The sequence below is a fragment of the Aptenodytes patagonicus genome, chromosome Z (assembly GCF_965638725.1).
Source record: "Aptenodytes patagonicus chromosome Z, bAptPat1.pri.cur, whole genome shotgun sequence".
In the NCBI taxonomy this organism is placed as follows: Eukaryota; Metazoa; Chordata; class Aves; order Sphenisciformes; family Spheniscidae; genus Aptenodytes; species Aptenodytes patagonicus.
This window is the reverse complement of record NC_134982.1, coordinates 171,847-293,742: the sequence shown is the minus strand read 5'-3', so window position 1 is coordinate 293,742 and position 121,896 is coordinate 171,847. Positions and strand designations below refer to the sequence as shown.

General features: G+C 43.2%; 3 protein-coding genes across 11 annotated transcripts; all 3 read left to right on the top strand.

Annotated features, from left to right (window-relative positions):
• Positions 1–19,517: 19,517 nt before the first annotated feature.
• Positions 19,518–70,862, top strand: LOC143172475 (zinc finger protein 532). 7 transcript variants are annotated; one of them, XM_076361986.1, is made up of 10 exons: positions 19,518–19,612; positions 20,336–20,496; positions 34,254–36,613; positions 42,949–43,130; positions 45,692–45,868; positions 54,314–54,476; positions 58,220–58,498; positions 64,754–64,866; positions 66,607–66,754; positions 68,550–70,862. In XM_076361986.1, exons 3-10 carry the CDS (start codon positions 34,274–34,276, stop codon positions 69,042–69,044), a joined length of 3,897 nt encoding a protein of 1,298 aa, XP_076218101.1. In that variant the 5' UTR covers positions 19,518–19,612; positions 20,336–20,496; positions 34,254–34,273; the 3' UTR covers positions 69,045–70,862. The 7 variants fall into 7 exon arrangements, with proteins under 7 accessions (XP_076218101.1, XP_076218100.1, XP_076218097.1 ...); XM_076361982.1 differs by lacking the exon at positions 19,518–19,612 and adding an exon at positions 22,159–22,268 and having other exon boundaries at positions 20,435–20,496; XM_076361983.1 differs by lacking the exons at positions 19,518–19,612; positions 20,336–20,496 and adding exons at positions 21,465–21,680; positions 22,159–22,268.
• Positions 70,863–91,907: 21,045 nt separating this feature from the next.
• Positions 91,908–103,004, top strand: LOC143173213 (signal peptidase complex catalytic subunit SEC11C). 3 transcript variants are annotated; one of them, XM_076363394.1, is made up of 6 exons: positions 91,908–92,101; positions 93,569–93,678; positions 94,567–94,716; positions 96,889–97,008; positions 98,278–98,335; positions 102,757–103,004. In XM_076363394.1, exons 1-6 carry the CDS (start codon positions 92,060–92,062, stop codon positions 102,772–102,774), a joined length of 498 nt encoding a protein of 165 aa, XP_076219509.1. In that variant the 5' UTR covers positions 91,908–92,059; the 3' UTR covers positions 102,775–103,004. The 3 variants fall into 3 exon arrangements, with proteins under 3 accessions (XP_076219509.1, XP_076219508.1, XP_076219507.1); XM_076363393.1 differs by lacking the exon at positions 102,757–103,004 and adding an exon at positions 98,635–98,753; XM_076363392.1 differs by lacking the exon at positions 102,757–103,004 and adding an exon at positions 98,760–100,142 and having other exon boundaries at positions 91,909–92,101.
• An 11,122-nt stretch (positions 103,005–114,126) lies between these two features.
• LOC143172684 (gastrin-releasing peptide-like) lies at positions 114,127–119,782 on the top strand. The gene is made up of 3 exons (XM_076362359.1): positions 114,127–114,274; positions 115,839–116,089; positions 119,384–119,782. The coding sequence occupies exons 1-3, from the start codon at positions 114,127–114,129 to the stop codon at positions 119,435–119,437; spliced, it is 453 nt and encodes a 150-aa protein (XP_076218474.1). The 3' UTR covers positions 119,438–119,782.
• Positions 119,783–121,896: the final 2,114 nt, after the last annotated feature.

The following is a 121,896-nucleotide window of genomic DNA, read 5'->3' as shown; positions in this document are numbered from 1 at the left end:
GTTCCCTGGGTCTTCCTTTTTTCCCTCTTTAAAAATGGGGGTTATGTTTCCCCTTTGTCCAGTCAGTGGGAACTTCTCTGGACTGCCACGACTTCTCAAATATGATGGACAGTGGCTTAGCAACTTCATCCGCCAGTTCCTTCAGGACCTGCGGATGGATCTCATCGGGTCCCATGGACTTGTGCACCTTCAGGTGCCTTAGATGGTCTCAAACCTGATGTTCTCCCACAGTGGGCGGCTCTTCATTCTCCCAGTCCCCGCCTTTGCCTTCTGCGGGTTGGGCGGTGAGGCTTGAGCACTTGCCAGTGAAGGCCGAGGCAAAAAAGTCATTGAGTACCTCCACCTTCTCCATATCCCGGGTAACCAGGTCTCCCATTTTGTTTCAGAGAGGGACCACATTTTCCCTCGTCTTCCTTTTATCCCCAGCATACCTATAGAATCTTTTCTTGTTGCCCTTGACGTCCCTGGCGAGATTTAATTCTATCAGGGCTTTAGCTTTCCTAACCTGATCCCTGGCGGCTCGGACAATGTCTCTGTATTCCTCCCAGGCTACCTGTCCTTGCTTCCACCCTCTGTAGGCTTCCTTTTTGTGTTTGAGTTTGTCCAGGAGCTCCTTGTTCATCCATGCAGGCCTCCTGGTGCTTTTGCCTGACTTACTCTTTGTTGGGATGCATCGCTCCTGAGCTTGAAGGAGGTGAAACACTATGCGTGAGATCATTCATGGGAAATGTCACACAGTAGCTCGAAAGGAATAAATGATACTTTTTGTCATGAAGGAAGCCTACAGTAATATTTTTAGTGGTTAGTTATTCAGTCCTAGAGCAGGCTTTTTAGGACTGAGGCACCAATGTGCATGCATGTTCGTTGAACACATTGTGCCTGTTGAGGCTGGGGACAGCTCCGTCAAGACTCATTAACGGAAGCTCTGGTTCTGGTGTTCCTCCAAGTGAGTACACCCCACCCCCCCAGATATACAGGATAACACATGGTTAATGCCAGTAAAGCTGTAATTCTTTCTCTAGTTATTCAGTTCCACTGTTAAAATTCCTTTGACGCGAAGGCTGGAAACCCTCAGCAGGGCGGCTGGCCGCCACCTGAGCAGTTGGCTGGACCAGCCACCAGGTGTCAACGTTCTTCTGCAGAGACGCGCTCCCGCGTCGCGTCCACTGCCTCTCCATCCACCCGGGGCATCTTCTCTTCAGCAAGATGCTGACTTTCTTTTCCTGGCAAGAATCTGGGTAACAATGTGAATTTCCAGTACTGGACTATTAAGGTTATGCTATGTAAGGAGTTTTTTTGAGAACTTCAGTTCCCCTAAAATACTGTGAAAAGGAGGTCTTTCTGTGCAACCAAAACCTCCCAGAGTTTCCTCAGGGTTGCTGCCCCAAGGGTGACAGCATCCCCTGCCTGCCCTTGGGTCACATCCACCACCTTGGGATGTGCTGGCACGGGGAAGGAGGCAACGCAGAGGCATGGCGGCAGCATGGTGAGGTCCAGGGTGGAACGAAGCCGCAGATGCTGAGCCTGTGGTGTAGGCAGGCATTGGTGAGGGAGCAGCGGGTGCGTGGGAGCATAATTTCTGAGACAGAGGTTTCTGAGAGGTGAAGGGACAAAGAGGCAAGATACCCCAGGTCTGAAACAGTGGATTAGCCCCTGCAGACAATGTGTGCAGATGCTGGAGGAGCCGATGCCCACGACATGCTTGTAATCTCCCCGAGCAGCCTGCCATTAAACACAATCTAATCAGGGCCTCAGCAGGTGCAGTCACACCCGAGTATTGTCGCCAGTGACAGCAACGGATGTCTTACCAATGGATAATGGTTAGCCATCACACTGCACGGGAAAAACACGCTCATTTTATGGGGAGGTAACCAGGCCGGAGCAGCTGGGGGTGGGGGTGTGCTGCCACCCCACCTCACGTCCTACAGGGAATACTCTGTCACCTGGGGACCCCTTCCAGTGAGATAACTATCCTATATCTGTTTCTTTTATGTGAAACAAACCAAAAGAGCCTCACCACCTGCCCTTTTGTACAAAAGAGAGGAAAGCCACCAGAGGCTGCTAATCCGTTTCAAAGAAGGCTGATAAAACTATGCACATGGGCTGCCACTGAACTTTGAAACCCTCGGGGCTGGGTCCGTGCTTGGGCTGGATGCTCCCCTGGTTCCTCCCCTTCCTCTTCTGTAGCCCTTGATCCTCCTGCATCTTCTGCCTCTCTTTGTCAAATGGGAGAGGGGTGTTTCCAGTGCTGGGCACATCAGACTAGCAGTGTGGCATGCCACAGGGTGATGCGTTGTGCAAGCAGAAGCGTTGCCCTAACCTGGATGTGTTTTAAAACATTTTTGGTGGTTTAGGTTGTTGGGTATTTTTAAGACTTTTGTAGGGTAGTAGAGAGCTCACCAGGCAGGGAGCAGGCGTTTCCAGTGCAGAGCAATTTCCCTCCTTCTCACCATGCTAATACATGCAAAGTTATCAAGGACAGTGTGCATATGTGGGTAATGCCAAAGCCCAGTAACAATTTAAGTTAACTGGTAAGGACAGCAGATGTAGCTTGAGCTAGAGGACTGTTTGCAGTAGACCTTGGGTTCAAGTTGGTGGTGGAAGGAAGACAAGATATTAATGCTATTGGTTCCTGTTGTTTAAGTCTGCAAACCTGCAATCTTCCTTAACGTCCCTCTGGATGATGGCTGCAGACATTTCATTTTCCTCAGAAATATTTGCAAAAAGAAACTTGCCTTGATTTATTCATATTTGTCCACTTAACTCTTACATAGACTTCTGAAACCCTCCACAGGACTGGGGGGGGTGGTCAGGGCCAATCCCTGGCCTATCTTCTTGCTGCAGCAAACTCTTCAGGCAAAGGCTTGAGAACCTGCGATGGGTATGTACCGTGTATAGGTAAGGATTAGCAAACCCGAGCTTTTAGATTTTTCTGTACTTCCTATTTGTAAGCATGCAACCTAAAACATGCTACATAAGGAAGATATGTGTGTGTGTATATATATGTGCGTATCTGTGCATATATACAGATTACACACGTCTGTAGTTTTAAGTGTCCTTAATGCCGAGTCCTCGAGTACTGCTGTCAGCCTGTGAGTAGGGCAGAGGCAATGGGTTGCTTTGGCTCCCTGCTGCCGGTGTTTGAGGGTGCGGGTGAGACCCACTAGACCCCAGGTGGAGCAGGCCTTGGCTGCGTGGTGGCTGCATCACGCTGGGGAGCTGCCACAGAGGCACTGTGCTCTCTGACACTGGAAGTCCTCTGCGCACGTGGAAGCTGACAGTTGTGTGAGCTCAGCAGCATGTCTGAGCTGGCAGTTTTTGGCAGAGCTGGGTGCAGGTCCTCCTTCCAGCCAGGTCTGGGGGCGCCTGCGAGGTGCTCAGCAGGGCAGGTCTCCAGTGCAGGCACCCTCTGAAGATGCACTGACAACAAGAAAAGCCGACCTCATCTGCCCTGGCCAGGGATCATCCAAGCAAGCGATTGTACAGTGCTGCTAAATGTGCACACCTCAACTTTGCATGCTTTGCTGTTTGGTTACACAAGCCAGGCTTAGCATTGCTCCAGGGCACTTCATAACTGGGAAGTTACATTCATCAACTCCCAATTTACGCTGTGACAGAACCACTAATGTGTAACACAGACACCTGTGAATTATTTTCAATAGTGAGTTTACCATTGACATAAGTGGCAACTGTATAGAGACACTGTCAGTTTTTCACTGTAATCTCCCGCTGTCAATAATTCTTAGGACAAAAGCAGACATTGCTGAAACTCTCCGACTCACACTCGTTTTTATTTCCCGGGCAACTGTTAGCACAAGAGCCAGCTTAGTTGTTACTAAATACAGTTAGGTGGGAGAATCACTGTAAAGGCAGCAATATTTGCAATTTGGAAGAAATGGAAATGATGATAATAGCACCTGTCTTTTCTAGGGAGGGATCATTTTCCCTTCTCGTGCCACAGGCGGTGAATTAAGCGGAGCTCTCAACAGTCAGTACGGCATTTTGAGGAATTTAGATGTCTCCTAGCCATTTGTAAAAATCATATTTTCTTAAAATGATCACTAGAGAAAATGATGTGTATAAGAGCAAAGCTTGTAAGGGGCTTGGGGGATTTTTTTTTTATTATTAACTATTTAATATAAATATGAGCTTGCCATTATTTTAAATATTCTGGATTTAATCCAGGGGCTTAAATCAATATATACAGAGTTTAATACTCAAATGTAAACTACACTTGCATTTCTCCCATATCTTATCAAAATTTTTGATCAAAGTTATTTCTGCTTTTGATTTGACTCATCACAAGTTTTGGGTGTCTATTACTGCTCTTGGAAGGCTTTTCCCACAACCTGATACACTTCTCTGTCAAGCAGCTTTTCTGACACTTGAGTTTCAGTTTGCTTTCCTCAACATCAGCCCCCTCCTGCTGGCCCCTTCCCCTCCACTGCCACACTGGCTGCGCACACAGCCGAGACCCCACAAATACCGAAAAACAGGTCACGCAAGTGACCAGCCCCAGTTTGGGTGACGGTTTGCTAATTGCTGCATATTTAGGGTTTTGTTCAGTAGAGATCTTTATGGCAGCAGCAAAGGAAGTTTTCAATACAGAAAGTAGTGTTGTTACACAAACTAAATGGAATTTGTATAATCCTGACTCATCTTCTGTAGCCTCTGGTGGTGATGAATCAGACGTCCTTCCTCCAGCAGGAGATACCAAGTACCAGCACTGAAAGTCTGAGATCGCTTGAAAGACTCCCAGGCTGTGCTGGCTTTAAATCAGCAAGCCACCTTTAGTTTTATTTTTGCTTCAATTGTAGGAAGAACATCCTGGGCAGCTCAAAATCAGCAACCACAGACAGGCTAAGCTGCTGATGACATCCCCATCTGTGAGGATAGTGTTTCCTGAGGTAAACAGAAGAAAAGTAGCACAAAAATCGCTCTTGCTGGAAACAATGCTGCACCTAATTGAGTTTCTTCCAGATGCAAAGGTTTCTTAATTGGCTGCTAGCAACTTTGGCATAGTTCTTCTGATGACTTGCTCAGAGTCCAGCTCTGGATGTTTTGGATTCCCCTTTATCCTTATTTTATTATGTGCTCATTCCATTTTACGGGGTAGACTATGGAAAGGCAAAAGTAAAAGCACTGCTGCTGCCGGTACCAAATGCCTGGCTGAACTCACCTCCAGAGGGGCAGGCACGCCTTGCTGCTGGTGACAGTGGGTGGCTGCATGCCTCGAGGCATCGCCTCCTGGTGCCCTGTTCTCCAGCTGTTTCGATGCCAGGCTGCCCGGTTGGCCTTAAGGGCACCAGCAGGAACCCCGCCAAGCAGGCATATAGGAGTGCACTGTGTATTCTGGGCTGAATTTCACAAGGTTATTGGCACAACACACAGCTATGCAGTGTTCCCCAGTTCAATAAAGAAAAAGACTTCCAACATCTGTCAAAGACCTTCCCAAAGTAAGAGTGCGCCTGTGCCAGTTATGCCTCTTCTCAGTCTACTGCTTGGGTTATCTAGTACAGTGTCTTCTTTCACTTCTTATTTTCTAACTTTAGGAGAAAGAAGTATCTGGAGCACACAGATGGTGTCTGCCTCTGCTCATGCAGGTGAGCCATGGCTCTGAAATGGCAGCAGTGGCCAAATTTTATAGGACACATTGGTGTAGAAAGACAGTGTATACGTAAATGATCGTAACTGCTAGCAATTTCTTTTTATGTACTTTCCTTCATTGCTTGAAGTGATGTAAAGAGTATTTTGGTAGGATATATACTCAACTACACAAAGATTTCCTATTCTGAGAAAATTGTATTAGATACTGTCTAAAACAAAATTTAAGTGTTGCAAAAATACTTCCTCTCTTTGTCCGGTTTGTAGGATTCCAGCCGTGAGAGAAGTTGCATCCAGCGTCAGAAGGTGCCCTGTGGAAACTCCACCTATAGCTCCTATAGGGAGTGCCTAATGAGGCCATCCCGTGGACTCCAACAGTGAGTGAGACAGGGAGTATTGTATATGACATGATACTTAACGGGTATTACAGTAAAAAATCATCTCCCAACCCTGCATTTAGGTTCAGCTCTATCCTTTTGCTCACAGTGCTGTGTAAATGCAGGCAAACATACAGCATTCAAATAGCTGTTGATAGCACCATCTGCAAAAGGCTAATGGCTCATTCATTAAGCAGTGGGAACTAGCACAGCCACAGTCTAATCAGATATTGTATGATGAATAATTCAGAAATAATCCTCGTATACTTGAATAAATATCAGGAGAAGGAAGGAAAAATCTCATACATATGGCACGTTAAAGGAACAAAACAGACATTTTTCAATGTCCTAGGCTGATGAGCTTTGTTATACTGGATGTTAATCACGCAGGTGGCTAATGCTTGAACAGAAAGCTGACTGAGGGGTTTCTGGCCCAGCATTTGAAAGGTGTTAGTAAGCGGAAAAGACCATAGTGCTCATGGGAAAATCCACTAGCCTTACATTTTGCAATATGCATGTGGTTCTGTTGTGTAACTCGCTGGTGACACAGGTGGAGGATTGAGTTTGTGAGGTGATGGCTGGGAAAACCCAGGTCCAGGTCTGGCCTTCAGCAGTGCTCTTCTGTGCTGCTGGGCAAATTGCTTTGATCAGGTGTGTGCTGTCCCTCACGCAGCTCCTGCCCGCACACCCACACACCTTCCACTGGAGCGTTTTACCCTTAAACTACCTGTTTTGCTGGAGTACATGGTGTGGTGCATTCGCAATGCTGATCAACCAGATAATTGTTCGGTGTGGCCTCTGTGTAGCTAGTACAGATGCTATAAGCAATTTCCTTTGTTTCAGGGTATCTTAGTGCAGAACAAAACAAGAATATAAGAGCCAGCAATGTGCACTTGCAGCCCAGAAAGCCAATAGCATCCTGGGCTGCATCACCAGCAGCGTGACCAGCAGGTCCAGGGAGGTGATTCTCCCGCTCTGCTCTGCTCCTGTGAAACTCCACCTGGAGCACTGCGTTCAGCTCTGGGGTCCCCAGCACAAAAGACGTGGACCTGTGAGAGTGGGTCCAGAAGAGGAACACGAGAATGGTCAGGGGGGTGGAACACCTCTGCTATGGAGAAAGGCTGAGAGAGTCGGGGTTCTTCAGCCTGGAGAAGAGACAGCTCCGGGGAGACCTTCTTGCGGCCTTTCAATATATAAAGGGGCTTATAAGAAAGACACAGAGAGACTTTTTACAAGGGCCTGTAGTGACAGGACACGGGGCAATGGTTTTAAACTGAAAGAGAGCAGGTTTAGATTGGACATAAGGAAGAAATGTTTTACGATGAGGGTGGTGAGACACTGGCACAGGTTGCCCAGAGAAGATGTGGATACCCCATCCCTGGAAGTGTTCAAGGTCAGGTTGGATGGGGCTTTGAGCAACCTGGTCTAGTGGAAGGTGTCCTTGCCCACGACAGGAGAGTTGGACTAGATGATCTTTGAAGGTCCCTTCCAACCCAAACAATTCTGTGATTCTGTGGTTCTAACAATAGCTTGGAGGTGTGCACAAAGCATGGATAATGCAAGCCAGCATGCCAGCAAAGTCACATCCTTCATGATGGGCTTAGGCAAGGGGCCACGGAGCAGTGTGAGAGAAGCCAGAGCAAGGGCTGCTCCCAGCAGAGGCTGTGCCTCCCCTTCATTCATCTTGATCTTAGGTTCTCTAAAAATGGTACTCGGGTGCAGAAGAAATGTCTTTCCAAGTTTTGGCAATCATTGTTGTTTTCCTACTTCATTTTTCCTACTTCATGTCTAGAAATGCTTGGGCTTAAAGGTATCCTTTTGCCAACAGATGTAAACCTGTGACAAGTCTTCCCAGAGATGCAGTGTACAACCATCTGCCATGAACACCAGTACCACCTCTTGGCAGCTTGAAGATGACTAGCCAGCAAGTGTTGCAGGCATATGGCCTGCGTACCGGGTCATGAATCACAGAATCATTAAGGTTGGAAAAGACCTCTAAGATCATCGAGTCCAACCGTCGACCCAACACCACCATGCCCACTAAACCATGTCCCTCAGCGCCTCATCTACATGTCTTTTAAATACCTCCAGGGATGGGGACTCAACCACTTCCCTGGGCAGCCTGTTCCAATGTTTAACCACTCTTTCAGTAAAGAAGTTTTTCCTCATGTCCAATCTAAACCTCCCCTGGCGCAACTTGAGGCCATTTCCTCTCGTCCTATCACTAGTTACTTGGGAGAAGAGACCGACCCCCACCTCGCTACAACCTCCTTTCAGGTAGTTGTAGAGAGCGATGAGGTCTCCCCTCAGCCTCCTCTTCTTCAGACTAAACAACCCCAGGTCCCTCAGCCGCTCCTCATCAGACTTGTTCTCCAGACCCCTCACCAGCCTCGTTGCCCTTCTCTGGACACGCTCCAGCACCTCGACGTCCTTCTTGTAGTGAGGGGCCCAAAACTGAACACAGTATTCGAGGTGCGGCCTCACCAGTGCCGAGTACAGGGGCACGATCACTCCCCTACTCCTGCTGGCCACACTATTTCTGATACAGGCCAGGATGCCATTGGCCTTCTTGGCCACCTGGGCACACTGCCGGCTCATGTTCAGCCAGCTGTCAACCAGCATCCCCAGGTCCTTTTCTGACAGGCAAAGGACATCCCTTCCCGCCACGCCGCGGCTCAGCCCTGATTCAGCGGATGCTCCTGACGGGATGGGATCCAAGCTGCTGCTGGGAATGGCAGGTACGGCTGAACCCAGGGTTGGATCAAGGCATGCACAGGCTCTGGAGACCACCTCTCCTGCTCGGCTGTGGCCATTCGCACCCTGAGAGGCCTGATCCCAGCCTGCCTCACCACAGGGAAGACATAGGTTCCCTGAGCTGGGTCCCTGGAAGAGCAGCCAGGATCTTCCCGCTGACTGCCACAGGTTCCCTGCGACAGAGGTGTCCCTCCAGCACACAGGGCTACAGCCAGGTTGGGCCTCATCCAGCTCACGGCTCTCCCCGCATGCAGCCTGTGGACACCGCAGTGGTGCCATGCATGCAGCTGCCTACTCCTTGGCTGGGGGAAGAGCAGGCTGGGGGAAGAATATCTTCAGTCGTAGGCTTGCCAAGCTGGTGAAGAGGGCTTTAAACTAGAGATGCTAGAGGAGGGGAACCTCAATCCATCCCACTCCTATCAGTTTGATGCCAGGGCCAGCAATAGATGCCCAGAGCCTGGAGAAGGAACACAGGTCAGCAGGAGAGCGCCTGAAGAGCAGCACAAAGGAACTCCAGCCAGTAAGACAGCTTCATCGGGGGCCCAACTTCAATGCCTTTGTGCAAACGCACGTAGCATGGGGAATAAACAAGAGGCGTTAGAGACGTGCACACGCCTGCAGGGCTACGACCTTATTGGCATCACGGAGATGTGGTGGGATGGCTCCTATGACTGGAGTGTTGGGATGGAGGGATAGAGGCTCTTTAGGAGGGACAGGCAGGGGAGACGAGGAGGGGGTGTCACCCTCTATGTCAATGACCAGCTGGAGTGCATGGAGCTCTGCCTGGGGATGGATGAGGAGCCAACCGAGAGCTTATGGGTCAGAATTAAAGGGAAGGCAGGGACAGGTGACATTACGGTGGGGGTCTGCTACAGGCCACCTGACAAGGAAGACCAAGCAGATGAGGCCCTCTATAGACAGATAGGAGCAGCCTCACGCTCACAAGCCCTGGTCCTCATGAGGATTTCAGGACTTCAACCACCCTGGTATCTGTTGGAGGGACAATACGGCAGGGCATAAGCAATCCGGGAGGTTCCTGGAGTGTGTCAATGATAACTTCTTTCTCCAAGTGGTAGAGGAGCCAACGAGGAGAGGTGCTCTGCTGGACCTTGTTCTCACCAACAAGGAGGGGCTGGTGGGGAATGTGAAGCTCAAGGGCAGCCTGGGCTGCAGTGACCACGAAATGGTGGAGGTCAAGATCTTTAGGGCACCGAGGAGGGCACACAGCAAGCTCACTACCCTGGACTTCAGAAGAGCAAACCTTGGCCTCTTCAGGGATCTGCTTGGTAGAGTGCCATGGGACAAAAGCCCTGGAGGGAAGAGGGGCCCAAGAAAGCTGGGTAATTTTCAAGGATCACCTCCTTCAAGCTCAGGAGCGATGCATCCCAACAAAGAGGAAGTCAGGCAAAAGCACCAGGAGGCCTGCATGGATGAACAAGGAGCTCCTGGACAAACTCCAACACAAAAAGGAAGCCTACAGAGGGTGGAAGCAAGGACAGGTAGCCTGGGAGGAATACAGAGACATTGTCTGAGCAGCCAGGGATCAGGTTAGGAAAACTAAAGCCCTGATAGAATTAAATCTCGCCAGGGACGTCAAGGGCAACAAGAAAAGATTCTATAGGTACGTTGGGGATAAAAGGAAGATGAGGAAAAATGTGGGCCCTCTCTGGAACAAAACAGGAGACCTGGTTACCCGGGATATGGAGAAGGCAGAGGTACTCAATGACTTTTTTGCCTCAGCCTTCACTGGCAAGTGCTCGAGCCTCACCGCCCAACCCGCAGAAGGCAAAGGCGGGGACTGGGAGAATGAAGAGCCGCCCACTGTGGGAGAACATCAGGTTTGAGACCATCTAAGGCACCTGAAGGTGCACAAGTCCATGGGACCCGATGAGATCCATCCGTGGGTCCTGAAGGAACTGGCGGATGAAGTTGCTAAGCCACTGTCCATCGTATTTGAGAAGTTGTGGCAGTCTGGTGAAGTTCCCACTGACTGGACAAAGGGGAAACATAACCCCCATTTTTAAAGAGGGAAAAAAAGGAAGACCCAGGGAACTACAGGCCAGTCAGTCTCACCTCTGTGCCTGGGAAGATCATGGAACAGATCCTCCTGGAAGCTCTGCTAAGGCACATGGAGGACAGGGAGGGGATTCGAGACAGCCAGCATGGCTTCACCGAGGGCAAGTCCTGCCTGACCAACCTCGTGGCCTTCTGTGACGGAGTCACTACATCAGTGGACACGGGAAGGGCTACAGATGTCATCTATCTGGACCTCTGTAAGGCCTTTGACACGGTCCCCCACAACATCCTTCTCTCTAAACTGGAGAGGTATGGATTTGATGGGTGGACTGTCCGGTGGGTGAGGAATTGGTTAGACGGTCGCATCCAGAGGGTAGTGGTCAACGGCTCAATGTCCAGATGGAGATTGGTGACGAGTGGTGTCCCGCAGGGGTCCGTATTGGGACCGGTACTGTTTAATATCTTCATCAGTGACATAGACAGTGGGATCGAGTGCACCCTCAGCAAGTTTGCAGATGACACCAAGCTGAGTGGTGCAGTCGACACGCCAGAGGGACGGGATGCCACCCAGAGGGACCTGAACAAACTGGAGAAGTGGGCCTGTGTGAACCTCATGAGGTTGAACAAGGCCAAGTGCAAGGTCCTGCACCTGGGTTGGGGCAACCCCCAGTATCAATACAGGCTGGGGGATGAAGGGATTGAGAGCAGCCCTGCCGAGAAGGACTTGGGGGTACTGGTGGATGAAAAGATGGACGTGAGCCAGCAATGTGCGCTCGCAGCCCAGAAGGCCAATCTTATCCTGGGCTGCATCAAAAGAAGCGTGGCCAGCAGGTCGAGGGAGGGGATTCTGCCCCTCTACTCTGCTCTGGTGGGACCCCACCTGGAGTACTGTGTCCAGCTCCGGAGCCCTCAGCATAAGAAAGACACGGACCTGTTGGAGCGGGTCCAGAGGAGGGTCACAAAAATGATCGGGGGGATGGAACACCTCTCCTATGAAGAAAGGCTGAGAGAGTTGGGCTTGTTCAGCCTAGAGAAGAGAAGGCTCTGGGGAGACCTTACTGCAGCCTATCAGTACTTAAAGGAGGCTTCTAAAAAAGATGGCGGCAAACTTTTTAGCAGGGCCTGTTGCGACAGGACAAGGGGGAATGGCTTTAAACTAAAGGGGGGTAGATTTAGACTAGAGATAAGGAAGAAATGTTTTACGCTGAGGGTGGTGAAACACTGGCACAGATTGCCCAGAGAGGTGGTGGATGCCCCATCCCTGGAAACATTCCAGGTCAGGTTGGACGGGGCTCTGAGCAACCTGCTCTAGTTGAAGATGTCCCTGCCCACAGCAGGGGGGTTGGACTAGATGGCCTTTAGAGGTCCTTCCAACCTAAACAATTCTATGATTCTATGATTCTATGAAAATCAGCTATTTGATATTGCTGGTGGAGCAACTTAGGGGCCTTCTCACATCTGCTCTGGGTGTTCCCCATGGCGGAGGCTGTCCCCATCGCAGGGGGCTCTCCCGGAAGCGGTCATTAGTGCCAGCACAAGTTACACCATTGCAGCCTCCTCTGCTTGTCTTTCCAGCTGGTATTTAGGGCCTGAAAGACTGTTCGTTTGAGATGCAGAAATAAAGGGTAGCCATGAGCCTTTCTGTGGCAGAGTCCCTTTCATTACAGCAAACACACAGGGAGGGCTGCTCTGTGTCTGTGCAGGGGCAGAGGCGGGGACCCTGGTGCCCACCCCAGTGGGAAAGCTGCGGCCCGGGGCTGTGGCTCCCTGAGGTGGGGACAGAGCTGCTGCTGCTGGCATGGTGCCTTCCAACCAGCCTGTATGCCACAGCTCCTGCCTTTCCTGAGGCCTCGAGGACGAGGGCTGTCACTGTCTTAGGCAGCCATGGCATTGGGAGGTTTAACTGCCTCTGCATGGGGGTAGGAAGCCCTGCACGGCTGCCAGGCCTGGGGCTGCAGTTGTTCAGCAACACTCTTCATAGGAGCTGTGACATCTCCAGCATGGCATTATGTTAATACCTCTCAGTATATGTGGAAAAGCTGAGGTATTGACTGTAACTCCCTTACCATTTTAAGCCCACTATCCTTGCTAACTAACCATTATTTCTTTGGATAATAGTTTGCTCTGGCTTGTTAACAGCCAGAAAAAAAGAATTATTAAGCCCTGTCAAATCCGCCTGTCTTTGTATTATATCTGAACTCAGCATCTCTTCTACAGATGATTAAAAATCTGAGTGTCTTGTTGTTCAAGACATTACCATATTCTGGCTTTTCTAGCATTTAACATCCTGAGAGTTATTAGGATTTCTCACTCTTCGTGCTATTTGGGCATTGCAAATGTTCACTTTGTAGTTAGAGATTCTCTTCTGCAGATGGATAACAAGAGTTATCAACTTCTGTGTAGCCATTAGCCTTTGTCCAATACATTCTTCAAATTTGGGGGAAATTGCCTGTTGTGGAGATGTTGTTCCATAGCTATGGGCAGTGTTTGCTGGAGGCGCAAGCACAGATTATGCAGCAGTTACGATCTGAACGCTGTCTGCCCCACAGAGACTGCCCTAACATTATATTCTTACATTCTCCCCTGCCCTGAGACTACGTCCATTTATCTTAGGTTGTATCTACTTCTTGTGTGCTCTTCTTTTCCTCCTCTTCCTCTTGTTTCTCTGAAAGACAGACAGTCTTCAAAGCCAAGGGAGAGAAGGCCAAGACAAAAGACAGCTCAACATTGAAGAAAAAATCTGTAGTTAAGAATGGGTTTCAATAGATTTCTCACTTTCTGATCATAAATCTAATTCAGCATAATTTTCAAGTATGTATATGCTATACATGGGCATATATAAATATATATATATCTATCTATGGGTTATACTTGCCCCGTGCAGGTTTTAACTGTAGTTTGTTGTGGTCTACACTTACATTTAACTGTGTGCAAAACTCTCATTGTTCTGAGCTAGGTGCTGATTATTTTGGTCAGTAAGTGCCTGTATGAGAAGCAATGGCGACATAAAGCTGGTTGCTAGCTGCTGAGTGTACACCCAACCTGTAAAGGCAGCAACAGGGACCCTTGAAAGAGGTAATCACCAAAGGAGGGAAATGTCCCCTGCAGACAGGAGCAGCAGGAGGGACTCTCCCCACTCCGTGCATCTCTCTTCTGCTTGCCTCTGTGACTGCCCACTCCGAGCCAGTAGTGACCAATGGTTGCTGGTCCTAAAAATAGTTGATGGCTTTTCAATAACTAGGAGAAAATCCTGAACAGTCATGCTTGGTAGTTTTCATAGTGTAACCAGACCCTAGAAGAGACCAACAATGGATCCAGTGATTTATCTTCTCCAATGGAAAAATAGCTCTAATTTTTATGTTGCAACATAGGCATTGCCACAAAATTACCATGGAGTTGGACAATTTTCAGATTAGAAGTCCTCTTGCTTCCTAAACTAAGCAGCTATTCATACATTTACGTATGTTCTTCATTAACCTCTAACGAGTGGAGTAAAAGTCATTTCACTACCAACCAAATTTAAAACCAACTTGTAAACCATACTTATTAAATAGTAAGACCTCTCTCATCAGACTATAGCTTACACTTCAAGGCTTAGGAGTTAGAATACATCTGTACACAATCTGCACACATTTCTATCACTGTATTTTTGCTATTACTGACAACAACTCCATGCTCTTTTTCTGAGCTAATCCCAGTGGAAAATGCAAACTGCATTGTTTCCGCAGAATATTCTGGACAAAGATTACCAAACTATGCTTCAAAAGTCCCGTAGAATTGGCACACACTTTAATTATTTTGGTTTTAAAAAATGAAAGCTAAAAACCAAGTCATCACTCAGTTTCTTTACTTTTGGACGACTGGTCAGGCTCCATCCTCCATGGAGCAGCAAACCTTTCCTTGCAGCACAGGGGGTCACTCGCTCATGGTGTCCAGCCTAGATTAACAGTGGTTTCACCACGGATCTCAAGCACTCAGCAGGAGGGACCCAGACCCACACCTTGCTCACTCTGCTGGTGGCGGAGTCTGGTTTCTTTCGCTCCTTGCTCTATTCGACACAGGATTACAAGCACAGAAGCAAAGCACCATCTACCAGAGTATCCTTCCAGCTGAGTACGTTGTAGAGGTAGGAAATGAAGGTTTGGAGATCGCGAAGGAGCAAACCTGACTCCCCAAAATCCTGGGAATAACCTAACCACTGAGCAATGGGGAGGTCTCTTCCGACGCTGCTGTCGCTCCTGCTGCACAAGAGCCAGCCAAGACCGGCCCCTTCAGCCCAGATGCAGACCAGTGCCACTTCTGAGCAGTGCAAACCCCAAAGGCTAGCTGGTGGTTGTGTGGAGTTTGGCAAATTGCAGATTAGATCCAGGCATCTAGAGTGAGAATTAGGTGAATTTTAACTCCCCTGTCCACCTGTGAGTTGAGTATTGGCTATAAATCAGAGCTCTGGAGTCTACCAGATGGCCAGGTGCCAGAACACTACAGCACTTTGATAAACATGTCGCATGACAAATTTAGGTTTTAACGTGCTATTGGGCCAGAAGCTATCTTAACAGAAGAAATCTGCAATTTAGAGTCTACAGATGTGGATGCAAATTTGTGTGTGTCTGTCATATATTTGTCTGTTTACTAGACTGAGAGGCATTTTTCCATTCAAAATCATCCTAGATTTTAATTTTTACTTGACCTCAATAGTAGGTAAGACGTATTTTGAGTCTGGTTATAGATTTCTCCCTACCAAAGTCCTTCATCTTATCTCATATGAGATCACTTTCTTTTAATAAATCTCATCTTTCTAAAAGCAATCCTAGAGCTTTTAGTCCAAAATATAATAGGAGACTTATTTTAATAACCAGGAGAGGGAATTGATTTTTTTTCCCAAGAAAATATCTAGAGAATAGTAATAGAAGCATCAGAAAAGGGGAAGTTTAGTTGTAAGCTGTTTTTTTTAATACTGAATGTTTAAGTATAGTGGTTAAAGAAAAGTACCATTGCATTCAAAACAGTGATAAAAAGAAAAATGTAAGTATTCTAAAACAAGAAATGCAGGCTTATTCTCTGCTTTTGTGGCTAATATGATACAGGAAATTTTAAGGTGAAAACCTAAAAAAAGCAACTGAAGTAACAGATAGTATTAAGTTTTTGCCAAAAGTTGTAAAGCTATTAGTCTAAAAAATAAATTTAGGATTGGAAATATGGAATCTGTATTTTATCCTTCTTGCTTAAGCTAAGGATGTTTCACTAGCCAGGAAGGAAATGTTTTATTATTGAGTAAAAACAACAAACAAAATTGGGAGAGGACAAAAAGGGCATCATTTATTCTAACATAAAAAAATTAAATGTAAATTGACCTTATTTTTTATTGTGTCAATCCACCTGCAAAATCATCTTTGGCCCCAGCACATTTTTAATGTGTAAAAGCTACATTTGTAACTATTTATATTTGATACAGTTAAAACTGATTCCTATACAAAAAGTGTGGGATGAATACACCACATTTTAGAGTTCTGGATTGCAAGAGCCTTAAAATCCTTAAGAAGTTAAATAATTAAGAAGTTATTATTGCACACAAGTTCAGCATTCACTGCAGCATCAAAGGAAAAATGTTTTGAATTGGCAGCACTCCTTGCTGACTGCTGAGAAGTAATAGCAGGCTGTACTGGAGGCATTTCTTCAGGAAAAAGAAAACTTCTTCACAGTTCTTGAAGAATGAAATACATGGTATGCGACCCGGTAGCAAAGTTTACTGCTCCATCAGCGCAGGCGACCAGGTGATCCCATCTCAGTGCTGTTCTGGAGTCAAAGTGGAAGGAATACAGTGGTGGTTTCATTTGTCTTGACTGAGACTCTCTACCACAAGGACAGCAGTGTCAGAGGCTTTGCTCCTGGCCACTGCAAAGCCAATGGAGAAAACAGAATAATCTTAAAAAACGGTAATTTCTTTCACCACTGGTTCTAAGGATTATATAGTATAGTGTCTGTGGGGGAGTGAATGGGACCTCTATTTTGGTCACTCGTCATCTGATGCAGAAGAGCAAGTCCTAGGCTAACCTGGGTTGTCAACTCTGTGTGCTGCCAGCAACTGCTTGTAGCCAGAGTGCCTCACTGCTGATGGCATGGGCTCCTCCAGCCCACCGTCCTCTTCCGAGCCATCCTCAGGGTCCTCTCCTTCCCCACCCACAGAGAAGGGCCATGGTATGGTGCTTCTAGCTGGCTGCAACATGGTAAGGAAGTACTTTCAGATGGAAACTTCAAGGGTGAAGATTCAGCAGCTGTGGGGAACCAAAACTCTTCTAATTGACTACCTAAGTTATGTCCCCGTACAGCCCCAGCTGCTGAGACAGGGTAAGGCGACGGACTCCAGTTCCCACCTCTGGAAATGCTGGAGTAACCTAAACCACCCATTGCCTCCCCAGCAGCTAACCAAAACAGCTTTACCTGCAGAGTCACAACACTCTTGAGGTGACTTAAGGACTAAATCTCAGCTCTAAGGTGTAAGGTCAACATGCTAAAAAACCTACTGAAGCCTCACAAAGCAGAAGTGACACTGTAGGGACGCTTGCATTGCAATTGCCTGTTATTTTGTGTGTTTGAACTAAAAAGCCATTGGAGAAGAGCTGTCAGCCTGGCACCACTTGTAAACGGTATTTAAAATTCTCTCCATTTTATTTTTGAAAGTCAAATACTTAGGGTGACAGACTTTTTCTGCCATGGAGATGTCAAGGACACCTGGCTGGAAGGAAAACAAGTAAATCTATCTGAAAGACAGCATGCACCTTTACGTCATGTATAAACTGTGAAATCAATTAACATTTCAGATATTAATACAAAAGTAGCAGTAGCAGCTGCCATCTTCATTATACTATTATGCAAGCTGACCACAGAAATGCAATGTAAGAAAACAGACTGTAGTTTTCACTTTTTTTATCAAATCAGTTTACTAGTTAATTGGGAAGAAATAGGGTGTTATAAATATTACAGCCTAATTCTACAAGTCACTCGCAGGATGAGCCCTAGGCTTGTGCAAGCTGAATTTCATGACCCTTCTTGAAAATTAAAACTAGTGCAGAACACAATTCATTTATTTTTTTATCTAAATTACCAAATCAATTTATTATGTTCAAATTCTATAAACTTGTCAGACTCACTGATTGCCACAGTTGGCAATGGAGCAGTTTGCTGTTTTGGTTACTTGGAACAAGTCGGAATTTGTTCCTGGTGAAGTTCCATCTGCTGGGGTGCGAGCAGCCAGGGTATGAGCCTGTCTGATCAATACCTGTAAACACAGCTTCTGGTGGGGCATCCTCCCATGAGCTGTGTCAATAGTAATGCAGTAGGCCTTTGTGACTTTGCTGCCTTACCAACTGGCTTGTAAGAGGTTTTAATAAACATCATTATTTCAACCAGAATACGTTGTTATTGTCTATATAGTCTGTAAAAAATCAAGCTTATAGCATAAACTTGAGAGGGGTGTTACATATTTAAAGCCATCAATAAGATCCAATAAAGTAATTCACAAGTGAAACTTCAAATTCTAGAAATCATGCTGCACACTTGTAAAATACACCGTCCCAGGACAGAAAGGGAGGAAATTTCCTATTAAAATTTTTAATGATGGCATTAACATCAGGTTGCTTCACAGCAAACAAAAGCCTTATTACCAAATGCAGCTTGTCGCAAGACTTAATAGCCAAAAACATCAAACTATCTCCAGGAAGGACCTAATAATTTCATGTTAATCTTTTTTTGTGCAGCACGATAGCATCAATACAGGACAAAGTTGTAGGCTGTGATGTTTTTTAAGCATTGCAATGTGTTAAGATGGCTCACATCTCTGAAGCGTGCGGTAGGGAAGGTGACCGCCAGCCCAGCCCGCAGTCCTGCTGCCTTCCAGGCCACAAAGGCTTGCCGTGTCCCTCGGCTATGCCGCGCAGTCACACCTGCAGTAGCAGCAAGAACAGCGTCCTGACCCCTCAACTTCCAGAGGAGCCGTGCTGCAGAGCCACACTCGTGAAGCAAACGAAACATCTGATTTAACAATGTGTCATTTCTCCTGTCCTTCGTCGATTTAGAACCGAGACACTGGCAATGGAGCCACGCGCGGCCCAGCGGGGACGGGCGGGACGCCCGCCCGCCCGCCCCGCCACCGGGCAGCAGGTCTGCCCTCACTGCTCTGGGGCTCTGTCCCCCGATGCACTGCGAGGCGTGACGCGCTCAGGGAAAGAGAGACCCTCACGGCCGCGGAGAGCGCAGCGGCGCTGCCAGCCCGGCCCGGCGGGCCCCGAGGCGCAGGACCCCGCGGCTCCGGGCAGGGGCTCCCGCGGGCACGGCGGGGCCGGGGCCGCCGGCGGCGTCGTAGCGGGCCTGCCCCGTCCCTGCCGGCAGGGCCGCGGTGGAGACCCGGGGAGGGATCGGAACCGGCCCGCTGGCGCTGCCCTGCCCGAGCGCCCGCCGGCACCACTCGTTCCCTTTCGGGCGGGATTCCCTGGCCGCCTGGGCTCGGCGGCGCCGGCGGCAGAGCGGGGAACCCCCCCGGTCTGCGGGAGGCCGCGACCTGCCCGGCCCCAGCCCCGGCGCCTGCCCGCGGAGCGCTTGGAGGCAGCGGCAGCCCTCCCCGCCCCCGGCACACTCCAGGGAGCCGTTTCACACGGAATCACACGGGAGCGTCTCCCCCATCTGTGCAAGCCGAGGCACCCCCACCCCCACCTTCTCCTCAGTCCCGGCAGAGCCTCCCTGCCATTATGTTCCACCATCTCTTAGCCAGGCCGCTCCGCAGGCGGCCGAGGCAGCGCGGACCTTAGCCATGCCCGCCTGAGGCCGCCGGCCGGAGCAGCCACGGCCGGGCCGCGCGGCCGCAGCAGGTGTGTTTGCATGGGGGTGCGGAGTTTGCATGCAGTGGGGGTCGCCTTCCTCCCGGCCCGGCTCCCGCCTCGCCTGCGCGCAGGCCCCGCCGCGCCGCGGGCAGGCTGCGGCGGAGCGGCCTGCCGGGCCTGCTCGGCTCGGGCCGCTCCGGGGCCGGGGCGCTGCGAGGGCGGCGGCTGCCGGAGCCGCACGGCCAGCCGAGCACCGGGGCCGCCAGGGCCGGCGGCTTCGGGGCGGAGGGGATCGCTCGGACGTGGCCGTCCTGCCGCCTCCCCTCTTCCCCCGCTCGGCCGCTCTCCCGGCCGCCGGAGGGGCCGCGGCCTCTCCTCCCCGGGCGTCCCCCGCGCGTAGCGGGGGCCGTTCCTCGCGCCCGGGGCTCGGCAAGGCCCGCTCGGGTAGGGCCGACCCCGGGCCGGGGAGCAAGCGGGCCCGGCGGGGGGGGCGCGGGCGCCGCGCTGAGGGGAGGGGGCCGCGGTCCGTCAGCGAGGTGCCCGGGGCCGCGGCGGCCCGCAGAGGCGGGAGCAGCCCGCCCGGGCCGAGGGGCTGAGGGAGGGCCGGCTGGAGCCGCCTGTGCAGAGAATACGGGGCTGAGGCAGCGGAAGAACATGGTCGTTTTCCCCAGAATGGGGTGGGGATGAGGGATGTGGAGAAAGTGCCAGATCTCAGCTCTCTCCGCAAGGGAAGGGGGGTTGAAGGGTTGTGCCCGAGACCTCTGCTAACAGTTACAGGTGCAGCCCGGAGAGCAGAGGGGCTGGTTGGTGTAGCCTAGCGTGGCAGCTGGCTTGGAGGAAAGCCTTACTGAAGAGCCATCTCACGGCAGATCCCGGAGAGGATGGGGCTTGGCGCGTAGGCGGAGGTAGTTACTGGTTTTACCAGTGCAAGGGTGAGTAGCCAAAACAGGAGCCGGGTGAATAATGTCTCAATTTGGGGTGACTGTCAGCCACACAGGAGGAAGGCCCTGGGTGGCAGAGAAAAAAGGGGGAGCGGGCTAGGATCAGAGCTGCCATGGGCAAAGGTGGGTGCAGAGCCCTCCTCTGGAGGGACTTTGGGACCGTAGGGAATCATGACCTTGATGAGGAATTGCCCCAGAGAGAGATGTGGGACCGAGCAAACGGCTGTAATCAGCAGCCATCTTTGTGGGGTGGGAACTGAGCAGGCTGCGCAGAGCTGTGTCCTGGCCTCCCCCACAGCTGTGGGTGTGGGAAGGCGGGGGGGCTGGTCAGGCATGGGTCTGCAGCTTTCGTCTTTTCAGTGCCTCAAGGATAGTTGAATAGCAAAAAAAAAAATCAGCTCAGCAGCCAACTCGGTGCTGCTAGGAGGGGGCAAAGGAACTATTTTGCAGGCATCTCGCTGCTGCGGAAATGGATTTCTTGAGGGGAGGGAGGTGCGTGTGTGGGTAATCTTTGTAGTAATGCTGTGCAGAGAAGAGAAAATGTCATTCCAGCAGCCCCAGATGCAGCGAGGAGTGGGGAGGGAGGATGGGAGAAGACCTTGATCGGCCACCCCACGGCCGTGGGCATGAGGGGGCAGATGTGACGTTGATCAGCAGCCACCCCTTGTGCTGTGGGGAGCAGAGAGGGGGGAGCAGTCCTTGGTTAGCAGTCTGTCTCCCAGTGCTGTGGCCGAGCCTGCCTGGTGCTGCAAGAGAGATCCTATGAGGATTTTTATTGCGGTCTCTTTGTTAGCTACAGACAGGCACGCACACACTCACAGCTTTCAGCCAGGTTGTGGGAGGTAAGTGGGGGAGGAGAGGAAGGGAGCGTGTGGGGCGGCACTGGGGAGCAAGGGGGCTGCGTGGGCCGGGCACGAGGGGAGCAGGGGGACAGGGCTGCAGCTGTCCCCACCACCACAGAAAAAAGAGCCCCTGCGATTTTCAGGGACTTGTTGGCAACTGAGCGAGGGTTGCCATAGCTTTTTATGTAGGGTGACCAGAACCGGCTGGAACTGGTTTGAGGCAGATCAGCTCCTGAACACAATGCAGTCACTGAGCTACTACAGTGGGATAGCTTCCTCCCTTCATGGCAGCCAAAAGCAGAGGAGCTTGCAGAAAGATACCATCCCAAAACAGTATGTGAATGCACACTTTAGACACACAGCACTGGTATGTGGCTAATATAGTCATAAAGGATTCTGTATATAAATGTACATATTTGTAGTAACTGAGATTACTTTGGCTTTTCGTGCCTTTTTATGCTTAAGGAATGGGCAAGAGCTGAGATTTATGACCCTTATTAAAATATTTTTGCTTTGCAAGGGTGGGACACTGGTTATGCAGTCTATTTTAAAACTAAACTAAATAAAATTGATTGAATGATTTGTAATTGTAGTTATGCTTGTGACTGAGGAATGCTGCTTTGCATGCTCTTTTATTTACAGGGTGCTGTCTTGTGGTTTTCTGCTTTAGGAGATGTTAAGGGGGGGGTGCTGTGCCTTTCTGTAAGGCCAAAAGGAAACAATATTGTTGTAGAATTGTGCATAAAAGCATTGCAAAGATGCTGTAAGGCATACTCGTTTTCCCTTTTTTTTTTTTTTTTTCTCCTTGTAGGCCTATTGATTGGGGCTGCCTTTAACCCTTTCATATTTGCAGAGGTAATGCATCTGTGGCAGTAACTGAGCATTGGCTAAAAAAATCTTTCAAAGGTCAAGGTTCACAAGGTGAGATGTGGTGTTTTGGGTATGAATATAACAATAGCATGAAGGTACATGTATGTGAAAAGTAAATCTGGCTCCTGATTGCACACTTGGCACATTAGCAAGGATACAATTGTTTAAGTGTTACTAAAGAAATGCTGTTAATGTCCTCCAGTTTTAATGGGATTAAAGCTATTATTTGTAAAGACTTGCTGATGTCTTGGCTAAATGCAGTATTTTCATTGAAATATCTTCTATCCAGATATACATTTTTTTCACAATGTAGTGATATGGAATAGGCCTCTGAGTGACAATTATAAATTGTGGACCACATGGCAGTGAACTTCTGTGTTGTATTAGTGTTACACATTCAGAATTTGCTTTCTGATTATTCAAAGGTTGCTTGTTTGGCCATATCTGAGTAACCCGATATTTACTTCTGAATTAAGGTCTTCAGTGTTAAACATGTACTTAATATAGCCTACATAGAAAAAAAAAACCATATAAATAGTATGGATGGTGTTTCTTAAACTGTTGTAACCCAGGGAGGACTTTGCAGCAGCCAAGTGGAAAGATGTATTTTAGAGGTTTGATGGAGCTCCAGTGGGTTATTAGTGGCATGAATTATAATATTGTGCAGTAATGAAATAAGAATAGGAAACCGGATGGGCAGTGCATCAGCTCCTGAGGGATGACTACTTTTAACTCAAAGCGATGGATAATGGATAGGATTTTTTTTTTCTCTCATCTAAAAAATAAATGTGTACTTAGATTTGAGCTGGCATTTGTATCTTACAGTGAAAGCTGAAGGATTCAGAGAGAGGGAGAGGGGGAGAGAGAAAGCAGTAATGAATATAGCAAAGGGAAGAACAAAGGCTGTTAGAGCTTGCACATTGGAACACTAAACATTTTGCCTTGGGGATTCTTTTGCTAGAACTGTTACTTCCTATAACAGGAAATCAGCAACTCTAGAATCTTAACCAGTATGATTTTTAAAAAATCTGACCAGTCCTGGCTGTGTTAGCTGCTTTGGTAATCTACAATCAAGATAAATATGGAGGCAAAACATTGAAAATGTTCTGTTCTAGTGTGAAATGAGGGTCTTTTCCTCTGTGCTCAGCAGAATAAAGTAGACAGTCTTAAAAGCCTTGAGAGGTTGTGGATATTGGGTAAGTTGTATGGTGGCTGGTGATAGGCAGGGTGCCTGCATCAAAGAGTGACAATACAAGCGAACCTTTTTATTTCTGACTGCAGTAGATTATGTAAGGTATTTAGATATTAATTGTAGAAAAGTGAAAATAGCATGCTAATGTTTAGCCTGAAATTATGTTTTTTGTGGGTTTTAATGCAGCTACAATGTGTTGTTTCTCAGATTTGATAGGGCAGTAAATAGCTTGTGTGGTGGAACAAAAACAGATCACTGTGCTGATTTCTGTTCATATTTTTTCATAATTTGGATGCAGAGGTTCTATATTTGACTATAGACATCTGTAGCAAAATTATGCTTGCCAACATGAATTCTTGTTGCATGATAGGAATAGTATCTATTGCTGCTGATGATGCATGTTTTTCCAAGTGTCAGCTAAAATTCATGTGTTACATGAGAGCACCTTTTAGATATTTTTTTTCTTTCTACCAGAATAGTAAGCAGTTTTAAAATTGTAAGTTCTTGAATTGTCACAAAATTCAATGTATCTGTTTTGTTTGGATTTTTGAACATGATCTGTACTATGAATTTTTATTTTTAGCAAAGGAGGTTTTGAATTTGCAGGGATTTTTGTAGACTGTAAGATGAGAAACCTGAATAGATGCTGGAGTCTGCAGTGTTCTTGGTGAGTTTTATTTTTTTAGTCTAATAATATTTGTAAATGCTCTTCACCAGGAGATTTTGATTTTGCACGTAGGCCAGCTTTCCAGCAGAAAATGCTGCTTAATGCTGGAGGGTTGGTCCTCTGTATCAGCAATCATGATCTCATTTTGCATTGAGGCTTGTCTCAGGTATTTGATCTCGAGAATAAGGGTAATGATTTATCAAGTTCCAAGCCTCTTTTGAATGAATTAACTAACTTTGGTTTTCTTAGAAGTATGAACGTGTGTTAAAACATAAATATGCATACAGATTGCTGGGAATGTATGTTTAAAAAAAAATAAAACTTGACCCTAATGTTTTAGGGCCTGTTTGTTGCTAGTGTTGCACAGGCGGGCCCTGCCTGACTTGGAGTGCTCTCACTGAGATTGTCTGCAGCTGCTTCACGCTGTTTTTGAGCAAGAATTGCCATCCACTTAAAAAAAAGTACATTAAAGGAAATAGGCAGGAAGCAAGTGCCATTTAGAATGTGATTCGAATTTGCGTTAAATTGGGAATCTCAAAATTGTATTCGTTATTGTTGCACATCTGAATTAGTCACGTGTTACTGTCCCAGCCCATTTTACATATAGAAGTGCAAAACTAAACCATTTTTTATAATTCATTTTTAAGTAGAGTGCAAAAAGAATGGTATGGGGATTTACCTGCTTTTCATGAATTCATCTCCATTTTAGGAGAAATTCGGGAAGTTGCTAGGCCCCAAACCTTTTTGTGTGTTGAAATATCCCTGTTCTTCTTGCCAGCCAAAGGCTGATAATAGTGAATGTTGAACCAGTTGCATGTGGTTCTCTTTAAACTGTGCTAGAGGTAGTTCAGTGCTGGTGTGAGAAGAGGAAATGGACGGACTTCAGAAGATGCCCCTTCTATTTCCCTTCCTGTTTTCTCTTACCCAAAGAGAACTTGAGATACCCATTTTACAAAAAAATAAGAAAGTTAAAAAATGGAGGAGGTAGACTACAAGATGAGGCTTCTAAGGAGTCGTAAACTACAAGTAATTCTATTCTGGCTGTCAAAAAACCCCCGTGGAAATTTGCTTAAGAAAACAAACAAAAATTCTCAAGAACTGTCTTTACTTAATGATACCTATTGCAGGGGAAAAGGGCTCATCTTTTAACAGGTCAGGTAAGAAGGATCCATAATCAGATGCAGGATATAGTAGAAAAGAGGACAAAGACAATTCCCCACTCTTTTATAATCAGTTATAGGGTTGGATATGTTTTGAAAACAGTGGTAACATGCTTACAGTTGTAAAACAACTCGGGCTCCTTTTGGGGATATATCACTTGTGGGTTTGACGTGGCTTGGTAATCCATAATTGCAAAACTCAGCTAAGTGAAAAGCACAAATAGCACTTTGCCATACCTCACATTAAAGACTGAATAAGAGACTACTCTGCAGAGATCTTGTATTCCTAAGGCTCTAAACCTGAATCCATGGGCAAACCGATTGGAAAAAGTTTTGCCTGTATGAATTAACAGCAAACAAGGCAAGATAAATTCTCAAGTTTTAGTCTGGCTGCAACTGCATCTGCATTCTGTGCGTGGAGATAAGTATCATCCTCCTGGCCTCTGGGGACTCCCAAATTATTTTGTTTACCAGGAAAAGACAATGTGCATGCACATGCACTGTAGGTCTGTCTCTATGCCAGGTTATAGCAATACACCATGAACATCATGCAAGTGCCATTCAATATCTTTGTGATTTTTTCCATAATTTCCATTTTCTGCTATCCCAAATGTAGTTTGCTACCATTGCTTTCATTCTTGGTGTATGTGATTTTGAACTTCCAAAATTTGTATGGAAGACACTCCTGAATTGAAAAGTTAAAAATATTGTAAACAATGACAACCAAACTGCACTTTTATTCAAATCAGCAGAATACATTGGTAATGCATTGACTTTGGTGGTTTTATTGCTTGTTTGTTTTCAGCATTTGCTAGTTTAAAACAACTTTTGCAGCCAGTGTGTGAATTAACAGGCTTCTGCGGTATTCTAGAACTAGATGAATAAAAGTGGAATGGAGGAATGGGTTAGTTAATTTTTTATTGTTTTGTAAATAGTTTAGCAGTTATTCTAAAACAATATTGTCTTTTGTGTGTAATACTGAACAATATTTTGGATTAATAGTTGGGAAAGGCTGGCATTCAAGTTTTTTTTCCTCCTTACGGCATCCAGATTTGTTTATAGCATCTTAATTGTACAGCTCACGTGAAAATAGATTAAAGTCAAATGTGAACCGGTACCGTCTGCTGTGGAAACAGGCCGCAGAGACAGCATTGTAAATCACAACCACTAGCTGAGCTTTGTGTAGCTTCTTACCCTGTCCCAATTCCAAAATGTTCTGCCTGACCATGGTGTGAGCTGGGATTGTGCTCTGGATCAGCAGCATATGGGCAGTGATTTGATAAGCTTCCATAGCTTGCTTCCATTTGATGGTGCACTCTGAAAATGCATTTAGATATCGTTATAAGTGGGTGGTAAGGCAAGTGAATGTGAGTAGGTCTGAATGCTAATTAATGTTTTAAATACTTTTTACTGTGAGGGTGATGAAACGCTGGAACCTGTTGCCTTGAGAGGTTTTGGGGTCTCCATCTTTGGAAATACTCAAAACCTGACTGGGCAACGTCCTGAGGGTCCTGCTATAGCTGTCCCTGCTTTGAGCAGAGAAGTTGGAGTTCCAGAGGTCCCTTTCAACCTCAGCTATCCTGAGATTCTGTGAAATGCCTGTTGAAAACTTTTTTGGGTTAGTAAAGAATAAATGTTGAAATTCTTCTGAAACCATCAACAGCAAGGTTACTGCATTGAGTAAAAAAAACCTTAAAATTTTAATACTTGAAATACTGGGCTAATACTTACCCTCCAAAGCTTTTTTGAGGGGGCGGAAGGAGGAAGAAAATTGGTAGAATGTTCTCTTAGAAAACCAGAAGTGCAAATACAGATTTCTCTTACTCATTGAGGCTCGCGCATGGAGACAAATTGGATTATCCTTTTTTTTTTTTTTTGAATGCAGATAGATAACGGTGTATAATGTTGAAATATGAGATTGCTTGGTATAAATTTTAACTGTAAAACACCCCATACTTCATAAAGATGTTTATATAAGGACTGGCATGACCTTACTGATACTATGGATGGTAAATGAGACCTTTATCCTAAGAAATCAAAGTGCTGCCTGTTATGGAAGATATATTTCTGGAAGCAGGAATCTGTCTGAGTTTTGCAACAGTAACAAGTCATGGGACCTTTGATAAGCGAAAAGCAACCTGTATTTTATGTGAATATGATAGGCATTGCTGATTGTGGTTAAAGTGGCCTCTTGCATATCCTACTTGCCTGCTGAGTATTTAAAACCACACCAAGTTGTGATTTGAGATGTGGTTCTCATTTCCTGAAGAAGGTTTGGTGGTTGAATTAGCATATTGCTTTTGTCTTTCTTTCAGATACTTAGCTTTCAAAGTAAATAATCGGAAGTGTTAGTCAGTCATAATTGCTAATATATGTTTAATAACTAATGAACTGCTCACAATCTGTGTATTAGGCTGGCATGTTTGCCTAATGTTAGGATATATATTACTGTAATTCTGTAATTCTGATTGAATCACTTAAGTCTTCTCTACCAGATGAAATTTCTTGGCATAACACAGAAATTAAAAAGAAAAAAAAAAAAAAGCTTTTATGGTGGTTAGGCTCGTATTACTCCCTGTGTAGGCATTTTGTTCCAGAATGAGCATGATGTTATTTAGGCATCATTACTCATGTTTAGAAGTGGAGTAATTATACCAGATTATCAGAATTTTGTTCTGGAATGGTGTGTCTAACTGAGAATTTATACCAGTCTAACTATAACAGAATAGTTATTATATATGGTTATACCAGAAGTATGCTTCCAGAATCAAGACATTACCATGTGCTAGACACTGAAAAGTGGTGTCTCTTGTTTTCACAGTACTGAAAAGAACACTGATTTTCTCTGAAGAACATACAAAAGAAAAGGTCTCTGCCCTAAAGAGTGAACAGTCCACAACTGTACATAGTACAAATGGAGGTAAAAACTGTAGGAAGAGTTTAGGGCACGTAAAAGAATGTAGTCACAAGAACATGAATTCCATAGGTAGATGAAAATTAAAGTTGGGTTTTTTCCTGTTTCCTTAAATAATAAACAGACTTGCTGCTGAGGGAAGCTTAAGTTGAATAGTTGTTTGAACAAAAGCATGGAGTTACATATTGTAAGTATAGACAATTATGTGGGATTTGAAGGCCAAGGGTAGGAATTTAAATTTAATACGGTAGAAAAGACAGGGCTAGTACAGACAGTTAAAGCAATTGCATAGAGTCACCAGACTTGTGGTTGACCAATGAAGATTTGGATTAGCAGGAAGGTGAGTGTCAAGGAGGAAGAGTTGGTCAGTTCTTCAAAGGTTAATGGTGAAATAAAAGAATAAAAATTGAGCATGTGAGACCATGCTTGTGATCCAGAAACGATAGTTAGAAGCCTTCATGCATAGAGAATATTAATTGGAAAAGTATTGGAAAGGGAGGAGGATTATTTGTCATTGCTAGGCCTGGAAAGCTTGAAGTTGTTCTTGTACCTGACAGACAAAAATCAGAGTTTTGAGCAGTTTGGAGATATGACCTGTCTGGGAGCTGCCTGATGATTCTTGTCTTCATTAGGCTGTTGAACTTCCCCCAAACGAGTCTGGTTTGAGTTTTGCAATTGCTTAGCTTTGCACCAAAAAGTACTTTTTAATTTCAGCAGCAATTTATAGGCAGCTTGGTCTTGTGGAGAATATGTGCCCCGTCTGCAGCTGTCCTAAAGCCCAAGCTAAAAGATAAATCATATTTAGAAAGTGAGAAAAAAATGTTTTCTTCTGTGTGTTTGTCTGCTCCCCCCCCACCTTGGCAGAGTACATGAAAGGGTAGGTTTGTCTGGTTTTCCTCATATGGCTAGAGTCCCTCCACCTGGAACAGGTATAGATACAGGGCTTGAGGAGGAGTGACAAAAATTCCATGTAGTAAAACAAAACTGCCTTTATTAATCCCTCAGAAGCACCTATTTACTCAAATATGTCATTGCATATTTGAGCCTTCCTCACATCTACACAAATAGTTGCTGTAAGAAAGCAGTATTTCAAAATGGTCCCTGGAATCCCTGATAATAGGGCAGAAGCTCCTGGATGCACTACATCTTGTAGATATTTTCCCCTTTTTCTGGAGATCAGCCTTTTAAAATCTTTGAATACATCCTTAGGCTTTCCATCTTAACAGCCAGGATATGAAGGCCCCAAAAGGTTTACAAGAATTTAACTATTTCTCATGGGTGTAGCATCAAATTCTTGTCCTGCTTGCTTCTTCCACTGTCAGTAGAGAGTTCTCATGGACTGGTTCTTGTTTTGACATAATTAGCCAAGTGAGTGCTTCACTGGAATGTGTTATCAGATGAACTGGAGTAAAAAGGCTAACTGGGAAAAGTAAGATAGTGGAACAGTCAAGGGGTATCTTCCTTTGGCTAAAACCTGTGCCATTTTCTTCATGCTGTTCATAGGAAGCACTTATTTCAGGAGTTACATTTCCAAAGAAAGAAAAATGTAGAAAGTCATGCACACATGCTTGGAACAAAGCATGAACAAAACAGTCTTGGTTTATCCTCCAGAACTTAATTCGCACCTTATGTTTCATTAAGATATTGATGCACACATAGGGGTGGATGTTGGCACCAAAGAGATTAATGGAAATCATGAAGTAAGTATATTCAGAGTCTGCGATCTTAAGTCTTTAAGACTAATTGATATCTTCCCAGAAGTCCTATCACCCACCATCAAAAAAACAGAACCCAGAAGCATTGCACCTCACTGCTCCGTGGCTCTCTAGCTGTGTAATTCCTATTGGCCATATCCAGAATTTTCTTCCTTTTTACTTACTTTTATCATTGAATAATCAGTAAGCAAAGTAATGCTTGAATTTTTAAAGAAACTGATTTTCTTTAATAACTTTTTTCAAGTAATTCAAGCACCTTAAAGGTTGCAAATCTTACAACAAAAGTGATAGGCTTTTCCTGGCATTCTCCTGGTAAACATCAGCAGACAACCAGGTCGAGGGGCAGGAAATGGAACTAGTCCACGGGAAGGAAAAGGAATGTTACAAAGGGAGACTGTCATCTGAAAATTAAATAGCACTTTGGACAGAGTCAGTAAATCTAAAAACTAACTCTTTATGTGAGTACCCACAAAATTAGGGGTGTTTAATTTATTGTATCATCTATCCATTGTTCTTCGTACTATATGCTTCAAGTTAACATTCCTCTGTTGAGGTGAATTTTGTTTCTATTATTTAGAAACTAAAAATGAAAAAAACCTCTATTTCAGACAGATTTTTGAGGAGGTGGGAGTCTTGCAGGTTGTTTCTTTAAATACGGTTTTGTTTGTTTAGTCTGAGGAATGTATCCTTGATTACAGTCCTTGTGGACTGTTTCTCAGTTCAGTTCTGAAGATCGTCTTAATGTCAGCCCTCTGATGCTAGGTTTTTACACTTTTGTGTGTCTCTTTGGAGACACTGAGCTTTGCTCTCAGCACTTTAAAAGCAGTTCTCAAAGAAATTCCAGTTCCTGGAAAATCACGATTTCCTAGGGAACCAGGAACTTGCCTCATTTCCTGTTCTGAAGTATTTAGAGGCATCATGTTGGCCCAGAGAAGGAATAGACTAACAGCTTGTCTGGCAGCCAAGGTGTCAGTTGATTTTGATCTTGGATAAAAGGCGGAGTTTTATCCTTAAGGGAAGGAGTTACTGAAAGATTTTCAGAGGGGAAAAAAGGGAGGAATGCGGCTTCAGAGTCCTGGCAGTTGTGGTAGAAACGTAGTTTATATACTGAATCTTAAAATGGTATACTAGAATAGTGAGGAAGAGATGAATAAAATGTCCAGGTTACAACTTTGCTTACTTGTTTATCAAGACTGGCCATGTCTTTTGTCCCTTTTTGTTTAACTTAGATTGCTTTAAAAGTTTGAAGAATGAGAGAGATTCTTCATAAGGGCAGTAGTAATTCTGGGTCCCCCACATAGAAGAAAGCATTCCATACTCATGCTCTGGTAGACCATGGGAGTTGTTCCTTCTGCATACACTTGACAGACAGTTGCAACTATATGCAGTGTGCTCTCTATGGATAAATTTATGATCTTAGCTCTGCAAACCTCTGAATTCTTCTGAGGTATTTTCCTGTTTTGGAATTAGCCTAACCAAGTTTCTCAGTAAAGGACAAATGTATCTCCTCTGCTACGCAGTTTTGCTCTTAAACGTACTTGCATAAAATACTGTGTAAGTGGGCCCTTACTTAATTCATTGCTATTGGTAAATGTTAATTAAACTCCAGTATATGTAATTAGAGGAAGTTTTAGACTAGGAAGACTTTCTAGTTCTTTTTGAGTGTATATAATAACTGTAAAAAGACACCTGTGGACAGATGTACAGAGTGCAAATAATTAGTATCTCGAATCATGAAAAACTGTGTCAATTAAGGGTTGGTTTGTGTGGTTTTACATGGATTTGATATGGTTTGGTCTCTGGAATCTTTTCCATTTAATTCTTATAAGAACTTTCTTTGTAATTTTGATATTATGTGTGTATGTATTTTTGTATTTATTAGATAACTGCCTTTGTAATTGTGGCCCTTTCACGGGATCTTGAAATCCTTCAGGCAGAGGGTAGACTAAAATCCAGGCCTGCAGAACTGTGCATAAGTTTGATAATCATCTTGCTTTGGTATAGGAAGGTGTCTACTGCTACATGTGCTGAACATGATGGGTTAGCTTCTGAATATACTGCGAGAGAGTTGAGCTGTGCTGGTTACTTGTCTAGTCTCTTCTTAAATCTTTATGTTCATTTTATCCCAATTACTAGTTTTAAATGCACGAGGGCTAGAAACTTGCTTTTGAATAAGTGGATTTTAAAATTTTATAATTAAACAAATAGTAAAACCAGGATTGCCAGCATTATGAAACAATCTTACGTCTGATAAGTATGGATCATAACCCTATGCTTTACGACAGTAGTGAAGTCTTGATAATGAGCATTTACCATGATAGGCTACTATATATTGTCCATTAAGTAAAGGAATTATGAGTTAATTAAGAGAGTAAATTCATCAGTTGCAATGGTATACTCATATTTTCTAGAGAATCACATGCTGAGTTCTGCAGAAGGACTTGGTGTAATGAAAAGGAGTTAATAAGTTAGGCAAAGCAACAAAACCATTAAGTGGACCGTGTAAACAATTTTCAAAACTATTACATATAGTTTGAAGGTATTATATGAAATGTCTGTGTATTCCAGTATCCTTGAGAAATTTTCCTCAGTTGCCTTTCTTAGAGTCCATAATGACTTCCAGGTAGCCAGTGTTGATGAATACGTAAGTCTTAGATTTTTATCAAGCAAAGGGATTACGCCATTTTAATAAACTGCATCTTTCTCAGGAACAGTTAGAGTGCTGCCTGTGTTGATAATGATATACATAAAAATATGTATTTAAACATATATGTATTTTGATTAGTTTTTCTTAGCATTGTTACAGCTGAATTCAACAGTCAGCAAGTAGTTTCTCTCCATAGCTCAAGATAATGACCTAAGAGGAGGAGGAAGTGAGCTATTGAAGTTGTAGGATGCACCTCCATTGGCAAGTGGCTTACAACAGACCTTCTGCCATGGGGCATGTAGCTTCTTGCTTACCTGAGGTAATATGAGGAGTTTGGAGAGCACTGTTGCAGTTAGTCATACTGTGGTTCTCTGGTGGCCTATGTTAATTGATACTGGAGACAGAACATTGAGCTATATAATAAGAATGTTTTCCAGTCCTTTAGTGCTGTTATAAAGGCAGGAGGACAGACAGGATGCTTCCTAAATGGGCACTTTCTAACAATAACACTTATTTGGTTAAGTATCTTTTCACATTGAATACTGGCTTTGGCCTGATAATTACTGAACAATGAAAGTATGTTAAAAACAGCTCTGTCACAACAATACAAATCATACCTGTGCATGGTTATGAAAGAGAATGAAAAAGTATCTGTGCTTTCTGTAACTGATTTCTTTTGATCTCTACAAGTGATTCCCCTGCACACGTCTGCATATTATTGAAACGTCTGTGGAAAAAGGCAAATGTCATAGTAGGATTTAAATCTAAAAGTATACTCAAAGTTAGTTTTTCTTTTTACACAGCATTTGTAAAGTTTTAGTTTTGAGTTACCTGTTTGGTTTGGGAATTGGAAGGAAAAAAACCAACAATAGAGGCCAGTGGTGAACAAAAAAATCAGGATCTGGAAAATGTTACCTGTGAGGGGAGTTGGTTAGCCTAAAAAGGAGAAGATTGAAGAGAGATAATGGTCTTAGGGTAAAGTGCTGTTGCAAAGAGGATGGGTGAATAGAACCACATGTAGTTCATTCAGATTGCATCAAGAAAGATTCAGATTATGCAGTAGGAAACATACAACAGTGAAAATTGTGAATGACTGGAATAAATTACTTTGGAGGTTGTAGAATCTCTGTTATGGGAGGTCTTTAAAGTGAGACACCTGTCAGGAGTGGTGTAGATACAGCAGATCCTTCATTAGAGTTGCCGAAAAAACTCATTGTGAACATTGGGAGACACTTATTCCATAATTCTTATAAAGCAATTTAATTTATAGAAAACAGTGCAACAGTCTTAAAGTGTTAGTAGAAACACATTTGTTACCATCTTCAAGAAGGTTCATCAGGTTGGTAATGCAAATGTCAAGGAAAATCTAGACTTAGGAGGAGTTGTAAGTGCCTCACGTTATTTTCATGAAAGTCTAGGTATCTTGCTGTAATCATAGTGTATGTGGGAGAGAATAGGAGGGGAGTGTAGGAGAGGGGACAGGAAGAAAGTCACTGAAGAGAAATTTGTGCCTAGAATGAAATGAGTAGGTTACAGTCTGTGAAGTTGATGGATTACTATAGCTCTTGGTGCAGTAATTTGACTGTACACTTGCGCTGTAACACTGTTCTGTGATGTATAATTTCTGAAAATATTACTTCAGAAGTGAAATAACACCTTCTTGAACATATGCTTATTTTGTGTAAGACTGTGCTATTAGAGCTTAAAATACTGAAATGGTGACTTTCTGCTTATTTTACAGATTTGCTTACAATCAAATACATGACCATGGGGGATATGAAGACCCCAGATTTCGATGACCTTCTTGCAGCCTTTGACATACCAGACATGGTTGATCCAAAAGCAGCTATTGAATCTGGACATGATGACCATGAAAGCCACATAAAACAAAATGCTCACACAGATGAAGATTCTCATACCCCGTCATCATCTGATGTTGGTGTGAGTGTCATTGTGAAAAATGTGCGTACTATTGATTCTTCCGAAGGAGTGGACAAGGATGGCCACCATTCCACAGGCAATGGCTTGCATAACGGCTTTCTAACGTCATCAGCTCTTGATAGTTACAGTAAAGATGAAGGGAAGTCACTTAAAGATGATGGGTCAGCTTCTGAGACTACACTGAAGGATTCAGCTTTCAACCAGTTTAGCCCAATATCAAGTGCTGAAGAATTTGATGATGATGAAAAAATTGAGGTAGATGACCCTCCAGATAAAGAGGAGATGCGTGCAAATTTCAGAGCAAATGTCTTGGCAGGATCTGTATCTCAGCAGGAATATGACAAACTAAAGGCACTTGGAGGGGAGAACTTGATTAAATCTGGAATCCCAGTTTCAAGTAGTATAGATAAAAATAAAGTTGCTAAACGAGAGACAGAGACAAACTCCATGAATTTAAGTGTCTATGAGCCTTTTAAAGCTCGAAAAACAGAGGACAAATTGCTAAAAGACAATTCTGAGCAGCTTCTTGAAAACAGGGTACTTGATGGAAAACTGAGTACTGAAAAAAGTGAAACAAATCTTGCCAGCATTTCACAGTCCAAAGCAAAGTCATCAGCAAAGCTTTCTTCATGCATTGCTGCAATTGCAGCACTGAGTGCTAAAAAGGCAGCTACAGACACCAGTAAAGATTTACAGTCTAATTCAGGAGAATCTTCTCCATTACCAAAAGACATGAGTGAAAGTCCCCGGGCTATTGAAAAATCACCTGAATCTCAGAGTCTCATTGATGGTGCTAAAAAGCCATCTATCAAACCACCCGATAGTCCCAGAAGTGTATCAAGCGAAAACAGTAGCAAAGGGTCTCCATCTTCTCCTGCAGGGTCAACACCAGCAATTCCTAAAGTTCGCATAAAAACCATCAAGACTTCTTCTGGGGAGATCAAGAGAACTGTTACTAGAGTGTTGCCAGAAGTTGATTTGGACTCTGGTAAAAAGCCAGAGCAGACTGCTTCTATGGTAACTTCCATGACATCTCTCCTGTCCTCACCAACTTCTGCTGCTGTTCTTTCCTCTCCTCCTAGAGCTCCTCTCCAGTCCACAGTTGTCACCAATGCAGTTGCATCTGCGGAACTTGCACCAAAACAGGTCACAATCAAACCCGTGGCTACTGCCTTTCTCCCTGTTTCAGCAGTTAAAACAGCAGGTTCACAAGTTATTAATTTGAAGCTTGCTAACAATACTACAGTGAAAGCCACTGTAATATCTGCTGCTTCAGTGCAGAGTGCCAGTAGCGCCATTATAAAGGCTGCCAATGCTATACAACAGCAGACTGTTGTGGTGCCAGCATCAAGCCTTGCCAGTGCTAAACTTGTGCCAAAGACAGTTCATCTTGCCAACCTTAATCTTCTGCCTCAAGGTGCTCAAACCACCTCTGAACTCCGCCAAGTGCTAACGAAACCTCAGCAACAAATAAAGCAGGCAATAATTTCTGCAGCAGCCTCACAGCCTTCTAAAAAAGTATCTCGAGTCCAGGTGGTGTCATCTCTACAAAGTTCTGTAGTGGAAGCATTCAATAAGGTGCTGAGTAGTGTCAATCCTGTACCAGTTTACATCCCAAACCTTAGTCCCCCTGCCAATGCCGGAATATCATTACCAACACGAGGTTACAAGTGTTTGGAGTGTGGCGACTCATTTGCTCTTGAGAAGAGCCTGACCCAGCATTATGACAGGAGGAGTGTGCGAATTGAAGTGACATGTAATCATTGTACAAAGAATTTAGTTTTCTACAATAAATGCAGTCTTCTTTCCCATGCTCGTGGACACAAGGAAAAAGGAGTTGTAATGCAGTGTTCACACCTGATTTTAAAACCAGTCCCAGCAGATCAAATGATAGCATCTCCTTCAAGCAATACTGCTACATCTATGCTTCAAAGCCCTGTGGGAGTTGGCACGCATACTGTAACAAAGATACAGTCTGGCATAACTGGGACAGTAATATCAGCCCCAGCAAGTACACCTGTCATTCCAGCTATGCCACTAGATGAAGATCCATCGAAACTCTGTAGACATAGTCTAAAGTGTTTGGAGTGTAATGAAGTTTTCCAAGATGAGACATCTCTTGCAACTCATTTCCAGCAGGCTGCAGACACAAGTGGACAAGTAGAGTATCATATGTTTAAATTCCAATGTTTCATCTATAAGCCTAGGAGACTTTGGATATGTTTTTACTTTCATTTAGCTGTTAATTATCTGAACCTCCATGATTAAAAGTATAAATGAAAACCACAAAAAATCTTGCAAGCCCTTACATAGTGAATGTCAACATTTTTTAAATAAGAGTTTACTTAGAATTTTTTTAGGCCCTGAAGTCTGAAATTTACACTGTATATTTTTACTAAAATTTAGCATTAGCGTTCTTACAGCTGAACATTATAATACCGAAATTAATAATGGTCTTTACTAAGAATTTTTAATGATTCTGTGCTTTGGAATTTGAGTATCCTGTGGAATCCACTTAATTGGCACCCTCATTAACAGCCCACCTATTCAATCTGAATGATACGTTTAAGTGATTCATTCTTGATTTGTCTTCAGTTTTTATTATTTTCATATAGCACCGTAAGTGAGCTAGGCATTCCTCTTACCTACAGGGACTCTAGGCAATGAATTAATGGCACACTGATTCTGTTGACAGGATACGCATGCTGTTTTCTTCAGGTCTTTCTTAAACAGAAGTGAAAAGTGATGTTCACTAGCATGCATTTCTTGCTGTGTGACCATTTGTTTATTTGTGTTGGTTTTCCTTTCCTCTTACAATTGCTAATGAGTTAAACTTACAAACCATTTTAAAATTCTTTACTAATGTATGTGGCCTAACCTGAAAGAAACACATCATTCAATAAAAGTTAATATTAATCAGTGTGCGATGTATTTTATAATCCTATAAGAGTTAAGATCGTTAATTAAATGATATAGTTGGATTTCTGTTGGGGCGTGCCAATTAAAAGGGATTCTGGTGTGTTTCAAAGCATTCAGTTTAGCTTGGCGTTGCAGCTTCTTGCTATGTGGGAAGCTGAAAACCTGCAAACATGCTCAGACTGATCAAGACAGGAATGCCCCAGAATATTCCTGGGAATTGCACAGCAATGTGCAGGATAAAGGTTTTCAAGTTCTGCAGTTAGGAAAAAATCCACTAGTCATAGAAGTGCAGACAGGTTCCTGTCAGAATCTATTTACTAAACTTAAGACCTATTCTGTGGCCGTGAAGCAGTTACACTGTGCCCACCACTACAAATAGTAATGTAAAGAGATTTGAATGTGGAAATTATCTTGACTATATGGATTATGTGGCTCTGCCTCAGCTCCTACTTTACTAACTGGCTAGCGGACTTAGGCTGAAATTGCCTGGATTCACAGTGAAATGCCATGTGAGTGAATTTCTGTTTGTAAGATGCTACAGATGTGCCTACCTAAAGCGAGTTTATTTAAGCTTTTTGTCAGAAAGAAGTTAGCAGAATGTATTCCGTCCTTAGATCTTGCTTCAGTTTTGAAAAGTATCTAACGGTTGACCATGAGTATATTCTGCACCAGCTCTTGAGTTATTTAATACTCAGTAATTGTTTTTTAGCTAACTCCTTTTCTGGTGCTTATTGGTGTTAGATTTATCTTTTTTTCCATAATAGGTCCATTAGTTATCATTTGGTATGATAAGATCCAGTAGTCCTTGTGAAAACCCTGTTGTTCTTGATACTATAAAATCAAGCAATTAAGAAGGCACCAAGATAAAGCAAGTGGATGAGAGACAGGCAAATATACTGAGAATAGGTTGGGAGGATGAGGTAAGGATAAAATGAAACAAATAGAGAAGAACAAAGATAAAAAAGTGATGTACTTGCTTTCTGTGGGGGCCTTTTTTTGTATGGACAGGTAAACTAAACAGATTGGTAGAAACACCTTTTGCCCTTTCCTGCTACCTCTGTCTGGTGCTTTTGCCCTGTTGCTGCCAAGTTTGCTCTCTATGCATGTCCTGTTAGATACTGTTTACCCTGGTGATTTACTACGGGAAAGCAACTGAGATCATAGAATGTCAAAATATTACTGCAGTTAGGTGGAAAGATAAGTATGGGTACACAGATACTGCTGTTCAGGGAGGAAAGCTCATGAAGCTACAGAAAACAGTCAGCATTGCCTACTGCCTATCAATGTTGTTTGTGTCTTTTGTTGGAAACTTGCTCCCTTTTAAGAGCTGATGTATGAAAAAGGCCTTAATACCCACTTACCGGGCCATGGATTTCCAGGTTTAAAAAAAAAAAAAAACAGCCTTGTTGCTGCAAAGCACTGGAGGAAAAGAAGCTATTTTCATGTTGTTCCATTTTAAAAGAACACTCTTAATAAACGTAGTTTTAAATGTTCTTTGTTGAAATATCCTCTTAAAAATTAATTAAATATTTTTCTTAGTCCTTTTCATATATCAAGCAGCAGTTTTCAATTCTGTGCTGGTTTTTTTATGTTGCATTTTATTACACACTGTAGTGTTGTAGCTATACTGAAATGCCCAGCATGAAAACTGTTTTAACTGAACAGTTGCTTTAGTGAGAGCAATACGTCCTGCTTTCTTTTTGTTATATTTTTGTCCATTTTTTCTTCCAAGCATTGCTGCAAGGGTAGTGTTTGCTGAAGAAAGACTCTGTATACGCATTTATTAATAAACATTTTAACACTTTTTCATTATATGTTACCCCTTGAAAAGCTTGGACAAGAAATACTCTGACTTCTGTTTTCCTTCTTAGTGCTTGGCACTGGCTTTTTTGTTGCAAAACTACCATTATTTTGGGGGGAAGGAGACAGGAAAGTTAGATGAAATTGGTATTTTAACTTTGGAAGGAAGGAAGAAAGAATAAAAATAAACATTGGGACTTTGCAAACAACTAATAGGAAAATAGTTATTATTTGCAGCTTACCATTCTTTCTAGTGCCCACCTAATTGCTCTTGAAATGGAAATTGTATACTGTTTTATGTTTTCTATGAGTCTAAGCAGTAAGTAGCTGTTACTTCTTGTTCTTCTTAAACTCCTGTTACGAAGGTAGAATATTTCTTTTAAAATAAACAATAGTAAAACATCCCTAGCAATTAAAAGATGTTCCCTGTAAAGTTGTTACCTTTCTGTAATATTTTACTTCCATTAATATTCCTGTTAAAGGGAATGGGACCACTCACTGACAGGTTTCCTGGCTGAGTGAAACCCTCATGTATTTACTGGGGAAAAAAAAAGTAGCAAACCTGGGCTAATTAATGTTAATGGTCGTCTTATTTACAGATATAAGTGTATAGCTTCCGTGGAAACTACATAGCTCATTTCCCTTCATACTCATAGTTCTTGTATATCTTTTATTTTCCACCTCCACCATTTTTTCTTCTAACCCTTTTTTTTCTGAAACTTTGACTTTAAATGCAGGCAGGTGATGATTTTCACAAACTGTGTTTTATTTTGGTATGGGTTGGAATGAGAGAACTGGAAGTTAATACCACGTTAAGCCCAAAATAAAATGGTAAGCAAACATGCTGAATTTCAGAATTTCACAGTAGATTCTTCTTGTTCTACTGTAATCAGTTACAATTAAACATTTTACTGTACTCATCAAAATAGCAAACCAGTGGCCTTAATGAATAGCATTATTGGCATTTTGTGTCAGTCTGAGTTACTAGCATTACAGATGAATCTTGCAGGCTGCTTGTTGCAAAATCAGAGATACTCCCTTAGTTGGGTTTGGAATGTTGTATGGCTCTTCCGTGGCATAGCATCCCGGTTTCCTTTTGTAGTGCTGCAGACAAAAGGCTTTGGAAGGACTGTGAAAACCCCATATGTTTCTATTACTGAAATAAGAAGTTCTGTTTTGCTGTTTTCTTACGTAATCCAATAATACTCCAGATTATCCAGTATTATGTTGCTGCTTATTAATACATAAATGGTAAAAGATAGATTTTAGGAATGGTACTGAAGCCAAGTAAATGTGGCAAGCACATTCTAAGTAGAGTTGTGGTTAGTCAGGATTTGGCCTTTAAGCCTGAGCTGAAGACAAAGTTAACATCCCAAACCAGTTCTGTTCAGTGTGGGAGGGCATGAGTCGGTGGTTCTGGCCATAGCTGTTTGGTCAACTGGGGACAAATATTTGGCATTTCAAAGTGAGTATTTATATGCGTCTGAACACAATTTCAGACTTACTGTGTCACAAAGGCTCTAATCAGGCTGATAGTTCCAAATCCCCGCATATAGTTAACCTCAGGTAAAGCCTTCCGCAAGGGTAGTAAATGTATCTATGCTATCTACTAATCTTGGCTGGCAGTAGTGCTAATATTGAACCTGAATTTGAGTAACGGTAGATTTTCTTTGCTTAACTTCCTCTATTTTAATGTTTTGCATTTCACCATCTTGCTGTCCTCGGGACATTTGAGAACTATGTTTGGATGGAGACTGTGTTGAAACATAGCAGGCCACAATGTTCACAAAGTAAACATTAAAAGTGAACCATATGAAAATACACTTCTTGCTTCTGTGTGTGTGACCACAAGATGTTTCATGTTAACATTTCTACTTAAAATTACTGTTTTTAAAAAAAGAATCGAGTCAAAGTATTTGCATGCACCCTCAAAAAAAGCATTTAGATTAAGCTATTTTGTAAAAAGAATAAAAATGGAGTGTACAGATTGTAATACAAAAATATACTTGTTCTTAGAATATCAGTAATATTGTAAAAATGCTAAGGCAGTTAAGAAGTTACTTTAGACCTTGATATTAAACAGTGTTCTATTTGAAAAAAAAAATCCTTTTTTGCAGTGACTATAAAGACTTTTTCCTTCCGTCTTTGGAGTTAGTGTGTGTCTCCTGTTGATTAAACGGGCACAGGTTATTTTTTTTACTGGTATAGTTGCCAATACTAGTAAGTCAGACTCCTATGAAAGCTATTTGTAACACTGTACTATTTCTTCTACAATGGTAGCTTTGATTCTGCTATTATATGATCTGGATATTACTGGTTTTTAGAAGAGATTTGAAGGAGAGTTGCCTAAATTGGAAGAAGGGGGTGACTTTTTGTGAAGCACCTGTCTTTTAGTAAGAAACTATTATTTCTTAATTATTTATTTCAGGATTTCTTCATACATGGCTTAGTAAATAATTTATAATGCAGCTCTGGAGATCTTGTTTTGTTCTGTGTTCTTGAAAAATGTACACATCGATACATCTGCAAGACTCTTATGGATAACATTTCTAAAAATATGCAAATCTCATGTTAAAAAAATACCCATGTCATGAAGGAGTCTTGGTTTTGTTTTTGAATCTTCATAAGTCACTGGTGAGATTCATAAGTCCCAAGTCATAAGAAATAATAATTTGAAAAGCCTTACAAAGCAAAGTCTTATGAAATGAAGTTGAGTTAAAGTCCTGTTCTGCAAAGACTTGTATTTGTGCTTGACTTTGAGACCATGAGAGTTTCTGTTGAAGTCAGTGAAGCAGCTTCCATGATCAAAGTTAAACAGAAGCATAGCTCCATACAGGATGTCAGCTATCTGCCTAGAGATTTGAGAGATGTATTATTATAAATGAAACATTTTCTGGAATGCTTTCACAGGTTTGGCTCTTTGTGCCCTCCAGTGATGGAAAGCAACTGTGAGCAAAAGTGAAGCCTGTTTACAGCTGGGTTGCATCATTTGCATTTCATCCCAAAAATGGCACAAAGCACCCAAAGAATTTCAGTGTTTCTGATTTGGCATATGGTCAACATGTAGTTGAAGATTTTTTTTAATTATTTTTGTGTAACAAAATACTAGAATTAGTTTAGTAAGTTACTCCTGCATGTAGAAAGATTGCCCTGCAAAGAAAAGCTTTGTAAATATTTTATATATCTCTAGTTTTCATTCAGATGCACCGTATGTTGATAGAATGCCGATGTTGTATTCTAGCCTGAGAAATATATTTTGAAATTATCTGTGCACTTTCTGCCTGATAATATTCTATTTTATTGGTATTATGGATATTACCATAAGAATTCATCAGGAGCAAGGATCAAAGAAAACGAAGATAGCATATTTGCTGTTTTGGGGGTTTTTTTTACTTTATGTGGTGCACTGAGTTAAAACCATAAGGTTTGATTCTCAAGTTGTACTTAGGCCCCTTGCACTATTAAGGTAATCTTGTGAGGCACCTACGTAAAATTTATATAAACCAACATGCATCTCCCATGGTCAGTGGTATATGAAAGAGCTTTGTTGTGTCAGAATGGCCCGGAATGCCAATATGTCTGGTTGCCAGTATCTGCCAGCTCTGTCCTACAAGATTTGTCAGTAGGGCCTGCATTTAGTACTTGACTACTTCTTTTGGTTCACATCACAGTCATAACATTTAATTTTTTGTTTGATATATTACAATGTTTGACACAAGACGTTATGTATAGCTGAACCAAACCTTTTGTTTCATCTATTTTGGTTTATCGTTTAGAAGACATGCAATATCTGCCAGATGCTGCTTCCTAACCAGTGCAGTTTTGCATCACACCAGAGAATTCATCAGCATAAATCTCCATACACGTGTCCTGAATGTGGAGCAATCTGCAGATCTGTCCACTTCCAGACTCATGTCACTAAGAACTGCCTGCATTATACCCGAAGAGTTGGTTTTCGGTCAGTATAATGATTACTTTTGTTGTCAATTTATGTATAATTTATGCTTTTAAAAGTAATTTTCCATTTTCATAAGCATTGTTTGTAGAATACAGCTTCATGGGTTTAATGTTGTCATGGCAACAATGCTATTAGTACTACAAATTTTGGAATAAATACCACATTAGGATTCTGCTTTGTTTTAGGCATCCGCTTTTGTATGTTATAAATCAGCATATTAGCTAATCTCATCCAGCCATAAAATGTCAGATTCAGGACTTCACGGTTTATAAGGTCTAGAGAATTCAGATGTATTTTCTTAATTTCAGGTTCTTAAAAAAACCTTCTGAGTTTTTTCAAAACACTGGATTTTAGATTGTTCTCTCTGGTAGAACAGTCATTTTCAGTATTTACTGCCAGAATTTATTATTGGGATGCTGATGGGCATACTGCACCTATCCGGTTGCTCTCTTTTCTGTGGGAGGTCAAGATTCCTCAGCTTTACATTGCTTGAAAATTACCTTTCTCATTCAAACAGCCTGGTCTTTTGGTTCTTCTTTGTTGCTCTTCAGTTTCCCTTTAATTCTTATGTTTCCGTGTAACGGCAACTCACTGAGAAAATGGGGATCAGAGGCATTTCATGGCAATGTTAAGTTTTGAAAGGCTTGAAAAATTGTTTTGTCTTAGAATTTTACTCACACTGAATGGCAGGCAGCACAGCAAGAAATCAGAAGAGCAACCCGTACAGCCGAGCTTTGCTCAGCACTCCTAAAACATTTCCACTTCACCCTGTCAGACTGGAGATGTGTGATTTAAAATCTTACCAGTAGGCAGCTTCTTCCCCCTTAAGGTCCCACAAGTTCATTTGCTAGGATGGCTGTGAAATCTTCCACTAAAGGAAGAAAGCATTTTTACTGCATCAAACCAGCTGCTGTGGCAATCTGTTTTCAGACTGAATCCATGGCCTGACACAACTCTCAGCTCTTCACGTTTCTTTGGGTTCTTCTCTTTTATTCTTTTCTCCCAAGCAGTAGTCTGTCTTGTCCTACATTTCTTACATCTGCTACCTCCACTCTACTTTCCTTCCCTCTAGTCTGTGTCTCTTGGGTTTGTACATGGAATCATCTTCAGGGACTCCGGCGTGTACCAGTAACACCAGAAGATTCATAAATCCTTCACTATGAATCTAAACTAAAGTTACTAAACTTTTCAAGATGTATCATAAACATCTCATGTCACACTAAGTCAGAATTTCTGTATATGGTGAGACTAAACCAAAAATACCTAGGCAAAGAAAAGCAATATCTGGGAAAGTTACTGTCTTCCTTCTTAGACTCCTCAGCATCTCCTTATCACCATGGTGCATTCACTTGAGGAACAGCATAACCAGTCTTGCCTTTCCAAAGGACCTCTGTGAGGGAGTTCAGTTTGATTTCAGCGATTTAGGCTAGTTGTCTGAACTAAATCAGCTGAAAATTTCAACCTTAAGTTTAATTGCATCCTTCCAAGTTGAAAACAAGAAAGCTGTTATAGCAGTCCAAGAAAGGAAGGCTTGGTCCTTAAGAACTGTTTTAATATACAATGGTGGATGCTGAGGATCATTTATTATGTTGCATCACTAGAGAATAAAGTCCAGATAGGATGGGATGGGGAGGCAAGAGATGCAACCCAAAAATTTGGAAGGGTAGAGGCTTTCTATGTTTAAATTATAAAACTCACTGTAAAATACTAGTCAATAAGAAATGTGTTCATTTGACAGGTTATTTTGTAATTTCTTATTGCAATATGTTCTTGGACTTACTTGGTAGCATTTAGTACTGGAGATGTATGGCACTAAAACGGACCATTGTGTATGGAAATTCTTATGTACTAATATTCAATTTTTTAATCATTTTATTTTAGAATAGATGCGGGAAGGTCACAAATTTTCGACACAGCAGAAGTATGTTTTTGAAAAATATTTTCAGAATTCCAATCTGATAGATTGATCTGATTGTAGAGATTTGGTTTAGTTGTCTTGAGTTTAAATTACTCTTTTTTGTTTTTAAATCCAAGTGCTGATTTGATTACATGTACAGAAAATCATTAACAGTATGTCTTCATTAAATCTAAACAAGGGAAATGGTGGAAATGTTTTCCTTACTGGTTTTCCATTTTGGTGGTAGTTTCTAAATTGCTGTGGCGTACCTTGTACAATCCACTGCATGTGATAAAAATGCATTTTGTAAAATCTCTTTACAAATTTGCAGAGGTTTTAAGCATTCTTTTTACAATCAATAGAATATTCCTCTGTTGACCCTTCTATCTGTTTTGTTGTAATGCCATAAAAACATGTTCTGACTTCATATCTCTTAGATTTTCAAATTAAATTTGGGAAATTTCTTTTTTCTTACTTTCTGATATGCAAATGTCTGTTTATGTTGATTCTTACTGGGTTGTTTAAATTGACAGAATAACGTAGTTTTATCCGGTTGTATATATATGTTTATCTCTTGCACTTGCTTGAAAATCAGTGTTGATTCCATTTCTTTCAGTACTGCTTTGGGCTACGCTGAACTGACTCTTTTCCACTCTTTTTGCAGCTGCGTGCATTGCAATGTTGTATACTCTGATGTGGCGGCACTCAAGTCTCATATTCAAGGTTCTCACTGTGAAGTCTTTTACAAGTGTCCTATCTGTCCCATGGCATTTAAATCTGCTCCCAGCACACACTCCCATGCCTATACACAACACCCGGGTATCAAGATAGGCGAACCAAAGTAAGCAAAATTAACCTTCTACTGCACTTGCCTGCATTTTAATATGTGCATTGTGAAATTGCATTCTGTCCTGTGCTTACAATCTTAAAAGTCACGTACTGTACAACCAACAGTTTGTCATCCTGTTGGTAACGTGTGGCGTTTGTGTAATGTTTTCATGAGTTTTTAGCTGGCAATTTATTTGGCAAAGGTTAAATTTCCATTAACATAGCAATAGCAGTTCTTTAAACACTGCGTGCTACAAGAGAGTAATACAGTAATTACAAAAATTATTCGGACAGGCAGCTAGTGTGTTGCTCGTTCTTATTTTTTGCTTAGCTCATCTGCATTTTTACTGTGAATTAAGATAATGTGATTCCAAAAAGAACTGCTAAGACTCATCAGGGCTTATGCAGTGATTCTCGTAACATCTGGTTGAAAAGGTAGGAAAAAGCAATTTTATTTTTTTTCTATTACATGCTCATGGATAGTCATCTGGGAGAATTCGGAAAATTGGTTCTTTCAGTGCATCAGTTCACAGGGGTCAGGGTGTGTACTTGTGAGAGATGGTTTTAGAAGTGGCAGTTGTCTCTGGCCTGACCTCGGGCAATTCTCATGGGCTACAGCTGCCTGCGGTACCCTGTTCTTTTGGTCAGGCAGCCGCTCACTTGTTGGGGCGGTGTTTTTCCTGTAGGATCTGTTCTCCTCTTTTTGTCTACTAGATTTTTCTTTATGAAAGCCGTAGGTTTTGGGAGTGGTGAGCTAGGTTTTTGCTTCCCTGAGACGGTCATGTCTCAAGGAGAGCAATTCCAGTGTGTTATTGAGAGGTGCCAGCCTTTAAATCATTTCCAGCCTTGCCCCTCCAAATCAATAGGTGCATTTATAGAGCTGTTTATATAAGCTTTTTTCTGATAAATAGTCTCTTTCTTCTGGATTAAATCAGAACTGATTCTGTTCTGTAGCTAGGAAAGTTGGGCATAAATAACTGTATTTATTTTACTGATGATGGTAACACAGGGCACAATTAGGAACTCGGCTTCAGGATCTTTGTTTTAAAGATGTTGAACATTCAAGGCCTCCGCTGAAGCCAATGGGAGCTGCAGGTGCCGATGCATGTGAAAGTCAGGCTTCAAATCTCATCGGTCTTAGCCTGATGCCTTCTCATTGCAGGCCTTTTTCTTCTGTCTTCTTTCTCCTCTGTTGGTACGAGTGCAGTATTGAGAGTAAATACGCAAGTATTTAACTCCATGTTGTTTCTCTGGAGTGCACAGAGCACACTAGTACATTTTAACAACTTGCAGACTCAGGAAAATAGAAGGCAGATGAGAGAAACAAGGTACCATGTAGCGTAATAACCAGATTTCAGAAGAATTTGTTTTATCACTGTTTCTTCTACCATATTAACAGGAGATTTATTCTTTAGGGTGTTTAAACCTACATTAAAGCAAAATGGCAACAAACTTACTGTGTCTGATACCAAATTAACACATTTCCACCCAGTGACAAATGATACCTTGTTTTAATTCAGGATGGTATCTTCAGTGAGAGGCTTTGAAATACCAACATTTAATGTAAAACTTGTTTCCGATTCCCATAATTTTCATTAGAGAAAACCAAAAGATTAAGAGCACCATTTGTGTAAGATACTTCACATATGAAAACTGCAGAAGACTTCTTGAATTGTGCTTGGATCTGCTGAACTGTTTCTGATCAACTTCGTGAATTAAGTATTTTGCATTAGTTTTCCTTCCATATAGATGTGCTTATAATTGTATTCTTTTATGAATTTATTTTGATTATGAAAAGACTAAAATAAAATTTTATGAAGTACTATTGTATTTTAATAAATCATATAATTCATAGTTGAGTTCTCCTCTTAAGAAGTGGTGTTTTCTTTAAATTTGCCAGTTTTAATCCAAATGCTGTCTTAAATGCATGCAGAGTGACTAGTAAGATTTTCCCAGTCTTCGCAGGTTTGGAGTTCTTTGCTTCCATTTCACAAGCATTTGTAGGTAATACGGTGTTGACACCAACACTCAAGATGTTCGCATTGACCATTTAATAAGGCCTATTTCAAGCTATCAGGACCTGTGGTTTTCCTCTACCTGTGGTAGAATTAACTACATGTATTTCTGCTACTCAGTAGCAATTTAAAAAGGAAATGTTTTTGTTGTTTAAATTAGTTGGTTTCTGAGGATATTGCTCATATATCTTGGTCAAGTTGACATCAAATGTTTGTGACATTGCTCAAATTCTGGTTTATCTGCTGTAATGTTCTGTGTTAAAATCACAGAACAGCCCAGTTTGGAAGGGACCTCAAAAGATCATCAGGTCCAGCCTTTCATGGGAAAGGGAGCTGAGCTGAGCTGAGATTATATAGCACCCTGTCCAACTGCATCTTGAAAGTCTCCAGCAATGGGGACTCCACCACATCCCTGGGGAGGTTGTTCCAGTGAATGATTGTTCTCACTGTAAAAAATTTCTTTCTTGTATCAAGATGAAACCTCTCCTGGTGCAACCTGTACCCGTTGCCTCTTGTCTTCTCCATGTGGCTCCTAGTGAAGAGAAGACCCTTTGTCCTCTTTGTAGCTGCCCTTTAAGTACTGGAGCACTGTGATGAGGTCCCCCTGAGCCTTCTCCAGGGAGAAGAGACCCAACTCCTTCAGTCTTTCCTCATAGGGCAGGTTTTCCAGCCCTTTGATCATCTTCATGGCCCTCCTTTGGACCCTCTCCAGTCTGTCCATGTCTTTCTTGAGTTGTGGGGACCAGAACTGGACACGGTGGTCCAGGTGTGGCCTGACCAGCGCTGAGTAGAGCTGACAGGCACTGTTGTATTTGAGGACATATATTCACATTTGACCAATCTGCTGCTGCTGGTTTATCTGTATTGTATTACCTAGCATCTACATTGCATATGTCTGGTGTACACTTCGAAAGCTTAACAAATCCATTATTGAAAAGAAGGAATGTAATATAGTCATATAACACCATAGATATGATTACCTAACTTCAGTTAAATTTTTGTTCTTCTGAAGTAAAAATTTTAAAATGAAAAGAAGGGTACGGTAGCCTTCTGTGTTTGGAAATGTGAAGCTTTTGAGTTTTCATTGAGTATATAAAAGGTGTCTGACACTTGAATGTGAGTTTCAAACCTCACCTGGTAGGCAGATGTTGTTGAACTCTACATGGCCATGGAGCCTGGCTTCTAGCTGTTCCTCTGGGCGTCACAGAGGTGCAGCCGAAAATAAGGCCCAGTGTGTCAGCACATCAGGGTGGCTGGGGAAGACTTACTACTTCTGTCCTGTAAGTGGGCTGAGGCCAGTCCGGTCCTGAGGGACTCTTTACTGGTTCACACTTTTTGTTTACAGGAATTGGGCTCACTGGGTAAATGGCTGTGTGCCTCTGGCATTTACTGGAACTGTGTGATTTACAATTACATTACAAATGGTTGTTTCAGAACAGATACAGTAAACTATTTGGTGTATGAAAAATGAAGTTTATGTGCAGTGATTCTCAGTGGGATGAAATTAGATTATTTTAACATAGGGAAATGGATGGCTGTCTTCTCTTTCAACTTTGTGAAGCTCTCTCCTGTAGTATACCTAAGATGCTACACGGGTTTTATGGGAAACCAAAGCTTATATGTGATTTTCTTTTTTCAGTAAACAGTGTAACTTCATAGAAACGGCACTAAGATATTTTTCATGGCTGATCTCTTTTTGGATATTGGAGAAATTCTTGCTTATCAAGCCAGATTATGGATATATACTGTACTATTGGTACAAAGTATATTATCCCACAAGTACCATTTTTTCAGAGAAAAAAAAATATGGGAGGGAGAAATACCATATGCTGGTGCAGAAGCTTTCAAAACGCTAAACATCCTTTATGTGACATGAAAGTATTTTCCAGTGAGATAACATCTATATTTATTATAAGATAATATGTGAATTTGTTAACCTGATTTTTGAAAAGTGAAAAAGTGCATGTACCATGCCTATTTTGGTGTGTACTGTGGGGCAGGAGCAGTTACTGAGTCACCACCCCGGTGGTGTGATTGCAGTTGAACTCCTTGCCTTACTCAAGTGTCTTGTTGAATTGAGGTGGTTGTAAATTATGTCCTGACTAAGCATAACTGCCTTTAAGCTTTGGACAGGGTTTTAAGCTGTTACATGTTAAATACTGACTACTTCAATTATAGAACAAACCAGCATACTCAGTTGCATGTGTTTAGGATTGAAAATCATGCTTTTGAATGTGACTGAAAGAAATACTCGAAGTGGGTATAGTCACAACCCATACTATTAGGTATGTTGGTATGAATTTAACCAAGTACAGTCTTTTCTCAGAGACCTGTCTGAAATCTGGATCTCTACCAGATAGTTCTTTTGCTTCTGTGAAAACAGAGTAAAGTCTTTTAGCTTACATAGAAAATATATGTTCAGCTCTTCCTGTTTTTAGAGAGATATAATTTTATATGTGATAAATTCAGAAAGATGTCAGATTTTTTTGTAGTAGATTCACTTTCTCCTGTCAGTGCTCGTGAGTGCTGCATTATCCAGGGATGTGGTGATTAAGGGCTTGGGAAGAGCATTGCCAGCAGGTCGAGGGAGGTGATCCTTCCCCCTTTGCTCAGTGCTGCTGGGGCAGTGCTGCAGTACTGGACCCAGAGTTGGGTCCCCAGTGTGAGAGAGACATGGACACACTGGAGCAAGTCCAGCAAAGGGACACTTAAGATGAATAAGGGAATGGAGCATCTCTCATGTGAGGAGAGGCTGAGAGCGCTGGGACTGTTCAGCCTGGAGAGAAGGCTCAGGAGGACCTTACTGATGTGCATAAATACCATATGGGAAGGCACAAAGAAGAGGGAGCCAAACTCTTCTCCGTGGTGCCCAGAGACAGTACAAGAGGCGATGGGCACAAACTGAAACACATGAATTTCCACCTGAACACAAGAAGTCACTTTTTTACTGTGAGGGTGGTCAAACACCGGAACAGGTTGCCCAAAGGCTGTGGAGTCTCAGTCTGTGGAGACATTCAAAACCCGACTGGACGTGGTCCTGGGCAGCCTGCTCTGGCTGACCCTGCTTGAGCAGGGATTGGACTAGATGACCTCAAGAGCTCCCTTCCAACCTCAGCGATTCTGTAGTCTTCTGTTCTTTACTTTAGATACAGTAAGAATCTGAAGCATATAGTAGATCATAGTTTATTTTATTAAATTATGTAACCCTGCGATGATAAATTTATATACTACAGACCTGAAATCATTCCAGCTGAGATCACTGTCTAGTTCCACCACAGATGACAAAACAGGTTTTCTACTTTGTTGTGTCTAATTTTATTTGCAAGATATGGTTCTAATAGAAATATACATCATGAAATAATCAGAGAATTATTTTTAATTCTGCCAGTCTTTATTTACATCTTGCTAACCTGGAACAATGTAACTTTACTCGTCTCTCTTTAGCACCTAGCCATGGGATCGACTACTTGGCAACAGGCACCAAAATGCTGGGATTCTGGATGTTAGCAGTGGTATGTGAGCAATGAACCAGAAGGGTGAAAATCACCCTGCCAGGGACAAGGCTGTGATAGTCTTGTGCCTCGGCTTGTTTGCCTGCTTAGTTAGTAATCAAGATTGATGCTTCCTGACTTTTGGACAAAGTTGCTGATGGAGATGTAAGACAGTGTTATAAGAGACAGGACATAAGGGACAGAAGAAAAATATTTGGTGCCCCAGGATGAGGGAATGTGTGTGGTTAGTACCAGCTCTCTAGCTTGTGACATTACAAGCAGATTCACTACAGAACTGCAGCGAGTACTTTTCTGAGGAAACTGGTTTTTTTCTTGGATGGAGTGAAGAGGGCTGACAGTAAAATCACTGCTTTAAATTATCTCTAGCTGCTCTGCTGAGATGGGACCAAGATGGTGGAGCATGCTTAGATGCTCAGTAGCTTTATGTGCTGTGGCCAAGGGAAATGATCCTTTGCATAGTGAATCCTTTGGCTGTTTCTACCCTTAGAGCTTAAACAGTGCATCCCACAGAGTGTGCCTGTAATAGCACTGTGCCTGGAGAAGGTTCACATTCTCTCTCTTTCTGTCTGTGTGCAATTCAGCTGGCCTGCTGGGGTGGTGATCCATTGACTTCTTTCCCGAGAAGTTGTCTCTTATGATCTCAGTTAAAACTATTAGTAAGATACGTGGGTTTATATTGATGTGAGGTGCATGAGGCAAAACTGCATTTTAAGAACCTGGGGTTTCTTTCTTAACAATTATTATCAAGAAGCATGTCCTATTTCTGGCAAGATCTTTAACACCTTTCATACGGGAATTATCCAAGAAGTTAGGATTCTGAAGGGATATAGATCAGTAATAATGTAGGAAACTAAAATACTTGTTTTGAATAATGTTTAAGAAGCTTTTATGAACAGTACTGTGGGGGGGTCAGAGGATGGGGAGGGGGCTCCCCTTTCTAAGTACTCCATGCTTAATAGGTGAACCTAGCAGGTATATGTTCTGCTGTGCCTGTGCAGAGTATGTCATCCCGTGCAGAGTATGTCATCCCATGCAGAGGGTTCACCACAGAAAGCAGTACAATAGTATGTAGGTCATCAGAGGATGCTGTGTGAATAAATAAATTTATCTTAGCATATGTAAGAAACTGGGACCACTTGATATACCACAGAAATAATATTTTTCACAGTTAATATGATTAAGTGTACTATTTTTCATTATTTCAAATATTTGGACTCACTGAATGGCTTGGACATTGAAGCAATGTCCCTGTTCTTGTCATCTCAAAACACAGTGCAGAGTGGTCTTTAGAGCTCTTGAACAATGTACTATTGATGGTAATTGCTTAGAGGGATATAGAAAGGACTTGTAACATTTATGTGGATAATGAGAAAATTCAGCATTCTAGCAAGCAGGGTTTGTTGGTTTGGTTTTTTTTTAAATGAAAAGTCATTCTTTAGGACAGAGATCAACCTCTAATTGATGGAATTAGGAAGACTGCTTTCGCAGAGGAGGCGTCTGTCATTGTACTGAGGACCTGTTGTTTGGTTTCTTTTATTTTAGCTGAACTTTTCTGAAGTACTACCACTACTGATGGCTAATGGATTAGATTTCTCTCTCATCTGATGATCTATGGCAAATTTCGTTGTTACTTTTCTTTCACATGTCATTTCCTTTCATTCATTTTCCAAGTTAAAAAAAAGTATGGTGTTTCTGAAAGAATAGAATTATTTACTATTTATAAGCAGATACATTAAAGGGTTGCAGTTTGAATGGCTAATCTTGTTACTCACCTTTAGTTGCCAGGGAAATCATTATTAATATAATCAAACATGCAGATAAGCAAAAACAACAAGCAAAGTATCAAGTAAATAATTACGTAGAATGCAATTTAAACTATACTTTTCATTATAAAATCATCAGCAAAATGAAACAAGCTTCAAACTATTGTTATGTAGTAGTTGTTGCAGCATTTAGATCAGAGGATTATGTTTCTGGTTTCCCTATACTTTTTGTCTGTTGGACAGACACTTGACAAGAATCTGCTAAAAATACGACTATTTTCAGATTGTTTAATAACTTTCTTAGGATTTTGGGATACAGAATTTTGGCTATCATATTCATTTTCAGGGACTATGCTTTTAGTGTCCAGTACTTATCTAGCTCTTTGTTAATTAGTGTATCTATTTCTAAAGCACTTTTGAAATTATATTAATAGATGCATTGCTTCACCAGTTACACAGCTACTAAAACATAAATGGCTTTTGTTATAATTTTGATTAGAATATTGCCTATTAGAATGGGAGATTTAGGTTACTAATTTCGAAAGTCACATATGCTCTGAGAGAGGAAGTTGTGGTTTTGGTGGTGTCTCTACATTGCTTCAATAGACAGATTCTTAAAGGCATGTAATTGCAAAACAGGGAAATACCATCCTGTGAAGTTTCAGCTTCAGAGCATTAACAGAGTCTAGGGTTGGCATTCAGGAGGTTCAAAACCACATACATTGCCAAAAATAAATTTATCTTGAAGTATATTACCAATTATGATCAAATCAATCACTTCCTTGAAACATAATGCCTTTACAACCTGAAACAGGTATATTGTCCTTTAGTTATAATGTGAGTTCAGAAACTGAAGACACTTAACTTTCAGAGTATCCTAAGCAGATGTTGGTGTTATATATGTAACTGGCATATGCTGTTGTTTTCTGGATTCTTGTTTGCACTTTTTAATTTTTTTTTTCTATTTTTGTGGTTTTTTCTACTGCTCCCATATTTTGAAATTGGAGGATGTTTGGAATTAGTTTAATTTTAACTTTTTTCAGGCAGTGTGAAATGATTGCTTAAACATGTCAAGTCTTATCTCTGCTGAGGAAAAAAGTTAACATCATGATTCTTGCAAATAGATCATCAACATGACTGACGTTGTTTATTGTACTTCTGTTTTTAGAATAATATATAAATGCTCTATGTGTGACACTGTGTTTACTCTACAACCTTTGCTCTATCGCCACTTTGATCAGCACATTGAAAACCAGAAGGTGTCTGTTTTCAAGTGTCCAGACTGTTCTCTTCTATATGCACAGAAACAGCTTATGATGGATCATATCAAGGTGTGTAGGCATCTTCTCTTGTTTCGTTCGTAGATACCATTTGTCATGCAATATATGCTGTGAGAAAATACTGTAAAAAGGCACAGAATAACAAGAAGACTGCTGAAAGAGAGAGATGTTAATAATTCCAAAAGAGTAATCTGTGAATAATGTTCTCAAATGTTAAAATGTTATATTTCGTGTCATCTTCAGTGTATCTATGATGTAATCACTAACTCAGTTTTTCTATATGAATGTTGATTTTGGTATACCAGGAGTATCTCAGTTCATTGCATTCAATAGGTCATTTTATCAAAATAATAATGGGTATAGTGAAGTAAGTTAGTCCAATCTTAATAAGTATTGAGCCTTATTTACAGTATTCTAAGTATTATTCCAGTTGTTAGGAGTTGAGAATGCTGAGTACATTTTAAAATCAAACCTTTGATGTTCAGAACTCACCAGTAGGAACCAGTATGTTTCTTGAATAGATGTAGAGGTTATTTGTGTGTGTGTTTACATACGAACATGAACACATGCATGCTTTGGAAAAAAGTTGAAGTGGATTTTCTCATAAATACCCTTATAACTGAAGAAGATTTACTGTCATCCTTGCAAATGAGGTTATTAAGAATCAGCAGTCCCCTGGCTATAATTTGTTGGCTGTGTATGTTAAATATGCTGTGTTACCTTGTTTTATATATAGCAAATCTGTTAGCAGTGCTGTAATTCCTTATGCCTTATTAACATGTTCTGGTGCCTGGTAACAGTTGAAGTTATTTACACCATTGCAAAGTATTGCAATCCAGAATGGTAGCACTTAATTCAATGGGTTTCTCTTGCAGTGACACATAGACTTAGTAAAATTTGTATACAGAATAGTGGAAAACCAGACATCTTTCTTGTCTGCTAAAACCATCTTTTTGCATTTTAGTCTCAACTATGGCACTTGTAACCTCAGAAATCTTGAAGTTGTGTTGAAAACAAGATTGCAAGTCTTGAAAAAACAGTTGGGTGTTCAAGCCAATCTTAAACTTGAGGACGAGATAGGGAAGGGCTGACCCAAGACGTTCAGAAATACTGGAAGGACTGGATATTTCCTTTGTTTCTGAACTAGTTCATGTTTACTGTAAGAATCGTCTTACGTTTATGCCAGATATCTTAAATGGTCCTCTCATACAGCAATGCAAAGTCCTATTTTCTATTTCCCTTAATCTACTTGTATTGCTTATTTTTTTTAGGTAAACAGGCAAATTCCATATATTGCACTGTATGTCTTATTTACGTAATTAGTTTTTCTTGACTCAGGTATTATTGTAAAAGTATTGTTATAACTGTACGTAACTACTCTTTAAGACCTGAAAACAACTATTTTAGGAGCATGATCTGACTGTAGTTAGGGCCAGAAGCTATTCTTACATAAATTAGGGTTGCTCAGCATCTCTCATTATAAAGTTATTCTCAGTTACTTACAATTTGGGCACTATTTAACTCTTTCGGCTTTAGTGTTCCATGCCAGTGTTTGTACTTTCAACCTGTGGTTTTTTAGCATGTTTCACTATAAACGATTCAGACATTTTTGAGAATAAAATTAGAGGATTAGAACATACACGTGCAGTAACAGTATGACTGCTTTTATTCAGAATTGCTAGAGCTTTTACATTTAGGATGTGTGTATAGTAGTAGGGACAGCAGCAGCAAAGTATAAATTGGACTCCAGTTAAGGGAGAATTAAAAAAACAGTAATAGATAAAAACAGAAAAGGACTCAGGGAGAGGACGAGTGCCAGACAAGGGCAGAGCTCAGCCCAGCTGCACAAAAAGTAATTGGTATGGCTAGACATAAACCATCAAGGCAGAGAAGACCTAGATGAAAATAGAACAGAAAGGGATAGAAAGAAGCTCAGAAGAAGTTTATTTAAAGCTACAAAAAATAACCTAGAATAATTCCTGCAGATGTGAATGTTTCTTGTTGGCAAAATGTATGTCTCATTTTCCTGTAGCAAGAAAATTTCTAACAGCCAGTGAGAACAGGTGGTGAAGGTCTGGACTAGAGGTGTAACGCTCCCCATTCTGCTGGTGATATGTGCTGTGATCACTGTGACTCCATGTTATGCTTTAATGCTTTTTGTTTATTTTCAAATAAGAAACTAAATTTCAAGTATTGTATTTAAAAGACATTTAGAAAGTTGAGCACTAACATTTTACGTGCTGACAAGTTAAGCTGGGATGGAATCTCCAGGTCAATCTTCAGTTGCCTGAAAAGTATAGGAACCTCCTTCTCCCCTACCCTGTGCTTCTTTCTTCTTGTCCTGGTGCAATGGGATACTGAAGGCAACTTCCTCCTTAACTACCCAACTTCAGTTTGTTCTTAGAGGCAGTCAGTTGGTCCTGTGTGCTTTGCTTTTTAATAACATTTTAGTTTTTTAAATTACTGGCTTTTCTTTTAAAAGTTGTTAAATAGAAGAACATGTTCTACAGATCAGGTTGATATTTGCTGTAGAGCCAGCGGGTAGTCCCAAAAGCCACAGGATTTACAAAAGAACTTCATACTGAAGTATTATACTGGAGTATCAGATTTGTATTCTTATATTTTGAGAATCAAGAATGTATTGAATGTTTTTTTGTTTCTGAGATTACCTGTAGGAAAAATAATTATGTTTGGGATGGCTAGACACATCATCCAGGAGAGTTATAATAAAGGTCAGTAGGTGAGATGATTAGAACACTGTCATTGTAAAGGGCAAGTCTTTAGATGTGAAAGAGACCTTGGTAGTGGATCCATGTTCAGCAGTATGTTAAGTCTGGGCTGCAATCATCTTTGTTGGCCCAGAAGCCTGCTGACTCATTCCTGTTGTGTCCATGTTCGTATATGAAACTCAGACACACCGCTGAAGCCCAGGTCTTCCTGAACTAGTCATCTTTTTGGTAGGCTGAGGTATCACACCAGCATATGACACTGGCTCCAGAAATTGGGGAAGGAGAGGGTGGAGTTATTCCCTTCTTACTCGTTGTTTACTTAAAGTCTAGAAATAAATCAGTGAGGAAGGGTCACTACCTGAGAGCTGCAGGGTGCTTGAGAAACGCTTGTTACACACCTCTTAGCTGTCCCCTGGTCTTGGGGACCCCGTTAGCCCTGCACACCTTTGCTTCTAAGGACTGTTAGCAATGTAGCCCTAAGTTAGGGTGCTCGTAACCTGAGCATGGAGTAAGACGGGGCTTAGCTCAGCCTCAACATAAAATATTAATATATCATAAACAATATAGTTGCCTGATCTTTCCAGAGTTGCCTTTTCTTGTCTTATTTACCAATGTGCCAAGCCAAAATTTGTCAGTAAAAACCTTTCCTTCTTGGAAATCTCTAGTCACGTAGTTTGAAATGGAGATGCTCAATTAATATGTTAGGTAAGTAAAGTGAGAAATTAAACTTAACTTAAAGTACTTCTTGAGCCCTTTTTTCCTCCCTATTAAACAACAGTTTAAACTTAAACTACAAAGTCTTTCTTTTTTGTGAAAATATCTAGCCACTGAAGAAGACTTCTCTTTAGCTACGGATGGTGTTTCTTAGTGTTGTTGGCTAGTTTCTCTTTATGCTAGGCCTTGCCTTTACTTAATCATGTTTCTTTAAGTTAAGAATGTGATCTAATAATAGTATGACAAAGAAGTAAATGAAGACTTTTGATTCAGAGGGTCTTTGCATTTTGTCAATACAAGTGTATACATCTATGTTAGTTTTGTACTTTTTTTTTTTCTCTTTTATTGTAGTCTATGCATGGAACTTTGAAAAGTGTTGAGGGGCCACCAAACCTGGGGATAAATCTGCCTCTCAGTACTAAACCCACAACTCAGAACTCAGCCAGTCACAACAAAGAGGACACAAAATCTGTCAACGGAACAGAAAAGTTGGAGAAGAAATCTCCTTCTCCCATAAAGAAAGCAGAGCCTAAAAAAGTCGCTAATCCTGGCTGGACGTGTTGGGAGTGTGATAGGCTCTTCACTCAGAGAGACGTTTACATCTCTCACATGAGGAAAGAACATGGAAAGGTAAATGAGTAATATTCAATTACAAAAAAGTTAATTAAACCTGCAATATGAAGCCATTTTTTTCCAAATTCAGTTGTGTTTTTGCAAATAATTCCTTTAATTCCATTGTTGTTGTTCTTTATTCTTATATCTATTTCATCTTTCTTTCTTTGGCTGGTTACTTTTTGTCATTTTCTACATAGTTCTACTGAGAAAATCCACACGCTCTTACTTAATTGTAGGCTTGTTCATCCAGTACCAAAATCTCTTCAAGATGGGAAGAGTGAAAGATGTTCCAGTATTTCATTCAAGTCATCTAATCTGACCCAGGTTCTCATGTCTTCCTTTGTGCCCTCTCAGTTCCCTCTCTCTCTTGAAAATTCATTAACTGTTAGACTCAGGGAATGGAGTCTTGTTTTATTGGTCCAGCGAGTGCCAAACAGCAGTTCATTTTAAAGGTAGACTCACTCTAAGGTCGAGCCATTGCTCAAATCTTACACTTGTAGGTTTAGCCAACAAGTCAGCTGAGTTGAACGTTGAATTTTGTATTTAAAGCAGCTGGATTTGAGATAGCTTACTTAAAATGGATTGAAAGTGAAATATGGGAATGCTCAAGTCAGCAGAAAGACAGCTTGATGTCCTTGCTGCATCCCATAGCTTTTCCAAATAAATGAAATGAAAAAGACTGGCAGGTAGGCAATAGTGAAACTGATCCTAAGATGGAACCTTCTTAGCTGCATTTGAGACAGACTGTAGCAAGCTCCAGCCCGATGCTGAGACACAGCAGTCGTCTGCTATCCAGTCCTGTCCTTCGCTGTGTGCTAGTGAAAATGGTCTGATTCTTTCCTCAGTTGGGAAGCAGGGAATTAAACTAATGTACTGTGCTAATCTAAGAGCAGAACTGGAAGGGATAACAGACTTATTTTGTCTAAGTGGAGAAGAATCATCCTGAGTGAAAATCTGTCGTTTTCAGGATGCTAATATGCTATAATAAATGATAGCACATTTCCAGAGGTTTCTGTATCCCTTCAAATTACAGTGCTTATCTCTAAAGCTGTTGTGCAAATTATTTTATTCTGTTTATAAACATTTTATGGAAAAGCTGAAAATGCCAGACTACTGAGTGTCATCTCTAATTTTCTTATGACAACTTCAAGCAAATAGCACCCAAGCCTGACTGACAGAAGACTATTTCCATGTTTCCTCCTGCCTTCATAACTCCCACTCCATTCTTTCAGCCTTCCTGCTGTAGAGTCCTGTAGCTACATTGCCAGTCCCCCTTGGAATGAAACACACAAAACCAAAGGATTATGATTCACAGAACTGCATTTTCTTTTACCTGGTTCTCCTTTTACAGCTTGAGGGCATGAAAAGTAGACAAACAGCTGAGATCATGTGGTCTCCATTTGATTTCTCCAGTTGCTTTAAAAGACTATTTTTGCATTTCTGTCCATTTCTGTCCATTGAAAATAAAATTCCTTCCAGACCTCTCGAAATTTTCAGTAATTGTTAGCTTTCAAAATGACTATATTCAAAAATCTTATAAAAAAAGATGGCGGCAAACTTTTTAGCAGGGCCTGTTGCGACAGGACAAGGGGGAATGGCTTTCAACTAAAGGGGGGTAGATTTAGACTAGAGATAAGGAAGAAATGCTTTACACTGAGGGTGGTGAAACACTGGCCCAGGTTGCCCAGAGAGGGGGTGGATGCCCCATCCCTGGAAACATTCCAGGTCAGGTTGGACGGGGCTCTGAGCAACCTGATCTAGTTGAAGATGTCCCTGCCCACGGCAGGGGGTTGGACTAGATGGCCTTTAAAGGTCCCTTCCAACCCAAACTATTCTATGATTCTATGAAGTCACAGAAGAACTGTTAATTACTTCAGTTTCAAGCCTAGCAGGTATATTCCTGACACTTCTGCTAGGCAGTGTCTATAAAGAAACTCCATAAAATCTGTTACAGTCCCTGTGGCATGCCTATGCACTGAATACTTGTTTCTGATCCTGTAACACTCACACAATCATAGCTTAATTTTCTGTCAAAATCAGTCTCTTTAGCAGCATATAAACTGTTGGTCCACTCTGTTTTGCCTGTTAGTCCAAATATTAACTTATCAGTGCTTTTACCAGCAAACAGAAATAAGTTTAAGACCAGATGCATTTTACATTGATGCAATTCTTAAAAACAAAACAACACAACCTCCCTATGAAACTGTCACTTCAGAGCAAACTAGAGAATGGTATCTCTGATCACATCTACAGCAAAGTGACAGAAGGCATGTAAAATAAGGTTAGTAACACATTGATAATCCTTCTAAATATTAGCTTTAAATATGTATCTTTCTATCGCTGATGTTTAATAAGAATGTGCAATGTTACCTCAAGAACAGTCCTTATTATGAAATATTAGATAATTGTTGCACTCAAATACTGACCTAAAGGCCTGTTTCATTGCTTACATTTATGTGCTATTTTTTATCCCTATTCAAGCAGTTCCTCGAATAACACGGGAGGCATATATATATTAAAATGAATAGAAATACAACTCCATGTCTTTCAGAAATGGATGATAAAGACCAGTTGCTACATTCCTTCCAGACCTCTCGAAATTTTCAGTAATTGTTAGCTTTCAAAATGACTATATTCAAAAACTAAACTTTTATGGATACATTTTATTGTAGAGAGACTAGAAATGAGCATAAGATAACTAAGTATGTGATATGGGTTTAATAAAAAATGCAATTAGTTTATAGTCTGTTTTTCTTAAGAATTATAGATGTGGGTTAAATGCTCTAAAATGATCTATGCAGAATGTTTGTTAAAAACTTTAAATAAGCTATTCACAAAGTCCATTGTCATGTAAGGTATTTGAAGAGAATTAGTTTCAAACTTCTAATTGCTGCTTTCACAGGATCAGAGTGAAAGTCTGGAGCTGTAACTCTTCTTAGCTGATCCCAGGCTGGATTATTCAGAGATATTCATAGGAGAGGTATTGCCATGTATATCCTCTTTGGACAGATTCTTGAGTTTCCAGACCTTATTGGGAAATGTCTACACAGACAGATAGACAGATTCTGTATCCTCTTCCTGAGCTGGTTGAAGGTAAGCCAGCTGTAAGGTAGGAAAATTTGTAGCCAAATTTGTGACTCTCTGACTGATCTTAAAAGTGCTGGTTTAAAAAAAAAAAAAATGTTATTAGCTCAGACAAAGGGTGGTTCTAACAAGTCTGTACAACTCCTGGCTTGAAACTGGATCATGTATGTCTGCACTCAGCCAGGTAGACATACACTGAGCTTCCTAGGACTTGTGTGTAGGTGTGTTTCTATGAAAGGACAGATGTTTTCTAAGCAGGAATTGCTTTACCAATTCCGACTTGCTGTGCATCTAATTGAACATCCTCTTTCTTCCTGTAAAGACAAGATGCTGTACAACAGGTCCTGCTGCACCTAATTACAGAACTAATTTTTTAGTTCTTTTGGTTTTGGCTGCCATTGCAGAAACTAATGCATCCAAAATCCTATTTGGGTCTCTATCCAGAATCTTCCCAACAAATTTAGAACAAGTGTGGTGTCATGGATGGTTACCCCAAGTAGTGCCCCTGGTGCTCTGAGAGGGACTGGGTCCAACTGAGCACAATCCTCGTGCTGCTTTTCTGACTAGGCGCTTGATGCATCTACACTGTGCTGTGGCCTCAGCAAAGATACGTGGGCTGCCTTGGTTGAGCTTGTATGTTTGTACAGCATGGTGCAGGGCTGTTTCTTGATAGAAGCCCTAATATGACTTCACATTTTACTTTATTTTATAAATTCTTCCCAGAGCATTGCAGTCATAAGCATGCTGCAAAACCATACTGCAAAATGTACTGATTAATGCATTAGCATTAATGAGTATGCACTACGTGTAAACACTGTCAGGTTTCCTCCTTTAACAATTAAGAGCGAAATAAGTTATTTCCTTTTATTTTAATTGGCCTTTAAACGTGGAAAAAAAGTCTAGGTTGAACAGTACTGCGCCTCTAACAGCATTATTTTGACTAGCCCCAATAAAATTACCATATCGTGTTTCCTAATGGGCTGCTTCACATTTGCATGAATGACCTTTCAAAACGGCTTTTCTTTCCTTCCCCCACACTCCATGTGATTTTGGTCTTGATAGGAAAAGGTCTCTCATCTCACTGTAAAAGCTCTTACTCCTTTAGCCATTCCAGACATCACTTTTTCCTGTGTACAAGCCTTCTACCATTCACTCCAAACTTTGCAGTGAATGATAATTTTTGGTAATGACGTCACCTCTGTAGATCTCCACTGGCTTGTCTGTAGCTGTTCCTGAGCAATGTAGCCATTAGGGAGAGTATGAACATCAATATAAAGTTCAGCACTCAGAGCACAAATATAAGATGGATGTTTTTCAGTTCCTTAAGCATTTCTGTATGGCTTGAGCTTGTTAGTATTTAGGACTGAGAATTCTTTTTTATTATTATTGTTACTACAGATTAATGTTAGGCACCAGAGAATGACTTACGTCATATTAAAATGTCCATGTGGATTATTGTGCATCTCCATGGTTTAGGAATTTGTCACTTCCTCAGACGGTAAGAATAAGTGAGCCAAACCCTTTACATTATTCCATGAAGAAGATCTTTGCTATTGAGTGCTTTGGAACACAGGGACAGGTCTTGGGTGGATTCTCCAGAAGAGTCAAGAAGGGTCCCATTTCAAGTGTTGATCCAAGTCTTTTGCTCAGTGGCCCCAGTTGGAATAGTAGAATAAAATTATATTATTTGTTTTTTTCAGTTTCCCAGTAAATGCAGGAAAGAGAATGTTATTGACACTATGAAGGAAAACTATGATCACTGCTAGAGCAGGAAAAAGTAATCCAATGAACGTGATTTTCCTTCTAGATACTTGACTGATTGTATGAAACTGTCCATTCCTTCACTTGTACCTGACTAGCAGGCATGAGCCCTCCCTCAGACTGGAACACTTGAAATCTGGGTCCACGCGATCCGGATTTCCTTTGGGAGGTTCCAATAAAATCCATTTCTTTTTCAGACCCAGGACATGTTGATTCTGGCAGGAATCATTATACTGAATGATGAGTGTGGGATCCTGGCCCTGACTGGATTTTTGAAAAGTAAACTGGAAAAAGTTTACTTTTTTACAAAAGTTTTGAAAAGTAAAAAAAAAAAGTTTTGAAAAGTAAACTGGGCGTGGTGGTGTTGGGTTGACAGTTGGACTCGATGATCTTAGAGGACTTTTCCAACCTTGATTCTATGATTCTATGAAAAGTAATCTGGAAAGGTCTTCAATTAGATTTGTTTGGTCAGTGTTTGGATTTAATTTCCAAAATGTTGTTTCGATTTGCTTGTTACTGCAAAAACAGCAAAAATTACAGATATGAGCTTGAATAATCTAGTTACCTGTGAAATGAAGCAGGAAATCTGATTGGGAATATTTCCATTTCCTTACTGCAGCTACTCAGGTTGATATGACGTGCCCTTTGAACTGAATTCTAGGACTGATGGAATTTAAGGGATAGGACCATGTCATTCATTCATTCTTGGGGCTTGTATAGTCCGCAGTTTTGGAGATGTTATTTCTTCAGATACTAGAGCTCCTGTGGCCATGTTCAGCTGGAATGACATAGATGGAGACCACTCCATCCTTTTCAGCTTCCTTCCTTTTCTTTCTCTTTCCACTCTAATATAATTGTAATATAAAACCCACAGAATTCCCCAAACAGATGTCCCTCAAGTTGGCATCGGACCATACCTCTCATTTCTTCCTGACTTTTCTGAGCCCTGTTAGCGTGTCAGCGTTCGTGATGTTTTGCTTTGGTCCTTATTATGTGCTCTTCACCCCTCCTTGTAGGTGACTGATAAGCTCTCTCAATCAGCAAACACAGACATAATTTGGTGATGGGAAGGGAAAGGTTACTTTATAGTGAAAGCAAGTCTCTCACTGTACTGCCTTTACTGATCCAGAAATAATCCACTGATCTTCCTTGCTTCTTTGGTGGAAGAAATTCACTTCATCCACGGTCTGTGACACCGGTTTACAACTGGTGATAGATGTGTGTGTAACTCATGCTGGCCACACTGCTTTGAAAGAAGTCCAGGTCCTCTGACTTCTGCAGTGTTGCTGTAGGAGTGGTGTGTACTTGAAGATATAGTACCAGACACTGGTAAGTGATGTTTCTTTCCGATTATTAAAAGGTTCAAGACATGCACTACTTTTACTGAGCATTTTTAATTAATGTATTTTTCTTCTTTTTTTGAAGCAAATGAAGAAACATCCATGTCGACAATGTGACAAATCTTTCAGTTCATCCCACAGTTTATGTCGTCACAATCGTATCAAGCACAAAGGCATTAGGAAGGTTTATACGTGCTCGTAAGTTCTACTTTTATTTATTTAGAAACAGAGTACAAACCAACAAAAAACATTGTTAGTTGAATTTCTTTTCTTGATTGTATGAAAGCCAGTGTCCCATTCATTCGAATGAATCAGGTATTTAGATACATAGACAGGCCAAACTATTTAGGCTATCCTGCATGCATAAAACATAGCAGGCTACTGAGAATGCATGTACATGAAGTCTGCTGTCTTTTAGGGGCTTTGGCAAGCAAATCTGAAACTTTACTGAGCTGAGAGTTTGCATGGCTGATAGTTCTACAGAGGTGAACTTGGTTTTCAATAGTGTCTCAAATATATAGCCCACTCTTCTAATCTACAAAGGCTAGTATTTGTAGTATTTTTCTCATACATAAAACAGTGTGTAATATCTAAAAAATCCTTAGTGATGTTTAAGTGGCTGGAGGGACAATACATAATTTAATAGAAAAATCCATGTCCATCAGATAAGATATATAAAACAAACTTTCTCTTGTATCTCTTCATTCGTAGTTATGTATGTGTTTGCATGCTGTGGAACCGAGTTTGAAGGTCTGAAAAGGAAGCTGCAAGCAGTAGCCATTCTCTGTGGCTGAGATCTTACCAGTCCCTTCCCTGCCGTAGTATGATCTCTGCTTTGTTACGGAAAGCACAAGGCCTACACGGCCCAGGGGTGTGGAAACTTGAGACTGCCATGCATAGCGTTCCAACAAAGTGCTTTATAACCTCCTGTCTCCCTGCACCGTGTTTGCCTGACACAACCCATGCATCAGATTGTTTCTAATGTACCCTTAATTTGTACTTCAACCTACATGAGCTGGCTAGCCTAGACACTATTTCTCTCAGTATATGACAAGCAGCGAGTGCCTGTTTTTTGCATACCCTTGGAGCAGAAAGCTTATTGTGGTTCTCTGTTTTAATTTCAGAATGCCCACAGTACTGTCTTTTTTTCTTTTTTTTTTTTTAAATAAAGTTCAATGAAACAGCATTTAAAAAGTTAAAACCTTAGGAGGGAGACTTAGAGTATTACAGTTTTAACTTCTCCCCTAGAGTTCTTGTTTGGCCATCCCTCCTCCAGACACCTGTACAATATGTTAGAACATTGGAGCTCAGAAGAAATACACTCCCCAAAAGCACATGAGAGGTTTAGAAGTGATGCAGCTGGTTCTGTGTGGGAGAACAAACCACAGATTGTGAAAGACAAGTTTGTTCTGCTGGTTAGTTTAAGGTTGGAAAGGGAGCTGAGAAGGAATTACTAGTTCCAAGGAGATAAAGTATTTGGATTTGAATGCAGAATTAAGTGTCATTTGGAGCTAGCATTCATCCTACATGGAAGGTGATTGCTTTCCCTATGAAATTTAAATTAAGGAGAACTTGGGAAAGTGTCTAATACAATGTACAGTTTGGTGATGTTAGCAGAGGTCTAAGAAACAAACTTGGATGCTCCCAGGTTTTATTCTGACTCACACTTTGTACCATTTTGGATATTATCTTCAGAGAACTTCTCATTTGCTCTGAATATAAATTGCTCAAACATTTCTAGTTTTATTTTGTAATTATGCTCATTTTCTTATAATACTTACCTGTGCAATTGATTGGAAAAATATTGTCGCTATCTTTAATAGATTGTACTCTAGTCTGGATTTATTTACTAGTTCTATTTATATTCTTCAGAATACTATGACTTACTGTTAATGCGTGACATTTGGATCTGTGCCTGTCTGCTTTGTGTTTATGTAGGCACTGCCCAGATTCAAGACGTACGTTTACCAAGCGGTTAATGTTGGAAAAACATATTCAGTTGATGCATGGCATTAAAGACCCTGATGTGAAAGAAATGACTGAATCAACCAATATGGAAGAAAGGGAAGTAAAAGAAGACACAAAGGTAATCCCTTAGAAGATTCATTCAGTCACTGAGAATGAATTTTTTTGTGGGTACACATTCAGGATCTTTAAATAGATGCAGATATTTTGATCCCATAGAAGTCTGATCTTCTGTGAAGTAGAGCCCAAAAAATGTCTCAAAGGTTCCTGCAACAAATTCTGTCATGCTTGAACTAGAACATGTTTTTGGAAAGACTTTCTGTTTGGTTTGATCACTGAATGATGGAGAATATAACTTACCCCTTAGTGGTTTGCTTTAAGAGCACCTTTCAAATCCTCTGCAACCAGGTCCTCTCATAGCTATAGAAAAGCTACAGGTTACGTAGAAGCAATATGACCTTCTTCCAAATACCCAGCCTTGAGCTTATTTGATATAAATTTTCCAGTGAAACTGCTTTCAATCTGATGATTGAAATACAGTAGGATCTCCTGCTGTACTTGGCGTTGGTGCGGACTCACCTGGAGTACTGTGTGCAGTTCTGGCCCCACCATTTAAGAAGGATGTTAAGGTCCTTGAATGCATCCAGAGGAGGGCAGCAAAACTGGTTTGGAGTAAAGCTGGTTTGGAGTAAAGGCAGCTGGAGGGGTGACCTCATTGCTCTCTGCAGCTTCCTGAAGAGGTGCTGAGGTCTTCTCCCTGGGATTCAGTGATTGGACGCATGGAGATGGCTCAGAGCTGTGCCAGGGGAGGTTCAGACTTGAAATTAGGAAGCATTTCTTTACTGGGAGGGTGGTCAAACACTGGAACAGGCTTCCTGGAGAGATGGTCGATGCCCCATGCCTGTCAGTGCCTTAAAAAGAGGCATTTGGACAATGCCCTTAACAACATGCTTTAACTCTTGGTCAGCCCTGAAGTGGTCAGGCTAGTGGTTGGACTAGATGATGATTGTAGGTCCCTTCCAACTGAAATATTCTATTCTATTCTTCTATTGATGATGAGCGTTAGGAGCAAAGCAAAAATAAGATGACAGCGCTATTCAAAGACTTGGTACATGCAGAGATTAACAACATTTTTAAAGTGTTTTGGGTGCTGTATGATAAAGAATTTCACCTTTGTCCAAAGCTGACAGCAGAGACGCAAACATATCTGTTTTTTAAAATGTACTATTGTCCTTTACATGACTCTCTTTCAGCCCAACATATTGTCTTCTTACTTAAGTGTTGAAAATATGGCAGCTGTATACATTGTCTTCATAAACATCATGGAGCATTTCTGAGCTACATAGGATGCAGAGGATTCTTGAGGAATATTCATGTCAGAAGAACAACAAGGAGAATATAAAAAATGATCAGTTTAGTTAGTTTAAAAAATTGTGCATGTTGATTCACCCTTTGGCAATGTGTTAGTTTGGTTACTAACAATCAGGAGATAATCCATCAAGTCAAATTTCAGGCATGAAATAATATTAAGTAATTAAAATGGAGTTCCAGAAGGTAGTGCTTAAAAGTTCCTAGATTGATATTCTACATTCTATACACAATTGAAGTCTCGTTGGTGTGTGTACTTGGATGCAGTTACGCTGGCAAATATTTATTCAAGTTTATACAGTGTATTAGATACTGTAGCTCTGTCAGAGGTGACAAAGCAAATTTTAAGTGCAATTTACAGTAAAGAAAACCCCTAGTTTTCCAACATGCACAACATATATTTGCTTGTGTTATTTCAAATATTGTATTTATCAAAGTTGTACTGGAATCTACCAAGGGAAAGTTTTTGAAGTTTGCAAGTCACAAATAGTTATGAAAAGAACTGTGTATTTATGCTTACATGATACACCATTTATGGCTTTTTTTAGGTTCCTAGTCCAAAGCGTAAATTGGAAGAACCTGTACTGGAATTCAGGCCTCCACGAGGTGCAATCACTCAGCCATTGAAGAAGCTAAAGATAAATGTTTTTAAAGTTCACAAGTGTGCTGTTTGTGGCTTTACAACAGAAAATCTTCTCCAGTTTCATGAACATATTCCTCAGCATAAATCTGATGGCTCTTCATACCAATGCAGGGAATGTGGACTCTGCTACACATCTCACGTGTCCCTGTCCAGACATCTCTTCATTGTACATAAGCTGAAGGAGCCTCAGCCAGTATCAAAACAAAATGGGTCTGGGGAGGATAATCAGCAAGAAAATAAACCCAATCACGAGGATGAATCATCTGACAGTATGGCATCAGACAGAAGATGCAAAGTGTGTGCAAAGACTTTTGAAACTGAAGCGGCCTTAAACACTCATATGAGAACACATGGCATGGCCTTCATTAAGTCAAAAAGAATGAGTTCAGCTGAAAAGTGATCAGATTATTTGGGACGCAGAAATCTCTCTCCACATTGGAACACTAATGACATTTTTGCTACAGAAAGTTCAAGGTATAATAGTGTTAACAGTACTGTTCAGGCTGTTGCAATATATTCTGCATAAAAGTGTCCCCTTCACCTCATTGTCTATACCCTCAAAACCATTGAAGCAGTATTTGAGTTGAAAAGAGTTTGTATATATTTAAACTAATAACTTTTATACTCTTTGTTATGTGTTTGTATTGGTATCTAGTGGAAAATTTGCATTTTTCTGTTTTGTTTCTGTTTTTTTTCTAGTAAGTTTCTTTAAAACAGAGTTCTGAATGCTGGGGCAGTTCCTTAGGTTCTCTTAAACTGTTTCTTATTTGAATGCTTCTGAAAGAAGCTAATGGAAGTGCATCAGAAGGCAGCGCTTGGAGGGGAGTGAGGACGGGAAGCAAGCTAAGGGGAGATTTTAAATTCTAAGAACTTGTGCTTCTAAATGTCTAAGGAAGCTTTTAAACTTTCTCTTAAAAAATATATATTAAAAAAAAAAAAAAGAAGAAAAAGTACCACTGCATATGTAAAATGCAGTGCTGGTTTTAGGTGGCAACACCAGAACAGGTGCAGACCCCCTAGAATGATAAAGTACTTTTGAAAAGTATAATTGCACAACTCTATGTATCATGAAGTGATTTTTTTAGGCCATCAGGTGCTTGTGATCAAAGCTCAAATTGTTACAAAAGGGCTGGGCTGCTCTGGATTTAACCATAAGATGTAATTAGAGGAATAGGTTTATACTGATGATGTTTTTTGTCATGTAATTTATTAAACATTATATAGAAGTGAGTACACAGCATTATGTATTTTCCTTTATTTCTGGTTATTGAAAGAAAATAGTTAACCCTTGCTACAGGGGTTGGTGTTTCCCAGCTCTGTATGCTAATGCCAAATGTTCTGGTGCTCAGTGTTACATACAACCACAACTGTCAAGAAGCTAACACACCAGCCTACGTAAGTATAATTGGGGCTTTCAGCTTTAGCACAGGCCATATGAAGCTAGTTCAGCCATTTCAAACTTGTATCTAATATCACTAGTTACGCTTTCACAAAGTACGGAAAGGTACCATACTGTCCCTTTCATATATAGTTCTCTGTGAGAGTTATATTTTTGGTTTGTTTTTGCATTTTATACCTTGTATGTATCCCTAAAAAAAAAATTTTGTACCTTTTTTTAAAACAAATTGTGTATATATAGATAGCTGCATGATATACAGTAGTAATTGTTTGGTTTCTTAAAAGTCTTGCTGCTGTCAGATGTTACTATACACTATGTCCATTACAACTGTATTAAACACATTTCATATGTAAATAAATGTGGAGCATTTTGCCCCTAAAGATTTGTGAGATTCTGTTATTTATCATTAAATTTTAACAGTTTTAAAAATGGAAGTGTTTGAAAAAATATGGATCCTTCTCAGCCACCTCTGTAAAACTTCTTAATCACTCTGGAAATTGTGTATCGGATACATTAGTTCTGCTTTCTCTCTTCATCCTCATTCTTAAATTGGTTCGTGGGTAAATGCTTGTTATCCCATTTATATTACTCGCATATGGAGTGGTTATGAGGTACTTCATCCTAAAACATACAGCTGGCGTCGCAGGATCTTAGCGTGTAATGTACACTGGCCATCACTGCCCTTTCCATTAAGTGTATACCTCTTTAACACTTGTTTGTTGATGTGCACTGTCAACTGTACAACAAATGAGTTATCACTATGCAGAATGGTGTTTTGTATACAGTGAACAGATAATAAAAGTTAAATTTTCACAGCCATTATTAATACTTTTGTTTATTTTCCCTTTTCACTGTCTTGCACCTGCAAGGGATGCTGTGAACCAGTAACTTATGTCATTGTTGGTGCTGCCAAGAGGCAAAACGCTAAAAGTTACTGACAAGTCATCTGAAAGCTGTTGGGCACGATGTGAAATCACTCCGTGGCCACAGCCCACTTCCCAGGTCAGATGTGCGCAGTGCAAGGTCCCACACTGCCTTTGCCCCCATGACTGGCACTACGTGTCCGCATGGGAGTTCATTTTGCCACAGCCATTCAGTGGAGCTCAGCTACTTAGCAGTAGGCCTTACTCAGTTTTAACTGGAGGATTGATTTAACTCTCGTAGTGATCTCTTGAAAAGTTTAAGGGATAGTGGGTCTTGAACTGCCTCGTAATCTCTAGACCCATTTCTGTGTCAGAGTTTATACACACTTGAGTATGGCAGGAAAGCGTAACTTTTCTTCCAGGTAAATGGTTCCTTTTGACAGGCAGAAATCCACTCAACTAGGTGAAAGGGGGAGGAGCTCTTCTGAGGACCATGGCTTTTTCCAAACACCAGACCTGCAAAAATAAAGATGAAAAAAAAGATTTAGTGGGACAATTAATATAATAATGTTTCTCACCTAGCATTTCTTGCCTAGTCCTCCAGATGTTGGGGATTTTCCTTCTGTTATCTTCTGAGTAATTCAAGATTCCTGGATATTAGTAATAAAAAAGGCCTGTTGGGTACCTCTCTCTCTTTCCAGGGCCGATTTGCAATGTCCAAGCATTACTCCAGGAGTGATGCTTCTGCTGGTTCCCTTTTGAGATTCTTCTGCTTGGAAGTTGGTCTTGTCCAAGCAGAGATTTCCTGGTAATGACTAACCTGTTTGTTTATTGCTATTTTACTTGATCTTGGGCAAAGAAAGTTTCACATTTTATTTGGCTGACCCTTTCAGAAATTACGGCTCCTTTGCTGCGCAAAACCCCTCAGTGTAAGTTTGTCATGGTCCTAAGTGTGCTGGTCTTGTCTCCCTGCCCATCCAGCTCTCAGGGGACATGCGTGCTTATCAGATGGAAAAGTAAAAGCAAGTAGTGGCCCCAAATACAGCACAGGCACGTTGGAAGTGTAGTACCTTATTAATGAACTAATTTTTTACTGACTTGGAGGGTGGCTAGTCACTGGCCCTCTCTGTATCCAGCTGCTGGTTCAGTGAAGGTTTCACTTTCTCTGCTGGAGGAGAGGCTGAGCAGAGTCTCACTGCTGAGCAGGGGGGTAATGCCACCATCCTTGCTGCAAGGCATGTGTTTCATACAGAAGGGATTTTGAGGGACAACATGGTGCAATATAGCCAGCAAGGGTGGCACAGAGAAGGGAAAGTGTAAGAGAAATTTTCTGTGCATTTGCATACCAATCAACCAGCAGCAAGTAGCTGGGCAGAGCTACAGCACACTGGGAACCTGAGAAGAGCTGCTGGAGAGCTACGGTAGAGGGAACAAAAAGAAATTAATCTGTGGCCTCTCCTCCTTTTCCATCCCAGCTGTTTGCTTGTGCAGGCAGAAAAGGGAGTAGCTGTAACCGTAAAAGGAGATTGGCTTCCAAGGCTTCTGCTGGGGCACAGCCTGAGCAATGACATTCACAGCTACTGTTCAAATTAAAGCAACTTCAGCTCGGTGTATGTTTGCTGTGAGTTCAGGGTGTTCCCCTCAAGAGCAGAAAGCAAGCCCTAAATTACGAGTTCTCTGGAGAGGCTCCCAAAATGTGGGAATGGGAGGAAAGACAGGAGCGATAGGAAGGCAGATCTCCTTCACAGCATGCAGCAGGACCCCCATCAAGGGCAGCTCATTATACCTGGTCCTCTGCAACAAGCAAACCCAAACCACCAGTCCCAGCTGCAGCCAGGCTCTGGCATGGAAACCAGACACGCCTAAGCAGCGAGCAAATAGGGCTGGGAGACTTGGGGAGGCCAACACTGATGCAGTGGCCACCCGCTTTTGGGAGCTTCCCAATTCCAAGCATGCTCAAGGAACTGAGCCTCCTTTGCCACTGCAAGTACCCCAGGGACCCTGGAAGACAGAGCACCCTCTGATCTGCACTGTGTATGTGGAGCCACAAGTCTGGCAGGCCTTTCTAACAGGAAGATGGTTTCCTGAAGACCAGGAGGTGAACAGCACGTTGTAAAGCAACATGAGACACCAGTGAAAAGGCAAAAATCTCGGTTTGCATGCCTACAGGCATTATTTCCTCTTGTAAATTATAAAGAAAATATTTAAACATTTTTACGTGAGATCTGACATTTGAATTGTTTGCTTTTAATTAATGTTGTGACACTGACAGTCAATTACAACGATGACATTAATACTTCTCTTTTCTACACCTTCTTTCCTCTGAGGATTTAACAATAATGGATTAAACCTCATAAAACTTCACTGTGAGGTAGGAAAGGGATCATTTAACCTCCACTGTTTTGCAGTCACTCTTTTGGTTGAACACAGAGGTACTTAACATTGCACATTAACTCTAGCAAGCGGATTAGAACAGAAATTAATTAAGGCTTCAGGGAGCATTTAGGCAGGCAGAACAAAGCGTCAGTGTCAGGTCTGGGGTTAATATATGGGTGCTTCACTCTATTCACCCTGTACAAACGCAGGGATTTCTGATGTCCATGGAGGCAGTGCCTGACAGGTATATATGTATCTCCTCCCGTTGTGTGCCTTCCCATTGAATCCCTTCTGCTCTTCAGCGAGGTAGAGAGTTCACTGAGACCCCTTCCCAAGTATCCAGCTACAGAGAAACTGCCTGACCAGGACTGCAACCACCCGTTCGGGAACGTAGTGACTATTCAACTGGAGCTGCGCTCCTCGGCGCCACAGCCAGTCCCACCTCTCCTGTTCAGATTCAGCTGCCTGAAGTGTGGGCACCCAGTGTGTCCCGACAGCGCCAGGCAGCACCCGCAGCCAGGCCAAGCGGGCTGGGTGCGGCGGATGGCAGGGCTGAGCTGGGCAGGGGCAGGCACGCCCAGCTGGAGGGCAACAGCCAGTGCCTGCCCTGGACCCGAGACAGCCATCAGCGCAGCCCCTGCACAACAAGGCTCGGACCCGCCTGCCAGCAAAGCCTAAATAAAACTAATTTTTCACCTGCTAATATTGGTTAACACTGGCAATGCTAAATGGTCAAACGTGCTCCCGTTTAGCTGACTGAAGTGTGCTTTAGTGTATAAAAGCAAAGCTTTCAAGAGTGGATGAGCTCCTCTCAGCTGTTGCATTTCACAGTGTACAGACATTTTGCTGACAGGTTTGTAAGGGCTGGCTGTGGTGCAGCGGGTGGCAGGCACCATGCTGGGGTGGGTGCACGATTCACCCCGGAGCAGCGGGGCACACAGGCAGTGCTTGGCTGCCATGCCACCTGGCTCAGATTGCCCTCAGGGCCATGCATCTGTGAGGTCTTTGGGAAACGGCACGGAAACAAGTCAGTGAGGCTGTAGAACATGTGGAAAAAAAAACCAAACACAAACCACTGTGGCAAGTTTTGAATGCATCTTCATGGGGACACTCACTCACTTATCAGTGGGAAAGTAACAGAAAATGACAGCATGGGAGTTTACAATAGCCCAGCGAGGCAGCATGGAGCTAGCCCTTTCCATTGTGCACTGGGCCATACTGAGACGCTTTCCAAAACGTTCAGTTTGCCAGCAACAAAAATGCCCTTGAGAAAGGCTGTGAGACTGGCAGGAAGCAACAATGAGCAAGGGGAAGTGGGACACCAGGTCAGCCAGAGCCACCTCATTGCATGCAATCGACACCACAGGAAGCAAAATGCTCTGCTATGGGAAAAGCAAGCTGGCACGGCAGGCCCTAGGGCTCGGAGGAGAGGCGAGCACGGTGCATCCCTCCTGCTGAGCCCAACTGCTGGGCATTCAGACCGACGGAGCCAAGGGGACTCGGCAGACCAGCTGCATGTAGCAGGCACAGCCAGCTGGCGTTGGGACAGCTTCCTGGTGGCGAGAGACAAGTGCCTGGGCCCCGCGGTGTGCACCGTGCCGGTGCGAGCCCTGGCCACCACTGGGACTCTGCACCTTATGGTGCCGTGGACGCGGTGGCGTGGGGACAGTGCACAGAGGGGATGACGTGTTGCAGGCAGGCGGTGGTTTCTCTCTCCGGCTGCCCAGCTTGCCCAGGCCGTCTGCCTGCGGCCAGAGGGACCAGCCCACGGACAGCGATGGGGAAGGCTGCAGCTCAGAGGAAAGGGGGTAAGAAGGAACAGGCTGAAGCACAGCTGTGGTGGGTGGTGCAGAGGACTCGTCACAACGTGACAAGGGGAACCATGCCCCACAAGGAGCAGAACATTCAAAACTAATAAAACACATTTTTTAACTCTATCATACAGTTAAACAGTGGAACTCAATGCCACAGAAAATGATGAATATCAAGGTTTCAGCAATGGTAAGAAATGCATTTATAGGAAATACAAACATTTTGGAAGGATTCCTCCATCTCTTATTTTGATAGAGTAATACCTGTGCAAGAAACCAGATGACCTCATGTCTGCCCTGTAGGGTGTCTTTGTTCACATTGCAAGAACCTGGAATAATGCGATCTTGAGATGGATCGGGTCTGGCAGCAGTTACTGCATGGGGGGTAACTAGTCTACTAATTTAATCCAACTAGTCTAAGGTCAGAGGCCTTTGACTTCCATGCAGGTGGAAGCCTGCTTTTCACCCTCACACATACAGTGTCACAAAGTGTGATTTAGCTACAGGGTCTCAAACAAGGTTTGGTTGGGCTGTTGGCACTGCTTCATTGCTCAGCTGAAATAAGACTTGATTTAGTCATAAGAATACAAGAGACAAAAGCACTTCAGTGACAAGGGGTGTGTACGCACACATCTTGAAGTGATGATACTTTTATTCGGTGGAGAGTAGTCTTGAATTAATCCCCCGAAGTGTCTGGGTTGAGGGCTGTGCTGTTCAGAAACAGTCCGAAAAAGGGAGTCACAAGGTTGCTGATGACACTAAGCTATGCAGGGTAGTAAAAATGAAAAATTATTGCAAAGCACGGCAAAAGGACATCGCAGCACTGAAAAAGGTGAAAAAATGGCACAGGAGAGTCAATGTAGAAAAATGCGACATGATTCAGAAGTGAACAAACAGGTCTGAGTTTACATACCAAATGGCAGACCCCGAACCAGCCATTGCTAATCAGGAAAGAAGACTTAGAGTGGCAATTGCTAGTGCTATGAAGTTGTCAGCCTGGCACATAGTAGCAATTGAAAAAGCAAATAGATTATTAAGACAGGAATACAAAAACAAATAGAAAACATAGTTATACCACTAAATAAATCCATGAACACCTGCATAAGGAATACCTTATTCAGCTTGAATTCCCCACCAGCACCTCAAAAGACAGAGCAGACCTGGGATAGGCACGTGGAAGGACAAATACTGGAAGGACTTCTGCACGGGGACTGTCAAAATGGGGCATGGCTCATCAGCCTGAGTAAGGGATGGCCCAAGCAGATATGCCAGAGGTTACTAAAGCCATAGTGGTGATGAACAGGGAATGACTGTTCCATGCATGAGAAATGGGAGCATCCACATGAGATGGAGAGTTCAGACGCGCTTCTTCATCAAGCATGTAGTTAAAATGGGGAACTCTCTGCAATGGGATGTTACAGATCCTAAAAGCTTACATGAATCAAAAAGTGATTAGACAAATTCATGGAAGAAAGATCCACTCAGGGCTCTTTAAAGACAAAACCAGCTTCTCTGGCTTTGGAACTCCCTGTTACAGCCCCTTCTAGGCATCCAGTGGTTTTGGCTTTGTCAGAGACAGGGCTTGAGCTAGACAAACCTTCGGTCTGATCTGGGCAGGCTAGCTTTAGATTCTTTCTTATCCAAGTTGCAGCTTTTTCTTGCAAGCTGAGATCTGCAAGTCATCTTCCCATCATGACATCCTCTGCAGCCCTGATGGCCCTGACCCAACGGCCAGGAGGTGCCTGCCCCTGCACTCCTGGGCTGTCTGTCCTCTCTTCACCCCATAGCCATGCTTGTGGTGCAATGCCAGACCCTCACCAGTCCCATTTGTGCCCCTCCCATGCAGTATGGGTTCTCAGCGTGGCATCCACTGTTTCAGTCTAGCATGCCACAGGGGTGTCTGCAGCCCCAATCCTTCATGCTCTCCCCACCCCAGGATAACAGTACACATGGCGGCTATGCACTTTGCTGTACCTCTAAACTCAGCTAGAAATATGTCTAATTAAATGAATGCATATGTGTTGTCCAGTGCATGGCCCCTTTAATGACTCCCATGTGTATCTGCTTCCTTTGTTTATAGGGTTACTGGGCATGATGCATGTATGTATTGCCCACCCCTGCATGGTGCCCCTTAGTACTTGCCTCCATGGTACCCCCTGGTATTCATAGGGCTGGTCTTGACTTGCTCAGGGAGGTATTTAGCCCTGTCTTGGCCAGCCAGCCTTCTTGCAGAGTTAGGTACAGCAGAAGTTGAACCTGGCTGACCACAATCGCTGTACTTCTAGACTTGTCTGTTTTTTTTATTTCTGGAGGGCATTTACAGATGCACAACTTGACCTGCCAAAGGCCCAAATGTTCTCAGTTCTTAACCTCTGTGTATCTGTGGGGAATTCAGTACGGCAGGCCTATTTAGTTTTAAAAGGATTTTTATATAACTCTGACCTTTTCATTCTGTTAATATTACCTTTCTCAGTACACCCAGCATACACACGCAGCTGCCAGGCCAATAATGGGACACAGAAAAACCTATTTTATTTTAAAACCTTTCTCAAATATTAGGGCAGTTCAGGAATCAATTCTTTGTATTTAAATTTCAGATTATTACTAAAAGGTTATCTGTCTAGGCTCCTGGAAGGACAAAGGGTGGGTAATGGAGTGAAAAGAGAAATAAGTACAGAAGATGGCAAACATAGCAGGCACAAGCATATCCGACCTATGTCCCTGGGCTTTGCATACAAACTGGGTTCTGTAGCCAGAGGTGGATGCAGAAGGAGCATGAAAGAAGGAGCACTTCTTGTCTCCTCCCTGAGCACTTCCTTACTTTGAAAAAATTGTATTTTCTCCTCAACAGTGACTGTACAAAAACTGGTTTTAATGTTATTTCTTTCATAGCTGGGAAAAAGATAGCTTTCCTTCCTAAGGGCCAAATGGTCCGTTTGAGGGCATTGCAGTGAGACACCTTGCAGTGCAGCTCACTGGAAACATCGAGAAGAGGACCGTGTGGGCTGCCAACAGGACAGGGAGACCTTGTCCTCACAGGACAGCCCTGCACTGCAGAAGATGCCAGGCCGTGGCAAGCCCTCCAGCAAGCCACATGGGGACCGAGCGCAGACCTCACATTTGTTGTTGGGCAAAATGCCACTGCGCAAAGTCCTAGCCAGCACTTTGCCTGGGCTGCCTGTGCCCCCGCAGCGTGGCGGGCAGAGGTCACTGTCCACCAACAGGCCCCCTGGGCAGGCTGTGGGTGTGCCTGCGCAAGGCACTGCCCAGTAGGGGCTCAGGCGACATGCCCTCCCCGGCCCAGAGGACTACCATTGAGCAGGATAGCCCTGCACCACCTCGGTGCAGGTGGCTGCAACCTGCCCGTCAGTGCAATCACTGGGGTCGGCAGCGAGACTGAGTCCCGGCAGATCTTGACACTTGTGGAGATCCGTATCGCCACTGAAAACATCATCCAGGATGATTGATGCCAGCCAGGGGCGAGAACAGAGCCGTGTGCTGAAGCACCATGCTCTCTTCCACTGCTATAGGGTGTTTTGGAAAGACCTAGTAAAGCAAGGCATTGGAAATGACCCAAATTCATCTGGAAAAGGAACTGGAAGCACTACAGTTTTCTTCTCTGACCCCCTGGTTTCTACTTTGAAGAAAAAAATGTATTTGGAGCAGTAATGTGGCTATTAGCAAACTAATGTGAGCATTGTATCCTTCACAGATATGTCCCCTAATGTGATTTGGCAGAAGCCTTTATCCAGTTCATTTATTTTATATTCTCAAATTCTGCTATTTTGTATTCAATGATTCTAATATGATGGCGGGTATGGAGGCACTGCATTATAAGTATTGCTCTCTCTGAGTCCGTCCGCCACTTGGCTAACATTGCCATAGCTCTGTGTGCCAGATTCATATTGAAGGTCAAGTACAACAATATTTCCTGGTTTAAGTGACTGTCACTTTCTCAGTTAAAACGCAGAGCGCTCCCCAATGAATGCAATCAGGCTGTAATTGGAGGAGCTACCATCTCAAAATACCACTTGGTCATTACATTTACATACTGTTGCTGTTAGCAAAATGAGCAGAGCCCTTTATATGCAGAGAGACATCTCTTCATCAAGCAGCACCAGCATTGCTCCGGACGGTTTACCTCACCAAGATGTTTCCCACACATGATGTGCTCCACTCATGTAATGTCAAGCACTTTCCAAATGCTCATAAAAGTCAAGGCACAAGCATCAAATAGCAGACTCTACAGCCAGAGGCCAAATTTGTCTCCACTGAACTCAGTGACCAGGGGCCAGATCGTCTTATATGGTGCTATGATTGAGGCCTTCAAGTGCCATCACATATATAATTTCTTTTTTGTTTTCCTAAGCAGTGTTTTAGCCTCAGTTCTTCAGTGCAGGTTAAGCAAATAGCAAATAGTTAACGAATATTATTATCAGCCAGCTCGGCTGCTGATGCAACACTGCTGATCTTCCCAGGTAATATAGTTACAGAAGAGAGATCATGGAAAAGTCATAAATAGTTCCAAGACACTGAGATGACAAGAAATTAAAAGCTGCAGATAAACTTTGAGGAAAAAAAAAATCAGAACTGTTTAGGAATTAAAATGCATTGGGAAGGCACAGAAGCGACATGACCTTTCCTCCGTAGAGGAATTACCATCAGTCTCTAAGCTTTCCAGCACTTTACAGCTGTGGCTCTCAGAACAGAGCCATACCTCAATCTGGAAGCAGACAGAGGTTTTTAAGGTGTTCCTGCTCTCCCTCCTCATCTTCACCCCTGCCGTTCTGTGTTCACCTCACCTGAGTTAAGGCTGAGGAATCTGGCTTTATGAGAGCTCCCAGACCCTTCCAGAAGCAGTTTCACTTAGGCCAGGACATTTTCTAAAAAGATGTTAGATTCAGCTGTGCCAAAAGTGAACCGACCACAGGCCAAGGAGGCAGTAGCAGAGCTCTTGATTTAACTATAGATCAAGTCTATGCTTGATCCTTGCATCCTATGATGCTCCTTGCATCTGTACAGAGTTTCTCCTGGGATCTGGGGGAGACAACGGCAAACACCTCACAGCAGACACACGTACCATGTCCCCATTACAAAGAAGACATCAGCACATCAATGCCTGCGTGCATGGCCAAAAGCACCCAAGAAACATTAACCTTTATTGGTAACGCTTACTACAAACCCCCAAGATTATCTATTTTCCTGCTTCACAGGAGATTCGTCAGGTATTAATATCACTATTGTGATTAATAAAAAAGTGGTAATCTGAGCCTGCACTCGAATAAATGACTGGTGTTTCATTCAGTGTTGCTCAGTAGAGTCCCTCCTTGTGTCAGACACAGCGGCAGGCACTCTCTGGAGCTGTATCTGCGCAAGTGCTTTGGGCAGTTGTGGTCATGTCTTGCCATGAGCCACAGCCCTGGGGATGGGGCAGAGGTGGCTCCAGGCTGGCTGGCGGCACAGGTGGAGTTCGGCATTGCCTTCCCGGCTGAGCCATAGGGCAGGTGAGCTGCCACAGGAAAGGTGGGAGCTGGAGGGGGTACAAAAGAGAGCACTGGCACACCAGTTGCTGCTGCTGGAAGATGGGGGGCACAGAGTACTGCTGAAAACTACTACTGTCCCCAAAATACCTGCCCTCATCCCCCACCCCTACTGCTGCCTGGGCAGCAGCCTATGGGCACCGGGAGGCAAAGCAGAGGCAAGGCTGGTGGCAGGGACATTTGGGTCCCACCCTGGCAGTCGCTGCCCTTGGCCCTTCCAAAGCCAGTGCTGACAGGAGGACATCAACCACTTGCAGGGCAAGAGGAGGCAGCAAGGGGGTCTAAACCCCAAATGTTGCCAGCACCAGAGCCCCAGGGGTAACACCAAGCCAGTGGCAGGAAGGGAAGAGGCAGAAGGCGGCAGCGGTGCCTTCTGGTCATCTTCTGCACAGTGTTGTGGCTGTCCTGAACGTACCCCAGGTGCTGTGGGTCTGTTCAGATAGCTTAAGCAGGAGGAGATAGCTTGTTCCCCACTTACAAAGGAGAGCAGATCCACAGAAAGATAACAGATCATGGACTTGAAAGATACAAATGAGGCAACTTTAGGAAGAGCTGTGTCAGATATTTCCAACAGAGTCCGGTTTTGCAGTGATGACAAGCCCATCAGCCATGACACTGAAGCACTATATCACACAGAAAAAGCAAGCAGAATAGCGCATAAGGGAATCAGCATGCAGCCTCCCATAACTCACCTTCCACCCTAAAGAGGACTGTATTAGAGCAACATAGGAGTCCTGCAGCTGATGAAAGACCTGCTCTTGACTTAGCATCAGGCCCCCTATAAATACCATACAAATGTAATTGCACTGAGGGGTGACAGGATGGTGGAGTTGGACATTTGACAGTCACAGCTCAGGTACCGTGCCATGCCTGCTGGATGTCTCTCCATTGACCTCTGGACTATGAGACTGTGCAGCTGGGTATGTGGGGCCATGTGTTGCGGGGGACAGTTGAAGGGACAGACAGATTTTGTGGAAGTGTTCTGCAGAAAGCCTACCGGTGCAGACAACGGTATTGCTGCTGCTTCTGTACTGTCTCTTGACGTAATGCAGTGTTGAGAGTCTGATTATGACCATGACACCGTGTCTGTGGGCTGACACAAGGCATGACAAGGGGAGAGAACAAAATAAGTGACAATTAAGCCTGTCACTAGAGCTGAGAACCTTTGGGAAGGAGGCTGGGTGAAACCTTTCTGAGGCTGGTGAACTTTATGGACACTCACCACGCACAACGAATGCAGGGAGCATTTCAGATCATTTCAGATTCAAGCTAAGCTGGTTTTATGCAAAAGCTTTAGCAGTTTTCATAAGAAAAAGAAACAAAAAAATCCCATAAGCCATCTCAATGTTCTCCCCTCCACCAGCAAAAAGGGAAACCTAACACATTACACACATTTTTAGTTCACCAAGAGATTGTTCTTGAATAAGGATTAAATATTTCCTTTTGTTAGAATTTTTTTAAAACCTTTTTACCTTCCCCTTATTTATTCTTGGGCAGTTTTAAAAATTAAACATTTTTTTCACTTGGAAAAGCCTAAACATTTTTTCAAGTTGTTTCTGATTTTTTTCTATTCCTTGGAGGAAGGGGAAGGAAAAGAGAACATTATTTGCTAAATTCAGTTGAATGTTCAGATAGTTTGATCCTTTTCTCTCCTTCCCCTTTTCCCCCAGAAATAGAAATCATTTTCACAAATAAACTATTCCCTGAAACAAATCTACTCAGCTGTTAACAGGTTAGCTATCCAGATACTGGGTTGCAGAGCAGACTAAAAATGTTGACTCGTACATTTAGAAATACAACCATGCAAAGTGACATTCTGGTTGAAAACTGTGCCCATGAATAGATCCTTACCAGCTACCAAGACAGATAATAAGATTCATGAGAGAAGGTACACAAGACAAAAGCCATGCATGCTCTAAAACAGTGGTCTCCAAAGTGGGGTGTGTGCACCCATTGGGGTGCAGGAAGAAAATATTTTTTGTACCATTAAAAAATAAAATAAAATATAATAAAATAAGATACTTTTAAAAAATGTTTATTTCACCTTTATCTCACCCTTTTTTAATTTTTATTTTTGTGTAAGTTTTATAATGTCCATGATATATTAGCACAGTAGTACATTTATGTAATTTATAAATAAATATACAGATATTGGGGGTGCATGCTCAAAAATTTTTTACTGATGGGGTGTGTGATCAAAAACATTTGGAGACCACTGCTCTAAAGAAACATCTGTCTCCTGGCACTATAGCATGAGACAAAAACACTTTTACTGTGGACAATGGCAAGTCTGTTTTTGCAGAAAATACTTCCAGGTTAGGGGCTGCTGCCAGTGATGCAGGGGGGACACCAGAGACCCTTTCCGCTGGCAGCCCCAGGAGCCACAGCAAGGCAGGAACTGTGCTGAGGGCAAAACCCATCACACCTCCAGGATAAGCGCCAGACCCCCCTTTTCGAATTGCCCCCAGAAGGCATTAGACATCTGCACTGCTCTCAACATATTCTGGGTAAGGAAATGGTGCTTTTGAGGCTGCTCAGAGACCACGGAGACCCCTTCCTTGGCTCCAGACAGAGCAGATGTAGGCAGCAGCCCCTTCCTCGGACATCTCTCCAGGGGAAGGCACCATCTGCTATAACCTGCTCCAGAGGCAAGAGGAAAGGAGTTCTCAAAGACTATTTACAAAGGAATCCTTGCTGAGATGTTTTAAATTATAAAACTCTTGCTGTCCAGCTAACACTTAGCCTTAAAGCAAAGAAAGGAATTTTGTTGAGATAAAGGGCAGATAAATTTGAATGCAATACAAAACCAAAATAAGATACAATGGCAAAATAAGACTGCGCCTTGGAGGCATGCACTGAAAACAATAGATAAATCAGAGCCTTCACGAAGCCCCAGGGAAATGTCTGTACTTAGATTTTCAGTGACTGAAAAAAAAGCCTCTCAGAAGAGTGAGACTTAAGCCAGAAAGACCCATTAATAACCCCAAACATGAAGGCCTACATTTCCACAGTGACAGGTCATTCTGAGAGTCTTGCCTGCTGGATGCCCAATTTTAAGGAACCTTAATGGGATTTCAAAGACAAGGCATGCAGTATTGCCTGAGACTACCTGGTCTGTGGTCTAACAGAAGCATCTGAAATTACTTCAAAAATCACTTTTAAGAGCAAAGGTGTGTACCTGGCGTCATATTCCACTGTACTGTTTTTCACACACAGAAAAAACAACCCTTCAGCACATCAGTGGATATTATGCATGTGAAAATGAATGAGACTGAAGTGTTGAACATAATGAAGCCACACATAAACCACACAACAAGGAGGAAAGAGGTACGTATAACTCCCTGCCAGCTGCCACAGGAGAGCTGTTAGCATTCCTGTCTTTGTCAGAAATGTGATTTCATGCAGGAGGCAACTGAGTCAGGGTTACATTCCCAGCAAGCTGGCTATCGCAGCACATATTGTCAGCTCAGCTTTGTGGCTCAGAGAATGGTATAATGTTCAGAGATTGATTTTTCTGAGAAACTGAAGAGAAGTAGACACCGGGTCTAGTGCGGAGTCCACTACAGCTTTGCTCAAGTGCGTAATGTTGGGTGAAAATGTTGGGTGAAAACGTGGACTAACAAGATCTGAAGACAGAGACACCTGGTCCTGCATAGTTCCTCTGACAACAAACTAAAGGTAATGGGAGGAAGTATTAGGATCATGATACTGCTTATGGACATGGTAAAAGAAAAGCAAACTGAGGCTGGCCAAGAAGGTGAAGAACAGTATTGTCTACAGGGTGCACATGGGCCAGTGTTGCTTCCAAAGCAATGGGTTCAAAGGAGATGTGTTTAGTGAATACGCAAGTTGCCTGCTGACATTTGTACTTCAGTCCCTTTTCTCTGAAATATGTCCCTTCTCTGACATCTTTTCCCTTTCAACGCTATTGCTTGGCAGATACAGCAGAAGCTTCTTTCAGAGCAAAGGAGGCTGCTTTCCACTTACTTGCACTCAGATGCAACTACTCATATGGCTTAGTGCTCAAAGTATTAGAAGAATCCAGAAGAGAGTGTGGTATTGGTGTAAGTGGCATCCTGTTGCTTTTGGACAGCACTGTGTGCATTACTGGCTGCTCTAACAGCCTGTTGAGCAACAGGGACAGGAAGCAGAATAGTTCCAAATGTATTTGGAACAAAAGAGTGCTCACTGGGGAAGTCAGTTATTGCATTTCTTCTGTGCTTTACTCTGAGTGGCTGCAAATGGACTTCTATGGCTTTGCCTATTAACCTACAATTTTCAGCTCAGGTGCAAGGTGCTGGTTATTTGCCCATGACCAATCTCTTTGAAAACAAAGAGCTGTAACTCAAATATTATATATACAGGTAGCGCTAATGCCTGGATGTTTGCAAAGGTCTGGCAAATCAGCCAGAATGTCAAGAGCTACATTTTTCTGTGTACTAAAAAATAAGCATAATTTTCTAGCTGCAGAGCTCTAAAAGACCTACTGTACAAACATTGAAGTCAAACATCCAGAGTATGGGAAGATTTCAAAATACATGTAACCTTTAATAATCTAAATCATCCAGATGGTAAAATAACAAAGCCACCAACAGAACTGTGGGTGATTCCTAGCATCTGTGGAAAAGGAAGAAAAGCACGTTCCTAATATGTTTCCCTTGACTCACCATGAACAATGGGTGAGTAAAAGTGTTTTCTGAGCTTTGGAACTCTAATCAATAGCAAATTGACAGGCAAAGATATTAGCAAAGATACTATGGTCTCAGATAAGTGTGGGTTTGTGGCTTGGACAAAAGAATGTAGCATCTTTGTGAACAAAAAACTAAGCAGCTTCAATCCTACCGGGTCTCAACACAAAGTTGCCTTCTTGCTTTTCTAAATTCTCCACACACTAGCTCTGCTTTCTCCCTCTACTTGTTACAAAATTAGATTTTACCATTTGAACTTCTGCATTTAATTCTCCCCATCAGGAATGACTGCAAGGAACTGTTCTAACACTGACCAGTCTGTCATTTACTTTCTCTAAGATAACTGCCATTTCCCTGCTAAATGGCTTGTCTTTCAACTCCAGAGTTAATGTATTCCTACTTCACAATAGGCGAGAATAATTTCCTGCCTGTTTTGAGAATTAAAGCACTACCTACAAATAGTACTGAGAGATCACTCTCCTATCGCAGCCGTTTGCCTTCATTCTGTGTGTTGCAGCATCGCAACTCTAGTCCAGGATGCAAATTCATCCATTTATTTTCAGCGATTCATTTTGTGACTTCCTAAATACAGCAAGACTGTACAGAGCTATGTTTGCAAGAAGATGTAGAAGCACAATAGCATCCTCAGTCTTCCTGTCTCCTCTGCATCTATGAAACCCTGCAACAGCCTCAAAAGTCTTGTGATTTATTCTGGGTTGCAGCAGCCCCAAGAGAGCACAGCAAGGCATCAGCTAGCCCAAACGCTTATCAGCCATACCTTCTTGTACCTGTCCAGTCCATTTTTCATACTGCAGTAGCAATATTTGAGGATTGCAGACCATGTTTACAGTTGGAGAGCTAGGTCACAGTCATGCATCACAGGACTGCACTGTTCAGTTGTTGAACCAGGAAAAACAGTCTGAAACAATTTATTGGAGGAGATACTGTTAACCAACCTGAACTACTTTGAACATCACAACCAGTATAAAATAACCTTGCAAACAAGGTTATAAACTTGCTGAGAAGAACTGGATAATAGAAAAGTGTCAAACATTTACCGTTAAATGTAAACATACAATTAAATTCAAAGTAAGGATTAAATCTGTTCTACTTTAGTAGGAACTTGGGTGTGGTACACAGTATTTTGGAACAAAAGCCAGTTTGTTGTGGGGGGTTTTTTATATTAAGGCAAATATGATACTCCGCATTAATATAATGAATTATTTTGATAGCTAAAGTGAAACGTACATCTATAACCACAAGAAATAACATAAAGATTTCATTCCAACGACAAAGTAAATTTAACAAAGATTTAATTGTCAGATTGTTTATAATTGCCTATGAGTTAGTGGTCTAAACTCAGTTCTGCTACCCTAGTGTAAATTAGTGGTATATTCAATGAGGTTTTTAGATTTACTCCAGGTACAATTATTTCCTGGTGTAAATGAGAATTTGGCCTTTTTTTGCTTGAAGGACACAATTTTCTGGGAAAGAAATGTAATTAGACAATGGGTAGCTTATGTGTTATATATTTTAATTAGTAGTTTTGTGATCATCATGTCCCAGTTGTATAAATATCAGACATGTGGGAAATGCATTTATGGGAGCAGTGAGCCATTGAAAAGCAGGATTTAGCTAGCACTGAAAAGGTTTACAGGCTCATAAATAGGCATGGGTTCTAAATCATCATCACAGTATGCATCTAACAACAATACAGAAGCAATTGACAGTTTATTCATCATGAAGAGACTCATTTGAAACAGAAGAACATGTGGGACACTGAGTTCTTATAAGAGAATCAGCAGTTAGCTACTCTTAGAGGAGCAAAAGAAAAATCAAAGACCTGAATGACTACCCTCTTACAGTAACAACTCTTACATTTGTGTCATGGGCAGAAGGTAACCAACAGGTAACTGGACTTTTCCTAAAGCTTCACTGACCTATTACCTTTATCATTCCTTTTCTCTGTCTTATATGGGCACCTCTGTAAACTCTGCAAAAGGATTCAATACGTCACAGAAGAAGCATGAAAAATACACAACTCCAGATTTTGTGGATAACACTCACCCACAAGAGACTGTGATTTGTTAGTCTCCCTTATATTGATTCTACTTCCTGATCGTTTTGTCCCAGTCACCATTTTTAATCTTTATTTTGTCATTTTTTTAAAAAACTGGCAAGCAGATTTGTACACAAAGGAGAAAAACCTCTATTTAAAAAAAAAAATATCTGTCTAAGTAGCATGGTATGAAAAACCTACTCCAGGGGAATTGCAGAAAACCTTTTGCTGGGCAAGAATCTATCAAACATTTCAGTGGGCAGATCCCACTCTTAAAGAATAGATACCTTTGTTCCACATCTTTTTAATTAAAATCTTAATTGCACAAAGAAAATTCAGAAATCTTCTAGCCACCTTTGAGTTTGCTCTTGTGTATTTTCCTTCCCCACGTCTGTCTTAGTAATTACTTCTGAATACTACATCTGCTCAAAGAGGGATAATGACAAATTGTATCACGTATTTTGTTGTGGCTCCAGGGACATATATCAGCCATGTTCTTCAGCAATGCTGAAGTTCCCAGTTTTAAAGGACAGCTGTGTGACTCAGGCTGAGCAGACAAGGCAGCCAGATGTAACGCTATCTGCAGAACCATCAAAACAAGTGTGCTTTGGCTGTAGCATACTGCAGAAGTTTGGCCGGACAAAGGTCACCTGGGTCTTTTGACATACGGGTGTAGGGTGCAGCTGCTATGATGCACTCTTTCCAGCGCTGCTGCTGAGGGTTCCTGGTAAGACAGTTGTCCTCATGACCCACAACCAGGGCCTTGTCCAGGCAATTTTTTAGTATCTCCAAGGTGACTCCACAAACCCTCTGAGCAACCTGTTCCAGTGTTTGACCACCGTCACAGTAAAAAAGGTTTTTCTTACGTTTAAATAGAATTTCCTGCGTTTCAATTTGTGCCCATTGCCTCCTGTCCTGTCATTGGGTACCAGCAAGAAGAGTCTGGCTCTTTGTTTACTCCGTCCCATCAGGTATTTATATACATTGGTAAGATCCCGCTAGAGCCTTCTTTTTTCCAGGATGAACAACCTCAGCTCTCTCAGCCTCTCCTCTTACATCAGAATTCCTCACTGTCCTGATTTCGGCAGGGATAGAGTTAATTTTTGGGGCCGGTCTTGTTCAATATCTTTATCGATGATCTGGATGAGGGGATCGAGTGCACCCTCAGTCAGTTTGCAGATGACACCAAGTGGGGCGGGAGCATTGATCTGCTCGAGGGTAGGAAGGCTCTGCAGAGGGACCTGGACAGGCTGGATCGATGGGCCCAGGCCAACTGTATGAGATTCAACAAGGCCAAGTGCCGGGTCCTGCACTTCGGCCACAACAACCCCATGCAGCGCTACAGGCTTGGGGAAGAGTGGCTGGAAAGCTGCCTGGCAGAAAAGTACCTGGGGGTGCTGGTTGACAGCCGGCTGAACATGAGCCGGCAGTGTGCCCAGGCGGCCAAGAAGGCCAATGGCATCCTGGCCTGTATCAGCAATAGTGTGGCCAGCAGGAGCAGGGAAGTGATCGTGCCCCTGTACTCGGCACTGGTGAGGCCGCACCTCGAATACTGTGTTCAGTTTTGGGCCCCTCACTACAAGAAAGACATTGAGGTGCTGGAACGTGTCCAGAGAAGGGCAACGAGGCTGGTGAGGGGTCTGGAGAACAAGTCTGATGAGGAGCGGCTGAGGGAACTGGGACTGTTTAGCCTGGAGAAAAGGAGGCTGAGGGGAGACCTCATCGCTCTCTACAACCCCCTGAAAGGAGGTTGTAGCGAGGTGGGGGTCGGTCTCTTCTCCCAAGTAACTAGTGATAGGACGAGAGGAAATGGCCTCAAGTTGCGCCAGGGGAGGTTTAGATTGGATGTAAGGAAAAATTTCTTTACTGAAAGAGTGGTGAAACATTGGAACAGGCTGCCCGGGGAAGTGGTGGAGTCCCCATCCCTGGAGGTATTTAAAAGACGAGTAGATGAGGCGCTTAGGGACATGGTTTAGGGGACATGGTGGTGTTGGGTCGATGGTTGGACTCGATGATCTTAGAGGTCTTTTCCAACCTCAATGATTCTATGATTCTATGATTCTATAATTTCCTTCCTAGTAGCTGGTACAGTGCTGTGCTTTGGATTTAGTATGAGAATAATGCTGATGACACACCGATGTTTTAGTTGTTGCTAAGTAGCGCTTACACTGGCCAAGGACTTTTCAGTTTCCCATGCTCTACCAACTCAGCAGGCTGGAGGTGCACAAGAAGCTGGGAAGGGGCACAGCCAGGACAGCTGACCCCAACTGACCAAAGGGACATTCCATACCATGGGACGTCATGCTCAGTACATAAACTGGGGAAAGCTGGCCAAGGGGGCCGCTGCTTGGGGACTGGCTAGGCATCGGTCGGCGGGTGGTGAGCAATTGCATTGTGCATCACTTGCTTTGTGTATTATTATTACTATTATTATTATTATTATTTTATTTCAATTATTAAACTGTTTTTATCTCAACCCACGAGTTTTCTCACTTCTACTCTTCCAATTCTCTCCCCCATCCCACCGGGGGTGTGGGGGGAAGAGTGAGCGAGTGGCTGTGTGGTGCTCAGTTGTTGACTGAGGTTAAACCACAACACTCACACAATCCTTAATGAGTGCCCTGGGGATATGGTTAACACAGAAAATCAACTTCAATATGATTTTTGAGTATTTAAAGGATATCAGAGAAAACTAACCTGAAATAATGTAAACTTAGAGGAACTCCTGTGTGGTAGGTAAAGGAATACTGGTGTCACTGAAAGAATAATCAGGTGAGAAGATCCAGGATCTTGTCAAGATAATGCCTAGCTAGTGTCCTTGCAGCTTTCTTTCCGGTGTCCATTTGCCATTTCTGTCCATTCATCATACCATTACATGTTCCTCTGTGCTCTAATGCCAGTTCTGCCACTGTTAGTCACTCTTTTCCAACTGTTTGCTAACAAAGTCTTGAGCAACTTCTGGCAAACTGTGGCAATACCTTTCCAATGCTCCTTCAGACAAACGATTTGCTTCCATTTATCTTAGTAGTATTTCCCTGTGTTCTTTGTTGTCCTGTTGCCATTCCCCATCTTCAGGAGCTAATCCTGAACTTGGTGAAGACCTCACATAGGTTGGTTCATTTCATTCCCAGGAAATCAACAAGCTCTGGGCAATGTACCTATTTGGCTGGTTGTTGCTTCAGATTTATGCAATCATTCAAATGCAGAACTGGAAGAGACTCCCAGAGATCATCTGGTCAGTCCTTCTGCATGGAAAGTTAACTTCCAAGAGATGTTGGTCTGTTTGTGGAACCATGCAATGAACTGAATTTGGGACAAAATGCAGTTTGAAATAGTCCCCTCTTCATGATCCCCATCTTTTTTATCTGGAAGTATTTTTACATGGATTAGTTGACAATCCAGTTCACTGCATAGTCATACAGTTTTAAGAGCAAAGCCACAGCAGTGCTATAGGGACAAGTGGCCTAACAATGGGAAAAACTCCTTCATCTGGCATTCCTGCTGAGAGAAACATCCACAAAAATCACCCCCAGACCAAATCCAGCTCCCTCACCCGTTTCTGTGAGGTCCCATTTTTTATAAACATCATTTCCTGTGTGATGAAGGACAAAGGGAAGACTGTAATTGATAGCTGTATGTATAAACTGTCCCTGCCCTATCCTGGAGGACCTGAGCTGCTGCTAGCAATTTTTCTGACTAGCACAAACTCATTCCTGTCAGTAGCCAGGGCTGCGAAAAGGACTGAGCTGCTGCCACATAGAAGTATTTTTTTTTTCTAGGACTTTGTGGTTTTCCCTTTTCAAGGCCTGTGCAGCGGCCCCTGAACAAACACTGAGGTGAATGTTAGCTGCTGAAATTAGATGGTCTTGATCCCTCCCACAGTGAGCGAGGCAGACTGCTCTCCCCTGGCTCCGAGTGCTTTCTGAGGTAGATCCCATTCCCGATACCTGTGCCCGCTGCGACAGCAAGGTTGAGGGCTTACCATCGAACAACGGCAAAGTCTGTTCTCTCAGCCACCGCCCTCGCCACAGCCCGCCACAGCACCCCGCCCCGCCGCGCCCCATCGCCCCACAGCACGGCGCCCCCCGCCCCGCCCCGTTGGCCCCGCCCCCGCGCCGGCCCTCCCTCGCTTGACCCCGCCCCACCTGGGTGCGCTTCCACCCTCCCTCCCTGTCTCGGCCCGCCAATGAGCTGCGCACACGCAGCGACGGCCCCAGAGAGAGCTCGCCGGCAGCCGCCTGACCCAAAAGATATGGCTCAGGAGGCCGGCGCCGCCGCTTCGTTGCTCCACGGACGAGTCTGGCTCGTGCCGCCGTACCGTGGGGTCTCAGCGCCCACAGAGAGCACCCTCGGACAGCAGGGCACCTCCAGGGGCAGGAGGCGAGGGGCCTCGCCTTCAGGGCCCTTTGCTGCGGTGCATGCTGGGAATTGTAGTTCAGGGCCGCTGAGGCCCACCGAGTATGAGCGGGGCGGAGGGAGGAGGGAGACTACAACTCCCGGGGAGCAGAGGGGCTGCCGCGCCGCCGTTCCGCCGGGCCCGCGGTGCTTGTGGCTAGCGGTCAGCGCTGGGGTTCGGGGTGCGAGCGTCTTCCACCGCGCCTCCTTCTGAGGAGCTGCCCGAGAGGCCGCCGGTAGCTTCCCGCCGCCGGCTGGGTGCGGCCCTTCCCTGGGGCCCCGCCATGGATCTCTTCGGGGACCTGCGGCGCATGAACAAGCGGCAGGTAGCGGCCGGGGCGTGCCGGTGCCGGCCAGGCGGGGGGCCCCGAAGCGCGCGCGCCGAGGGCTGGGTCGGGATGCGGAGGCCGCTCGGAGGTGCCGGGGCTTCGGAGTCGCCCGGGATTGGGGCGGGCCGGGGGTCCGGAGCCGTGCCGCCCGCCGCCGGCGGTGCGCTGGGGCTCGCGGCCCGCGGAGCCGGCCCAGCTCCTGAGAGAGAGCTGGGCTTCCCGCTCGTGCTGTCGGTGGGAGGCCCGTTCCGCCACCGGCCGGGCCGTGGCCCTTGAGGAGGATTTGTGCACAACCGCGCTCTCGTTTTGTCCTTCCCTGCGCCCTGGAGCAGGAGCCCGGCGTTCGACGGCAGTCACTGGAACAGCGCGGGCAGCCGCCCTGGCGGGGTGGGAGACTGCGGCTGCCTGGGGGGGCTTTCAGGCCTTGGGTTCAAAGCTGAGAAACTGTATTTTTATATCCCTGTCAGTTATCAGCCTCATTCTGGAGGTGCAGCGTGTAGAAGCAAATTAGTATATTTGAGTTCTTGTAGTTCAAAAACGGTATCTTTTATCTATGTTATGTGATTATGCAAATAACTGGTTGGAAGGGAGAATATAACACTGGTGACAAACCTTCTGATTTCTAAGTTGTTTGGTTTTTGGTTTGGGTTTTTTTTTTTAATATCTATCAATAATTAAAAAACCCCACCAACTTCAGAGCAGATTTTGAAGCTTGACCAATGTGGAGTTAAGTGGGTCATATACCTGAAAATCCCAGCATACATATTTTCAAACTAGAATGATGGTCTGGAAATTTCTGGTTCCATATTTTACCAGTGAGCCACATGGTAAATGGAGATGAGCAGGGTTGTTTTCCACCAGAGTATCTTTGTACCTTGCCAAGAAAAAAAAAGAGGCAGTGTGAAGAAAATGTATCCACTGCTGTAATGGCTGGCAAAGCAGTAGAATTTTGGGGCGGAAAATTCTGCCTGACAATAGCAGGAGATGATCCTTTGTCATGTCTCTTCTACTCCCACAGCTCCTCCTTTTAAACAAAAATAACTGTTCAAAGTACAAAGTCCGCTATTACTGATCTTACAGTATTTGTCATTTGTGTTTTGAATACTTATGAGCTCAGGTAGGAGTCAGGGGCGCGTGATCATTGGATCACTTGTCATATAGCTTCCTATATTTTAGAAGTCTTTGCTAGGGAGTTCACTAGCTTTTAGCACTAACAAATGGGAGTATTGCACAGGAGTAGTAAGCCAAGATTGAGGCATGCAATGGATTAAAACTTTATGCTGCAGTATGGTTGGATTGCCTATACAGCAATCTGTTCCATGAGGCTTCTGTTGGAATACGATTTTAGCATAGAAGTCCATGTGCCTGGATTGTGATTCAGTGTTGCATATGGGTTGAAATTCTATGTTGTGCTTCTAAATACAACACAGTAACTTTTAAAAATGATTTTCTTGTTTCATATAGCTGTATTACCAAGTCTTAAATTTTGCTATGATAGTGTCTTCTGCCCTTATGATATGGAAAGGGCTGATCGTCATTACTGGAAGTGAAAGCCCTATTGTTGTGGTGCTCAGGTAAGTCAATGTAAAGGCTTTTTTATTAAAGTCCAAATACTGTTTTGTCCTTTGTCTCCTCCCCTTCCCCTTTGGATAGATTTGGAGTTTGAAATCTCACCTACTTAAAGAAGTACTCAAACACTTATTTTCTTCTAACTCTGTTTTGGACACTTAGCAAAGGCTGCTTTCGTAATTGCAGTCTAGTTTTCATTGAAGTTTGTTGAAACAGTAAATATGTGGTATATAAAGAGCCAGTCCTGCAGGCCCCTGAGTGCTGATCAAATACATGAAGATAAACCCATGTTCATGGAAGATTCAGCCTTACAGAAATTGAACGTGTGTCAGCAAGGAATGTATGCAGTAAATAGCAGTACTTTAATGAAAATCGTCTGTTCATGTTATTAGTTATGGAATCTGGAATCCTACCTTAAAGGTTGTTACCAAAAGATACTATGGCTGGCTTTGAAAAAAGGCATGGATTTTCTGGTCATTAATAGTAATCACTGATGTAAGCATAACTGTTGCTCATGTTAATTAAACTCTGTGTATAGAAGTACTTCCTATTGTACTGTGAAACATTTTTTGGCTTTTCAGTAATGGATTGGTTTTCTTAACCAGAATGGCTTGTTGTGTTCCTTCCTCATAGCTACAATACTGCTACTTTTCTATACAGCTTCTTTCTTTCTTTCATTGAGGCAGTAAGAAAGTCTTCTATAGCCTGGCTCAGCTTGGGACTTACTGAGGTTTGCGTTGTGTTAAATGTCCGTGTAGTGTTACTGAATGGGTGAAGCTACAGATTTCAGTTAAAATCGTGAGTTTATCTGTAAGAATTAAATATTCTTTGTTTTCATGGTTCTTTCAGTTACCACAATGCTAACAAACTCTCTCTTTCTTTTTTTTTTGTAGTGGCAGCATGGAACCAGCTTTTCACAGAGGAGACCTGTTGTTCTTAACAAATTTCCATGATGACCCAATCAGAGCTGGTGAAATAGTTGTTTTTAAAGTTGAAGGCAGAGACATTCCAATAGTTCACAGAGTAATCAAAATACATGAAAAGTAATGCAGCTTGGCATTTTCCTTGTTTCTAAATGTAGTTTCATTCATCGTGACTGTCACATTTTAATTTGGTAGTATTTTACGAAAAAGGCAAGAGGATATGCTGTAAGATAAAACTCATCTCTAGGATGTGATCTGCTTTTGTCCCCAGTTCTGTGGCGTACTTCTTGAGACCCTGGCTCGTGTCCCTCAGCAAAGTTGCTCAGGTTCGAAATAGGTAAACCTGTGCCAAAGAGGAGTCCAGTAACACAAGCTATACATGTTATTTTTGCCAGCAGTAGCAATATGTATGGGAGCAGAGTCCACTTCTGTACTGACTGTCATAGAATGGGGATTTTGGTTATGAGAAATGGCTATTTCTAAAAGCAAATCTCTGAAAGAAGGTAAAGATTCAGAATTAGAGTTATAGATGAAGTCTGACAAGTATGTGATCTTTGCTAACTGAAGTTTTCCAGAAAAGAGATTTGACTCAGAATGAGAGATTCTTACTCTTTTTGTGTCTGTTAGTCACAATGCCAACAACAATTCATGCTGAAAAGCAACAGGTAGATTACTTGTTTTTACCTTTATTGCATATCCCTGGTATGATAAACAGTTCCTTCTCAAACAAAGAGAGGCAATGCTGTTTCTGATTCTGCACAGTGAAAAGCTAACCTGGAGGTGGCAAGCATTGACATATTTGCTCCTCATGAGGTCCTGGCCATGAACTGAAAGTGTTTATCATTTGAGTAATATATGTTCTTCAATGCATTTTTGAAACAAATATGTATATACAAGAATTACCTCTTTTTTTTTTTTAATACCTAATTTGTCTTCGTAAAAACTCCTTGTTTCTTGATATCATTACTTGCAATTAGTGAGCAAAATAATTCTGAAGATTGTAAACTTAACTTTATTTAAATGGGAGTGTTGAACCAAAGTATTGCATCTGCACATATGCCTAACGCTTGAAAGAGAGTGAAACTTGGCAGGTTTTTTAACAGCTGGTGGTTAAATTAGATCATGTTCAAAATGTAGTGTAAGATACTTTGTTCATTTGAAACAGTAGGGAAAGGTTATGATTTGGGCATGTTCAGGGTTTTAAACCTCTATTCCTACAAAAAGGAATGAGCCTCTTTAATGGCCAGGAGAGGTCAAGACGTCAGCTCTGGCTCCGAGGGAGCAGCCTGGCTCTCTGAGCTCTGCAGGCATTCATCTGTGGGGGGGAAATGCCACCTACTGAAGCATTTCTATCGCTTGGATTTCTCCATACAATCCCCTAAAAACCCCACATAATGTTTTGTCTGCATGATGTTATTTAAAGACTGGTTAAGTGTATTTTTTTTATTTGCCACATTAATAAATATCAAATGTAAGTGAGGTTTTGCCTGGAACTCACTATATTGTTTAACAATTAATGAGTGACCTAAAACTGTGATGCAGTGTTAGTGACAAAATACTGAATTTGATGCAGATTTGCAGCTACTTTAGAGGCTCTTCAATATTTTTTTCTATCAAAAGAGGACAAAGCTTTATTTTTGACATAAATATGATTACTAAGAGTTAAACAAGTGTATAGAACTTAGAAGAAAATTGTCTAAAGCATTGTATTACTATACCACCTTCTTTCCTAAGGGAAAGATTTTTAGGGTCTCTCTCATCTGAAATTTGTGATTCAAATTCAATTAAATTCATTCTCTAATGTGTGGTGACTTCACAGGATATTATTCCACAGTTTGTAAAAACAAACGAACAAAAAAAACCCCAAAAAACCCTCTTAGTAGGGTATTATTCAGTATTTCAGAGTTAAAATTCTGTTCTGTTGAAAATGCCAAGGGTTGGGTTGGGTTTTTTTTTTTCCCCATGTAGGCACATTCTGCTTTTGCTGAGGAAGTTTAGTGCCTGCTGTGGCTGGACAATATCCCTTTCATGTTCATTGTGTAATTGCTTACATCAATTGACAATCTAGGAGTGTTTTAAAAAACATTTCTTGTTAAAATCTGTTGACTCTGTCAGTAAAGTCTGTAATGTTAATGATTTAATGGTGTTTGTTAAATAAGCAGGACAAGCAGGACTGGAAGTAAACATTGTTATCTAATCTTGTAGCACTTGTCATCTTCATTGTGCTTTGTAGATGTTAATTGAGGTTTTTAAATTAAGTGGTATTTAGTTTATCACCTTGTTGCCTTCTAGAGAAAATGGGAACATCAAATTTCTGACTAAAGGTGATAATAATGAAGTTGATGATAGAGGCTTGTACAAAGAAGGTCAGAACTGGTTAGAGAAGAAAGATGTTGTTGGAAGAGCAAGAGGGTAAGTAATGCAAAATGTCTATGTTCTTTGTAACTAAACCAGAAAATTTAGAGTTTAAATCAGTTCTGCTGTTGGTGTAAACTAGAGCTGGTATGGTATTTTTTTTAATTTCTTAAATAAAATAGTAATTAAAAAAAACTACCTGGAAAAGTTGCTTTCTGTAGTTCTCTCACTGATGTGGAGAGTGGAAATTAATTTTTTGAAAAAATGGCACATTTAACAAATAATTCACCAGTAGATACAAAATTAACCAACTTATCCTTGTAATCACTAGAAATTACTAGGAAATTATTTCCACATTCCACAGGAATTTTATGCAAGGTTTGAGCTTTTGACTCTGTCCCCAGTTGAGATGAAATCTCTTAAGATTTTTCTCAAATAACTTGATTAAATTTTTGTCTAAAGAAAAAAAAATATTTTGCATTCAGATATGCGTTAGTGACAAGTGTAAATGGTTATTTTACACTGTTCTTATTTGGAATGCTTTTGCTTAGAGCCTGTGGCAAAGTATTGTTTGGGCTGTGAGAGTTGTCTTAGTGATGCCATGAGAAGCTTGATGCGAGTTCTGCTGTGTCCAGTAGGCTAAGATTAACGTCATAGGCCAAACCCAGTGGAAAGTAGGACTTCTTGTATCACATCATATACTTGTGTATTTTCTTGCCTAATTTAAGAGTTCTTTAAGTTGTCATAAATATAGGGTTAACTTGCAAAGCAGTACAAAATACTTTTCTGCAAGAATATTTATTTGTTTGATTTTTTTTAGATTCTGTCCCTGCCTTCAAGTTAAATAAAAAGAAACAGAACAAGTGCCCCTTTAAACCTTTAATGCTGGTAGACTAGGTTAAATGCTAATTTTAAATACTTTCCGTATTAGTTTGAAACCCTTTCTGTGTTAGATTATATGGCTTTTATAGCTGCAGAACAACAGGAGACCCTGAAAAGCAGATTCCCTTGTGTTGTAGGATGTTAGGCTTTTGTGGGTACCCCTCATTACGATGATATTTCCTTGCCATTTCTGGGATCCATGTGTATTTTTAATGCTATGAATAATATGCAGCAAGATGAAGCATGGGAGGAGAGGGAAATCTGAGAGATCTTGCTCCCAAACTTTCATTAAGTACATATCGTCTTTAAAGCTCTTGTTGTCTCTCAGAATTTTTTCTTTCTCTGAAATCCATTATCTAAAATATTCAAGACTGAGTAACATTGAAACATTTCCATGTAATATTTGAGGGTTAATTTTACATTCATCTGTTTTGTCAATTACAGATTTTTGCCTTATGTTGGTATGGTAACTATAATAATGAATGACTATCCAAAATTTAAGGTATGTATACAGACATTTTGCATACTTGAATTTAAAACTATAAAATAGCAAGTAAAGATAGTAAGAATCTTGCATATAAGAATACATGTTAATAAGTTTGTTTCTGTGGTTTAGTACCTAATGTAAAATGAGCTATGTTTTCTTGCTTATTTTAGCTTGTCTGTTACCCAGTAGAACTTAGTATTAGTAGTCATTTGAAAACATTTAATTTATAGGAATATCATAAGTTAAGTGTATACGGTTGTGATGCCTATTTGTAATGAATATGGTCACATTAAAATATTTCTGTAATTCTATAGGAACACAACTCTAATTGGGTACTCATCTAGAAGGTGTAATGTTGGAGAGGGCACACTTTGAACAATTTGTAATTTCAGAGCTTCTATGAAGAGAAATTATAATCAGTCTTCATTTTCTTTTGCAGTATGCTCTCCTGGCAGTAATGGGAGCATATGTATTGCTGAAACGTGAATCCTAAAACCAAACAAACAAAAAGTCACTTTTCCAAGAACAAAGTACAAAGTTAAATATAAGGGGAAAAAACCTAATATATTTCAGATGTTTTCATTTCTGTATACAGTTACAAAACTGCAAGCTTTTGTCTTGTCTAAATAAACTGTACGACTAATGAGTAAAGCTTTTGGCTGTTGGTTAATTATGTAATGGCATATTTACTGTCTTAAATAGATCCTGCTTTCAATTAGCCTTTTGCTTGTTTGGAAGACACAGACTGTCATGTGCTAAAGCAGCTTATGGCACTTCTTGACATGCTGTGTTATTTTTCTTAAGCGGTACTGCATCTGAACCCACTTTCTCCCTCCTGTTTGTTCATTTTTCTTTGCTTGATTACTTTTAATCTCTGTGAGTGCCCTCTCTTTTCACGACCATACAAATTGTTTTTATCAGTACTTATAAGGGCACAGCATATGTGTTGGAACAGGTAGTGAGTTGTAGGAGTTCAGTCAGACTTATGCCTAAAGAAAGTTGTCTAGATATGGCTGACAAAAATAGACAGGAAAGGGTCTTTCATTCTGATTGAGAACTGAGAAATGGAAACTTGGAGCTTTTTCCCTGAATTTGAAACTTGCTCCTTTGTGGTGTAGGGACAAAAAAACCTAATGACCTGATTTTTAGAGGCCTGATTTTTAGGGACTGTGTGTGTTTCTAGAATTCAGGCTGTTAACCATTCTGCCTTTATGTTCCTAGTGATAAAACACACCTAACAAAAAGATTTTATGGGGTTTTATTAACACTTGTAAATTACTGAATGAATAGCACAGTAGTGTACTTAAGTAATATTACCAATAAGGGTAAGACATAACTCATATTCCAATTTTGAGAATGTATTGTTCTCTTCTATCATATGATACCTGAATAGTGTTAAACATAAAATTGATTTTTCATTTTAAAACTTACCTGATAACTGTCTTATATGAAATTCTGGATTTTTCTCTTCTTGATTTCAAATGTCAACGTTGTACCTTCCACAAAGCAGAATTTGTTTTCCTCGCTTGCTTTGTTTTTGTAGCTTTGATAAGGAACAGCATGATGCTTTTTTCCTGTGGAGTTTTGTTTCTTCTGTAATCCCTTACCTCTATAAAAATATACTATTGTACAATAATGGCACCTCTTCTGTTGTAACTGCTAGTGCTGAAAGGCAGACAACTGCTGAATTTTTCCAAGTAATGCTACTTCTTTTGTGTCCTGTTAAGTAGTTTTCATGACAAACTGTATTATAAAAATTACTTGTTTTGTGTCAAATTGTGTAGAAATAAAATTGAATATAATAAATGGCATGTCAGAGTAATTTAGGTATCCTTAATGCAGTCTTCTCAGAAGTGTGCCATCACAGTTAGGAAAAAATAATTTAATTTTTGGACAGAGTGTATGTGTAGTAAGATTTTGTGCCCCCTCCCCCCAGTATTGCTGAAATCAGAATTTACTCCTGTCCACCTGTCCCAATGCAGTCACAGTCAGCTCTAACTTTGAGAGTGGGGTTTTGGACATAACCCAAATGACAAATTTGGCACATTATTATGGGAATTTATTCTTGTGTTGAGGAAACATGGATTAGTAAAATCAAACAAGGATAACATCTAAATATGTGGGTTCATGCTCAGAAAAAAAGGTTGTATTTTTGGGGTATGATATCCTGTGTCTTAAGTCTCCTTGATAAATCTTAACCTGCAGAATTGACTTGCACAATGGAGTAAAATATGGTTGTCAGTGTTGCCATATCTGTTCTTTTAGTGAAATGTTGGATGACAGTGTGGGCCCAGTTTGTCTTCCTGGTTTTAGCTGGATGCCTTGAGATCTGTTAATTGCATCCACCAAAGCAACTTTGGTCAGCCATGTACAATAACTTGTTCAACCATATAGGTAATCTGCTTTCTCTTTTGTGATAAACAATAGCTTTTTTTCAGCTGGTAGGACCAGATGCCGTAATGATAAATCTTATATAAATATGAAAAGTTCTTGCCTGCATGGGAAGGGTATAAAGAAGATGGAGCTAGATTCTTCTCAGTGGTGCCCGGTGACAAGGCAAGAGACAATTCCATCTGAACATTAGAAAAACCACAAACTTTTACTGTGCAGATGGTTGAACCCTAGAACAGGCTAAAAACATGGTAAAACCACTAAAACATGGTACAGCTATTCTTATGTAGGATAAAAGACTTCGCCCCCCCCCCCCAAATTTAGGAATCTCATAATCGTTTCTAAAAAAAAAGTCTTATAGTATTTCAGTTGATCACTAGCAAGCTTACCTTTTCTATAAAGAAATACATTAGTTCACTAACTGGTGGCTACTTTGTTCAGGCCTATTTGGTTGGCTGCCTGTGAATCCTTAGAGATGACTCACGACCGACTGGATTGGGTTGCTCTCGACTGTTCTGAAAGTGACTGAAAGTCTCTGTTCTTGACTTTCATTCCCATAATTGTCTGAGCTACTTTAAGCCAACCATTCCCACTTCCGATGATCTAGTTAGGTAGTGCTGCTTATTAATTTCCTTAGAGGAGTAGTCAGGGATGGAAGGAGTGCCAAAAGTTTTGCCCAGAATCTAAATTTCTGGTATAAACCCTTTCCTTCTGCTAGATAACAGTACAGAATCTTTTAGTTCTTAGGCTGAGAAGCAATGATAAATGAGCCTCGATGGTGAAATGTGTATCAGAAGAGTGTTGTCTTTCTGCTGTGAGTAAATTGCACTGTACAATGCTTGCATGAGTTAACGTCCCCTAAATACACAGTTTGCTGTTTGATATATTTTGTAACTGAATGTTACCAGCTTTTCCTGCTAGTCTTGCTGAGAACAAGTTTGAAGGTAACTTTGCACATTGCAGCTGAACTTACCTATCAGCTCCAATTGCCGAGATCAGATGATCCTCCTGCTGCAGACAACGTGGTCATGTATCTCTCTTTGTGTCTCCACTGTCATGTTCAGTGGAGCCAATGCAACTTGTGAACCCAGGAAGAATTTAGTTCTTCTCTGACGGGTTTGTGAGTTGAGCAGGCTCAGCAAAGCACATGGCAGCGTGGGGGAGGAAACAGAAGCAAGATAGAGGCAAAGGAGGAGGAACAGGTTTCCCCTTTGGGAACAGTGAGCTGTTAGATTTTCCCCAACTATAACATGTAACTTTGTGTTTAAAATTTAAGAAGAATGTTAAGGTACTCGAATGCATCCAGAGGAGGGCAACAAAGCTGATGACAGGACTGGAAGGCATGTCCTGTGAGGAGTGGCTGAGGACTATGGGTTTGTCTCGTTTGGAGAAAAGGAGGCTGAGGGGCGACCCCATTGCTCTCTGCAGCTTCCTGAGGAGGGGACGTGGAGTGGGAGGTGCTGATTTCTTCTCCCTGGGATCCAGGGACAGGACACGTGGGAATGGTTCAAAGCTGCATCAGGAGAGGTTTAGACTGGACATGAGGAAGCATTTCTTTACTGAGAGGGTGGTCAAATCCTGGAACAGGCTTCCTGGAGAGATGGTCGATGCCCCGTGCCTGGCAGTGTTAAGAGGCATTTGGACAATGCCCTTAACAACATGCTTTAACTTTTGGTCAGCCCTGAAGCGGTCAGGCAGTTGGACTAGATGATTGTTGTAGGTCCCTTCCAGCTGAAATATTCTTCCAGCTCTTCTGTTCTATCCCATTCATCTGTTTATCACCTCTAAAATAATTTGCAGCAAGGGCAAAAGCCAGCGCCAAATTAAATTTATGTATATTGCTGCTCTTTGTGCTCCAAGCAGAATTTTACATACACTCTTCAGAGGTAAGGGACAAACTGTGCTTGTGCATGTGTTTTGGCAGGTTATAGATGGGGCTGACTAATAAAAAGAAGTGGGTTAAGATCCTACGTATTTGATACATCAAGGTGCTTTCCCTTTTCACAAATACAACTTCTTTCTTCAATTGCCTGCTCTGCTTCTAGGCTGCAGCTTCCCTTTGAAGCCAGGAGATATCAAAGATATAATTGGCAGATCTACTGACTTATTAACTGGAGGCAAAGTGCTCCATTGATCCTTGAAGCTGTGGTGACTGGTTCCCCTCAGCTCACATGCTGCTTAGACATCAATACTCCCTGGAAAGAATGACTGTCATGGCTATTGGTGTGAAATACTGTGCATTGTGTCACTGGAGAAAATAAAAGAGCATTTTAAAGCAAATGCATACATCCTAGCAAGGCCTCTGGATGATTTTGTGGGTTTTTTTGAGGAAGATGAAGATGCTGCAAGCACAGGCAGTATGTTTTTAACTGAGCAGTTGGGAGTAAGAGAAGCTCAGACTTTGATTGAAGCTGTTCTGTTTTTTCTTTCCAGTTAGCTGCCTTTTCACAGCTGGGCTAAAAACTGTCCCTGTGCACCTAGGGCTGTGCAGGCTGCAGCATGTGCAGAAGGGGGCCACGGGCATTGTGGGGACCCCTGGGCTGGGGCCATGAATGAGGGCTGGGCACCAGCACAGACCCTCGGGGTGAGGGTGGGGGCTGGTCCCCATGACCATGAACACTGTTGTGCTCGCAGGAAAGGGCTGAGCGGGAGATTGGCTTCGTTCGGTCTCCTCCACTTCTCTCGTCTCAGCACTTCGGTGTTTGATGTCAGGGTCTCAAAGGCTGGGGGTGTGCGGGGCAGCCCCAGCGCCGCTTGCTGGGTGCCCCTCTGCTCCTCACAGCCCTTCTGTCTCAGGACACTGAAGGCATACAAGTCTTGGCTACCAGATGTTCAGGTTGAACTGCTGCCTGCGTTGGTAGAGGTAAAATGAGTACATGGAGTAACTGGAGAGAGAACTCCAGTTTAAGCCGTGTTAGCAAGTCATTTTTCTCTATGTTTAATTGAGATATTGAGCAACAGTGATGAAAAGGACATTTTCCTCTGCATGCATGGATTTTATCAGTGTTTCTTTGAACATCTTAGGGGCCAAAAGCAAACAAAACATAAGCCACTCACATGACAAAACTTCAATATGTTTCTCTGCTACACAGCTTGGCTTAAATAAGTATATTCCATCTCTTCTATCATCATTTATGTTTTTGTACATAGAACCAACTCTGCTTCTCTATCATTTATGTGTGAATATGCTATCAGCAGAAACAATATATACATATGCTATATATAGTCTGTATCTATATGTAGGTATATGGAAATCTGACGTGGGCATGACCACCACCTGAGCTTTGAAGCTGTTTGAAATACGAACCTCTGTCTGGATTTGAGTTTTACAAATAAAGCAGCTGTGGACAAAGCTTTGTTTCTTTTGCGATCACATTAGGACATTGGTTTCCAGTGCTGATGACCGCATCTGCTAGAACTAAACTGAAAGGTGCATGTGAAAAATCTGACTGCAAGAGAAGGCCTGGGCATTGGGGAGTGGAGTGCTGGTGCACCAGCCCTCTGTGAGCCCTCTGGGGCGCAGGGGCTGCATTTCCACTGTGTGCTGGGGTGCAGGTGAAGAGGAGGTGGAGAAGGAGAGGAGGCCACCTGGGGTTTTTGTTGTTCTCTGGGAAGGATGCACAGCGTGACTCTGCCCCAGGGGTGCCTGAAGCTTTGGCTCACCTTCCTGGCCAGTTCAGTGCTCCAGCAGTTGCAGCGCAGCTGACACTGTGTTGGCACCTGACCGTGGCTCAGGGGCTCGGGGCTGGCCATGGTGCCTCCCTGCTTCCAAGGGACAGTGATCTTTCTGCCAGCTGCTTGATGTGGTGCTGTTTTCCTGCTTCACTTCTTGTGACAGGAGTCTGGGGCCACCTGATAGCCTTACAGTTTGCTAATGCCTGTCCTTTCTGTCCTTACAGTTTGCTAATGCCTGTCCTTTCTGTCACCTGCACTTGTTGTGCTGTTTGTGTGTTCGCTCTCTGGACTTGGGTCATACAGGTTCCTCAGCTCTATTTTCTCCAACACATACGGTGTTTATAAATCCAGCATCAGCAGCTATATGTGGAAGAAAGTTGACATTTGGGAAACAAAACTTGTAGTTTTAAATTTCCTCGGTGCTTATTTTCCATAGATTTAATTGCAAACTAACAAATTGGCAGATGAGTCACCTGCTGGTTGCTGCGCTATCCCAGCTTATGTGGAAATCCTGCTGAAATGGCTCAGACTGTCTAGGGAAAATGAGCCCTGCCCCCTTACCATGAACCCCATGCTTAACCTGCTCCCTGAGCTCTTCCCAACACGGAGGGCATTTGGCAGGAACTGTGGCTTACCAGAGCTCGTCACGCCATTGCCTCGTGTTTCCAGATAAACACGTGGCAAAATTTGAAGCCAATGCAGAGTCTGGAATTGCCCTCCTAGGTGAAAGGTGGCACAGTGCAGGGCACTGGTCTGACCACCGTGAAATAAACCTATTTCATGACAGCGACTGTTCTGATCCACGTGCGTGTCCAGGCCTGAGTGTCCTAACACTGAGCGTGGCCCAGAAGTCCATATTTCATAGTAGGGATGTAAGTGTGAAAAAATAATAATGAAATGCAACTAGAATAACTGCATCTGATCTGGCCACTTGGGATGTGTCTGTTATACCTTATTTCTCCAAATGCTGAAACATAAAAGATACAGATACTGTTCTCTGCAATGGCAATTTGCCAAATTGATTCTGATTGCTTCTGAAAGAGTGATCAATGCAAGCAAATAGTTCTACATTGCTCTTGCCTTGCAAGCGAGTTACCCAAGCAGCAGCAGCAGCAGAGTCAAGGTCACGCTTTGGGGTGCACACAGCTGAAGCAGTGCCTGGCAGAGGGGCTACTCTGGCCACCTGCCCCGGTCAGCACTGCATTTCTACAGGCTCTGGAGCCACAGAATGGTGCTGGGTGTGGGCCAAGACCCAGACACACAGCCCTGCCTGTGTCTCTGAGGACAGGCAGCCCCGGCTGTCATTCACAGCAGGCTCCTGGGAGGATGGCAGCAGGAGCCGTCCCTGCAGTAGGAGCTGCGGCCGCCAGACCTGGCGCTGTGCGCAATCCTCCTACCCCGGGTGGGGAGCAGCCCCTGTCACCCTGCCACACTGCGCTCCCACAAAAGCCTGACAGAGCCCACTTCCAATGAGCGCTCAAAATTGGAGGAAAGGAAAGGGAGAAAGTGTAAGTATCGCACATAGCTTTGTCAACCCTCCTCCAACCTTCCTGGAAGCCCACAAGAGTTCACACCCCTGGCCCAAGCCTGGGGCATGTTGTCTGATGGGCTGAGTGAGCCCAAGGCATGCTCTGTGCACCAGGGCACTGAAGATACAGACGTGAGCCAGCAATGTGCACTTGCAGCCCAGAAAGCCAACCGTGTCCTGGGCTGCATCACCAGCAGTGTGGTCAGCAGGTCCAGGGAGGTGATTCTCCCCCTCTGCTCTGCCCTGGTGAGACCCCCACCTGGAGCACTGCATTCAGCTCTGGGGTCCTCAGTGCAAGAAAGACACGGACCTGTTGGAGTGGGTCCAGAGGCCACAAAAATGATCAGAGGGCTGGAACACCTCTCCTATGGAGAAGGGCTGAGAGACTTGGGGTTGTTCAGCCTGCAGAAGAGAGAGCTCCAGGGAGACCTTCTTGCGGCCTTTAAATATATAAAGGGGGCTTATAAGAAAGACGGAGAGAGACTTTTTACGAGGGCCTGTAGTGACAGGACAAGGAGCAACGGTTTTAAACCAAAAGAGGGTAGGTTTAGATCGGACAAAGGAAGAAATTCTTCACTGTGAGGGTGGTGAGACACTGGAACAGGTTGCCCAGGGAAGCTGTGGATGCTTCATCCCTAGAAATACTCAAGATCAGGTTGGATGGGGCTTTGAACAACCTGATCTAGTTGTCCTAGATGTCCCTGCCCATGGCAGGGGGGCTGGACCAGATGACCTTTGAAGGTCCCTTCCAACCCAAACCATTCTGTGAGTCTATGGCTTGTGAAGACAACCTCTCCCTGCCCTGAGGTGCCTGCAGCAGGGCACAAGCTCTGTGCCTGCCGTTTGCATCTCCGTCGCTCTGTGCTCCCGGGGACCATGAGCGCAGCAGTGTCACTTGAATCATTTTGTTTTCTCCAGGAAGGCTCAGCTGGGACTGGCTCTGTCCAGCCAGCAACAGTTCCTGAGAATTCAGAAACATAAATGCTTCCCATTTGAATTCTCAAAATATTGAACCTCTCCACCACAAAAATCGCAAAAACAAAAAATGTGATGGCTAATGCAGCACACTGACATACACTAAATGTGCAAAAAGCAATCGCTTTAGTTAAGCTCCAACTGTCTACGTCTAGGACTTCCTAAAATGCAGCACAAGCAGTATCAAATACCTTAAACTGTGCCTTATTAAATAAATGTTTATTATTTCATATTGTTCAGCCTCTGTAAAGTTGTGGAGCTCTTTTCTGAAAAATGTCTTCAGTTCTTCAGGGAACTGTTACTGCAGAGAGTCAATTTTCAGGTTATTTGCAGAATGCCTGCCCTGACTACAGGTTTGAAGTGCTGGAGATTAGTCAATTCAGCATCTTCAACATTTACAAAGTATTCCTTAGTGATCATGCCCTGTTATTACATCGGTGATATGCTTAAACCATTGTTTGTTCTGTACATATATTATAGCTGTCTCTAACGTCAGGATCACTACAAAGAAAATGATGAAAGGCACACCATTTTTCTTTTATCTCTTTTTATTTCCATAAAATCTGCCTTGCTGATAGAACAATCATAGTTGTCTAAAATGTAAAGGAAGCAAATTAAAGAGTGTCATTGCGGTCATAGCATTTAAAACCCATTAATGTTTTCCTGCCATGGAGCGCAACAACAGTTCACTTTGCCATGGGATATATGAAAAGTAGAAAGGTACTTTAAAATGAAGAGAGCTGTTTCTTGATGTTCAAACACAGATTTATGTTATTGGATTTCTTCTTTAAGAAAGAAAGAAAGGTTGTCTCGAATGAGTCACTCACAGTTGATATCATGTGTTTATTGTACCTAGATCCTTTTCTGTTGGGGGGGGGTCCAGTATATTATTTCTGTATATTATCAAATTATTATTTTTCTGAAAAGGTTAATAAAAATAAGAATTAGAATAAATCCGTGTTATCTTTTTTATCCTTATGACCAAGTAAATAAAGAAATACTAATAATACACAAATTTATTCAAAGAGCAGGCTGGATCCTCAGCTGGGCTGAGGAAGAGGTGATGAGGCTGAGGAGAAAGGATGGGTCTTTGGGCCCATCCCTGCCATCCCTGCCTGTTCAGACCTGGCTGCTCAGCACCCAAATGACCTCATGAGCACAGACCAGGCATTCACCAGCCTACATGTGGTCCAATCCATAGGAGCCTTGACAGCGTCTTCTGTGCCCATGCCCCTGCCCACCTTCGTACCCCCAGCTCCCTGGCTGCAGGGTGGGACCCCTCCCATGCAGCACAGCCCAGCCATGTCCTTAGCAGAGGTTTTCCTATGTGAGCCTCTTCATCCAAGAAAGCATTGCTGACAGAGGTGCATGAGACCTCACATCAGTCTGCTTTATTTGCACTTTGTTCCCAGGGAAGGGACAGGGTATGTGATAATGCTTCTCGTGCCTTCTCCCCTGCCTGGTGCATGCCATGTTCACAGCTGTACTGTGAGTGAGGCTGGGCTGGGTGTCCCGTGCATGGGGGGTTGCAGGTGGTGTGTCCCTCTGCTCTATTCTGGCTGTAGGTTTGTCACAGTTACTGTTTTACCTGGTTTCTCACTGCTGTGTTGGTGGGGCTCTCAGCCACCACTGTGTCAAATTTGCTGCTCTTGCCACTTTCTACATTTACATATTGGAATATTTCAGCATCTTTGCAGTGGTTTGGCTTAGTTTTAAATAGATGTTTTGGTTTTATTTATTAGGGATTGGGTTATTCTGCTTCAGTGCTGAGTTCTTTTTCCAGCCAGGTTTCCCTTTGCTGAACTGTTTGCAGCCCAAGCCTAGCTGTGATCCCACGAAAGACACGCCAGGGTACATAACGCACTAATTCATGTCCCATTAGTCCAAAGGTGCTAGCAGGGAAAGGCACACGATAAAAAGAGCAACTGCCAGCCCAGGCCAAGTAAATCCCGGGAGTTGGAGGGGACATGAGCTATGGCATGCAGACGATAATCCTGCCTATGAAAAGTCATCAAGGCCTAGAGTTCCCAGTGATCATGGCATAATAAATATGTCAAGGAGCGGCTTCTTCCTTCACAGCTCAACCTGCTTCCAAGAGCCATCGGCTGCAGCAAGCAGAGGACCCCCGTGGGCACGCAAGTTGGGTTTGGGGTGGTGCCAGATGGCCCCAGGGGTCTCACTGGGGAAGCTGAGGGCAGAGACGTGGTCCTGTCACACTCAGCACAGGCCAAGGAGCACAGATGTACTGCCCATTAAGAAAGCAAATTATACATTTTCTCCTGCTCAACAAAAGCTACTAAGGGCCTGAAGAGGCGCGGGGGTGGTGTCAAGCCACAAGAATATTTATTGAAGAGATTCAGTTAGTTCATTTAATTAATGTATCTGCCTAATTCCCGTAAGGCCATGAGCAAGCAGCATTGCTCAAGCACATACTCCACTGTGATTAAGGCATCCTCATCTCAGCAACACAGCTGACAGTGCTCAGCACTGTGCACAGGACTGAGTGCATACACATTGCAGCCACAGTTCCCCTCCCTCCTGCGAGCAGCAGCTGGCAGAGTCTGTGATAACTAATGACAACTGTAGCAGCATCCTGATCCCAGTCTGGGCCAATGCCCCTGCCTCTCCCTGCCGTCGGCACACTCTGTGCCCACCAACCCCAACGCTCTCCATCACTGTTCGGGTACAACCACTCCATCATCACCTTTTCTTCAGCCCCCTGCACACATGCTCTGCCACTACAGGATGTGGAAGAGTGAGGCAGTTTACCCCAACCCCCTGGGCGCTGATGAATTTTTGGTTGAAAAACTGCCAGTCATTCTGACAGAGGATGAGGAAGGTCCTAAGAATGTCCTGATAGATGTTTTGATCCCAAAAGCCATGCAGGCATTTCACCGGGCAGAAGAAAGCCCCAGCTCTATCTTGCAGGTAAGTGAAGCAGAGTTTGTGATGTGTCCAGCACATATTACAAATAATGCAATATATTTTGGGGAAAGCATAAATCGTGCAGCCTAGGCTGCTTTGGAAAAATACAAGCCTGCCTCTAACACTGCCTACAGACAGGTTTGGGAACCTGCTGAGGGCTCAGTATTTCGGGTCCATTATTGTGGGTGTCAGTTCTGTGTATGCATGAATCAAGACACGTGTGCAAATTATGGGATTAAAGATCTTACTAGGCTCTGTTTCTTTTGAAAACAGTAAGAATAAACTTCAGTTGAACATACTCAATGAAGAGAGAAGGCTCTCATGATGGCTGTCAATATAAAAGCAAAGGTAAAACCAAAACAGATAAATAGGCCTGTAGGGTTGCTTTAGTTTGGGAAAATTACTGTTTTTCTTTTCCAGAAAAATAGAAAATCCTCGAACTGAGTTTTTGTTGATGGCTTGCTTCAAATAATCCAGTTTGATTGTTTGGAAGAGTTAAACAGATTTTTGTATTTGTTTTATGACAAAACCCTGAAAATGTGTTTTTCTTGGCAAAAATATCCCTCCACTCAAAAAGCTAATCCTAATTAAGAAGAAAATTCCAACCCAAATTTGATCAACTCTTTAAATCAGTATTTTTCACTGTAACTTTAATCACCTAAAGGGCAAACTAATTTAAACTTTCATTAAGTCCATAATACAAGGTATAAAAATGGGATCGTATAAGGAACAATCTCAAATTAAAGTAGCTCAAGGCAATGCAAAATGAGATTTAATGTGAAGGCATAGCCTTTAACACATGAAATGTATGAGGACATATTATATATACAAAATATGAGAAAAGTTTATTTGTTTGCATAGTGTTTGTGGTAAAAGAGACTTACAACTACTGGGCAACAAGGAACTGAGTAAGAATTCATGGTTTGGCATTACTAGCCAAAGCTTACCAGCAGCATAGGTGTTATATGCAGCTATATATGACTTATTGACCAGGTTTCAATATTGCTTTATGTTGTTAATCCTCAATAAGCTCTACATAAAGCAACAGAAGCAAAAATACCAGAAACAGTTGAAAGTAACAGAAGTACCATGCGAAACGTAGTACTAGGAAACAAGTGACTTCCTAAGTCAATTTGTGCACATGTGGTAGTTTCAGGCAGATGACCTGCTGATGGCTTCCCCTCAGCTCAGCTGTCTGGTGGAGCAGGGTCTGAGGGAACCCATGTCGGTGGCTTCTGGAGCGACCAGGGCTGAAACAAGGGGCAACAGCAGCCGCGCTGTGCAGAGGGCATGCTGTGCTGCACTGTGCTGTGCACCACGGTCCCAGAGGCCACAGGGAGGACTGATGGATGCAGCCCAGGGCTGAGGCCCCAACGCAAAGGTAGGTCCAGCACAACAGCCCGGGGAGGCAAGGACAGTCAGAGGGCTTCCAGTACAGCCGCTGTAGCTTAGGAAAGCCAAATATTTTGCTTTGTTTTTTTTTTCTTCTGAAAATGGACAGTTTCCTGAATTTTCAATTTCCTGTCTTGAATTGTAATAAACAATTAGGATTTCCCACCGATGGCAATATTGTATTTGATCAGCTGTCACTCAGCACAGAACACGTTGTCTGTAGCTGTACTGCAGGCTGCACAGTGAAACTCATGACTGTGATGAGGCATGAGAATACTATTGTAAATTAAACAAGAGTGCATAATTAATAACCAAAATAAAAGAATGAATCACATTAATCATTAAAAGAAGATGCAATAAACTAAGATTAAACAAGGGAACAATTTAGCTCATACAGTAGGATACACAATTGACTTCAAAAGTGATTGTACTACATAGTTTGCCCAGTAATTATGTTAATTCACATCCATGGTAGTTTCCATTGGGTATAGTTCGGCTCCAATCGTGCAGGGCTAGCTGAAGGATCTGGCAAGTCCCTTACAGTCAGCTCTGTTAACTGTGTATCCTACTTCCTGACATAGTTCTCTAGACAGCAAAATCATCACATAAACTGTACCAATTCCATGTGACTTCATCCCTGTCTCTGTTCTCCTCTGGGACAAACAGCACATCAAGACTGTATTCCTCTACTACTCATCCACCTTCACTTCAGTGAAACTACTTACATGCCTGAAGTTGAGTATGCATTTAAGTGTTCCACTTCTTCATGGCCTTTACAGTCATATATTGTCTCGTTCAGTGATTCATCCATCCTTTCCTCCACACTGCCTCTTCAGGATGGAAATCTTTTCATCCATTAACTATTACAAAGTTGGCCAGTTCCAGGTGCCTTACAGTGCTGAAAAGTTGTCGTGGTTTAACCCCAGCCAGCAACTAAGCACCACCCAGCCGCTCGCTCACTCCCCCCCACTGGCATGGGGGAGAGAATCGGAAGGGTAAAAGTGAGAAAACTCGAGGGTTGGGATAAAGACAGTTTAATAGGTAAAGCAAAAGCCACGCACGCAAGCAAAGCAAAACAAGGCATTCATTCGCTCCTTCCCATGGGCAGGCAGGTGTTCAGCCATCCCCAGGGAAGCAGGGCTCCATCACGCGTAACAGTGACTTGGGAAGACAAACGCCATCCCTCCAAACGTCCCCCCCTTCCTTCATCTTCCCCCAGCTTTATATGCTGAGCATGATGTCACATGGTATGGAATATCCTTTTGGTCTGTTGGGGTCAGCTGTCCCGGCCGTGTCCCCTCCCAACTCCTTGTGCACCCCCAGCCTACTCGCTGGTGGGGTGTGGTGAGAAGCAGAAAGGGCCTTGACTCTGTGTCAGCACTGCTCAGCAGTAACTAAAACATCCCTGTGTTATCAACACTGTTTTCAGCACAAATCCGAAACAGTCCCGTACTAGCTACTGTGAAGAAAATTAACTCTATCCCAGCCAAAACCAGCACAAAAATTTACAGGGTCTCTGTGCAAGGAAAGAAGAAAGTCCTGTAAATCTGAGCCACATTACTGTCACCTGTGACAGTAAATTTATGTGATATTGGAAATTAAAAGAAACTCTTTGCACAAGATCTTCTATTTTAATGAGCTTCAAGTGATGTTTTCCTTTGAGTTTGGTCATTTTACAGCCATTCCTCCTGCTTAAAAAATGCTGGAGCATTGTTTTTTCCATAATTTCCTGTAAAAATTTTTCAACCTGTTCCATCATTTTAGTCTAGAGCAGCAAACCACCTCTGTGAACATTTTAATGCTTTCCGTAAAGAAGACATTCATTTTAACAGAAACGTCTTCTTCAGAAAAATAGTTCCTGTAACAGAAATGTAACTTAGTCACCCTGGCTCCCTGGTCCAGCAGTCTGTGGCGACAGTGTGAAACCCTTTTTACCAAGCAAAGTTTAACACGTGTACACACAGTCCCCCATGGCAGAGGGTAAACCGCACAGTGTCATCGGCATTCCCTGACCCATCTCCTCTGCATCTGTCAAAGCCCCTTGTGTCTCCTCTCAAACCGCATGCTCCCGCAGCAGGGCCACCCCTCTCCATCAGCGCTTGTGCGGTGCCTGTTGCTGTTGCCGACGCCGCACAAGCGCCCCAGGTGAGGAGGCCCTGGGCTGATCGGTCACGTTGAGCACCACCGGCAGCATCCGTTCCACATGCTCTGAGGTCCCAGGTCGCCCAGGCCACCTCAGAGCACCGAACCGCGTAAGACGAAGGGAGGTGAGGGGAAAACAAAATTCTGAGAACCTTCTGTTTTTCTAATGTAATCGAGAAAGTAACCCCAAGGGAAACGTTGGTCGGTCTCTCCAGAAGTGTGAAAGCGCCCAGGGACCGACTTCCTGCGGCCTGGCACAGAAACGGGCTGGCACGGGAACCAGCCCAAGCAGGCTCAGCGCAGACGGGGCCGGGGCCAGCCCGCCGCGCGGGCAGGACGGCGCGGAGGGGACCCCGGACGGGACGAGCGGGGCGGGCAACGGCGGAGCAGCGGCGGCGCGGTACACCTCAGGAATGCCTGTCGAGCGAGGGCCGGCCCCGGGGCTCCCGCGGCGGCAGCTGGGGAGGGTAGCTCGGCGCCGCGGAGGGCTGAGCCTCGGGAGCCTGCCGGGGCGGGGAGGCGGGCGGGGGGCCGGGGCCCCCGCCCCCGCCAGAGGCAGGACGGGGGGCTGGGGGCGGCCGCAGCCCCGGCCCCGTGAGGAGGCGTCAGGCGCGGGAGCTCCGCTCGCTCCCGGTCCTGGCTCCGTATAAATGGGGGGCGGCGGCAGCAGCGGCGGCAGCGGCGGCAGCGCTTCGCCCAGACGGAGCCGGAGCCGGCCCGCAGCGGAGCGCGGCTCGGCGGCACCGGCACCGGCACCGGCGGCAGCGGCACCGGCACGATGGGCGGCGGCGGCCCGCGGCGGCCCGGCGCTCTGCCGCTGCTGGCGCTGGCGCTGCTGGCGGCACAGGGCGGGGCGGCGCCCCTGCAGCCCGGCGGCTCCCCCGCGCTCACCAAGATCTACCCCCGCGGCAGCCACTGGGCTGTGGGTAAGTCTCCGTCCCGCCCGGCGCCCGGCAGCCCGCCCGCCCCCTCCCCGCCCCGGCTGGCCGCGCAGCCGCTGGACCGGCCCGACCCTCTCTCCGCCCGGCCCCCGTCCGCGCCGCGCCTCGCCCCGCCCGGCGCCGCGCCGCTCCGACGGCGCTCAGCCGCTTCCGCGGCGGCCCTCCGTGCCTCCGGGGGCAGCGGCACGCAGCCGCAGCGGCTAGGCGGCCTCGGCCGGGAGGACAGGGTTGCGACGGCCCAGCGTCCCACCGGGCCTCCCGTGCCGGCTGCGCTGTCCCCGCCGTCGCCGGGCTGCTGCCGGCAGGGTCCCCGGCCGGGTTCGCACCGGCGCCAGGCTCCTCGGCACGGTGCGGGGCCGTGCCGCGCCGCCCCGGGCAGCGCCCGCAGGAGCGGGGCGTGCGGAGCTGCGCCCGGCGCCGTCCGCCTCCCGGTGCTGGGCGTCCCGCCGGTCCCGCTCGGCTCCACGCGCGGCGGGCGCCCCCCGGCCCGGGCCGGTCTTGTCCTGCCGGCGCCGTGCGCCCCGGAGCGGACAGCGCCGTGCGAGCGCGTCCCCGACGGGCGCTCCCCGGTACCTGCCAACGCCGGCCGGGCTCTGCGCGCTGCCCGGAGGCGGTCCGGGGCGGGGCAGGGCAGGAAGCACCGCGCTCCCCGAGGGCCGGCAGCCCCCTGTGCGAGAGCGGGCCGGCCGCCGCAGGCGGCCCGCCGCCGGCGGTCTCCCGCCCCTGAGCACCGGGTGCGGAGCACTGCTACCGCGGAAGCAACCCGCGTCCCGGACAGCCTTCGGCCTCCGCCGCAGCACCCCGCACTTGTGCGGGGCAGAGGGTGCGGGGTAATGCAGCTTTCCCTGCTACCTTTGATGTGTTTATTTGGCGATTATGTTTCCTACCGCTACCTTTCTTCATAGATGCGGGAACCCAGACCCAATCCCGAAGGCAGCTGGGCGGGACCCACGAGCTCCCCAGCACCCCAAGGCGCAGCTAACACCTTGCGGAGCCCTGGTCCCAGCCAGGGCCCTGGGGTGCTCAGCCTGGAGGAGGCTCCTCCAGTGCTGTCTCTCCCCCTCCCGTTTCCAGTCATCTCCTTTGCAGCCTAAAGCCAACTATGATTTCATTTTGATGACAGTAAAGCATGGTATATCAAAAGTGCATCCAGTTTAGCTCCTAGAAAGGCCCTGGAACATAGGCTTACACTACAGTTCCCACATCCCACGCCAAGGCAGGGAAAGCCTAAAACCTACAGCTTCTCCATCCACTTATTCCAGCAAATCTCACCAGGTGCCTCTCCCTAGCTTCAGGCAAAATGCTTGGTTATCTCTGCCCCGTTCTCAGCAACGTTTTCCCTGACAACCTAGCATAAGAGACAGAGGAAATTAATTGTGTGTGACACTGTGACAAAATCTCCAATCCCAGTTGTGCTTCAACTTTTACATCATCTAACCCCTTCCCTTCCCTTCATACTATTAGTCAATAACAACTTCCAGCTGATGTTTGAACAATCAAAGTTATACCTGTTTTGGTTAATTTCATGCTACTGTCATTGTTGTTACAGGACATTTAATGGGGAAAAAGAGCACTGGAGATTTTCCTTATGTTTATGAAGACGAAAACAAGACCCCGTTTTCAGCAGTACCTGAAAATATCAAGCAGCTGGAAGACTATCTGCAGTGGGAAGAAATCTCAAAATATTTGCTACGGCTGCTGGAAGGGAATGAAAATAAAAGTGCTCACTTTTTAAAAGGAGAGCTTCCCTGGCATACCAGGAACACCTGGGAGACAGATGACAATAGCAGTTGGAAAGATGTAAGTAAGATAAAACCTGTAAAAATGCTCCATGTATTCAAATTTCATTTTACAGTAACATATCAGCTTCCTCTAACTTGTGGATTGTCCAGAAAAGTAGCAGAAATGCATCTCATGGACTAGTCATTCAGTAAAGTAAGACTCTACTCTGGATTACAGATTGTCACTCACAGATTGTAATTTTATGAATTAATTTGCTACTGGGCATAAACTCAGCAAGCATTAAGCAGATTTTTTTGTCCGGATTCCCTTCAAGTTGCTCGGTCGTTCCATTCTTTTCTTTTCTAGCACTTCATGCTCAGGTGACCACATCAGCACCAAGTTCTGTATTAGCTCAGCACAAGCAAGCTAGTGTGAAAAACAGGTGTGAATACAGATGGCAGGAAGAAGGCAAAGGGTGTTGTGTCATCATATCGACCATCTCCCTCGGTTGCCGTTCTGGCTGTCATTATCTTGTGTGGCTTGTGAGGTACTGCCAATCAGTGGATAGAGCAACTGGGTTGGAGAGTTTCTTCTGTTCCCAGCTCTGTCTTTGTCTTGTGCAAGTCTTTTCCCCCCAGCTGATGGTGCTGGCCACTACTGTAGTCATCTGTGGTCTTGCAAAATGAGTCTGTGGCTACTGATAAGCTATAATGTGTGCCTAGAACCCACTTCTTCCCTCAAGTTAGTGTGCTTACTAAAACTATATAACAAGATAACAAGACTTTGGAACAGATTCACCCCTATTCTTTTGGAAAATCCTGTAAAATACATTTGGAAGGATATCAGTAAGGTTTTACAGAAAGTAATCAGGGTCTAAATGACATAATGTAAATTGCAGAATTTACTAGAAAACTCCTTTCTTTATAATGCATCAGGTACAGTAATGGTGATATAGCTGCAGAATTCTTTTGGGTGACATTGAAATAGAATGAAACGATTAATACACCCCCTTAAAGACATTAATGGGAAGATTTTTTTTCTTCCCATATTCTACTGTAAGATGATGTAGTTAATATCCCTGGGCTAACTTTAGCCCAGTCTCCCTCCTGAAATCCTGGTGCAGTGAACTCAGTGAATGCTTTGTTTTTTACTTGAATATGGGTAAAAATTTACCCATTAAGTTAATCCATTATTTAAGTCTCTGACACCACTGATACGAATGCTGTCCATAGGTTTCTTTCTGGCTATGGCTTTATGACAGTGACGCTTATAATAACTGTGATTAATAACTATATAAAAAGGAAACTATTTATCTCATCTTCATGTCTTCAGTGTGCAGCTTTGTAATCAAATTAGATGAACAAATTCCATTATGCTATGTAAAGAGGGAAATATTCTGACTTCTAAAAGTATCTGGTAATAAACTGTACCTACGAAGGCTGAAAGTTGCCTCCGGTACACTGAATTATATCCATATGTGTATACTTTTACCCTAAATCAATATCCACATTTTTGTGGTCAGACATTGAACATATATGCGGAATAATGAGATTATTGCCTTAAGTATTCAGATTTCTCCAATGATTAGTAAAAAAACCATGTCTTTCATGTGACTAAGATATATGACAACTTGCAGAGCATCATTTTGACATAGAACCTTTGATTTCCAGCATTCAACAGTTACTTTGTCTCCATCTTGAAGTAAAACATAATCATGAAAGTAATACGTAACCTGTGCTTTCCTACTGTTGGACTCCAATACCTGATTATATGCAGCCTAGATAAGATACGATGTATAGTTTTTCCTTTGGCTTCAGAAAGTAAAAAACCAGCACCTGAGAGTTAAGCTATATACCTTTTTGAGATCTGCCTTCCAGAGGAAGAAGACCTGAAGATTTAAAGGAATGTGCTTTACTTTTTTGAGGGTTGTGATAGTTTCCTAAACATTTAAATAATTATAATCATTATTTTTAATAAAGGAGGCCTTGTTTATTTATAAAGGCGGAATTCTGGTATACATATGAAATTCAGTCATACACGTACACGGCGACACAAGATACAAGCATAAATGACCTTTGGATTTTGATTCTGTAGATTTTTCTGGATGTGAGGGGTTCCATGTTGCACAAACTTTGGTTAGACAACACCTTCGTTTAGGGTGCTGCTGTACCACAGCTAATGAAGGTGTCCATGTACAGGAATGATGAATGTAGCTACCTGCCTCAGTGGAAGATGGCCAGGTAGAGTAAACTGACAGTGATGATGCAGTGCATATGAGAAATTTGTACTTGGCATTAAATACTTTTCCAACCATATTGTGTTTGAGTTTGAAATAGAAACTAATTTTAGAAGGAACCAGACACCATATACACAGTGGGTTACTGTTCACTGTGAAATGGCCTGTTGGATTGAGGTATTGAAATGTGACCAAAAAAGGCAAATCATGAACCCTACTGTCAGCTGATAGAATAGCTGTCCCAAGACCATATCACCATCGAGGGGGCTATAATTCTCGTAGACTGAGTATGCACCTGCAGAGATGCTAACCACGAGGAGTCTATCTCTGTGTGTGTGCAACCCTATGTTCCCCCCTGCTGAACATAAGCGAAGGCAGTGAAAACGTAAGGGAAGAAGTGTACTATGAGGACTTTGTTTCATGGACTTTTTCAAATTTAGCTGAATTAAGACCAGAAATCCCCAAAGCCAAAGGCTGCTGAAGTAAATACAGATATGTACTTCAGATAATTCAGGGTTTTGCTTATTAGCTCAAATTCATTCAGTGCATTATTCACCACTAATGCTCACACCATGCTGTACATTTCTCACGAATAATTTTTTTTTTCCTAAAAGACTCACCCAGAGTAGGGAAAGTGCTGTAACACACAGTCAAAAAAGCCAAAGAGATGAGCATAATAGTTCTGGGAATTAGGCTTAGGGTGGTGCACCTGCGTTATTTTCTTCTGTTTTCAGTTAATACCAGGCAAATTAAGATCTTGCCTGCTCTTTATTCTGTGAATAAATTACAGTTAAAGTAGTTAAAGATCAGAAGGGAAATCTCTCCTGCAAGTTGGCCTAAGTGTAAAAGTAAGTTGGAAAATAAGCTTTAAATTGTTTCTATGACTTGGCTTTTTAACACTAATGAGACACAATATAAATGAGATGGCAGACAGAATTATTTGGGAGGATGACTTTCCTCTTACTTTGGCAGTTGGTTATTACGCTAACCAAGACAAATGAGGTCTGTTTTGGAAAGATTATTAGTAATGTGTTTCTTATGTGAATACACAGAGCAGATATACATTAGGCTTATTAACTTAGTGAATGACTTTTTTCGGGACTGGTCTATAAATAATATTTTTCTCTTTTTATTAGATGATGGACTATCTGCTTCAAGTTGTGAATATGAAAGAGAGCACTCCAAGCTGAAAGAAGGTCTCTAAATTATGAAGAAATGGAATACTTTCTGTAAGAGACTATATTTCACAAGCACTTGATTGTTTCAGATAATCAACAAGGTTTTTTTTCTGTAAACAAGATTTCCTTTGTGTAAAATATCTAAATACACGTATTCTTGTATGTTTCAGCAATGACTAAACTCTCTACTTCATTTTCAAGGTTGCATTTTCTCACTTGAATGGCTTTGATATATATAATTGTCATGGAAGGGTCTTCCAATTAATTATATGACTTAACCTATCTAATCAGTTCATCTCTTAGTTCGAAACTACATGACATTTCAACATTTGCAATAAATAGTACTAATAAAAAGGCTCAGTTTATACTTTTATTTGAGTTAATAAAATGGAAATTGGCTGTGCCACAGCTAGTAACAAAGAAACAACAGAATGATTCATTTTCCACTGAAGCTGTTCTCCTTGAGTTGCTCCCTGGTCTGTAATTTTTTTTCAATAGAGGGAAGCTGACACTGCCTTCCCAAGGTATCGGTGGGCCAAGTACAGAGCGTGTGATGCACTTCCACATGCAGGCAGCAGGGAGATCCCCTGAAAGATACTCTGCCCCCTTGTTTGACTCGGAGGTGATGCGGCAGCTCAGCATGCTCCCACCACACAATGTTAGCAGGTCCAGTACCATTGTGTGTCTACGTGAGACTAAAGGAGGAACATTGCCTCCCAGGAGAACAAGCTCGTGACACCTTTTGTGGGGCTACAGCACATTATAGCCAAGCAATGCTCCTTGCTCACCTGTAGTTTTCTGGACTGGACAGTCAGACAAGGAGATAACGTGCTGCCACCTTTCCTCAAAGGAGAGCACTGACAGACCAGACTGTAAGGACGACAGGAAGCATCCGTCCATGCACAGCTCAACACAGAGCAGGAGAAGCAGGTCTGGATAAAGAGGTGACACTAATCAGCACTGGTGAGGGCACCCCTGCAGTACTGTGTCCAATTCTGAGCACCCCAGCATAAGAGGGATATGGACAAACTGGAGAGAGTCCAACAAAGGGCCACAAAAGATGATTAAGAGGCTGGAGCATCTCTCCTATGAGGAAAGGCTGTGACTGTTCAGCCTGGGGAAGAGAAGGCTCAGGGGGTCTTACCAATGTGTATAAATACCTGAAGGGAGGGTATAAAGAAGAGAGGGCCAGGCTCTTTCCAGTGATACCCAGTGACAGGACCAGAGGCAATGGGCACCAAATGAAACACGGGAGGTTTGCTCTGAACATCAGGAACCACTTTTTCACCACGAGGGCAATATTAGCACTGGCACAGATTGCCCAGAGAGGTGGCGGAGTCTCCCTCCTTGGAGATATTCAAAAGCCATCTGGACATGGTCCTGGGCAACTGGTCATAGGTGACCCTGCTTGAGCAAGGGGTTGGACCAGATGACCTCCAGAGGTCCCTTCCAACCTCAACCATTCTATGAAACGGAGAATAGGTGAGGTGGATTAGTGAAATGTATGTTTTTGCACAAAGTAACTGCGTCCGTGCAAATGATCTGTCAAACACACGGGTCACCACAGAGGCGCTAAAGGTCCCAGACGAGCTAAAGGTCCGTCCCAGCTTTAAACCCCACGGGGCAGGGCCAGCCCCCCCGGGCAGAGCCGTACCCCGAAGCGCAGAGCCCGTGGCCGCCGGCAGTGGAGCTCCGTCCGCCTCCAGCAGGCGGCGCCCTCGGCCCACGGATGGGCGCCGCCGGCCCGCGGGGCGGTGGGGCGGGAGGGGCTGCGGCAGGGACGGGGGCCGGCACAGCTTGGCGTCGTGCCGGTGCCCCCGGCCCCGGGGGCCGCCCGGAGCCCCGCGCCGCAGCACGCCCCCCTGCCCGGTGCGCCGGGCCGGCAGGCCCTTGCCGGAGCGCTCCGCTGCGAGGGGAGCCCCGGGGCTGCGTCTGTTTGTCACGGTGTCCGGTGTGACCCGAGCAGCGCCGGTGACCTCAGCTACGGGGAGAGCTGGTCGGGCAGGCTGTTCACCGGGAGACTCCGGCGCCGGCGGGGCGTTACCCGGGCCGGTGCACGGCAGCTCCGCCGCCGCTTCCCAGCCGTACCGAGGAAGCAGCCGCTGCTCCTGCGGCGGTCTGAGGCGGGCGTTGTGAGGAGCGCGGTGTGCTGCTCCCCTGCAGCAGGGCATGGCGGGTTTCGAACTTCATCGCGCGTCTCTTTTTCTTGCAAAAATTGGTAGCGTACCGTGTGTATTAGATGACAGGCTACTGCCCAGATGCACGTATGGCATAGATATATAATACTTGGCCCTTTAATTTCTCACCTGTGTCCACTTACGCAAGTCTAATTCCACTTTTAATTTCCTTTTGTAGTAGTTCAATGCTGACTTACTCCCAGAGCAGTAGTAAACTGAGGTGAGGACTAATTAATGTCCAAACATATACTCTGTAGCCCCCTCATTCAACCCTGCAGGTATTCTCAGACTAAA

Bases quoted from the DNA above. Each gene is read 5' to 3' on its own strand.
- LOC143172684 (XM_076362359.1), top strand. From the start codon at position 114,127: ATGGGCGGCGGCGGCCCGCGGCGGCCCGGCGCTCTGCCGCTGCTGGCG. The intron at 114,275-115,838 runs GTAAGTCTCCGT...TTGTTGTTACAG, and splicing joins CGGCAGCCACTGGGCTGTGG to GACATTTAATGGGGAAAAAG. The intron at 116,090-119,383 runs GTAAGTAAGATA...TCTTTTTATTAG, and splicing joins ACAATAGCAGTTGGAAAGAT to ATGATGGACTATCTGCTTCA.
- LOC143172475 (XM_076361986.1), top strand. From the start codon at position 34,274: ATGACCATGGGGGATATGAAGACCCCAGATTTCGATGACCTTCTTGCA. The intron at 45,869-54,313 runs GTAAGCAAAATT...TTCTGTTTTTAG, and splicing joins ATCAAGATAGGCGAACCAAA to AATAATATATAAATGCTCTA. The intron at 64,867-66,606 runs GTAAGTTCTACT...GTGTTTATGTAG, and splicing joins AGGAAGGTTTATACGTGCTC to GCACTGCCCAGATTCAAGAC.
- LOC143173213 (XM_076363392.1), top strand. From the start codon at position 92,060: ATGGATCTCTTCGGGGACCTGCGGCGCATGAACAAGCGGCAG. The intron at 93,679-94,566 runs GTAAGTCAATGT...TTTTTTTTGTAG, and splicing joins CCTATTGTTGTGGTGCTCAG to TGGCAGCATGGAACCAGCTT. The intron at 97,009-98,277 runs GTAAGTAATGCA...TGTCAATTACAG, and splicing joins GTTGTTGGAAGAGCAAGAGG to ATTTTTGCCTTATGTTGGTA.